Source organism: Mus musculus, chromosome 2 (assembly GCF_000001635.26).
Source record: "Mus musculus strain C57BL/6J chromosome 2, GRCm38.p6 C57BL/6J".
In the NCBI taxonomy this organism is placed as follows: domain Eukaryota; kingdom Metazoa; phylum Chordata; class Mammalia; order Rodentia; family Muridae; genus Mus; species Mus musculus.
In genome coordinates, this window is record NC_000068.7 from 58,091,539 (window position 1) to 58,235,717 (window position 144,179).

Genomic DNA, 144,179 nt, shown 5'->3' on the forward strand with positions numbered 1-144,179 from the left:
TCATACTGTTCCTTTCAGCAGAACCCCAGAGTCCAGACCATTTACCTGCAAAGAGAAAAGGGATAAAATGGGGATAAGATTCAAAAAGGCAGAGACATGAGAATGCATTTTACACACTTCACCTTAACCCTTCTGTATTCATGTAAATCTTTCTACATCTCTGAGATTGAGTTTCATGATTAGAAACACAGACCTCCTGACTTTCAAGCAGCAGGGATTAAACCTTGTAAGCATAATTCTTTGTGCCCTTACAGATATCTATGATGCTCTTTACTAACAAGTTCAAAATGATTCAAATCCCAGGACTTTGTTTTTATCATCATCCATGGTAAGAAAAATGGGTACTTAGACATCTGCTCGGTGCACAGAATAAAAACTAGGTTGTTTTTATTTCCAAACAGAGAGAAAAGTCCAGGCATTTCCCCACACAGGAAGCCTGTCCTACACCTTTCCCTTTCTCCTTTTCTGCCATTTTATTTCCTTTCACCATTTTTAAATCTGGAGAAACCAACTGTTTTATATATCCTACTAAGCTCTACAAGACAAACAGAGTTATAACTTAGGCAACAAGTCTAGGGGAGATGTTCAGGAGCATGTCATGACACACTTCTGGTTCTCTGACATAAGCAGGAATAATAATTAACAATCAGGTGGCAGATCACTTCAAAGGTAAGGTTTTTGTGTGGCTTTCCTTTATCTCAAGTTCACCCAAGGGTATTTGGGTAGCATGTTATTTTAATGTGCTATACATTCAGCCCCTGGGAATCACTTCACTGAGTAGCTGAGAAGCTAGAGTAAAGTGTTTGCTATCAAAATACCAAATGAATGGATTATTTAACTAGTTTCATATTTATAACACTATATTTCTTCAACATAAATCTTCCTGCCACAACTAGCACATAGAAAACCCTTCATCTTAGTGGGAGAACACAGTCATCTTTTCTCTTAATGTACAATATTCTTTAGATATTCATTCTACATGCTTTTACCCAGCATCTGCATAGTAACTGAACAATGAGGTCAACTGACAGATCGTGCCAGACAAGAATAAGTATTGTAAAAAAAAAAAAAAAAGCAAACTGAAGAGTAGAATAAGAAAAAGCAGGAGAGCTAGGAATTGACAAGGACTTACATTAAGTAATCAATGTGGACTCTTGGAGAAGCAAAGTGTCTAATGGTGAGAAGGCTCCCAGACTGTAAAGAAAAATAAAAGCTATACTAGATGAATTTGCAAATTGCCCTTTCTAACTCGGTGAAGAATTAGGTTGGAATTTTGATGGGGACTGCATTGAATCTGTAGATTGCTTTTGGCAAGATAGCCATTTCTACTATATTAATCCTGCCAATCCATGAGCATCGGGGGAACTTTCCATCTTCTGAGATCTTCTTCGATTTCTTTCTTCAGAGACTTGAAGTTCTTATCATACAGATCTTTCACTTCCTGAGTTAGAGTCACACCAAGCTGGAAAGAACCCTGATGTCCCTCAACAGAGGAATGTATACAGAAAATGTGGTACATTTACGCAATGGAGTACTACTCAGCTATTAAAAACAATGAATTTATGAAATTCTTAGGCAAATGTATGGATCTGGAGGATATCATCCTGAGTGAGGTAACACAATCAGACAATCACAAAAGAAGTCACTAGATATGCACTCACTGATAAGTGGATATTAGCCCAGAAACTTAGAATACCCAAGGTACAATTTGCAAAACTCATGAAACTCAAGAAGAAGGAAGACCGAAGTGTGAGTACTTCCTTCCTTCTTAGAAGGGTGAACAAAATACCCATGGAAGGAGTTACAGAGACAAAGTGCAGAGCTGAGACTAAAGGAAGGACCATCCAGATACTTCCCCACCCAGAGATCCATCCCCAAAACAACCACAGAACCCAGACACTATTGCATATACCAACAAGATTTTGCTGACAGGACCCTGATAGAACTGTCTCCAGTGAGGCTATGCCAGTGCCTAGGAAATATAGAAGTGGATGCTCACAGTCAGCTATTGGATGGATCACAGAGCCCCCAATGGAGGAGCTAGAGAAAGTACCCAAGGAGCTGAAGGGGTCTGTAGTCCTATAGGAGGAATAACAATATGAACTAACCTAGAGCTTGTGTCTCTAGCTGCATATGTAGCAGAAGATGGCCTAGTTGGCCATCAATAGGAGAAGAGGCCCTTGGTCTTGTGAAGATTCTAGGCCCCAGTATAGGGGAATGCCAGGGCCAGGAAGTGGGAGTGGGTGGGTTGGGGAGCAGGGCAGGGGAGGATATAGGGGACTTTCAGAGACGAAACTATGAAAGGGGATAGCATTTGAAATGTAAATGAAGAAAACAGCTAATTAAAAAAGACAAAAAAGAAAAAAGAAAAAGAAAAACAGTGGCACCCACAGCGGTGAACATAGTGGTGTTTCAGGAAGAGAGGCCAGTGTGTGTGACACACAGGGATCAGGATGCAGTTAGAGAGCCAGCATATACAAAGAGGCAGACTATAGATGTGCACTTGTAAGAATGAGTTTTCAATAAATTCCAACTTCAGTGTGCAGCAGTTGGATAAATGGGTACGGTGGTATGATCCAATTTCTAGTTTTGAAGCTCAATCTAGTTATGCACAGGTGGGAATAGAAATGAAAAAGCCACCATTTAGGCACTAATACATTCAGTAACATGGACCAAAGAGCAGCGATTTTGGCATGCCCTGCTATTGCAGAATGGAAGCAGAAACAGTCACTTTCAGAGCTGGTCAGATTTAAAAGGTATTTTGACAGTAAAAGCACAAAAGCTCTTTATGTGGAATTTAAAGTAGAGGAATCAAGGCAGCAGTTTCTTTGTCTGTTTTCAGCTGCTCTCTGCACTTCATAGGATGAGTTCAAAACTAATGTTAAGCACAAAGCATACCTATAAAACAAAATGTAAAGACAAGAGCTGACCAGATGTACAAAACAATACACTGTGGGACCCTTGCAGACACATGAGCAAGTATTGATTCTAGTTTTTGTGACCATTGTTAGGAAACAAGGGGTTCCCGACTTGCTGCATTCTCTGTTTCTTTATGACGTGCAAATCTGTTATTTTGATTCTGTTTACATTCTCTACATGATCATATACTTTTTCACTTTCACTAATTCCCACCACCAATTACTGGAAACTCAGTTAAAATCTGTCCTACAGCATTAGTGGACAATGCATAAATGACAAAAATTTAGAAAATTCTCAAGTCACAAAACAATGGCATAAAGTATAAAAGGAGAAATAGTTAACCATGCCTGGAAAACGCAAAGAAAGATCCGTTATAATCATCAGCTCTTTGTACTTTTGAACTGAGCAAGTTTGAGCTGATTGGGTTCAAAAGGTGGCCAAGACTGATGAAGTAAGTGCCTTTGTTAACAGTTAAATTTAAACTGAGTCTCTCAAGGAAGGCATATTTATAAGCCCTCTAATGAGCTTCTCAATGGGAAAAATTGAACTTAATCTTTTGGTTCACTCTGGAGGTTCTCTTAGTGAAAGGGAGTCTGGTAAGCCAACTTTTAAGAGATGCTGAAAATTTAGCCCTAAACAGTGGCAGCTTTAGCCTCTCCTCTCTGCTCTCCTCATTCTCTTTGTTAGCTCCTTGCAGACTGTTTATCAGGCTGCCAAGTAATGAAAAGGTTTGCACCTTTTATAGAAAGATTTTGAAATAATTGCATAATGTATGTCAAAGCTTTGTACTGTTGGAGGTGAATAGTACTACACAGAAGTTGTTTGAGCTGCATGTGTATCACAGATATAATGCCCAAGAATCCCTTTCCTTAATGGAAGAATAGAATAAAATCTGAGACTAAGGCCTTGAAAGTAGAATTGTATAATGTTTCCTACAGAAAGTTTCTGCCTTCTGTAGCCCTTAATACAGCCCAATAAATGATGCAAAGAGAATTCAATAAAGATGTCATGAAGGTAGACTTCACTTATAGAAAATTATATCAGTCTTTATTTCCATGAGTAGATGTAACTTTAGATATTGTCTCACCAACTTAATGTTTGTGGAAAATAGGTCATTTTAGCCATAGTAGATAGAGTGAAAGTGCTTTGAAGGCTTCAAGTTCTAAACAGTCTTAACCAGTTACCGAAGATATTCTGTTGTGAATATTTTGCATAAAAGTGTCATTTCAGTTAAAATGTAGATGTCGCCAAACAAGTACTAATCTGGACCTGTAGGTAAACAGACAAGGTAAATTGCTTAGCCAACTGGTGGAGGAGTAGGAATACTTTGATGCTATAAACATCACTCCTCTTTGTTAGTTCTTAGCAAGTAGCACATCTCTCTCCAGAATCTAGAATCAGGGTTTACCCTGGGTGGAAGAAACGGAGGTAGTATCTACAGAAGAATAAGGACAACAGGATTAGAAAACTTGGGTAGCATTGGAAAACAATGTAGAGTACGGAGTTAAAAGGACTTGTTTGCCTCCCAACCAGGTGACCCACCGTGTGATTGGAGGCCCCTCACTTCAGAGCCTCAATGTTCTTCACCGTAAAATGAACATTCAAATATCCATCCCAGGGGGTTTGAACTAGTCATGTTTGTCACCATAGAACAAAGTACTAGACAAGAGCAAATTAAGGAGTAAAGGGTTTATTTTTCAGCTTATATTTTGATGGTACCATGCATCATGTGGAGGAAGCCATGAGGAAAAGAGCCTGCGATGCACACATGCAGGAAGCAGAGAGATGGATCCTGATACTCAGCTCATTCTCTACTGATATAATTCTAGACTCCAGCCTATGGAACGGTGCCACCCACATTAACACGTAAGAGGCCCCAGACGTTAATACAACTGGCACCATGTTGGAGACACCATTCTAACTCTAAAACACAACACATAGCCCCCAGTACCTGCCAAAATGCAAACAAAGACCTAATCCATCCAAGACCTACTCCACAGTTTCTGGATTCAGGAAAATTCCTAAATGTACAAACTGTACTTTTGGCTTCTGTAGCTTTGCTTCTTGTTATCTCTTCTTGCTAATTGAATGTGTCAACTAGGAGGTGGGTTTTGTGCATAGATGGCAAAGAACAGTAAAGGTCTGGGCTGCATGATTTGGGAACCTTCTCTGTGTAGCCACCAGCAGCAATAAAGCTTTTGGCTTTTTTTTTTTTTTTTTTTTTTTGCTTTCAGAGTGCCTGTGTTTTCTGGTGGACTTAATTCAACACTCAGATCTTACTGCTTAAATTCTGTAGAAAATCTCTTACAGACATATCCAAAGTTTGTCTCCTAAGTAATTCTATATCCTGTCAAGTTGACAATATTAACTATAACAGGGCTGTTGGAAGAAACAACTGAGACATTGCCATAAAAGTCCCTGACTACTGTGATGGCTAATCTTGATAGTCAACTTACTGTATCTGGAACTGACTAATGTCCAAGCAGTGGGGCACACCAGTAAAGGATTTTCTTGATTGGATCTTTTGAAGTTTCTAAATCTGAATTATTTGTGGCCAGTAGGCCCACCCTAAATCTGGTCATACCTTCTGGTGGCAGCCCACACAATAGGACAATGAAGAAGGAAGCACTTTCTTTTGCCTGCTTGCCTTCACTCTGGATGACCTTTCATCTACCCTGCTGCTGAAGCTTTCCATCACTGGTATATGAACCCACCTTTTCCATCATAGACCAAAGACATCCAGTCTTGTGGGTTCAACAACTACCAGATTCTTGACATTTCTGCAGAGAGACAGTCATAGTGATAGCCACACCACAGCTTGTAAGCTACTCACGCATATTCCCTCAGTTCTGTTCTTTTAAAGAACCCTAACTAGTACACTACTTCTGGAGAATCCTTAGAACAGACTCCTTTTCATACTCTAGAGTATTAGGCATAGGACTTAAATCTGCATCTGCTAGTATTTAAAATTCATCTGTATTTAAGAAATCACAACAACACTGAGAGTTCCTTGTTTTCAGTGTCTTTTACTATGTTATATCTTTGTATGAAAATATAGTTACAATGTCTAATAGTGTCAGTGAAATACCAAAGTGGAACAGTCTTTAAAGATGATGAATCTGTGAAAGTCTTGTATTAACTTTTTGGTTTAAAATTGAAAGTAAATTTGTGAATTGAACTATCCACTGTACTTTCCTCTTATAAATATCAATAAGTACCAACTTCAGTAAGCACTGGTGGTCAGATCAGTGTGCAAGAATTCCCTCACTGAAGTATTTTGTTCATGGAGCGATATTTCCAAATTCTTCTTGTTTCCAAAATAAGACAAAAATGAGAGATACTTATATCTCTAAATTCTATGATTTCCCCACCAACTTTCACAGGCAATGGTCTCTTTATACTGTGCTTGTTTCTACAGAATATATGTACAAAGTATATCTCCAGGATATACTAACATCTGAAGATTTATAACTAGGAGCCTCCGATGAGTGAGCACATGTGACATTTGTCTTTTTGGGTCAGGGTCACCTCACTCAGTGTGATCTCTTACAGTTTCAACCACTTTCAAAATTTAAGATTTCATTTTTCTTTATAGCTGAACAAAATTCCATTGTGTATATGTGCTATATTTTCATTATCCATGTATTGGTTGGAGAACATCAGGATGGTTCCACTTCCTAGGCATTGTGAATAGAACAGCAATGAATGATGTGTTTTATAAAGACTAGGATATGTTTTGTAGGGCACAGTATGGTGCAGGGAGACAGGGTACCTCAGCAGGCCCATGATGAGGCATCCCTCTCCTGCCCCCCAAGGTGCCAGCCATATGATGGGTCTAGTATAGAACTGAGTTTATTTGGAGACTTTGGAAGAGGTGGGGGTTGAGAAGAGAATGGAGGCATCAAAAGAGAGAACCTAGAAAATAGAGAGAGAGGGGTGGGAGAGGGAGAGAGAGAGAAGGGGGAAGAGGAAAAAAAGGGTCACAGTCACAGAGAGTGAAGAGGATGGTGGACCCTTTCTGAGATATTAGGTAGCCATTTTTTCTTCTTTTGAGAACTCTCTGTTCACATTCCAGACTCCATCTTTTAATGGATCATTTGGTTTTTTTGTATTCTTTGTCTTTTGAGTTTCTGTGGCTCCATATGAATTTTAGTTTAGGCTTTTCTATTTCTCTAAAGAGTAAAATGAGGGTTTTGATTGGGATTACATTGAACCTATAAATAGCTTCTGAAAATGATCATTTTTATAATATTAATTCTACCAATTCATGACTATGTGATGTCTTTCCATTTTCTAATATATTTATCTATGTTTTTCCTCAGCTATTTAATGTTTTTATGGTAAAGGTCCTCTCACCTTTTGGTAAGCTTTACTCCTATATATTTTATTTTATTGGAGGCAGTTGTGTATGGGCTATGTCCAGGATCTCTTTCTCTGTATGTTTGCTGATGGTATATAGAAAAGCTGTTGATTTGTGGAATTGTGTCTATAGCATGCCACATTGCCGAATTTGTCATATCTAGGAGTTTTCTGGTAGAATTTTTCGACCTTCTAATGCACACAATCATGTCATCTGTAAATGGGGACAGTGTGACTTCTTCTTTTCCTATTTGCATCCCTTTAAATTCCTTCTTTTACCTTATTGTTTCAGCTAGTACTTTGAGCACAGTACTGAAAGGAAGTGAGGAGAGTAGACATCCCTATCTCATTCCTGACTTCAGCAGGATTATTTCAAGTTTTCCTCAATTTAGGATGACGTGAGCTGCAGGGTTCTTATAGATGGATTTTATTATTCCAAGTATCTTCCCTCTGTCTCGATGGGGAAGTCCCACCCCCACCCCATGGGTACCAACCCACCTTGGCAAATCTTGTCAAAGCAGGACTAAACACATCCTCTCCCACTGAGGCTAGACAAAGCAGTCCAGCTTGGGGAAGGTGATCCAAAGGCAGGCAACAAAGTCAGAGACAACCCAAGCTCCAATTGTTAAGGGACTCACATGAAGACCAAGCTACACATCTGCTACAAATATATAGAGAATCTAGTTCCAGCCCACGAGTGCTCTTAGTTGGCTGTTTAGTCACTGTGAGCCCCCATGGGCCCAAGTTAGTTGACTTTGTAGGTTTTCTTGTGTTCTTGACCCCTCAGTCCTTTTCTCTACTCTTCCACTAGACTCCTTGAGCTCTGCCTAATGCTTAGCTATGAGTCTTTGTATCTGTCTCAGTCAGTTGACAGTCTCAGTGGACAGTCTCTGCTCCATCTTTGTTCCTGTACTTCTTGTAAGCAGGACAAATTTTGGGCCAAAGATTTTGTGGGTAAGTTGGTGTCCCTATTCCTTCGCTGGGAGTCCTTCCTGGTTTCAGGAGGGGTGGCCACTTCAGGGTCTGTATTCCCCAGTTCTAGGAAAACCAACTAGGGTCATGACCATACCCTTTCAGGAGCATCCCCATTCCAGGTTCTCTAGCTTGTCTCAGAGATGACATCACCCACCTGACCTTATCTCTTATCTCTCCTAGCCCTCTCCCTCCCCACCCCTGCTCTTCCCACACCTGTTCCTCTTCCCGATTCTTGTCCCCATTCCCTTTCCCACCCAGTTCCCTTTATCTAACCCTCCTCCAATATCTATTTTATTTCACCTTCTGAGTGAGATTCAAGAATAATTTCTTAGGCCCTTCTTGTTACTTAGTTTCTTTGGATCTGTGGATTGTATACTTTGTGCCTAATATCCACTTATAAGTGAGTTCATACCATGAGTGTCGTTTTGGACCTGGGTTACCTTACTCAGGGTGATATTTTCTAGTTCCATCCATTTACCTGCAAATTTCATGATGTCTCTGTTTTTAATTGTAGAATAATATTCCATTACATTAATGTACCACATTTTCTTTATCCATTCTTCAGGTAAAGATAACTAGGTTGTTTCCAGTTTCTGGTTATTACAAATAAATCTACTATGAACAAATTGTGTACAGCAGAACACAACTGCCCTGGTGGTACGGTAAAGCAATGTTTGGGTATACACTGCAAAATGGTATAGCTGAGTCACCATGTAGAACTATGGCCAATTTTCTGAGAAACTGCCAGTTTGATTTTCAAAGTGTATTCAAGCCAGTATGTTCAGTCAACTTGAGTTTTTTTATCTAAACCCTTCTGACATGTGTAAGTTAGAATCTGAGCCATTTTGCTTGCATTTCATTGGTTGGTTATTAAGAATGTTGAGCACTTCTTTAAGTGCTTCACTGCTGTTAGAGACTCCTCTGTTAAGAATTCTGTTTGGCTTTGTACCTCATTTTTTAAAATATGTTATTTGGCTTGTTGCTTTTGTTTGTTTGTCTGATTTCTTGAGTTCTTTGTGTATTTTGGATATTAGTCCTCTGTCAGATGTAGGATTGGTGAAGATCTTTTCCCATTCTGTAGGCTGCCATTTTATCCTGTTCATGGCATCCTTACAGAAGCTTTTTAGTTTCATGAGGTCCCATTTATCAATTGTTAATCTTAATGCCTGAACTATTGGTGTTCTGTTGAGAAATTTGTCTCTTGTGCCAATTTGTTCAACTCAGTTCTTCACTTTATCTTCTATTAGCTTTTGTGTGCCCAGTATTATGTTAAGATCTTAGCTCCACTTGGATTTGAGTTTTGTATAGGGTGATCGATATGGGTCTATTTATGTTCTTCTGCATGGAGACATCCAGTTAGACCAACATCATTTGTTGAAGATGCTTTCTTCTTAACAATCGTATGGTTTTTCCTTCTTTGTCAAAATCAATTGTCCTTATGTGTGTGGCTTTATTTCTTGTCATTGACTCTATTTCATAGATCAACCTGTCTGTTTCTATGCAAATATCAGGCCATTTTTATTACTATTGCTCTGTAGTACAGCTTGCAATCAGGAATGATGATTCCTCCAGAAGCCCTTTTACTGTACAGGATTGTTTTATCTGTCCAGGTTTGTTTTTTTTTTGTTTGTTTGTTTTGTTTTTTGTTTTTCCATATGAAGTTGAGAATTGGTCTTTTGAGATCTGTAAAGAATTGTGGTGGAATTTTGAAGAGAATTGCATTGAATCTGTAGATTGTCTTTAGTAAGATGACCATGTTTTACTATGTTAATCCTACCAATCCAAGAGCAAGGGAGATCTTTCCATCTTTTGACCTTCCTCAATGTCTTTCTTCAGAGACTTGAAGTTCTTCTCATACAGGTCTTTCACTTGCTTGGTTAGTTACATCAAGCTATTATATATTATTTGTGTTATTGTAAAGATTGTTGTTTACATAATTTCTTTCTCAGCCAAGTTAGTATTTGTATAAAGAAAAGCTACTGATGATTTTAAGTTAATTTTGTATACAGCCATTTTGCTCAAGATGATTATCAGCTGTAGGAGTTCTCTGGTAGAATTTTGGGGTCACTTGTTTATAGTATCATATTATCTGTAAATATCAATATTTTGACTTCTTTCTTTCCAATTTGTATCATCTTCATCTCCTTTAGTTGTCTTATTCCTGTAGCTAGAACTTCAAGTACTACATTGAACAGATCTGGATAGAGTGAGCAGATTTGATTTGTTCCTGATTTTAGTGTAATTGCTGTAAGTTTCTCTTCATTTAATTTGATATTGGCTATTGGCTTGCTGTGTATAGTCTTTATTGTATTTACATATGTACCTTGTATCCATGACATCTCGAAGACAATATAATTTATCATATAAACAAATTGAAAGTAAAAAAAAAAACACATAATCATCTCATTAGATGCTGAAAAAACCTTCGACAAAGTCTAAAATCCCTTCATATTAATCTGCTCCTTTAAATGCAGCAGGAGTATATTTTTTTTATGAAATTGAGTGCATCATAGTTTGGTACATATATGCTTAGAATAATAATGTCTCTTTGATTAACCATCCCCTTGATTAGGATGAAGTATTCCAGTTTATCACTTCTGATTTGCTTTAGTTCAAAGTCTGTTTGGTCAGATGTTAGAATATTAACGTCTGCTTGCTTCCTGGCACTATTTGATTAGAGTATTTTTGTCCATCTTTTTTACTCTAGGGCAGTGATTATCTTTAAAGCTAATATGTGTTTGTTGTAGATAACAGAGAGACAGATTTTCTTTCTTGATCCATTAAGTCAGTTTGAGAGATAGAGAATATGTTAGAACTTAAAAGAATCTTAACAAATATAATTGAAATACATTCTTTTTATCTTATCAGATCATATTATAATGAAAACCACAGAAATAATGCAAAGACTTGGGAATTGAACAATACTCTCTTAGATAACTAGTATGTTATCAAACATCATAGAAAACTTTTAAATTTTTATACAATTAAGGGAAAATGAAAATACTATTTGTCAGAATGGTTAGGATATAGGAAAGAGAGTACAAAGGTGAAATTTCCTGGCTTTGGGTGTGTTTGTAAATTAAGGAGCTTAAAATAAGTAACTTAAAGATGCCTCTCAAGGTCATAAAACAACAACAAAGCAGGCTTCAAAGCAGTAGTTAAACTGAAAGAAATAAAGATCAGGGAAGAAATTAAAAAAGTTAAAACTAAAAGAACTATAAATCAATGAAACAGGAAAGGAATGGGTTCTTTTAATTAAAACAAGGTCAAAAAAGCCTTAGACAAACTGTTTAAGAGAGGGAGGGAGAGAGAGAAAACACCCAAGTTAACAAATTTGGAAATTAGAAGAAGTATAAGAATAGATTCCAGCAAAATACAAAGGGATATTTATTAATATATTCAAAGTTTATATTCTAAAACCCTAGAGAACCTAGCAGAAATGGATAAGAGGCTAGATAATCAGAGCCACCAAAATGAAAATGAAGGTGATACAAACCACTTAAAGAGATCTGTAACAAGAAATAGGACTGAAAAAAAGAAAGTCTATGAGTCTGGATTCACTGCTGAATTCCACTGGACGTTTAAAGAAGAAAGCAAAGTGCTTTTAAAGCTGATCGATAAAACCAAAGAGAAATGACACTACCTAACTCATTCTATAAACCCAGTATTACCCAACACCAAAACCATATAAGGACCCACAACAAAAAGTGTATCAGCAAGTAATCCTGATAAACAAATACAAAAATTGCTTAACAAAGTACATGCAAACCAAATTCAAATTTAATAATACACTAAAAAGATCCTATGTCAAGGCCTATTTTGTTTCATTCAAGGGATACAAGGATAGTTTAAAATATACAAATCAATTAATATGACTTATTACATAAACAGATGTAAGGACAGAAATTATACAATCACTTAAAATGATTCAGAAGAGGCCTTTCACAAACTTCAGCATCCCTTCTTGACAACATATAGCATGAACATACCTTAACATGGTAGATTAAAAATCCACAGTGAATGCAAGAAAGCCTGAAAGTATGTTCTCTAAAAAATCTAATAGACAAGGGAGTTTAGTTTCTGACTCTTAGTAATTGCAGTGCTTGAAGTCTTATGTAGAGGCATAAAGCAAGGCAGAAAGGGGCAATATGTGGTATTAGTTGTAGCAGTGTTTCTTTTATGAATTTGGGTTCTGTTGTGCTTGCTGCATAAATGTTTAGAATTTTAATAGCTTCAGTGTATTTTTTCACTGATGTCTATATAATCTCCTTCCTTCCTTCTGATTAGTTTTTTTTTTTTATGAAGTCTATTTTGTCACATATAAAAATGGATACACCAACTGGAATCTTAGGTCTTGTTGCTTAGAATACCATCTTCCACCCTTTGTCCTGAACTAAAAAACTGGACATCAAGAAAACAAATAACCTAATTAAAATTGAGTACAGATTTAAACAGACAGTTCTCAAAAGATAAGACATAAATGGCTGAGAAACACTTATAATTGTTAAACACCCTTAGTTATCAGAAAAATGCAAATCAAGCCACTTTGAGGTTTCATCTTGTACAAGTCAAAGTGGCCAAATTCAATAAAACAGATGACACATCACACTGGTGAGAATATAGGGTGTGGACAACATGTATCCATTGCTGGTGGGAGTGCAAACTTGAACAGCCACTATGGAAATCAGTGTAGTGGTTTCTCAGATATATGGGAATCAATTCACCTTAAGACCCAGCTGCACCACTCTTTGGCACATATCCAAAGGACACTCTATCCTATTACAAGGACACTTGCTCAACCATGATCATTGCTGCTCAATTCACAATACCAAGAAATTGAAAACAGCCTAGATACCTATCAACAGGTGAATGGATAATGAAATGTGGTCCATTTACACAACACAATTATTATTTAGGTGTTTTACAAAGTGAAATAAAATTTTCAGGTAAATGGGTGGAGTTAGAAAAAGACACCAGAGTGAAATAATCCAGACCCCAAGAGAGACAAATATGGCACGTATTTGCTACAATCCCTATAACCACAGAGGTTAGGTATAGAGCAAGGAACTCAGGGGGAGAAAGGCATTTCCCATGTAAGAGAAAATATGATATATAGTTATGGAGAGGTGGGGAAGGCAGATGGGAACATAGGATTAAAAGGAGAAGGGGAGGGAAGAGGAAAGTAAACAAGGAAATATAGGGAGAGAGCAAATGAGGACCAACTGAGGGGCCATATAGAAACTTAGTGCAGTGGAAGCTTCTTTTTCTGTTGTTTGTTTGTTTGTTTGTTGTTTTGTTTGCTTATTTTGTTTTGTTTTTGAGACAGGGTTTCTCTGTAGCCTTAGCTGTCCTGGAACTTGCTCTGTGCATCAGACTGGTCTCAAACTCGGGGATTTGCCTGTCTCTACCTCCTGAGTGCCAAGATTAAAGGTGTGCACCACCACAGCCAGCTTTAAGTTCTTTAATACTGATTACATCATATTGCGTTGTTAACCAAAGGAGCTCCATGGAAACCCCACACAACTCAAGCTATTCCCAAATCTATCTCTTTCTCACCACAAACTGATAAACTTCAGCTCCTGTTGCTGAAGACATCACCTACATATACCATTGACAATGGAGAAGTCAAGCTGGTGCCTAGAGCCTTCACCCCTACTGAATAGTGTTCACACTACTGGAAGGTAAATACCAGCCCAGCTATAAACACTTCAATTACAATTGAGACCTGACTATATGACACACAGGTGCAATAGTGGTACAAAAGTTGGGGATATAACCAACCACTACCTGATTGCATTTAAGGCCCACTCAATACAATGCAACCACTGCCAAACACTGCTTGGGTTTCCAAGAACCTGGGACCATATAGGCAATGGAACTAGAGGAAAATCAAATAATATTACTGTGCTTAAGAAATGTATAGTGACTGATATTTAGCTGTACCCATAGATCAGTGTCTTGATCAGCCACCATCAGAGGGTTCCTGTCACACACTGAGATTGTAAATGAAGCCACAAAACCACCATGAGAACTCTACAACAATGATCAGGAGTCAAGTTTCCCCCCTCCCCCCAAGGGAATGTTTAGTGTTGTTGACATTTTCTTCTACTCCCTCAGTAGTGTTAGCTCTTATTGTGGATGGCCTTGGTGCTGTTTGCATTTTGATGTTAATTCTTCTTTCCCAGGAGAAGTTGTCGGGATCAAGGAATGAGTCACTTACTCAGGTGACTTCTTGTGAACCTTCCTCTAATGAATAAAGAAACCAATCACTGGTGAGTAGGCAGGACTTCTGGGTTGGAAAGAGGAAATGAAGAGGCAGGATAGCGATAGGGGCTTTTTGGATGGGCACAGCAAGCAGACAAGATGTAGATACTAGTGATCCCTGATTTAGATAGTGAATCTGCCAGGATTCTCCACTGGAGGATTTAGATTTAATATGGCTTATAAGACTAGGATTCTAGTTGGTGCGCCCAGTAAGTGAGTTACCATTGATTCTGAACTAAATTTGTGTGGTGATTTCCTTCACACGGTGGCTCTACTGGGTTCCAGATTGAAAGGTATAGAATGTGACAAAGCATGGGTTTGCCAGAAGTACACCCCAAAAGGCCATGGGAATTTTGAAGCATGAGGATGGCGTGGTAGTGACCCGTCAGTGGGAATTTAGCAAGTTGGGTAGAAAGATTTCAGAGCTCTGAGTCAGGTCTCTACAAGATGAGAATAGGCAGGCCATGCCTTCCAGTGCCTGGCTGGCCAGCCTGCCTGTGCCTTGCTGGAATAGCATGGATTGGTTTTTTAATATTTTCTGCAACAGCTCTCACCCTTAATCCATGTCGGGGCACATAAAGAAATTAACATTTTTGTGTGTGTGTGCAGCCAGTTACAAACTATAGTTCCTTGAACACTGTGGGACAAGAAGACTGTTTGGCCAGGGGTTTAGGCCAATAGATCCAGGTGATCACACACTGGGTGTTTGGCATCCCAGGGTAGCCCTAAGCCTTTCTCAGGGTGAGCTTTTAAGCACAAAACCCATGTTCTGGGTTGGCATAGTTGAGTTAACAAGAACGGTTAGCCAAAAGTTGAACTAGGGAAACCAAAACACAAGGTTAGAACACTTTGAGACTTGCACAGTACTATTTGGACTTGAATGAATTAGGCCTTTGTTTTAGTTTTGGCAGGCAATGCTGCCTACATGCTGAGTTTTATAGCCTGAACGGTACCTAATACCTGTATGATGAGTAAGCTGTACTAAACTCTGGAGACCTGATAAGGTCTGGGGCTCTGTAACATTGACCTTCCATCTTAAGTCTTCTGGAAAATCTTTTGGAGGGTGTGGTCCTCTGTCACTGAGGCCTATTGGGCAGCATCTCTGGAGCTTGGTGCTCGGAAATCTGTATTTGAGACACTGGGGTTTCCTTAAAGGTGAAGCTTGGACAGCTGAGCTCGTCTCTGGGCCAGCCAGTTTCATGTATGACTCTATACCCACATCCTGTCTTAACCAATGGATCTGTCTAGTTTATAAGCAGATTAAGCGGGCAGCATGCTGTGGGAAGGAAACGACAGTCAGCTCTTCAAATTCAGCTCACTGAGACTAGACTCTCAGCCACAGCCATCGTCCGTGTTCTTCATACTTTTTACTTAAAAGGAACATCAGTATTTTCTTCAATCTCATTTTTCTTTTCATGACACAAATGACAGTTGGTATGGTAAAGCACTCTCTTTATAAAAAGAGACTGTATTTTCTGGTAAACTCTTTTCTTCCTCATTTTCTCTCTCTAAAATAGGGATACAGTTGGGAGGCAACAACCCATTTAAGTAACTTCTGGACAATTTAAGAAAAAATAATTACAAAATGTCATCCTGCACATGAAGAAAGAGCAATCATCTCTTCATTGTCCTCTGTACATCGGTGTCCTGAGAGTTGGTTATCATGTGTTGATTAGTGTCACGTTAGTGTCGCAAAGCAAGGAGAGTTCTTTACACTGCTTACCTGAGAAGTTTACCATAAGCAGTGATCCCATACAACTCCAGGCCTAAGTAGGGCATTTCAGCACTGAATCATATTCTGTCATGCGTAAGTACCAGATTTTAAAAAATCAACTCATCTGTTGATGAACACTAAAGATGCTTTCATGCGGCAGATATTGTACTAATGAATTTGGGGATGCTGGCATATTATTGGTAAACTGATTTATCAGTTGTTCTAGGCAGTGACTCAGCTATCAGACTGAGCTGTAAGATAACTAACTCCTCCGGGGTCAGCCAAATGCTATGGCCGCTAACGCAGAGCCGAGGCGGCGGCCAGGAGTTGGGGTCGGCGTGGTGGTGCTGAGCTGCGAGCATCCTCGCTGCGTCCTTCTGGGGAAAAGGAAAGGATCGTTTGGAGCCGGCAGTTTCCAGCTTCCTGGGGGCCATTTGGAATTCGGTGAGACCTGGGAAGAATGTGCTCAGAGAGAAACCTGGGAAGAAGCTGGGCTTCACCTGAAAAATGTGCGCTTTGCCTCTGTGGTAAATTCTTTTGTTGAGAAGGAGAATTACCATTATGTTACCATATTAATGAAAGGAGAGGTGGATATGACTCATGATTCGGAGCCGAGGAATATGGAGCCTGAAAAGAATGAAAGTTGGGAGTGGGTTCCATGGGAAGAATTCCCTCCCTTAGACCAGCTTTTCTGGGCTCTCCGCTGTCTAAAAGAGCAAGGTTATGACCCATTTAAAGAGGACCTGAACCACCTGGAAGGGTACCGAGGAGAGCACCTTGAAAGGACCACGAAGACTCCTTGATTAAAAACAAAGTCTTCAGGAAATGAAAACTTCTGTTTCAGGACAACTCGATTTTATCCATAGAGCCACGTGGTCACCAGTTTATCTGCAGTCTCCTGATATAACTCAAGAACCTTAAGAAACTCTTCCTGGGGTGTGCCGCTGAATTGTCCTGGTGGCATAGAATAAGGTGTGTAAGGAGCTTGCAGTTCATTATCTGCACTTCTGCATGGCTTCCGCTGTCCGCTGCATGGAGGCGAGCGTAATAGATTGCCTTGTGCTAGTTCAAACAGAGGTCGGAACTCAAATATGGCCATTCAAGTTCAAAAGCAAGGCGCCTACTGCCAAGTTCATCAAGCTTGATGTTTTCCTTTTCCCTTTCAGCCACTTGAAAAGAACTTTTAAATGACAATTCATGTAACTAGAGAGCTTATGAAAAGCAGTAGGCTACATTCCCCTGGTGTCTGAGAGACCCCGTGTAAGTGTGAGAGTAAGCTGTGGCTCCCGCCACTAACGGCCAGGTCCTCTGCATCTCCCTTTCACAGCCTGAGACTGGGGTCCTTGTGTGCTGGGATCACACAGGGCAATGCATCGAATCACCTACTGGGGGGAAGGGGGGTCCCCAGAGGTCAGGAACTCCAGAACATCACAGCCAAAGGTTGGTTGGCTGCTTTCTCCCCCTAGCAAATTGTAAGCTTTTACTGTAAGAGATTGAACAGTGAAATGTCTCCTAGGACTGCATTGTGTGCTGCCTGCTGTCAAAGCAGAGGGTGTTCTGGCTTGAGAGAGGACTTTGGGTTTAAGAGAATCGTGTTCTTGGCCTGAGGACCGCATCGTGCTTAGCTAACGTTAAGAGCTAAAGCTTCTGACCAGCCCATTCATGCCGATCAGCAGCCAGGCTTGGGTTGCATGGACCCTCATCTTTCTCTGGTCAGGCACAGCATAGCTTTCTGCTGATGTAGTTTCTGTTACTGAGCAGTGACTGGCCCTTCTGCTGTGCAGGCCCCTGCTGAGCTCTTCATGTGAGGTGGTTTCTCACCAGTGCCATCTCTGTCCTGCACAGGTGCCATGTGGGTCCTTTACTTGTGGTTCCTGTTCTTTACCCAGTATTCCTGTTTCACATGGGTCAATTTTTGATCAGGGCAAAAACATCAAAGATAGTTGGAGAGTGCTGGCCGCACCTCCGGTGCACAGCCCAGGCAGATGGTTGATGTCAGCTGTGCCTGCACAGCCCAGTTTTTTATAATGGCCAGATATCACTAATTTCTTCATTTAATCTCATATATCTCAGGCTGGCTTCCAGGTCACTTTGTAGCTAAGGATAACCTTGAACTTCCAGTCTTGCCTCAGCTGCCCTGATGCGGATTTAAGCTACATCGCCCACCCCTCTCTAAGCGTGCACAGTAGTTGCCCGTGTGTGGCTGGTTAGTTTCCTGGGTTACTTTGTTTCAGTACTTAGGGTTGAACTTGGGGCTTGGCACATGACAGGCAAGTGCCATAACAGACTAAATGCAGAGGCAGTTAGAGAAGCCAGCTTCCTTCTGTCAGGTCAGACATTGAAGAGATTTGCCAAAATCTAAAATGACTTTCTCACTGAAGAGTTCATAAAAACTATGTTAACATGTACCTGGTTTTTACTATATGGTCAATAAACTTCCCTAACTTTAATTTCTAACATTAAATATTATTTCATAGCTTACAAAACTAAAACCTGACTTTAAGGTTTTATAAAGGCATCCAAACCTAAGGGGACCTGGACATTTAGCTCAGTGCTAGGGCACCTGCTACGCTCCGTTCAGTCCTCATCTCCAAGATAAAAAAAATTACAGAAAGACTAAGAAAAAAATGGCACCCAAAAGGGTTCCGAGTGCATTAGCCCACATCTCCTCTTTCATAAGCTCGTTTCTGTGAACTGTCTGACATCTCTGAACATTTGTAGTTTTCTCTTTTAAAACATTGAATAAATGTGATGTTTGCTAGTTTTCAACTTTTCAAAATTACAATGTGCTGTATATCTATGTCTCATCTCTTATACCTACATATTTGTCAAAATGTTTGCATTCTGATAATGATAATGTATGGTCCTTAAGCTTCTGGGTCTAGGGAGGTGGTTCATTTGTTAAGAGTGCTTGCTGCTTGTCCTTAGAACCCAGCATCAACACCAGCTGGCCTAGTACTCCTAAGACATCACCTGCCTCTGCCACACGGGTACCGGGCATGTGCCACCATGCCTGGAACATGTGGGGTTTAAGTAAGAATCTATTTCAGAATGTTAACGGGTACTCAAGAGTAGATGGCCAGGTTCACTTTGTGGTTTATGCTGTTTCTTAAATGTTCTGTGATAGTTATTATATAACTATCTAAAACTGATACTTATATAAACATCGTGGACACAGATGTTAACTACGAGGTAGCTAAAGAGTTAAAAGTGACTGTTTTTTGAGAAACTACAGTAAGAGGCCAAGGCAGGTGGCTGCAAGTCCCAGACTAACCTAGGTACCTTATACAAGCAGGGAGACCCAGTCCTGTAAAAGATGAGAAAAGTCACAAGGAGACAAGGTGATGGCATGAGATGGCCATCTATTCTAACTTTCCTTATCCTGTGTGTATGTGTCTGTGTAGTATGGGGTTGTAATAAATGTTTTCAGTTTCAACTTAAAAAAAAAAAAAAAAAAAAAAAAAGATAACTAACTCCATTTTCAGTTTGCTGAGGAAGCCCCATGCTATTTCCCACACCACAGGCAGTGAGTGTATGAGGAAGGATGGCTTCCCTTTCTCTATGCCCTGCCAACCGTTGCTATCATTTATCATTCTTAGAATAGTCAGGCGAATGGGTCTAAGGTTATTCCTCGTGGTGCTTTTAATTTGCATTTCTCTCATGATTAGAAAAGTTGAACATATTTTCCATGTTTCTGTGGCGATTTGTGTGTGACTTCTTTTGTGAAAGATCTATTTGATCCCTTTCCTTATTTTAGAAACAGGATTCTTCCTATTATTGAGTAGTTTTCTTTTTCTCTCTCTTCTGGATTTTAGTCTCCCCCCGCCCCCTTGATGTATAATTGATACAAAAATAAAATTCTCCCCAAACATGTTTTCTCTTTACTTTCCTTTTCCCCCTGCTGGGTAGAACCTTTATACTTTGATCTAACCTATTCGGGACCTACTTTTCTTTTTATTACCTGTGGTTTTGGAACGAACTTCACAAAATCTGAATTAAATCTTTGGAGAATAAGGAAAGCCATGACCCACCCAGGACCTTTGTTAAATTATTTTATCATATTGATAAATAGATAATGATAATGTTATCATCTAAAATAATGAGTCCTGTTTTGGTGTATGTACACACACACACACATACACACAAACCACTGTATCTCCCTCCTTTTACTTACCGTCCTAATTGCCCTCCCTTGTCCCTACTCTCCTTTCTCCTAAGCACCTTTACTTCTCTATCTACTATTTTTTTCTTGCCTGGAAAGTAACCATTGGCTTTCCTGTTACATGCAAATTTATATGTGTAAGTATACACATTTAAATCTAGATTCTGCATATGAGAGAGGTGATGTGTAAATTTTGCCCCATTGCTTTATGTTCTCCCCTCCATTTAGATCTCTTTCCCTGGGCTCATATGTCCTTGTCTACTCTCATGCCCTATACAGCTGCCATATATGAAAGAAAACATGTAACATTTGTCCTTCTGAGCCTGGCTTATTTCACTTGACAGCCACTGAATAAATGTATCCCATTTTCTATCCTCTCATCTGTTGGACATACAGACTGGTCCCACATCCAGAATAATATGAATTTTGCAGTGATAAAAATGAATATGAGCATGACTGTGGTGTGGGACTCACGTCCTTGCGGGTGCACACCCAGGTGTGGAAAAGCTGGGTAATATGATAATTGTATTTTTAGGTTTCTAAAGAACCTGCATCCTAATTTCTATAGCAACACTGCCAGGCTGCAATCCCACCAGTGGAGTCTGAGCGTCTTGTTTTCACCTTCTCATCAACTGTTTTTTGTGATCATTTGCTTGATGTTGGCTGTTCTGATTTACTCTGCCCTCATAGATAAATATTGAGCATTTTAGTCAAAATTTGACTAATATTTCTTCTTTTGAAGACTACTTATTTGCCTTTTATTGGTTTGTTGATATGGTTTTCCGAGGAAGGGTAATTTTTGGAGTCTTTATAGATTCTGAAGAGTAATTCCCTGTCGGACTATGTGTAAATGGCAAAGGTCTTCTCCCACTCGACAGGCTGTCTCTCCACTCTGCCAGTTCCTTCCTTTATGGTGCCGCTTTTCAATTTCAGAAACTATAAATTTTGTAAATTCTCAGGAAGATTTATTAAACTATCGGAACGCTTTTCACATAATTCTCACCTACACCTGTGTCTCCGAGTGCCCTCCCTTAGCAGTGCCAGAGCTTTAGGTTCTTCCTTAAAGTCTTTCTTCTTGTAAGCATTTTTGTCTATGCAGGGTGAGAGACGTGCATCTAGTCTGATTCTTCACGCAGATATTTGATTTCCCTGGCAATATTTGTTGAAGAAGCTTGCCTTTCTTCTACATGTTTTTGACGTCTTCATCAAAACATAAGTGTCTGTACATAGGAGTTTATATCCAGATTCTCTCCTTTTCTGTTGCACTACATGTCTTATTTTTTTGCATATGCCATGATGTTGTATTTATTATGGCTTTGTAGTATAATTTGAGATCAAGAATTGTGATCACTCCATCATTGTTCCTTCTGCTTAGGATTGATTGTCTATATAACATGTTTTGCTTCCATATGGATTTTAGAACTAGTTTTCTTAATTCTGTGAAGAATGTTGTTGGGACTCTTTATAAGAATTATACTTAAATCTATAGGGTATTGTCTGTGGTCTAGCCATTTTCACAATATTGAAATCTGCCAATCCATGATCTTTAAAGGTCTTTCTAGCTTCTAGGGTTTTTGGTTTTGATTTTGGTTGGTTGTTATTTTGCTTTTCTTTTGTTTTGTTTTGCTTTCTACTTGGTTAGGTTAATTACTTGACTGGGAGATGAGTAGTTCCCAAGGTTTTTGTGAATGGGATTAGAAAATGATCTTTTCTTCCTTTCTTTTCTTTTCTCTTCTCTTCTCTTCTCTTCTCTTCTCTTCTCTTCTCTTCTCTTCTCTTCTCTTCTCTTCTCTTCTCTTCTCTTCTCTTCTCTTCTCTTCTTTTCTTTCCCAAGATAACTTCCGTGGCAAGTTCATCACTAGTATGTAGGAAAAGCATTGATTTTTTTTTGCATGTAGATTTTCTAACCCTTACTCTGATGAAGTAGTTTTCAGACTGAAGAGCTTTCTGGCTGGGCCATTAGAGGCTTTTCAGTCTAGGCTTTGTATACAGATAAGAGTTCTTATATTTTTCATTTCAATCTTTATTTCTTTTGAATATTATTTTACACATATTTCTTGATTTGGGTGGGTAGCAGTATTATGTGTTCCACCGTGAAGTACATAAATAAAAACACAAGTTGATGTAGTTGGCTTTCTTTCAATCATGAGAGTTTTGTGGATCAAGCTCAGGTCACAAGGCTTTGCATCAACTGCCTTCCTTGACTTGCTGAGATCTCTCCAGCACAGCGCTTTTTTTTTTTTTTTTTTTTTTTTAGTCTTTTTCTTACCTTATCTGTGCACCTAAGACTTCGAGTACTGAATTGAATAATAGTTTGGAGGCTAGACACCCTTATCTAATATCTTATTATAGAGGTAATTTTTCCCCATTTAGAATAATGTCCTTTTGTTATATGTAGGTTAAATTGTTTGAAGCATGTTCCCAATATTCTTAGTTTCTTCAAAACTTTTTTCATGAAAGGATGTCGAACTTTGTCAAGTTATTTTTCTGTGTTTCTGTAACGATCTTGTGAATGTTGTCCTTAAGTGTATTACATTTGCTGATATGCATATTTTAAACTATGCTTACATTCCTGGAATGAATCCAGTTGATTTGTGAAACATGATTTTATTAACAAATTCTCTAAATTTGTTTGGAAATATTTAATTTAGAATTTTTCTGTCTGTGTTTATCTGGGCAGTTGTTTTATTTTTTTCTTTGCTATTATTATTTTGTCTTTTTTTTTTTTTGGTCTTTTTTAAAATTAATCATTCTATTTGTTTACATATCAAATGATATCCCACTTCCTGGTTACCCCTCCACAAACCACCTATCGCACATCCACCCTCTACCCACTCCCCTTTGTTCTATGAAGGTGCTCCCTCACACACCCTCTCTTGCCCCACAGCTCCTGCATCCCTCTACGTTGGAGCATCAAACCTCCACAGGACCAAGGGCCTCTCCTACCACTGATGTCAGACAAGGGCATCCTCTGCTACATATGAATCCAGAGCCATGGATCCCTCCCTGTAAACTCTTTGGTTGGTGGTCTAGTCTCTGGTCTTCCTAAGGGGTGGCTTTTAATATCTTGATAATTCTATGTTAATATTTGAATTAATTTAGATGTATTGGTGTTATCTCTTACTTAAAAGTTTGGCAGAATCTGAATCTGACTCTGACCAGTCTTAGGCTTTTGTTTCTTTGGTTAGTCTTTATTATTGCTTCAATTTCATTGCTGGTAATGGCACCATTTCTTCGTACCGCTTTTCTTTCTTTCTTTTTTTTTTATATTTTTATTAGGTATTTTCCTCATTTACATTTCCAATGCTATCCCAAAAGTCCCCCATACCCTCCCCCTACTCCCCTACCCACCCACTCCCACTTTTTCGCCCTGGCATTCCCCTGTACTGGGGCATATAAAGTTTGCAAGTCCAATGGGCCTCTCTTTCCAGTGATGGCCGACGACTAGGCCATCTTTTGATACATATGCAGCTAGTGTCAAGAGCTCAGGGGTACTGGTTAGTTCATAATGTTGTTCTACCTATAGGGTTGCAGATCCCTTTAGCTCCTTGGGTACTTTCTCTAACTCCTCCATCGGGGGCCCTGTGATCCATCCAATAGCTGACTGTGAGCATCCACTTCTGTGTTTGCTAGGCCCCAGCATAGTCTCACAAGAGACAGCTATATCAGGGTCCTTTCAGCAAAATCTTGCTGGTGTATACAATGGTGTCAGCATTTGGAGGCTGATTATGTGATGGATCCCTGGATATGGCAGTATTGGTTACCTGACTTTGCTGTATTGAAAAACCTTACAAGAAGTAATTGAAGGGAATAAAGGTTATACTTTAGCTTACATTTCAAAGTCCAGTATGGTATGGAAACCATAGCAGAAGGAAAAGAAGCCATAAGGCCCACCTTTGTTTACCCTCTTTCTCAGTCAAGGCTTCACTTCTTACAACTGCACAGCATCACATCTGGAGACTAAATGTAAACCAAGCAAACAAAAACAAACCAACAGTCCTTCCTAAGTTTCTCCTCTCTAAAAGATTTCTTTATGACACATCCTACACATCAAGGTTTACTAGCTATGTATTCTCTAAACTGTTGTATATATGGCTATGCCTTTATTTCCAATTCCTAGCTACTACTTCTTGTTTAGTACATCCATATTTTGAATTGTCAGTATACATCTTCCCTTTTTTAAGGTTGGTTTCTGGGTTCCGGGACTCCTCCGAAAAGTAGTCTGCACAGGTGAGAGTGTGCACACAGAAGCTAACAGTTTCTGGGATAGGCAGGAGCCACAGAGCTTCTGAGGCAGCAGCCTTTTCGGGCTCCAGACATCCGACCACCTCCCCAGCCAGAGGACAGGTGTCCACCCGGCCTGGGAGGCTTTTGCCTCAGGAATGGCAGGAGCCATCTTGGTTCCAGGACTCCACCGAAAAGTAGTCTGCACAGGTGAGCTAACAGATTCTGTGACAGGCCAAAGCAACACAGCTTCTGGGAAAGGTCCTGTTATGGGCCTTCATCTTCGGCCAGAAGGGAAGTCCGAACGCCAGATATCTGTGCACCTTCCCTGTAAGAAGAGAACTTGCCTGCAGAGAGTGCTCTGACCACTGAAACTCAGAAGAGAGAGCTAGTCTCCCAGGTCTGCTGAATCACCAGAGGAAAAATCTCTAAACAGAGACAACTATAACAACGAACTCCAGAGATTACCAGATGGCGAAAGGTAAACGTAAGTATCTTACTAACAGAAACCAAGACCACTCACCATCATCAGAACCCAGCACTCCCACTTCGCCCAGTCCAGGGCATCCCAACACACCTAAAAAGCTAGACCCGGACTTAAAAGCATATCTCATAATGATGGTAGAGGACATCAAGAAGAACCTTAATAACTCACTTAAAGAAATACAGAAGAACACTGTTAAACAGGTAGAAGACATTAAAGAGGAAGCACAAAAATCCCTTAAAGAATTGCAGGAAAACACAACCAAACAGGTGATGGAATTGAATAAAACCAACCAAGACCTAAAAAGGGAATTAGACACAATAAAGAAAACCAAAAGTGAGGCAATGCTGGAGATAGAAACCCTAGGAAAGGAATCTGGAACCATAGATGTGAACATCAGCAACGGAATACAAGAGATGGAAGAGAGAATCTCAGGTGCAGAAGATTCCATAGAGAACATCAGCACAAAAATGAAAGAAAATGGAAAATGCAAAAAGATCCTAACTCAAAACATCCAGGAAATCCAGGACACAATGAGAATACCAAACCTACGGATAATAGGAGTAGATGAGAATGATGATTTTCAATTCAAAGGACCGGCAAATATCTTCAACAAAATTATAGAAGAAAACTTCCCAAACCTAAAGAAAGAGATGCCCATGAACATACAAGAAGCCTACAGAACTTCAAATAGACTGGACCAGAAAAGGAATTCCTCCTGACACATAATAATCAGAACAACAAATGCACTAAATAAAGATAGAATACTAAAAACAGTAAGGGAAAAAGGTCAAGTAACATATAAAGGCAAGCCTATTAGAATTACACCAGATTTTTCACCAGAGACTATGAAAGCCAGAAGAGCCTGGACAGATGTTATACAGACACTAAGAGAACACAAATGCCAGCCCAGGCTACTATACCCGGCCAAACTCTCAATTACCATAGATGGAGAAACCAAAGTATTCCACGACAAAACCAAATTCACACATTATCTTTCCACGAATCCAGCCCTTCAAAGAATAATAACAGAAAAAAAAACAATACAAGGACGGAAATCATGCCCTAGAAAAAGCAAGAAAGCAATCCCTCAACAAACCAAAAAGAAGACAGCCACAAGAACAAACGCCAAGCTTAACAACAAAAATATCAGGAAGCAACAATTACCTTTCCTTACTATCTCTTAATATCAATGGGCTCAACTCCCCAATAAAAAGACATAGACTAACAGACTGGCTACACAAACAGGACCCAACATTTTGCTGTTTACAGAAGACTCATCTCAGAGAAAAAGATAGATATTACCTCAGAATGAAAGGCTGGAAAACAATTTTCCAAGCAAAGGGTATGAAGAAAGAAGCTGGAGTAGCCATTCCAATATCTAATAAAATCGACTTCCAACCCAAAGTCATCAAAAGGGGCACTTCATACTCATCAAAAGTAAAATCCTCCAAGAGGAACTCTCAATTCTGAATATCTATGCTCCAAATACAAGGGCAGCCACATTCATTAAAGAAACTTTAGTAAAGCTCAAAGCACACATTGTACCTCACACAATAATAGTGGGAGACTTCAACACACCACTTTCACCAATGGACAGATCATGGAAACAGAAACTAAACAGGGACACAGTGAAACTAAAAGAAGTGATGAAACAAATGGACTTAACAGATATCTACAGAACATTTTATCCTAAAACAAAAGGATATACCTTCTTCTCAGCACCTCATGGTACCTTGTCCAAAATTGACCACATAATTGGTCACAAAACAAGCCTCAACATATACAAAAATATTGAAATTGTCCCATGCATCCTATCAGATCACCATGGACTAAGGCTGATCTTCAATAACAAAATAAATAATAGAAAGCCAACATTCACGTGGAAACTGAACAACACTCTTCTCAATGATACCTTGGTCAAGGAAGGAATAAAGAAAGAAATTAAGGACTTTTTGGAGTTTAAAGAAAATGAAGCCACAACATACCCAAACTTATGGGACACAATGAAAGCATTCCTAAGAGGAAAACTCATAGCTCTGAGTGCCTCCAAAAAGAAACTAGAGAGAGCACACATTAGCAGCTTGACAACACACCTGAAAGCTCTAGAACAAAAGGAAGAAAATTCACCCAAGAAGAGTAGAAGGCAGGAAATAATCAAACTCAGGGGTGAAATCAACCAAGTGGAAACAAGAAGAACTATTCAAAGAATCAGCCAATCAAGGAGCTGGTTCTTTAAGAAAATCAACAAGATTGATAAACCCTCAGCCAGACTCACTAGAGGGCACAGGGAAAGCATTCTAATTAACAAAATCAGAAGTGAAAAGGGAGACATAACAACAGATCCTGAAGAAATCCAAAACACCATCAGATCCTTCTACAAAAGGCTATACTCAACAAAACTGGAAAACCTGGACGAAATGGACAAATTTCTGGACAGATACCAGGTACCAAAGTTGAATCAGGATCAAGTTGACCATCTAAACAGTCCCATATCCCCTAAAGAAATAGAAGCAGTTATTAATAGTCTCCCAGCCAAAAAAAGCCCAGGACCAGACGGGTTTAGTGCAGAGTTCTATCAGACCTTCAAAGAAGATCTAATTCCAGTTCTTCACAAACTATTCCACAAGATAGAAGTAGAAGGTACTCTACCCAACTCATTTCATGAAGCCACTATTACTCTGATACCTAAACCACGAAAAGACCCAACAAAGATAGAGAACTTCAGACCAATTTCCCTTATGAATATCGCAATAAAGTTCTTGCTAACCGAATCCAAGAACACATCAAAACAATCATCCATCCTGACCAAGTAGGTTTCATCCCAGGGATGCAGGGATGGTTCAATATACGGAAATCCATCAATGTAATCCAGTATATAAACAAACTCAAAAACAAAAACCACATGATCATATCGTTAGATGCAGAGAAAGCATTTGACAAAATCCAACACCCATTCATGATAAATGTCTTGGAAAGATCAGGAATTCAAAGCCCATACCTAACCATGATAAAAGGAATCTATAGCAAACTAGTAGCCAACATCAAAGTAAATGGTGAGAAGCTGGAAGCAATCCCACTAAAATCAGGGACTAGACAAGGCTGTCCACTCTCTCTCTACCTATTTAACATTTTACTTGAAATCCTAGCCAGAGCAATTAGACAACAAAAGGAGATCAAGGGAATACAAATTGGAAAAGAAGAAGTCAAAATATCACTTTTTGCAAATGATATGATAGTATATATAAGTGACCCTAAAAAATCCACCAGAGAACTCCTAAGCCTGATAAACAACTTCAGTGAAGTAGCTGGATATAAAATTAACTCAAACAAGTCAATGGCCTTTCTGTACACAAAGGATAAACAGGCTGAGAAAGAAATTAGGGAAACAACACCCTTCTCAATAGTCACAAATAATATAAAATATCTTGGCGTGACTCTAACTAAGGAAGTGAAAGATCTGTATAAGAACTTCAAGTCTCTGAAGAAAGAAATTAAAGAAGATCTAAGAAGATGGAAAGATCACCCATGCTCATGGATTGGCAGGATCAATATTGTAAAAATGGCTATCTTGACAAAAGCAATCTACAGATTCAATTCAATCCCCATCAGAATTCCAACTCAATTCTTCAACGAATTAAAAAGAGCAATCTGCAAATTCATCTGGAATAAAAAAACCTATGATAGCAAAAACTCTTTTTAAGGATAAAAGAACCTCTGGTGGAATCACCATGCCTGACCTAAAGCTGTACTACAGGGCAATTGTGATAAAAACTGCATGGTACTGGTATAGCAACAGACAAGTAGACCAATGAAACAGAATTGAAGACCCAGAAATGAACCCACACACCTATGGCCACTTGATCGTCGACAAGGGAGCTAAAACCATCCAGTGGAAACAAGACAGCATTTTCAACAAATGGTGCTGGCACAACTGTTGGTTATCATGTAGAAGAATGCGAATTGATCCATTCCTATCTCCTTGTTCTAAGGTCAAATCTAAGTGGATTAAGGAACTCCACATAAAACCAGAGACACTGAAACTTATAGAGGAGAAAGTAGGGAAAAGCCTCAAAGATATGGGTACAGGGGAAAAGTTCCTGAATAGAACAGCAATGGCTTGTGCTGTAAGATTGAGAATCGATTAATGGGACCTCATAAAGTTGCAAATCTTCTGCAAGGAAAAAGACACCGTCAACCAGACAAAAAGACCACCAAAAGTTTGGGAAAGTATCTTTACCTATCCTAAATCAGATAGGGGACTAATATCCAATATATATAAAGAACTCAAGAAGGTGGGCTCCAGAAAATCAAATAACCCCATTAAAAAATGGGGCTCAGAGCTGAACAAAAAATTCTCACCTGAGGAATACTGAATGGCTGAGAAGCACCTTAAAAAATGTTCAACATCCTTAATCATCAGGGAAATGCAAATCAAAACAACACTGAGATTTCACCTTATACCAGTCAGAATGGCTAAGATCAAAAATTCAGGTGACAGCAGATGCTGGCGAGGATGTGGAGAAAGAGGAACACTCCTCCATTGTTGGTGGGATTGCAAGCTTGTACAACCACTCTGGAAATCAGTCTGGCAGTTCCTCAGAAAATTGGACATAGTACTACCGGAGGATCCTGCAATACCTCTCCTGGGCATATATCCAGAAGAGGTCCCAACAGTTAAGAAGGACACATGATCCACTATGTTCATAGCAGCCTTATTTATAATAGCCAGAAGCTGGAAAGAACCCAGATGCCCTTCAACAGAGGAATGGATACAGAAAATGTGGTACATCTACACAATGGAGTACTACTCAGCTATTAAAAAGAATGAATTTATGAAATTCCTAGGCAAATGGATGGACCTGGAGGGCATCATCTTGAGTGAGGTAACCCAATCACAAAGGAACTCACACAATATGTTCTCACTGATAAGTGGATATTAGCCCAGAAACATAGGATACCCAAGATATAAGATACAATTTGCTAAACGCATGAAACTCAAGAAGAATGAAGACCAAAGTGTGGACACTTTGCCCCGTTTTAGAATTGGGAACAAAACACCCGTGGACAGAGTTAAAGAGACAAATTTTGGAGCTGTGACTAAAGGATGGACCATCTAGAGACTGCCATATCTGGGGATCTATCCCATAATCAGCTTTCAAACGCTGACACCATTGCACACAGTAGCAAGATTTTGCTGAAAGGACCCAGATATAGCTGTCTCTTGTGAGACTATGCCGTGGCCTAGCAAACACAGAAGTGGATGCTCACAGTCAGCTATTGGATGGATCACAGTGCCCCCAATGGAGGAGCTAGAGAAAGTACCAAAGGAGCTAAAGGGATCTGCAACCCTATAGGTGGAACAACATTATGAACTAACTAGAACCCCTGAGCTCTTGACACTAGCTGCATATGTATCAAAAGATGGCCTAGTCGGCCATCACTGGAAAGAGAGGCCCATTGGACTTGCAAACTTTATATGCCCCAGGACAGGGTAATGCCAGGGCCAAAAAGTGGGAGTGGGTGGGTAGGGGAGTTAGGGGGGAGGGTATGGGGGAGTTTTGGGATAGCATTGGAAATGTAAATGAGGAAAATACCTAATAAAATATTAAAAAAATAAAAGTTGGTTTCTAGATTTTCCTTTTTGATTCTTCTATCGTGAGATTAGCTTTCTAAATTTCCTCTTCACATAACATATTGCTAGCTATTAGAAACACAACTAATTTTATGTTAATTTTCTCCTAGTTACAGGGTTTTTTTGTTTCTGGTTTTTTTGTTTGTTGTTTTGTTTTGTTTTTGTATGGCAAGAACTTGCTCTGCTCAATTGTGTTTGGATCGTGATTTTTAGGTGCTAGACACTCAATCTTTTCACCAAAGGTCAGAGACAGTTCATTGTCTTGAGTCAATAAAGATTAAAGACAAGAACTCTCAAGGCAGCATGCAAAGAAGAAACAAGCATTAAGAATAATTACAGAAAAGTGAGTAATGAGGGGAAAGCAACTCCTGAGAGTATCTTCTTTCTAGTGAGGAAAAAGATCCACACAATTCCATTGTGTAGGAATTACTACAGGGCCATGGCAAAAACCTGACAAATAGTGACATAGTCTCTGTGGAGATGGCTACTTCTCAAGTTATCATGGACTGAGTCAGTAAAGGGTCCTTGCCCTCCATGCATGTCTTACTAGCCCAACCAAGGAGAAGATCACATGTGATTCATGTGTCGCCCACCTAGTTGGGGATGATTGAAGCCTTCACTTGTTTAGTCTCTGGCTGAGTTTTGTTAGTTGTTGACCTTCACTGTCTGCTAATTATTAGTCACTTAGCTTTGATTACCTTCACTCCTGTCTTAGTTAGGATTTCATTAATATGAAGAGACACTATGACCAAAGCAACCTTTATAAAGAATAACATTTAATTGGGACTGGCTTACAGTTTCAGAGGTTCCGTCCATTATCATCATCTCGGAAGCATGGCAGAATCCAGGCAGACAGGGTGCTGGAGGAGATGAGAGTTCTACCTATTGACCTGAAGGCAGCCAGGAGAGAACTGAGGCTTCCACACGGGGGGAGCTTGAACACTAGGAGCCCTCAAAGCCCACCTACACAGTGGCATATTTCCTCTAACAGGCCACACCTTCTAATAGTAGCTCCTTCCATTGGCCAAGCATATTGAAACCACCACAACCACAGAGTATATCAGCTATGAATTGTTCACATATGGTCTTAATTATATTGAGATAATTTTATCTTATTCTTTATTCTATTACAACTATTATTAGATCCAGCTATTTTTCTACATACAACTTTAGCTCTATATTCCATTAATGTGAATCTTAGTCAATCTTTGTACTTAGAATCACCCTTAAATAGAAGCAGTAAGGTCTTAATTGTGTTGAATGATCTTTTGTGATGTACTCTTAAATTCCTTTGTTATTATCTTTTTTTAAAAAAATCTTTTTTATATTTTCTTAAAATTTCCACTTTTCTGGTTATACTACCCATATATTTTTAAATATTGCCTACTTTATACATGATAGGCCTTATGCTATCAACCTTGGTTGTTATGTCTCCAAGCTTGCAATTACAACATCTCTGCCATGTCTGGTTCTCATTCTAAGGCTTCATCTTTCTCTTAAAACTATATACTCATGTGTCTTGTAATGACGTCTTCATCACTCAAAATGAAATACTGCATAAAAAGAATTACTATAAATAGACGTTCCTTAAGATAGAGATGTGGTTCAAGGATAGGAAGCATGCTACAGCTTCTTAGGTCTCATTATTTCAGAGAGCTTTGTCTCTGTGTTGTGGGTTTCTTTTGTGGGGTGGGTGCATATCTGCCCTCCTCTCCTTAGGTGGGACTGAATAACTAAATAGATGACTGTTGGGTGTTTTCCTTCATCCAGGTCAACTATGCTCCAAAAGAAAACTAGAAGTGGGAAAAAAAGATTAAATATCCAACACGTAATCTCCAAATCAAAAAAAAAAAAAAGATATGTAAAACTATTTCTGTAAAACTCCTTTAGAACAGGATACCCAGGTGTTATCTGCTATAGATACCGTGAGAATCACTACTTACGAAAGGCGGAGGCTTTTCTTCTAACAATAACTATGGCCCTGACATTGTTAACTCTCAGATATGTCCATCTGAGCCTCAGGAACTTGTCAGTTACAGTTTAGGTTTTTGTATGTGCACTGTTTCTCTGTAGACACAAGCTCTATTGAGCCCTGACTCGTGTACATTAATTTCTTTCTCAAACTTAGAGGCCGTGCTTTGCCCTGTGACCTTAGTGTATGATATACCTAAAAGCAGTTGATGTTTAGCTTTTTTTTCCAACTTTTCATTTGTTGGGGTGATAGCTGTGCCTCCCAAGTTCCTTGAAATTTTTTCTAAAAATCATTGATCTGCAGTTGTTCTCAAAATTAAATAGATTTACATTTATTTGAACCTTCCTCATCAATTTTCCCATTGTAGTCTTCTAACGTGGCTACCCTTCATTCATTCAATCATTAATCACTAATTTAAATGTACTTATTTTACTACACTCTTAAAATATTACATTGACAACAAATGATTGATGACAATGTGCCATTACCTCATAGACTTTGTGCACAGTTTCTCCAGATGTTTTCATCTTGTATTGTGATAGCAGTGGTGTGTGACTTTTCCTGGGGTGATGTGCACAAGCATGTACTTGAATAGGCTGCTAAGAACTGACCAAAGAAATCATCACACCCAAGTCTGCCTTAGTGAATCAGTGAATTTATTGGAACTACTTATTACAGCATGTGGTAAGGGTTACTTAAATGAGCATGGGTGACTCAAAGGGAGCTGCATGAACAACAAAAGAGAAAAGCACCCACTCTACCGTGAGTGGCAGCTCATGAAAGCTGCATCCCTGTATCTCTTTGTGCAATCTACTAGAGCTCTGATGGCTGCTGAATATCAACCCATTGTGATGGTTGTTACTTCTATAACCTTAGGGAGAGGCCTTGTAACACTTGTTTCAGAAGTTTCCTGGGATGTTTGAATTGTGTGCATCACTCAGCCTCATTTTATAATTTTTCTTCCTGACCATTTTTATAAGAATTTATTCATTATTTATATATGTGTATGTGTGCACATGAGCACACAGAAGATTCCCTGCGGCCGGAGTTACAGATGGTTGAGCACCACCTGATGTGAATTCTGAGAACTTAATCATCTGGAAGAGCAACAAGTGCTGTGAACCACTGAGCCTCTCTCCAGCTTGTATTTGTTGAACCTCAATGAGCCTCCTCCCTCTAGAAAAGGGTATGTGAGTTTGGAGGAATAGCCACACATGTGTGCTGGCAACATTTTGTCAAAATTAGCAATCAACCAATCTACATTAACTGAAGTTTGCACTTTATCCAGAAGTTCTTACCTAATACCTCCCTCTCCCTCTCTTCCAGAGGACTACATTACATCTGGTCATTGTGTCTCAGGCTCTCTTAGAATGGTTGAGTTTCAGACTTGAGTTGTTTTTATGATAGCTTTTAGAGAGTCTGGTTTGTTGGTTTACAGTGTCTGACTTGGGATTTGCCTAAGTATTTCTTGTGAGTTTCATGGGTCTGTGGGCTTGGGGGAGGTGTACCATAGAAGTGAAGTGTGCGTCTCACTACATGATATCAAGGAAGAATATGGTCAACATAACCTATATTGATTTTTATATTGACCATCCAGCTGAAATAAAGTTCATCAGGTTACTATAGTTCAGAATTATTATTTTCCCCATTTTCTATGCCATAGTATTTGCAAAGAGGTCTCTGGAAGTAAGTCTACACTGGGGAATGGTGACTTATGGGATCGGGGAAGATCTATATAAGTAGCACGTTGTCTCGAACACTAGAGCTTTATAACTGAAAAGAGAACATTCTAGTTTTCCCTACTTTAGTCCTTTTCTGAAATATTTTACTGGGTAACTTTCCATATAAATTTAAGAATAACTTTACACATGTCCACAAGAAGTTTATTGGCATTTAATTGAGGTGATACAAAGCTATAGATTAATTTAAAAGCAGGTGACAACTTAAAACTACTGAGTCTTCCTTCTTACCCACTGAATTTCTATTGACACAGAATTCATTTGTGGTATTTCCTGATCCAGTCTCACTCATATCCCCCTTTTAAAATTGGGTTTATTGCAAAGACCTGGTTGGCCTGGTTCTCAACATAATGCAGAGGCTCAACTCAAGCCTGAGGCAATCCTTCTACCTCGGCCTCCCAAGTGTTAGGCTGACAGGTATGTACCCATCTTGTCTCCCGACTTTCGTTCATCCTTGTTCATTTTGTTTTCTGCCTTATAATTTTGATAGTACATGATTTGATTACATGTCTATGACTCCCTACTGTCCTATAAGCTTAAAGACACACCTGTCACTGAACTCAGATAAATTGTGTAAGTCAGATCTAAAGCAAAGCCCCTACTTCTCTATAGCCTCTCATACATTCTCCTGTCATTTCATACATATCAAAGACTAAGAGGTCAACAACAGAGTTGGCCACAGACTCCTATTCAGCATTCTGACTAGTTCTCTATTTCTAAAATTCTCTTATTTTTGTTTTTTATTGGTTATTTTATTTCTTTACACTTCAAATGTTATCCTCCTTCCTGGTTTCCCCTCTGAAAATCCCTATCCCCCTGCCTCTAAGAGGGTGCTCCCCCACCCACTCACCCACTCCTACCTCACCACCCTAGCATTCCCCTATGGTGGAGCATCGAGCCTTTACAGAACCAAGTGCCTCCCCTCTCATTGGTGCCAGATGCATATGTGTCTGCTACATATGCAGTTGGAGACATGGGTACCTCAATGTGTATTCTTTCGTTGGTGGTTTAGTCCCTGGAAGTCTGGTTGGTTGTTCTTCTTATGGGATTGCAATCCCTTCGGCTTCTTCAGTCCTTCCCCTAACTCCTCCATTGGAGTCCCTCTGCTCAGTCTGATAGTTGACTACAAGCATGTACATCTATATTGGTCAGGCTCTAGCAGAGCCTCTCAGGAGACAGATATATCAGGCTCCTGTCAGCAAGCACTTCCTGGCATCAGCATTAGTGTCTGGCTTTGCTGGTTGCATATGGGATGGATCCATGGGTGGAACAGTCTCTGGATGGCCTCTCCTTCAGTCTCTGCTCCAATCTTTGTCCCTGTGTTTCCTTTAGACAGAATCAATTCTAGAAGGTGAATCCCATGTCTTGCTTCTAATGCACACACTTTGATAGAATGGGGTTCCATGATTATATTCTGACACACATTGCCAGGGTCAAGATTCCACTCTCATCTTACACTGTCTAGAAAAAAGCATGGGAAGACATTTCAGTGGTTGTGTTACACAACAAAGATTATAGTATATCACCCACGATTAAACTGAGTTACTTAAGATACTGCCCGGCTTGTGGCCTCTCCCTCCCTTTCCATTGATGGCTTTGAAGAAATAAGATGACTGAAACCTCATGGCAATAAAGACAATACTCTGACAATAACTAGGAGTTTACAAGTGAATTCTCACTCTACGAGTTCAGAGGAGAATTGGAACCTGAACAGCAACTTATTTGTATGGTTTTGAGACACTAAGCAGACCCACACTTGTGCCTGGTCATGTGATCCTGCTCATTCTCCACATTTGCCATAATTTATTGAGTCATGGTCAAAAATTAATGACTGTAAGGCCTCAAAAAAGTAGGTAACATTTGGTTGGATTTAGTTAGTTGCAGAAGTAAGATTGAACATAGAACCTTGTGCATATTAGGCAACAACCCTCCCCCCTGATTTATATCCCTAGCACCATGGTATCACACATGTCTCAAGCAGTCATGCAGATTTTTAAATCTGCCTTTAAAAGAAACTTTTCCTTCATGGGACCAAGAGCATCTTCTCCCATTGATGTCAGACAAGGCTACCCTTTCTTATGTATACAGTTGGAGCCATGGGTCTTTCCATGTGTACTCCTTGGTTGGTGGTTTAGACCCTAGGAGTCTTGGGGGTTCTGGTTGGTTGATATTGTTGTTCTTCCTATGGTGTTGCAAAACCATTCAGTTCCTTCAGTCCTTTCTCTAACTTGTCTATTGGGGACCCCATGCTCAGTCTAATGGTTGGCTGCGAGCATCTACCTCTGTATATGTCAGGCTCTGGCAGTGTCTCTCAGGAGACAGCTATATCAGGCTCCTGTCAGCATGCACTTCTTGGCATCCACAATAGTGTCTGCATTTGATGACTGTATATAGTATGGATCCCCAAGTGGGGCAGTCTCTGGATGGCCTTTCCTTCCGTCTCTGCTCCACACTTTATCTCCATATTTGCTCCTGTATTTTGTTATCCTGTCTAAGAAGGACCAAAGCACCTACACTTTCGACTTTCTTCTTCTTGAGCTTCATGTTGCCTGTGAATTGTATCTTGGGTATTCCGAGCTTTTGGGCTAATATCCACTTATCAGTGAGTGCATACCATGTGTGTTTTTTTGTGATTGGGTTACCTCACTCAAGATGATATTTTCTAGTTCCATCCATTTGCCTAAGAATTTCAAAAATTCATTGTTTTTAATAGCCGAGTAGTACTCCATTGTGTAAATGTAACACATTTTCTATATCCATTCCTGTGTTGAAGGACATCTGGGAATGTGAGGGCCTGGAGGCAGCAGTGGGTGGATGGGTGGAGGCACACTCTCATAGAAACAGGACGAGGGGACATGGGATAGGGGATTTCTAGGGGGAAATCGGGAAAGGGGATAACATTTGAAATGTAAATAAATAAAATATCAAAAAAAAGAGGCAGGAAGAAAGAAAGAAAGAAAGAAAGAAAGAAAGAAAGAAAGAAAGAAAGAAAGAAAGAAAGAAGGAAGGAAGGAAAGGAAGGAAGGAAGGAAGGAAGGAAGGAAGGAAGGAAGAAAGAAAGAAAGAAAGAAAGAAAGAAAGAAAGAAAGAAAGACAAAGAAAAGAAACTTTTCACTTCCAATAGGGAAGGACAAGACAAAAGAGAAGGAAGTGCTGATAGCCAAAAAAGCATTCTTTATTTCAGAACATAAATACTTTCATTTGGGAGTCCACAATTCTGTATGCAAGTAGACAGCAAGCAACAGTGTTTGTAACCTGAAGGACTCAGCCTAGTAACATATTAGTTACTCTACTTTGTCTACATGCAGAAGCACACTTCATCAAGAGTGCACATAAACTAGATTTAAGTTCAGTCTCTTTGATTCAAATTGATGTTTCTGTTACCATTTGTGTCATGCACATAAGATATAAAAGTATTAAAAGTAGAATGTTTTGAGTTAAAGTTGTTAATTTTTTTAAAAAACTCTTTTCTGGGACTGGAGGGATGGCTCAGTGGCTATGCCATTGCAGAGGACCAGACACAGTTCAAACCATCTACGCCGAGGCTAACAACCATCTGTAATTCTTGTTCTATAGGACTCTGATGCATTCTGATCTCTGCCAGCACACGGTACACACATGGATGCAGGTACAGCACTCAGACACATAAAGTATCAAAAAGAGAAAACTCTTTTCTCTCCTACTTGTTTCGTGCCCTAGTCTTTGAGCTCAGTGATTATGCAGTTCAGAATCGGCATGACTCAGAATTGGTTTATCAGACACCGTTCTAGAAAACAGTAGTTTCATAACGATTTGTCAATTAGTGCAATGCACCAAAATTACATACCTGACAACTTCAGAATTCAAAAAATTAAAAAAAAAAAAGTAAAACGGCTTTTAAGGTATTTTCCCCATAAATTACATCCAAGTGAGCCACAGTGCCACAGGAGCTTCTTCTAAGGTCCCACTCAGGTCAGACACAGACTAAAACATGGTATGAAATTCCCCTACATTTACATTAAACTGCTTGTGAACACTAAGCACATGGCATAGCCTTCCTTCCTGTGCTCTGGTTAACCAGTTTTGCTTCCTCTCCTCCAACCCCAAGAACACAGGTCTACCTTTTGATGCTAATTCTTCTCAACACAAATGAACTTGGTACTGGCTCCATCCCTTCCTGGTCCCCACTTTGCATTTGACATTTACTAACAGACGTTTGCAAGAGAAGCCGGTGACCTATGCTCTGCTTTCTCAGATGATCTGAAGTGGCTCTGCAACAGGTTCTCACTTTCGGGAAACTTTGACCCATATAAACGCACATCTCTTCCCCATACGTCATGGGCGGAGATCAAGATGCTGTATTCATGTAAGCTGATCTTTAGCATGATAGTCCTAAAAAGAGGAAAAGAAAATGCTGTGCTAGCTCAATGATAACTGTTTTAAAACTCTTAAGGAAACATTAATGTATTGCAATTAATTAATGTATTGTAAAGAAAATGTAATGTGTTGTAGCATCTAAGTACTTATGTACTGTATTTGAAAGCTTGCTAATGAAAGCTAAGAAAAGAATCACCCTAAATTGTTGGTGTCCTACTCTCCAGAGACCACGAGATATTTCGCTATTGGCTCAACAATTTATATTTTAATATTTTCTGGCAGGTGAATTAAAAGTATTACAGTGGGAAGTTCATCGAGCTGAGGCTGTTGCTATCACTCTGCAGGTAGGAAGGGGAAGGGGCTCATGGTGACGATTCCTTGTTGATCACAAAGGGGAAGGTCAAAACAGACACTGGGGTTAAAAATAAAAAGGTTGGGGTTAAAACCTTTGACTAGACACAAGGAACATAGACTGGCTAGTAAGGTCAGGACTAGCAGGCCCGACAGCCAATGTCCTGGGGGAATGGATAAAGTCTAGAGATGATGTGTATGTTGACATGAGTGCTACCATGTCAAAAGACCCCAGTGTCTCAGACCCACAGAAATGGCAAGGCCTTCCCCTGGTCAGAATATAGATGGTGACAGTGTGTGAAAGTATCAAGTATGGCTTTCTCCTCTGGGATATCTGCAGCCTTAGACTGTTCCTCTACAAAGAGACCTCTTACCAAGATTAGCTAACCCACACCTTTGTTAAGCTATGTCACAAGCATGCTGAGTTTGCTGGATGCTGGAACATCTTCATCAAAGCACGTGACCTACTCTATCCAGCTTTTCTGTTCCTATGTCTGTTGTTACATCATTCCAGTGTCCGAGTCAGGTCAATCCCTTGCAGGTTGCAGCACTGCAGGAACATAAACAAGGCAGTTGTCCTTCCCTATAGTCTTGCTTGTGTTTCAACTGTGACAGACTAAAATGTAGGTAGTACATCTTCTAATAAGAAGTGTCCATCTAATTCAGAAAGGAGACTGCCCCATAAGCAAAGACCTAACATGAAGTAATAAGGACAGTCGCAGCTACACCTTTGTAGCTTTGATTGAGTTTTCCCTCTGAAATGATTAAAGTGCAAACTGATCATATAGAGGCCACAATTTAATTAACAGCTGGCAATATAACTACGATATCAACGACGAGAGGGCTATCAGCTAACAGACAGAAATCAAGGCCAGTAGCTAACTAACAGAACTCAGAGATGAACAAAGCTGGAACTCTGCAAGTACTCTGGATAGAGTGGGCAGCATGCAAACAGGGCATGATCATTCCCGTGATTGAAGCAGTAAGATATGCTCAGAGTGTGTTGTTCCTCTATTAGCATGGGCCATGATACCCTAGAGAACTGATCCATCTCAATAGAAATGATCACAGTCTTTGTCAATTTCTGTTGTAAATCCTATAAACAAAAATGAAAAAAAAAACACTTCTAGACAGATATTTTCAGGGCTTTTTCATTCTTGGGAACCCCTCCTGTTTTCAGGAGTTTCCCCTTTGATTTGTCACCTTTCCCCATCTTTCCACAATAAAGCTTGTTAGTTTTACTCCCACATGAGTCTGTGCCATTACTATTCATCTGAGACAACTCAAAAGCCACTGTTGATTTTTTTGGTGAGAGTTGAGTTTCAGACATTTTAAGTCCCTGTATCATACACAACCCTGATGAGAAAGCTCCAGTTGTTCTAATATAACTCCACCAGAACCAGCAAAAGAGTAACGATTCCTAAAGAAGCCAAGAGTATTGGCTACATCCAAGAAGAAATGGCTTTCACTTCTAGCCAGGACAACACTGACAAGCCATGACCACAGGCTCTGCATCCCTGATCTCTCTCTCTCTCTCTCTCTCTCTCTCTCTCTCTCTCTCTCTCTCTCTCTCTCTCTCTCTCTCCTCTCCCCTCCCCTCTATCTTTCCTTCTTTCTTTCTTTCTTTTTTTTTTTTTTTTGTATCCTGTCTCCAGTTGTTCTAAGGTGCTTTTAGACTGCCTTACACTCCATATTTGGGAGACAGCACTGCTGGTATACCTGAGAAGTGTGCCGAATAACACACACGGAAAAAAACAAAACAAAACAAAAAAAACATGTGTCTTAGTTCAAAGAGTTTATAGGCAGCAGGTCCCACTTAGATAAATTTTACTACTTATTATCCTACAGACTTTACTTCACTTTTTTAAAAATCAAAATTGCTTTCTATAGACCAACTAGAAATTCACTTAAATGTATCAGCTCTGTTGAAGACACACAAACACATACACACACACACACACACACACACACACACACACACCCCGAAAGGGTGGAGGGAGAGAGTGTGCTTGGAATCAACCTAAGTCTTTATCACATGGTTATTTACTTGAGCATACAGGTAATGAACAGCTGTATCACCAGAACAGAGTTTAATGGATGTTGAAATAACATAGAGCATGATTGACAGGTGAGAGTACAATACAAGCACAGCTAACAAGGAACTTCGAGCTGAGGTGATACCTATGTGGAATGTTTAATGAGGTGTAGCAGGAGATAAACATACAGAAGAAATGTTCCTTCCCCATTCTCATTTTTAGAATTTTAGACATTTGCAGAAAATACAATCACAGATCTATAGATTTGATCCTGAGATTTCTGGCCTTGGCATGAATGTTCAGGCAGAAAATAAAAATTGAAATGGGCGAAAATAATGAGAGTCTCACTCACTCTGTTTAGAGATGGAGTGGGGAGTGGCATAGGATCCCAGCACCAAGAGCTCTCCTCTGCACCAATACTAGGCATCTCTCCCGCCTCACTGTCACTGCTGAAGTGAGAAGATGCGTATGATGCTATGTTTTATGATCCTTTAATGGTTTGAAAACAATTTTAATTCTCTCTTGGGCAAGCTCCCAGAGGCTACAGAGTAAATGAAGCAAATAGGAGGTTTTGTAGTCTATCAAATTAACATATTAAAAGCAACCCAATAATTATATTCTGTCGGTCTATATTCTTACTTGATCTAAGAATTCTCCACTTTTTACATGCATGGTCAGTATAATAAATATTTTTGTACTTTCCTGGCCAGCATTAGAATGAGCAGACATATTATTACATTATTTAACCTATTACTTTCCTCTTGTGATGTCTGTTTAGAAGTTGAACACTACTGATTGAAACAAACAAACGAACAAAAACAAACCTCTGATATAAGACCCCAAAAATAACAATATAAGAACTTAAAGGTCACTGCTGCTGTGAGATGGGATGTGAGCTTCACAGTCTATCTGTACTTTCCCACTAAGCCAGGGGTTCATCTTGGCGGGTAGAGAGAGGATTGTGAAACAAGCCAATTCAAAAGGTCTGCAGCAGCCCATCAAAAGCGACTCTCTTCCTCTTCCACTGCACGATGAAGGCCAGGGATGAATTTCAAAATTTGTTTCCGGACACTACCCCGTCTGCTTTTCCGGGGCAGGGTCCCAAACACGCTTGAGTAATTGCTCTCCCACAAGGGAGAAAAGGACCCACTACTAGTGACACTGATGCTCCGGTTTCTCCTGGAAGAAGCATTCCGCAGAATCTCGTCTCCATCCTTAGAGTGAAAGCACTCATCGTCGGTGCTGGTCTGCCGGCTGAAGGCACCCCGGATGGAGTCCTCAGACATACTGCTCCGGTAGCCGTCCTCACTGTCCACTGTGAGGGAGCTCAGCCAACTCTTACAACTGCTCTCACTGGACAGTCGATGCCGGTCCAGGAGGGCTGGACTCGGCCCCAGCAGATTTCCAAACAAGGACGACTCGTCGAGGTCCATGTTTTCCAAATTTGGGGAGTTTGCTGTGTCTCCTACAATACAGAGAAGAGTCTATTGTGAGTTGAATTCAACCAGCAGTCCCTACAAGAAAGCACACCCAACTTCAAAGAACTCAAGAGAGGAAGGACATATTCTCTGGCCCAAGTTTTCACTTGCACAAATAAAGTTAGGAGGGTTAACCAAGCTAGCACCCATGGACTAGCTATAAGAAGGTCATGAAAATTATAACTTAGAATACATTTAAGCAAGATAATCCATGCCCATAGCTTGGATCTAGAATGTACTCCAGAAGGTTTGCATGGAGATGCTACTGGGAGATGGTGAAAATTTTAAAAGTTGCTACCTCCCGGGAAAATTTAGTCTTGGATTAAAACTTCTGTTTCTTGCTCCGTTTTCCCTCACTCTCTAGCCACTAACAGCAATTTTAGTCTGCTGAGTGTTTCTGCCACGATGTACTATCACAGGCCCAAGCCAGTTTATTATGGACTGAAACCTTTGAACACTGAATCAAATAAAACTTTTATTTTTTGTAAGCTGACTTATCTTAGTGGCAGAGAGGACTGTACTTGACTTGAAATCAGTTCAATGCAAATGACACTGAGACAGTGTGACTCTGTGAACCTCCAAGTGCTAATGTCTTAAATTGTGTAACCCCGGAAACTTTTATGAAAATGCTCACAGAAGGGAGGTCAAAATAGATGCTCAGAAAGTTCTTCTCTGGTTCTTATGATCTGTCTCTGTAAAGAATCGGAAGCTTATTATAAAGCTATCTAACTTATATGGGGAAAACAGCTACAAACCAGAACATGTGCTTATAAAAGGTTTATGGAACCAATTATACCTTCCAGTCTCAATATCCCAAATTTCCTCTGAGAATGGCTGAATGTTTTAGGATGCTGCTGTGCTTAGAAAGCACCTCTCTCCTCAGAATTCTAGCTGCTTGGCCAAGTTTTCCTGTCAGTGCTTTATAACCCACAAATGGGTTCCCCAAACGGAAGTATGAGTCACATTCTCTCCTGCCCACCTGTTTCTCATTGCTTGGACAGCTAGTGTGCTCAGAAAACCATAACTGAGAATGTGAGTCTATTTAAAAAAAAAAAAAAGGTACAGGTTGCCAAGTCCTCCAAAAGGCATCCTGTGTTAGTTCTCTTTACTCTGTTCTCCTGTGGCTTTGGTTGACAATGTAGAAAGAGACTGTTCTGCCTCCATTTGATCTATGAAGCCAAGCACAGCCAGTTTACATCTACATCATGCTTCCTTTCTGCTACAACTGGGTTGTTTTGTCTTTCGCTGCTGATAAATCCGGATGGAAGAGCAATTGCTTTATAGACCCCCGTGTCCTGAGTACTTCCTCTAGTTCTAGGAAAAAGCAGATGAATGAAGACCTCTAGTCCCTCAAAAAATGTGTACCAATGTAGCTCCTGATATTAGATCTACTTAAGACTATTCCTGTCCATGTGAAAACTGTATGCTGGGCTGTTCAGAAACCTTCAGTAGTTCAGCAAAGGCTTCTGAAACACTCCACGTCTATGAAAAGCAGGAAGTTGAATAAGGTTTCAAGAATCTCTCTCTCTGGCCCATTGGTCGTGCAAACTTTATCTGCCTCAGTACAGGGGAATGCCAGGGCCAAGAAGTGGGAGTGGGTGGGGGAGCATGTGGGGGACTTTTGGGATAGCATTGGAAATGTAAATGAAATAAATACCCAATTAAAAATTAATTAATTAATTAATTAAAAAATAATCTCTCTCTCTCTCTCTCTCTCTCTCTCTCTCTCTCTGTGTGTGTGTGTGTGTGTGTGTGTGTGTGTGTGTTTCAAACTTGTCTAGTATAAAGTGAAAACCAAGTCTCTAAACTGTTAATCAATGCCTAAATAATAATTAAGACTATAAAGGAACTTTAGAAGACAGAAAAAAATAAAAGACTATAAGATACAAAGTTGAATAGACTTTGGGATAGATATTTGTCAGAAGACATGAAATTGGCCAAAAGATATATGAAAAATATGTGGCATCATTAATCAACTGAGAAGCACAAATAAAAACAGGATGAGAGTCATCTCACCCCTGTAAGATGCTTACACCAAATAGATACAAGATAAAAAAAAATCAGTGGTGATGGGGAAAAATAAATTCACACAGTTCAGCTGCCATGGAAAACAGTACAGAGGCTCCACAAAAAAACAAACAGCAAACTGCCATATAACCCAGTACTGTCACTAGCGTATGGATATCCATAGGAAACAGGATCGGTATTTCAACAAAACCTGTGCTCGCATGCTCAGCTCATTCACAGTAGCCAAAACATGGGATCTGCAAAGATATCTGTTAACTGATGAATGTGGGAAGAAAATACTGCAGATGCATAGAGGAATTCCATTCACACACAACAAAAAGAAAAAAATTCATATTTGTGATGGCATGTATGAACATGGATGTGTTAAATGAAAAAAGCACAAGAACACAAATATGACATCATCTCATTACGGGCAGAATCTAGCAATGTTCTGATGGTTATTGGGGATAGAACGGTGGTTACCAGAGGCTGAGTAGCGAGGAGAGAGGTTTCCTGAAACCGTAATCCATGGGCACTGGTTACAATTAGATAAGAGTGTGGTGTGTTACATGGTAGGGTGACTACAGCTCACAAGTCTACTGTGACTTCCAAAATCTAAAAGGAAGATATTGTAAAAGCTTTTACCACCAAAGTAAATAAATAGATAAATAAATAAATGTCTAAGGAGCAAATTTATTTTGGCCACATCACATCATACACACACACACACACACACACACACACACACACACACACACATGTAATGATAGTCATGAATTTGTACAGTTTTTAATGGTTTTATGACTCGATTTTAAATTATTTTTAAGTTGAATCTTTTTCCGCCAAGTAGTTACCATTTGAACAAATATTCCAATTTCTAGATAGAGGTTAGATGAGATAACCTACATTCCAACCCACACAGCTAATGACTCCAGTAAATTATTTGTGCACAGTGTTCCCTCCTGCCAGCTATGGTGATGCATGCCTGACATTTCAGTGCTTGGGAGGCTAACGTATAAGTTTCCCTTGGACTACTTAGTGAGCATCAGAATAGGCAGGGCCATATAGCAGGACACTGTCTGGACTGACCTCAAGTGACACAGCAAAAGAGCAAACTAACAACTAGATTCAACTCCTTGCTTCAAAACAAGAGAGTACAAATACATCTTAACATAATAATCTTGTCTGTCTGATTTGGTCCTAAGATTCTCTGCATATATAACTAATGGAATTTGGAAAATGGTTGATGCTCTACCTATAAAGTACACAGCCATTTTCATTAAAATAGCTCCAGCCAGAATCATTTTCAGGAATATAACTCATTGGCTGATGGGGTACAAATGGCAGGCAATGTTTCCTCTGGCTCCTCTGCAATCTTTGGTTACCTCTTCCAAATGTGTAATTCCCAAGTCCATGCATGTTTTCAAAGGCATATGTAGTGTGTATAGAAAAGAGAGTGTAGCATGACTCAGCCTGCTCCAAGCACAGTCACTCCAGTATTCATCCCAGCAAAGCGCAGACCAGTAGCCTTCACTGGTGCTAAGCAAACTTTTACTCTAATAGTGATGGTCTGAAAATATTTGGAGGCAGAAATGCTGAGAGGGTGTGACGAGAATGCGGTTTCCTGCCAGGAAATTGAGCTTACCATGCAACAGGCGCTGTTCCTGTAAGTGCAGAGACCTGAGCTCCACCCATTTTTTCTTCAAGGTTTGCTGTGAGAAAGATAAGGGAGAAAGGTTCTGAGTCTTAGGAAATCCAAGGGGGCAAGGCAGGGGAGACTGACAGCCCTGACAGCCCCACTCCTCTTCTCGAGAGACTTCGGTTGAATTATAGAGGATATTAGGAATACTGATTTCTCACGGACCCACAAGTCTTCTCTTGAAAAAGAAGAAAACTGATGAAGTTCATGTTGTTTTATGTTTGAAAGTGTTTACTAGCCATAAGCACTTTGCCCATGAGTGATACAGATAGTGTTGGATAGAAACCCTAGAGTTTTTTTTTTATTATTATTATTTTTATTACGTATGAAACCCTAGAGTTTTAGGGCTAGATAAGTTACCAGATGAAAAATTTTGGACCAGTAACTAGAAGTTTGTAAATGCTTAGTAAATATCACCAACCAATAAGTCTGGGCTCTGAAACAAAATTTTATTTGACATCTATCTAGAAAATACTTAAGTGTCCTAACTTTGTTTCTTTGCTTGTTTGAAATGTCCTCTTATGTAGCTCAGGCTAAGCCAGACTCTTGATCTCACTATGCAGTTGAAGATGATATCGAACTTTGGATTCTCCCACTTCTAATTCCCAGGTACATGCTCCACCATGTCATTTATGAGGTTCTGGGAGCAATCCCAAGACATGATGCATGTCAAGCAAGAACTCTACCAACTGAGCTGTACCTCCAGTTCACCCCTTGACTTCAAAACTGCTTCTTCCCTTGGCTACTGTAGCAAACGAAAAGAATGTGACAAACGAAAAGAATGTGACCAGCATGAAAAAGAATTGACTATAAGAACAGTCACTCAGCACAGAAGGCCTGGCCTGGTCCAGCCCACAGGCTAGCCAAGTCAATGGAAGTCAAAGCCAAGTGAGAAGAAGCCATCTGGAAAGGCAGGTGTTCTATGTTCGCTCTCCTTCCGGCTTCCTGCCCCCTGCTTCACCTTGCCTTTGCTATTTTAGGTCCCGGTAGCAAGGCCACCATGTGGCCACAGCTCAGGCTTGCCAAGGACATTTATTCATAAGAAAGATGGCCTAGTTGGAAAAAAAAAAGCAATCCTCTTTATGTGCATTTAATGGAAGAAAATGGAAGAAGGGGAAGAAAATAAAATCTCAAGAACATCATTGAATGAATATGAGGAGGAGTGGAGATCATTCCTTATCCTGCAGAACACTTAGGATGCTCACAGCAGTATCTGAAGCCTTTCTGTGGCTGCCAATATTCAATCAAACAATGAAAGCAGTGAAAAGCTTAGCTCAGCTCATTTTCTAGTTGTCGGTGTTTTGTTTTTCTGGGTAGGTTTTTTTTTGTTGTTGTTGTTATTTTGTTTTGTTTTTGTTTTTGTTTTCCTGAACTGTAATATCACTTTAGAGTAGTTATAGGATGAGTGGCTGCGTCAGTGACTCCTCTTATTCTCCTATAACTTTATAGTTATGGGAAAACCAAGAACAGAAGCCTGTGTAGGTCGCATACGGACCTACACATTTCTTCTTTGCTCAAGATACTTATCTCCTCCAGTAGAATGGAGTAAAGGAAACAGGTAAGATGTTAGTCAAAACTAAAGACACAAAGACAAAAAATATTATCTTGCTGAATTTGGCTTTCAAAAGTTCATGGACAGAGCTTTTCAAATAGTTCACATTTGTGACTGAAGGTTTTATGATCCCTGATTTTCTAGTCTAGCCTAGTCACCTAAGTGTGATATGACTTATACTAAGGAAACTTGAGTGTAAAGAGCAGAGGTAACAAAGTGACTGTTTAAAAATCTGAGATTTTTTTTCCTGTTTTATTCAGGGTTGTTAAACATTTAGTCACATCTAAATGTTCTATATCAGATGAGAGTTAAAAGCATATGTGTATCTGGCTTCATGATACCACACTGACACTAGACATGACACATGGACGCTTGCATGGCAGTTGAAGGAATGATTGAATATTGTTAAATGAGTACACAAAAAACGGCTTCTTTAAACAACCCTAAGCTGTAACATGGTGAATTGGTTCCAGGTATGGCTCCAGGATTTTCATTCTACATAAGACAAATAGCAAGTATACCAGCACTTAATCTTTTTATTTTGCTCTTACGGATAATATGTCATCTAATTTTCATAACTTTGTTATAGGTTAGAAAATAAAATTTCATTGAAATGAAATACTTCTCAAAGTATATAATAGGCCTATCAAGTAACAGAGATACATTTAAAAGTAGCTCTTTCAACGAGTTCACTATCTGTGCTGAGCATCTGAAGCATAGGCCAAGATAAAGGAAATCCTGTAGTCAGAAAGGACAAAATTCCTCCAGCAAAGAGATTGGGGCTCTGCACAGTCTTTGCATCTTTGTGAATAGAATGCTCACATATATAGGATGCAAAATAAATGTCATCACGCAAAAGGGAAATCAACCTGCCTTTAGGCCAGACCTAGTCATTTCTGCCCTGAGGGATTAAGTACTTATCCCATAATTCCAAGACTGCTTGTCAGACATAAATATGAGGTGGTAAACAGAATGGAACTTCAAGAGCTGTCATGTTGAAGCATCAAGTGTTAGTTAGGAATTTAGAGTCTGAGGTAATACGTGTCTTCAAATTGTCTATTTAATACTAAGAACTCAGCTAAATGTCCTTGTTGAGAAATAAACCCTGACTGAATAACAGGTACTAAGAAAAGTAGACGGATAAAAGCTGCTTATAGCTGGAGGCATCTTGGCAAACAGAAGCACAGCAATGCTTCAGGACCTGAGCCACACTGGGCATTTGCTCTCTGAGAAAGGCAGCCAAGCTGCTGGACCTGGACCTGGAGGGGAAGCTTTGATGCCCTGTGTGGAGGGCTCTGCACAGCCATCCCATGGAGATGAAGCTAACTTTCAAGTCCACAGCATCCTCAGGTGCTCAGTGACAGGAAAGACAGTGAGCTGCTAATCAAGGCATAGATCTCTCCCAGCAACACAGAAACAAAAAGAATCCAAAACAGGCACCAAAATAAGAGTGCAATAAGTTCTGATGGAAAGATAAAAACCAATATTCATAAGCACAAAAATGTTTAGAGAAATATGAACAGACAGTTACAAAAAAGAGCCTCTTGTCAATAAAGTATAAATCACATTTAAAAGCTCATTAGAAAGAACACATTCTATATGGAATACAGGTAACAAGGATGCCACTGAAGTCATTATTAAGGAAGGCAAATCAAAAGTCCCTAACATATTTCTAATGGAAGTCCACAAGATAATGTGGGAAGTAATAAAGACAGTACACAGAGCCAGAGTCACATGTCTATAGATATAAAGATCAGAGCCAAATCTAGACAGTATGAATTGAGGTATGAGTCTGGACCTTATTAAGTTGTAGTAAAAAGTAGTCAGGAAACAGAGGGAAAGACACACAGGCATGTACATAAATACGCACTTGCACGCTCGTGAGTGCACACACACACACACACACACACACACACACCATGGAGGGAGGATAATGTAGTTAGAAAGTCAACAGGAAGGTAAAAAGAAAGCATGAACAGAATAAGTTAAAACAAGGATTAAAATGACAGCTATAGAAGAGATTAAAGTTTAAGAATGGAAGTTTTACAGGCAATCAGGCAATTATATAAATATATTTGAAAATTAGAATACTTTATTGACAGACACAGAACTTACTAAAACTGCTCCAGAAAGTCATCTGAGTAGCTTTACTAATAATAAAGAACTAAAGCCATGGTTTGAAAATATTCCCCCCAGAAAGAACCCCAAGTCCTGATGATTCAGATGGTATTACAAAAATTCTACCAGAGTTTTAAAAAGAGGAACAACCTAGCTCATGTCATATACTTAACACTAAACCTAAAAGGGAGCCTTAGAAACAAATATGTAGGTCATTCAAGGCTATTTTCACACACCTATGGACACTTGATCTTTGACAAAGAAGTAAAAAACATACAGTATAAAAAAGAAAGCATCTTCAACAAATGGTACTGGTCTAACTGCTGGTCTGTATGTAGACTGATGAAAATAGACCCATATTTATCACCTTGCACAAAACTCAAGTCCAAGTGGGTCAAGGACTTCAACATAAAATCAGATACACTGAATCTAATAGAAGAGAAAGTAGGAAAAAGCCTTGAACTCATAGTTTCTGAACAGAACACCAACAGCCCAGGCTCTAAGATCAACAATTGATAAATGGAACCTCATGAAAGTGAAAAGCTTCTGTAAGGCAAGGACACTCAATGGGACAAAATGGACAAAACTGGGGGGAAAAAAACCCTTACTAACCCTGCATCTGACAGAGGGCTAATATCCAAAGTACATAAAGAACTCAAGAAGTTAAACTCCAAAAATAAAAAAATAAAAAATAAATAAAGCAATTTAAAAAATAGGGTACAGAACTAAACAGAGAATTCAGAACAGAAGAATCTCATATGTCCATTAAAGAAATGTTCAAAGTCCTTAAGTCCTTAGTCATCAGAGAAATGCAAATCAAAACGACCCTGAGATTCCACCTCACACCAATCAGAATGGCTAAGATCAAAAACTCAGGTGACAGCAGATGCTGGTGAGGATGTGGAGAAAGAGGAACACTCCTCTATTGTTGGTGGGATTGCAAACTGGTACAACCACTCTGGAACTCAGTCTGGCAGTGCCTCAGAAAGTGAAAGAGCCTAAAGACCCACTAAAGGACAAAGTAAGGGTGCAAGATTATTTCCCTCACCTTAAGCACAGTCCTCACCAAGACGGCCCAGCAGAGAAGGGAACTAGATCCATTTTGTCCAGTTATTATCCTAGTAGAGCACTCCAAATAACATACAAACAACTTGGTAGATATTATGTGGTTTAACAAAGTGCTTGACTATTATCAACAGCATACAAACAATCTATGAATATCTATTCTCTAACCATAAAATATATTTCTCTAGAAAAAAAACTATAATAAAATGCTAAAGTACAAAGGACAATACAACAAAAAAACCCAATATGACCTGTATGTGTAAATTATCAGGTTTTGTGAAAGATGAAAAGAACAACAGCAAAAATGGTTAAGAAAACCTAGCAGCAAGAAAATGAAATACCATGTAATATTTAATACCTGAGGCACTGAGTTATCTATATAAAATGAAATGTCAATCAAACCTCTTGCATTTTCTCATGGAACTTGACAATTTGACAGATGATCAACAGACTAAGAACATTGCTCAGTTAGGTATCACTCTCTATTGCAAACTGAGTTGGAGATAAAAATCAAAATGGCCATATTAGAGAGTCTGAGATCAAATGTGGACTTACATGGAGACTTTGTTAAAATAAGAGTTTCACAGCAAGTCAGGTGCGGAGAAAGGCAAAGCACAAAAGAAATTATACTGGGAGAATTGCCTGTGCGCATGGACAAAACTCAAATTATCCCATACTTTATAGTATATGACAAGAATATCTCTGGATGAGTTAAAGACTTCAATATGAAAAAGGAAAAAAACTAAATTTTTAGGAAAAATGTTTTAATGTAGATGACTGACAACTGACCCATATTTAGAAGTTCTTTTATAAACAAATAAATAAAAAGTCTCCACAAAAGTAGGGAAACAAAACTTGGATCCCATAAACCAAAATACTTTCAATTACCTAGAAGACACTTCTTCAAAAGTAGCAAAGAAATATAAGGACTATTCTGGAAAGATTTAGTTATCATCATTTAATGAAATATTATGCAGTAATAACAAAGGCCCACAGAGGAGAGTTGAATGAAGGGGCAATGCACACACATCAGTGGACCACATTAGTATATGTTTTTGTTTCTTGTTGTTTATAATAACATCTCTTGTTATATATGTTTTAATTGATGAAATGCTCTGTAGTAAATAAGAGTCGGGAAGATGAGTTCTTAAGTAGACATTCAAAGTATACTAAGGACCTACTTATATTCTAGAAGAGAATATAGATATTGAAATTTTATATAGATTTCAGAAGCAGTCCTTTAAGTCACGAGTAATACAACAGTTTACAATAGACTGAAGATCCTAGCCAATGCTATAAGAGAAGAAAAGTAAATTAGATGAATAACTGAGCTAAAAGGCAAAACTTAAAATAAAAAGGATTATCCTTCTTTAGCTAGAGAATGTATTCGAAAACACATGAAGAAAATTATTCTAGAGTATATGAAGTGCTAAATAAAAATGAAAAACATATTCAAATGAGAGCCACAAAGATTTCAACTGTTCTCACTTATCTTATAAACAAACTTTAATTCCTATCAAAGTTTGGATAGAAGGGATTCTTAATGATTTTATTTTAAATAGAAATTAAAAATCATGGGGAATGGGCACTATGTCAAAAGTATCAAAGGTAATATTAGTGAGGCTTGCTAGTGAATAAATATGGTAGGAGGGAAAGGTTCTTGATAAAATGTAAATACAGTGAATTGTCCTCTTGAAATCAGTAATTTATGAGTGTATTTCATGAGAAAAAGTAATGAATTCAGACTGTTACCAAATACAAGTAAGTTGCTTGCCTGTAGTCAAGCTATCTCCGAGTAGCTGGCAGCTTCATTGTCCTGCAGGGGACAGTACTGGAAACTGGGAGGAGTCAGAGCACCTTCAAACTCACTCCAGAAGTGTCTGGAGTGCATAGCCTGGAAGGCTCACCAACATAGAGAACTGAAATTTTGAAAACCTTCAAAGAGGCATGCCAGAGAATTCATCCTGAGCTTTAGGCACTGTCCCTTGTGACCTTTTCCTTCCCTTTCAAGGTAGTAATGTGTTTGCCCATGAAAGCGGATTCAAGGACAGCCACAGTGTTAGTGGTAGATAGTCCATTTTCAGAATGGCGCAGAAGGAAAAGAGGCAAAGGAGACTGGGAAAGCAGAAGTGTGGGCCCGCCAGCTCTCTGCAGCACTCAAGGCTACCTCTTCCTCTGTTTTGCTCCTTCAACAAAATGTAAATCAAGAGTGATCACAGGTGCGTCAATGACTAGCTCTTCAGGTAATATGCCGTCCCGCTGGCTTTCTGAGCCCCATAGACTCTGAATGGGGAAGGAAGAGGGTGATTTACACATTTTCACAGTCTTAGATATTCCTACAAAGGTAATTCTGTGGTCCTTGACCCGTCGGTAGCTTAGATGCATCCTGACATTTCCCCTTCAAGGGCTATCTCAGTTTTCAAGATAGATCATTATTCTACTCACACATTCATGGATGAAAACTGACGTGCTGTGTTAAGTCAAGTTACCTTTAAAGTCTGCAGTTTTGCTTCAAGTTCTGCTCTTCTGTGAATCATTGTTCCATTAAGAGTCTCTATCCTGTTTGAAGAGAAGGGAAAGGTGGGGTAAACAACAGAACTATCCTTCAAACAGGTACCATCCTTAAGAAGCCCTGCAAGTGGAGAGTAGTCTATACCAGAAATGCAGCATAAATGTCACCCTTTCTGAGGCTCTTGACTATGGAGTGTGGATACTTGAGTATCTGAACCTATGCCAAATTTCTGAACAACAGTGGGGAATAAGAAAGGGGGAAAGAAGCCTGGCCAAGTGTGGAGGGAAAGATCCTGGCTAGTTATAAACCATAGCTCATTTTCTAGAAGGCACTGTGTGCTAATGGCACTATGGCACTATGGCACTAAGACACTATGTTGCTATCCACCAGAATCTACTCTTGCCTGGACAGGCTCAACAATCTCAGTTATTTGGTAAACATTCACTGGGAATCTACTATAAGCCAGGTTGTATGTCAATAAAAAACAAACAGTACACAGGATTTCAGCAACAGTGAACTCGATGTGTTATTTCTTGAAACAGGGAAGATTTTCTGCAATAATGTATGGCTATTTCATCAAATGAAATAGTTTAGTTTACAAATGGCCATCTAGAATAACTGGTTTAACAATGTTCTTCTCTTTCTACATCATAGTTTTCTAAAAATAGAAGGTTTATTCTCTTTGGAGTCGGTTTGTTTTGAGCATTGTTTTGACTACAAATCTTCCACCTGAGGATGGTAGTTAATTTCACCTTGGAAATCATATTCTTAAACATTTCAAAGTATTTGTTCTAAATTTTTTGACAACTAAATTATAGTTATATTTATGAAAGCATGAGAAAAATTTAAAGATATGGTAGGAGTTCTAAATGTGAAATCACATTTTCTCTTTTCTTCCAGTCTCAGACCCAACATAATAAGATGACAGTACAGCAAAAGCTGTGTGATTTCTGATTGAGATGATGTTAGTTTTGGACAATAGCCTCACTAAGAATTCGCATTAGACTCATGGTGTTGTTCTAAGCTGTCTAACCAATGATGTGCACAAGTGTTGAGATGAGAGACCCTTCAGTATTTTGTCACCTTGTCTCATATTTTACCCCTCTGTGGGTTTCTAAGGACCATTTCTACCCTTATTGACACATGGTCTTCTTGCTTCATTTACATGGGACATATTTTTCTGACTCTAACCAATAATGTTATCTCTTGGATTTAACATGGTTTCTTTGAGACAAAGCTTTCCTAACTTTTATGCCTTAAACCTCAAAGGGCATTTAAAATCTGCCTCATTTCAATCACCCACCTAACACTTCCTTTGAAGTACCCATGAAGAAAGATTCTAGTAGATTCTACTGGCAGCTCACTATGCACAGCTGTAACTGGAAAAAGCCAGTCCTGGCATCCTCAGCAGACTGGGTCCCAGTGTCACTCACTACCGGGCTGAATTCAACTAACCCCTCTTTAGCCCCAGGTACTTCATCTATATAAAGGAATAAACCTGGACTGACAAAGAGTCTGTGAAGAAAAATTTATTAGGTAATGTTGAAACCACCCAACTCTGGACTAAATCCAAACACCCTGGAACAGCAATGCATCTCATAATCTGATGCTTGGCCAACGGTGACTTCACCACTCATACAGTCTCGCTAATCCACCAGCCTGGTTCAGTTCATCCTTAGGATATGCCAAATCCATTTCCAGGCCTCAAAGATATTTTTCTTTACGTCCATGTTCCCACGAGGAGTTCAAATGGCCATTCCTTCCCTCTGGTCTCAGCTCCAACAGTACTTCCTCAGAGTGAATGGAGCACCTTGAACATCTCAGCTCAACTGGCTACTGTCTTCCTCAGTAGACTCCCCTGTGACACTATCTACTTTTCCTATAGTGGTTATCAATAACTGTAATTTTTGAAATTTCAGGCTTTTCTTAGAAATCTTCTATGGTTTTTAGAGTTCTACAGTGTTTTTTGTTGCCTTCTTAGAATACACACAGAGATTTAAAAATTTAATATTTGCTCAGTACATATGATTTTTATGCAATAATGAATTGCCCTACAACTGATTATTAAGGTCCTGTTGGGTCCTTAGTACACAGTGAAGGAAATCCGATGGTGTCTATTTTCTTAGATAGTTATCACTTTGTGGATAATACTGGGTGTGTTTGTAGATATACTTTCTTGAGATTGTTAAGATCAGTCTCAAAGATTAAACCCTTTGAGTAGCTGGGAAGACCAATGTCCTTCTGATAAATTGAATATTAGTGTCTATGACTATATATGCTCCAAGGTGGGAACATTTCATTATCTCTTATAAAACAGTGACAGAGGGAAAAAAATCAAGAGGTTTGAGGCATATGAGAGAGGGGAAAAAACATTGTAGCTCAAAGATTTCATGAACTGTGAGAATAGGACCAATTTCTCTTGGTCCAAAGAAATGTGTGCCAGTTTTATTGAATTGACATTAAAAATACATTAGCAATTGATGTCCCTCCCACAAGGACTTTTGTCTAGTGTCTCCTGACTTCAGATGTTGACTCATGAAACCCTGGGAAACAAAGGGGCCAATAAAAATGTCCATACCCCACCGCTGTGTATGCTGCATTCTTGTGCACCACAGACAAATAATGTCTACAAAACCAGACAAGCCACCCACTTGTCAGGTATTCCCAGACACCAAAACATCTTTGAAACCCCACAGCAACTAAGTGGATATTTACGTTAGCAGATTTCCTGATGATCGGATCAGGTCAACCACTTGTTTGTGAGTAAAGCCTTCTGTGCTCACACCATTGACATTTGCAAAGATGTCACCTGTGGGATGCCCAGAGAAATGAATGTTTTATTAGCTACGTAAACAATCCCCACAACATGGAAATGAGGGAAAACAAGCACGCTCCCAAACCACAGTGTCACTCAAGAAAATCCAAAGCAGCAACTGCTTCCTAACCTTCGCTATCAAAGAGGCTTTAGGTATTTAATGACGTCTAGTATGAGCGGAGCTACATTACCAACTTGCAGGCCAGCACAGTGAGCGGGGCTGTCTTCCTGCACTTTGCAGATCATAGTGCACACTTCTGAGGAACAGATGTTCTGGTTCTGGAGTCTGTAGGTCTATAAAATATAAGTGGATACATAGTAACTTTTCCAAAAGGTCAACAAATATTGGTCAAAACCTAAAACCATGGCATGATAGGTTAGGGCAAAGGACAACTTTAGAAAAGCTTTTCTCGACATACACTGAATGGAAGTTACCAATTTTGCAATCCCACCAGATCATCAACAGCCAACTCCATTCATAAAACATCCGGTATGAGAAAGAAAGTGGGATGTGAGTGTCTCAAGATGTTCTGTTTACAAGCCTAAGAGACCACCTGATGATTTCACTGTGCATTTATTAAGAAAAAAAATTAAGAGTCTTAATTCTAAAAGGGATGAAACAACCATAGCCAAGTGGAAGAAAACGATCCTTGTGGGTGTTCCAGGCTAAAACAGGCATTGGGGGAGAGAGTATGAGATAGAAAATACCCAGCAGGGAGATGGGCCAACAGTAATTATATTAAATCAGAGTTCTGCAAATAATGACAATCTGCCCTAGGTTTGTTCTAATTGACTCAGTCAATTTCACTTCTGAGCACACAGACCCCTCCTGCCCTGAATTCTCTCTCATCAGTTCTTCAACCATCCAACTAAATGAATTAGAGAGAGAGAGAGAGAGAGAGAGAGAGAGAGAGAGATGCTTCCCCAGATGTCTCAGTTTGACACAAATAATTCAGTGAGTTCTATTGTTGGTGTTTTTGGTTTTTACTTCGAAGTGTATAAAAACACTAGGGAAACATTTGCTCTGTATAAAAATTTTGTAACTCTGAAAAAAAAAATCAGTGTTTCGAGTTATCCTTTCAAATCTGACTGCTAAAAGCTGAGCTACATCAGAGTGCTGCTTTCTTCTAGAGGACTCCACACCTGAGACAGGATGATCAGTCACACACAGATATTCCCAGAGCTAGTCACTGGATTCTGTTAAATGCTGATTTCTACTCAGACGTAGTACATTTAGAATCTTCTATTTGAAAGGAAGAGGAACTTTAAGTGGCCTATAACATGTGTTCCACCTGAATCAGAAACCTTTTGTGATAATTTCTTGCCTCAGACCAGAGCTCAGCTCCTTGTAGAAATAGAAGCCAATTTAATTCATGTGCCGCAAGAGCCGAAAACTGACTGAAAACCTTTTAGAAGTCACTGTTATAGCAATCCACATCAACAGAAAAACCCACCTCCCGTGCCTAGGTATCAAAGTGAGCACAGAGCAAAAGAAACACTCCAATTTATGTACAACTGCACATTGCAGAGCAGCTGTGAATTTGGGGGTTAGAGTTAAAAGGGGGAAACCAGAAGCCATGAAGGCACAGAAAAGAATACTTGGTCAAATAATATGACCATATCACCCACCCACATCTCCCATCCTTGTGTTCTGTTGGCTCAGAAAGAAATTGTCTCAAGCGTCCCTGAGATGACATATAGGCGCTGTAGCTCAGAGGTGAAGCCATCAGGTCTCTCTGAACTCCTAAGGTTTCACGGTTCTGTGGTCTGTCCTCTAGTAAAGATGATTTTTCACTTTGATTCTACACACACACACACACACACACACACACACACACACACACACACTTGTGGTGAGGGAGAAACAGAAGCTATCAGTGATAGGCATGCAGTTACTACCTCTAGTCAACCTTGAAGAGGCTGGAGTGGACATACAGTTATCTTCAGAGAAAGTCAAATGGCTCTCTTGTGAGGGGCCTGTACTTCTAAAATCTGATAGATTTAGCACATTTCTTTTGGTAAAAAATTATGTCCCAATGATTTTATGGTAAATTATAGATTGCACCACATTTTAGAGGAATGGAGCTCAGAAAGCAGAAACCTCTGCCCCCACTACTTCCCCGTTCGTTCCATGTTGTTTCTTTACTCATGAAACACATTTAATGTAGCAGCTTCCTGCTCCTGCTCTTAAAATACAACCAAGTTCCCTTTCATGGGGTTGCTATCATAGCAAAGTTTTCTTAAAGCAGCATTCATTGACGAAGACCTAAACTCTGACATACAGCATAAGAATACGATTATGCAAAGCACGTGGGAAAGAAATGCAGAAACAATGTGGGGGAAATGAGACTTAAGTTGTTCCACTCAATCAGACTACAGTCCACGTGACTCCATCTTCTCAAATATAATTACGAAAAGACAGGCAACAGATATTCTTGGACAGCTACATTGAAACCTATGAAGACCAGTACTAATTTTCACCAATGGTTTTCAAGTAATAAACTGTAATTATGGGGTGTGTGTGTGTGTGTGTGTGTGTGTGTGATAAATTTCTCACTATACCCCCCTCCAAAAAAAAAAAAACTGGTCTCAATTGTAACATTATTGGAGTCTATATACACAGATATACCATCTGGCAAGTATTTGTTTGTTTGTTTGTTTGTTTGTTTGTTTTGAAACAGGGTCTCATAGTGTAGTCTTGGCTAGCCTGGAACTCCCTGCCTCTGCCTCCCAAGTGCTGGGATTAAAGCTGTGAACCACCATGCCCAACTCAAGTGTTTAGAATCTGATTTACATACAATACAAGAATATGATTATATGAAAATAAACTTCTGTAAATGCCTTTTGCTTTCTTATTTAAGATCCAGAAATATCAAGCACCTTTGTTTGGAGTTCTCCTTAAGGAAGACCAGAGTGATGCATAAGGAGCAAGCTGCATCTCTAGAGAAATATAAGCTCCAACATTTTCTCTCCCCATAATACTCAACACACTGAACAAACAACCACATACTAAATAAAATCTAGTCTCCACTGTCATCCTAACCCTACCCTGACTTCATTGTTCCTTACAAATATCATGATGGAATTAGTGCCTGTTTTTCCTTTGGAAATAAATCTAAAATGTTTAAAAACTGCCCACCTGAATTTCAAATCCAAATGTTCCATTGTCCTGCTTTTCCACAGTAACAACCTTCCTGCAAGTAAAAATAAATAAAGAGCATAGATATTAAAATATAGTATTTAGCATATTTTAATATTAACAATAACTGTTACAATGAAAATTAGCTTTCATTTCTACAATTGTAGTATAGGTTAGCAATGTGTGAGTGAGTGTGTGTATGTGTGTGTGTGTGTGTGTGTGTGTTGCACTTATCTCAGGCAGAGAAAGGGAAGGGAAGGGAAGGGAAGGGAAGGGAAGGGAAGGGAAGGGAAGGGAAGGGAAGGGAAGGGGAAGGGGAAGGGGAAGAAGGGGAAGAAGGGGAAGAAGGGGAAGAAGGGGAAGAAGGGGAAGAAGGGGAAGAAAGAAGGGGAAGAAAGAAGGGGAAGAAAGAAGGGGAAGAAAGAAGGGGAAGAAGGGGAAGAAGGGGAAGAAGGGGAAGAAGGGGAAGAAGGGGAAGAAGGGGAAGAAGGGGAAGAAGAAGAAGGGGAAGGGGAAGAAGGGGAAGGGGAAGAAGGGGAAAAGGGGAAGGGGAAGGGGAAGGAAGGATGTTAAGGAAAGGGAAAAAATGAATCTCTTTACCTTTGAGACCAGGAAAAATCACCCAAAGAGCTTGATCTGGCCAACGCAAGCTGAAAAATATAAAAAGCAAGGTCTTTAAGACATGTGTGCAACTGCTCTGCATTACAAAGGACGTTCTTTCTCATTATCCTGGAAACCCTTTTAGATAAGATTAGTAATGTCCACTCTCTTTTAACAGCAAAGGAGAGTCTGAGAGAACAGGGACTCCAGACATTCTGTTGAGAAGATGAGGAAAAGATCAAATAGTAAGATACTAGGGTGGTGGGGGTTCATATCATGTCGCAGACCTCAAACGTCCAGCAAGGACTTTACACCTAAGTTGCATTTATGTCTACTTCTCAAAATTAGCAATTTATAACCACACTGAAACACCTACATAGAATAATATGAAAACCATGCAGCCCATACTCTTTAAAACACTGATGAAATGCTTATGTTTATAACGGTTCAGTGTGTTACTCTTTGTAGGCTAAGAAAATATGTAAAGAACGAGCTTACATATAAAAATATTATTGAAGATGGCTGGCAAGATGGCTCAGTGGGTAAAGATACTACCCAGGTTTGATTGGTGAGAGGGGAGAACCGACTGCAGTTTGTCCTCTGACTTCCTCACGCACAGCATTGCATGCACGTACACACACAGTGACACTCACTCAGTTCCCAACACCACCACCCAAGCACAAATAGGTTAGAAAATAAAAAATAGATTAGGAAAGGCAAGGGAGGGACTCCAAACCTCAATTTCGATTATGACTTATTTCACAATAGTTTTGGAAGAATATAGTAAGATTTCCTGCCAAGAAAGGGAAGAAACTTCATAATGCTATAAATAACATAACGTTCACTCTTCTGCACATTTTGGGAAAAGTCATATAAGCATAAGCTTCCAGGGTCAAGCCAGACTCTTATAAAGAGAGGGGGTCAGCAAAAGGGAAGACCTTAGTTGTAAGGACTGCGGTCAATTTCTAACAATGTTGTAGGTTTGTTAAAGAAATATTTAATAGATGTTAGCTATTAATTAGTCCTTTCTTAAACACTGTTCCAAGGACTCAAGACATAACTTTTGCTCCTAATTATATTTTAAAAGGTTTTGTTACACACACACACATATGTTATGTGGTGACTGATGTCTGCAAGGTCAGAAGAGGTTACCAAATTAAGGGCTACCTGTTGTAAGCTTCCATAAACGCATGGGAAATTGAATATAGCTCTTCTACAAGAGCACAAGTGATCTTAATGAGGGGCCATCTTTTCTGCCAATAAGCCATGGTGTCTAAATGCCAACTTCCTGCAATTGTCATTCATAAGCAAATAAATAAAATAGTGGATCCGGGCAGTTGGTACAGATAAATAAAAATGATGTGGGGATAAAAGCACACATGGAAAATACACAGGAGAAATTAATGCATACAGGACAAGTTCCACAGAAATCTGTGTTACTCAATTGCCAGCCACCAAATGCCAACAATTGCACAATTTTCTGGGATGCCTCAGTGTTAAGAATTCAGCCACCAGTCACTATACATATCGGAGAAGTGTAGTCATCCACAGATTTTATACGTAACAATTGCTCTGTGTTCTTTTGTCAGTTATACCTGGAATCTCAAGCAGAAGGGCTCAGACCTAAAATTATCATCTCGGCTCGTAATAAGTTTCGGCTTTTGATTTATAAGGACTAATTATGGGATACCTACAGCAATTGGAATGGTTTACAATAATCTGGTTTTGTGCCTAAATTACTGAATGTACGAATGTACCCCCCCACACACACACACACACAGGGTGGCGGGGGGAGAGATTAACAAGAGTGGGAACTTTCAGTTAAGTCAGAAGGCTCCATCTGAAGGCTCCATCCTTGTGAAAGGTCTTTTTAAAAGGTGTATTTGCAAGCATTGTCCATCTCACCCTATTGTGTGCTCAGATTTTCTTAATCTGTTTTCATTATTGGCATTTCCTTGTATTTCACAGCTAATTCACATATTTTCAGGTACTTGTTTCAGCTGTCTTTAATTCTGTTCATTATAACCACCGCTAAGGACTTTATGTTTTTAAAACGTTGCTCTTGCTATTGTGGTTTGTACATCATTCCCTTATCATTCATCTAGAGGCGTGTATGTGTCTACACGAGGGCATGTATATGAAGGGCATAGAGTGTATTTGATGGAGTGCTTCACTTCTGCAGATAGCCATCTGTATGCTTTGAGACTCTGGGGAAATACACAGCTTTTACTTTCCACCCCAGTGCTTCACGAGAGGCCAAGGGTAGATTATGACTTTAAAAATAGTAAAACAGACAGACAGACTAAGCCTCAGATGCCATCTGCAAGTGACTGTCGGTGAGGCATTCAGTTCAATGTGATGTGCTAAGATCCCTCTCTAACTTTGTCCTTCGTTAAACTAAATGTTCTTAGGGGAAAAAATCCAAGGGTAATTTTTTTTTTTTTGGTTTTTTGAGATAGGGTTCTCTGTATAGCTCTGGCTGTCCTGGAACTCACTTTGTAGACCAGGCTGACCTCGAACTCAGAAATCTGCCTGCCTCTGCCTCCCAAGTGCTGGGATTATAGGCGTTCGCCATCATGCCCAGCTCCAAGGGTGATTTTTTAAAAGAAAAAAAATAAAATCTAAAATATAGTATAGAAAAGACCAAAAGAAACCAACAGGATGGTAAGAAACTACTCAAAAATCAAGTAGTATAAAAAGAGAGCTAAGGAAAACAAATAAAACTAATGCTAAATGAATGAATTTTGGAGAGATGTAATTAGTCCTCACAAATCAAACAGGTGGCAAGAATTAATAAAATGTCTGGCTACCATAATGTTAAAAGTCCTTTTCCTTGCCCAGTATTTATAGAATTGTTGGAAGTCTCAAGAGTTCTTCACTGTGCCTCTTAAGTGACTGGTTATTTTGCATAGATTTAAGTCTATAATCTTCTAGGTCCACCAAACAGGTTTCTCTATACAGAAGAGGGTGCCCCTAGCTTCCCCCTTTTTAACAGTTCTGTGTAGCTCTCTGACTAAAAGTGAATATTAAGGCAACGGTGGAGCACTCCTGCTACTCATTTGTTTGGGTTATCAGTGACACAAAAGTTCAAACTAAATCAGATTATAAATTACCTTCCATTATGGATTAGCAAATAGGCTATTTTAAGCAATGAACATATAAATAAAAAAGCAATTTAAATACAATAGCTACCATCATACTCTCTGATGGGGGTGGGAGGGAACAGTTACATCTTGCTCATTTGTTTGCTTGTTTGTTTGTTTTTGAGACAGGACTTCTCTGTGTAGTCCTGGCTGTCCTGGAACTCACTCTCTAGACCAGGCTGGCCTGGAACTCAGAAATCTGCCTGCCTCTGCCTCCCAAGTGCTGGAATTAAAGGCATGTGCCACCACTCCCAGGCAGGGATCGGGCACATCTTGACACAGTGTCCTCTTAATTTTTATCTGGGATGAGCTAAAAGAAACTCTCAAGCTTCTGCCTTGCTCGCCTGCTAAACTGCCTGTCTTACTCGGAGTGTGCCCAAGACTTCTGAATCAAGCTTTCCCCATCTCCCTCTCCCTAGCATGCACCAGCCCTATTTAAAGATGTAGACTTGGATGGAGTAGGTGTGCCCCAGACTGCCCTCCCAGCCAGAGTTCTTCTGAGTTGTAATGATGCCCCAAACCCCGCCCCCAAATTCATGAATGGAGAACTGGTGTGCAATTTACAGCATATGCTGACAACAGCTGTCTTTTATTACACATTATCTAATATGAGAAGTCTAGGTTTAGCAATTTGGCAGGCTTGAAAGCTACACATTGGGCTCTGACTACAGTACAGGAGGCTCCTTATCTACTCACTAGCCAGGAGCCTGGTGTCTGGGGCTGATCTTAGAGAAGTTCCTCTGCTTTCAGTGAGACAACTTAAGAGACAAAGCATTAATATTCCACACACCATGTCTCCTGCTATGCAGTGTGATTCACGGGTCTCTCTTTAGTGCAAAATCAAGACCAAATACAGCAGCTGTCAGTGTGCAAAATAGAAGGAAATCGGAAACACAGCTTGATGGATAACCTGCCACAGAGCAGCTCAGAGACCAACACTGAAGTCATTTTTGTTGCTAGGTTAGACTGTTATGTTCTCGCCCGGGTTCTGTGAACTCACTTCCCGCCACCCCCCCACCACCCCCCACCACACACACACACACACACACACACACACACACACACACAAAATGTAGGTGTGGTAAGGAGAGGGTACAGATTCGGAAGTGGGCCTTTTTTTCTCTTCCTTTTTTTTTTTCTTTTCTTTTTTTTTTTTTAAGTACTTTGTTTCAAGTTATGTCCTTGACTCTTCCCAGTTGCCTGCTTATCTCACTTTTACTCCCAGCTGTTTCATGAATACAGCTCTCCCCTACTTTTGAAAGTCAGACCATTAAGACAGAAAGGATTATCAAACTATCCAAAGACACAACAAAATAACGAAAGTAAAGTCGACGTCACACTTATCTGACCCATACTCCCGTAAATGGGTTGTCCCAGCTTACAGGAAGGTCTGATCACAGCCCCGCACCTCTTTTAAAGAATGGTTGAAGGGCTGGAGAGATGGCTCAGCAGTTAAGAGCACTGACTGCTCTTCCAGAGGTCCTGAGTTCCATTCCTAACAATGACATGGTGGCTCCCAACCACCTGAAATGGGATGTGGTACCCTCTCCTGCTGTCTCTGAAGACAGCAACAGTGTACTCATGAACTCAAATAAATACATCTTAAAGAATGGTTGGGTATTAACCCAGACATAACACCACAGTATTGATGTTGCCTATTGATGAGGTACTAGGACAAAGAAAGTCCTCCCTGTAGGCAGAACCTACCCAGAGCTATACCCATTACAAGCATTTAGCACCATCCCTAACCAAAACTGTATGTGAAACCAGCCATCCAGAAGCTTCCTCATTAGCGCTAATTTCCTCACCAAGAGAAAATTAGACAATGATGATCTGTTTGGGTCTAATTCATACTCAAACGTCATACCTGTGTGCCAGATTCCCTGCTGTCCCTGGAGCACTAGGTAAGAGCCACCTTCAGTACAGTCTCCTGGGAGAGGCAGTCAGGCACAATACCTACCCCTAGGGCATGGCATGGTTATAAAACTTCCCTTTCCTCGCAACACCCTCCCTCAAGAGTTTATATTGCAGGGACTTTGCCCCCCCCCCCACTTTAAAAAAAAAAACCAAGTTTCAAAATTAGAAGCATTCTTGGTGTGTCTGGCACTTCTACAAATGCAGGTACTGAAATAATACACACACACACAGAGAGAGAGAGAGAGAGAGAGAGAGAGATCTATTTTTAAACAACTCTGAGTGCAAACAACCAGTGGATCCTGAAAATTAAGCTGAAGCTACAAGCTAGCCAGTTATAGCTTTGCAGAAGCCAAAGCCACAACAACAAGAAGTATGAACACTGACGTCACCCTCAGAGTAGTGAGAATAACAGCAGACAGAGGAACACCTGTTACCGCAATTGCCTCACTGAGATCCTGGTACAGACCATTCACACAGGGCCAGAGGGGTGGGCTGCTGTTTTTGTTATTGTTGTTTGCTTGTCTGTTTGTTTTTCTAAGAAATAATTAATAGGAGGCAATAATCCCTGTGGGAAATTATAAAATCTTGACATATACCTTTGTGAAGATTCACTGAAAGGGATTATAGGAGTCTATGCCCAAAATGTTTGGTTTCTTTTTGTTTTTGTTTTGTTTTTTTCCCCTTTGGGAAATAGAAAAGTAAGAAAAGGTTTCAAGGATAGGGGAAGTACATCACACAGTGTGTTTAAATGTATGAGAAGAGAAAGGGAAGAAATACAACAGGGCCCGTACATAAGTGGATGGCATAGCAAGTCTGTGTGCTCACACATTTTATATTCATAAATCCCTCTACGGTCCCCTTTAATACCCATCCAGTCCTTCTTACTGTCCTTTTCCACTTTGTACTATCTAAACTCAGGCTTAAAAGCCAGCTGTATCTCCTTGGTTCTTACTGCTGTTGATCACCAAGTCTTTACCGTTTCTCTCCATTGCCTCGTCTACTCCTTCACCAACTACAGTAAAAGTTCCTCCACCTACTTGTCTCATTTCTAGAACGAACTTCCTAAAATCCACAATATCTCAAACCAATTATTCAATGGCTATAGGTGCTGGTCAAATCATAGTTCTGAATCTGTCTATTCAACCATCTGATGATGAAAATACTCCATAGAAATGAAACACATGGCATGTTCTGTACTGAACATGTGTATGTTTCTTTTCGACCCTCAGTCTCTAAATGCTATAATGTGACAGCTACTCACATAGCAAGTGATATTGTCTTAGGTATTAGACATGGTCTTAGTAGTTTATAGGCAAATATGCTGCCATTTTATATCAGGGAGTCCAACATCTCTGGTCTTTGATTTTCAAAGATGGTAGTTTTGGAACCAATGCTCTGTGGATAGCAAGAACCAACTGCACTATTTTCTCAAGGAAACTGGCCACATGCTGTCCCTCCTCTCAACTCTCACAGGCACACACTGGATTTTCCTGACACACCAGAGTCTGTGTCCCCACATTAGGGATTCCCATGCTTAGGAAGCCTAAGACAGTTTATGGAGACATATTACATATACACCTGCTCAAACTGTCCCCTAATGCTAACCCTTCTCCAGCCCTCAGGGCTGACATATAGTTTGATTTACCTGGCAGGGACTGGCAACGTGTAAAGCCTGAGCTGAGAACAAGATCTGGAAAGATTCCCTCCGTGGTGCAGTTATTAACAGTATTTTTCCTGGTAAGTGATATATGCCGAGAACAAATAGTAGGATAGCAAATGATCAGAATTTGGTGTAATGGCTTTGTATTAAATAGAAAGAGAAACAGACTGCTCTCTGTTTAGAATCTGAGTAAACCCGTTGGCGTTTCCTGTGTTGCCCATTTATAAATCGATACAGATGTTCACCAAACTTTGTATTATAAAAACACGTTGGATTGAGAATGACAATCAACTACTAGCAAATGAGCTTCATCACTGTGGAAAATGCCAAGGAATCCACTCACCACATCAGGTCCTGACTCTCCCCTACGCTTCAACTTTGTAATGCTGAAGTTAGATGAGCTCAGAGGAGAACACAATATGCACAATGTAGTAAGCCACAAAGCTGTGTTTTAAGTCAGTTCTAAACATCTTGTGCATGACTGTTTATATAAATTCAAATACACACCTTGGACCTTATAGAAAAGTATATGATCAAAATACATAAAGTGGTATATAGTTCATTCTTATGTATTACAAATGGAAGACCAAAGATTCAGAACAAATTCACTAGACACATACTTTTCCAGTTGAGTTTTCATCTCTAAAGACATTTCATAAAAATTTTCGAACAGCCTTTATTGAGTGCTGAGTGCCCTGTACATTTCCTTACTTAAAGGGCAGAGGGTTCAAGGAAGTTGTTTCTGCTGTTACCTAATCAAGTGAATGGAGTTTAGTTTGATAGCTTCCTTTTCAGAAAGACATAATGTGAGGGGGGCAGCTACCAACTTGCTCTGTATGCCACAGCTACCAAGCAGCCCATTCACCTCCCCGAAATAGTCCTACTTCCCAATAGCCCAAGGTTCTATCATTGCTCCAGGACTGAAGAATTCACTTGGCTGACAGAGGTAGTGTTCAAGGAGAAGTCTTCTCTCGATTGTGAACTGACGGGGCCTGGAGGTAAGCCCAGAGGGAGACAATGAACAGACACACAAACGGAGGAGTGTTGATCGTGTGGGTTGTGTACCTGTAAACGACCTTCATGTTCATTGTTCTCAACAACTTTCATTTTACCTGAGCACATCTTTAAATGAAGATAAATATTTGAGTCTTACTTTAAAAAAAAAAAAAAGTGACTGTTTTTCTATCCTTCAACTGTGATACTATCTCTGGTAGACATGTCACCTCCCCCCTCACATGTACTCTCAGTCATTAACTCCTAAGTTAATTGGGTAGTAGACAGAGGTTCTCCTCAGGGAAAAGAACTCTCCTTTGAATAAGAACCGAAATGACTCCTAAGCGCGGGGAATAAGGCTGGTAGTCAAAGTTAACAGAGACACGCAGGAGCAGGTACCACTTTCAGCAGAGGTCAGGCAAACGTGAACACTCTAGACAGCGCAGCAACCTTACCTGCTTTCGTCCCCGGGGCAAAGTAGCTACAGTGTCTGCCAGCACTTGAATCCTTCGGTTGTCTTCCATCGTGAGCTGGCCCGTGAGGACGGAGTAGGAGCCGTAGGCAGAGTCAGCACAGTACTCCAAATTGCCATTGCTGCCCTGCCGCTGCAGAAACCTTTGCAGAGACATTGTGGGCAAAGATTAATCCCGCCAACACATGGTTCCCTGGCCTTGCAGGAGGGAGGAAGCGAAATGCACAGCCCTCTGACACGCAGTCGAAAAAGTAGCAAAGCCAACAGAACCCATGTGACTGCTGTGGTTTGAGACACTGTTGCACAAAGCCTATAGAGGAGGTCACTCCTACTCTCCAGTGCTCCTGAGAGAACCTTGCGTTCCTTTTCTACAATTAAAAAAAAAAAAAAAGAAAAAGAAAAAAATCAGTGTACTTTTCCTCCCTCAAACAGCCGGAACATAGAGTTTGATACTCTATGGCTACGGGTACTCAAAACAGAATTTTCCAGAGAAAGAAAAGAAAAGAAAACAACTTTGTTCAAGTTCGCTCATTTGCTTCCTACCCGTTTGCTCATTTAATATTAGCACCCCCGTGCACTTAACAGACTGTGCCCTCACTCACTCTTTTGGCTGTAAATGTCACAGGTGCTGGCCAGGTTGTTCTCTGGTAAAGTCCTTGTGGTGTTCCTCCCTCTACCTCATTAAAGTTCATCAAAAATGCATTCTGTCCCTAGAGCTGTAGCCGTTTGACATTCACCTAATTGCCTTTATGCCGCTTTATTCTTACCGCAATTACCCATCAGCTTTATAAGAACATAACGGGGAGGGGAAGGAAAGGCAGCGTATTTAGTGCAGAACATTGTTCGTATCTGGGGCTACTCATACCTACAACTTTAGGGGGGAAGAAAGCAGTGGGAAAGAAGGGGGTAGTCAAGCTGAGATAACACAGGATGGTTCCTGTGGCAGTGTGCCATCACGGTGGGGGGAGGGACTTGAAAACAGTTGCTTTTTTTATTTTTTAAATTTTGTATTTTTCAAGTAGTTGAAGATAACGGGTTTCACCCAGAAGCAGGAAAGTACGTAAAAGGCAGAATCAAAGCAAAAATAAAAAGGAGAAGTTTTAAATAGCACAGAAGTCAAACACGCACGTAAAAGTCGTTTGGAAGGTCACTACTAGAGTTTACAAGAGTTAGAAAAGCTCCGAGCTAGAATGGAATGCGTGCACTAGAACTCGAAGTGGGTTCAACCCAAGCAGAACTGGCCAAGTGTGAGTCATAAAGTCGTCAGAATTAATGAAAAGAGGAAGCCGGATCGGAGAACGGTAACGCTCTAACACAGCATGACTCCTTACTGTTGGAACTGAATAAGAATAGAAAGAAGACGATGTCCCTTAAAACATATAAAATCTAAGTTGGAGATTACAAGCACACATCCTTCTAGGGGGCAGATATGTGTAATTCAAAAGAAAGTGCTGGTAACTTTGGTAGCTTAACAATTTTTTTTTTCCTCTAGGAATTTTACAGTCAGGTAAATGTGTTAATACTTGCAAACATTGAATCAAGCCAAGTTCTATAGATGAAAACAGTAACTGTACAAATTCAGTGTTATGAGGTATTAGTCTGTAGATTGCAGACATTAATGATTGACTGGAAGCATGTTTCACTATATGCCATAAAATGCACCTAACATGCTGACTCTTTCAATAACTACATTTACATTTATATTCCACTAGTATTAAAAAAAAACAAAGGCACATCTGCTCCCTGCCCATACACATCAGTCAGGCCACACCCATGAATGTATTTACGAACTGGCCAACCATGATGGTTCGGGTCTCTCTTCTGATTCTTGAGGCCTGCATCGTGCCACTTACTACACACTTTGAATAATATCCCGATCAGTAGTGTCATCTGTGATAAAATGACTCATCTTCAATGACAACGAAGCTTTCAGACACCAAATTGTTGACTTACAGCAGTGTGTGACTGTGTAGGTTTTTAGAAGTTGTGGGCTTTTTTCCCCCTCTAGGATTTACCTTCCATCCCCTCTCAGCCTCTTCATTACTGTGAGAAGGGGATACAGTAGACAATCTGCTCAATCTGTCTACCATGCAGGTCTGAGGTGTCCTTCAGTGTCCATAGGACAGAAAGGACAGATTTGACGTTCCTTCTGCATTCTACTTTCTAAAGAGGCCCGTCAGACTTCTTCAGATCATCTCTTTAAGATCTAAATACCACATGTGGGTCATAGTCAGATACACTCACGACAGTTTCTACATTAATGTACCACATCCTCTCAGTTAGGAGAGACCAGGAGGCAACTTTTAACTTCAAGTTTACATTTTGTCTTAAATGTATAAACTGGAAAAGAAATGTCTCTCTGTGAGAACTAAAGGTTAGTTAAAAAGAAAGGAGTTATATGTTAAAAACTAATTGAATTGTAATTTCCTGAACCATCATGGAAGTAAATCCAACCTAATGAAAAGGAAGAAAATGAAAGAAAGAAAGAGAGAGAGAGAGAGAGAGAGAGAGAGAGAGAGAGAGAGAGAAAGGAAGGAAGGAAGAAAGAAAAAAGAGAAAAGGGAAGGATGGATAGGAGAGAGAGAGAGAGAGAGAGAGAGAGAGAGAGAGAGAGAGTCATATCGTATTCCAGAGGGGTTATCTTGTTCCTCCTTCAAGGGTAATCTGAGTGTGGGAACAGAATTCTTTAAAAGCCTGTGCCACGTTTTCCAAAAATTTACTTTCCATTGTTTGGGGCAAGTATTCTTCTTATATGAATGAAGCATTTTGTTTATTTATAGAAATCCATCTTTAGTATGAATGAAGTAAACCCTAATGGGCATGGGAAGATTTAGTAGAGGCAGGTAAACAGGATGTGCTGAGTCCAGAAAACAGGGGGAATGATAAGTTCTTCAAGAAACTGTGGCCAACCTGTTAACCATCCTAACCGTCCATGAAAATACCAAGAATATTGATTCCTCTGGTCTGACAGAGGCTTCGAGATTCTAATCCTGGCTCTGCTTTAAGAATACAGATTAATATGTGTTTCACAGTGTGAATATGTTAATGCCCTAACTTCCAGTGTAGACTGCTATTGGATAAAGAGGTAGTCAAGGTTAGATGAGGTCAAAGGGCTGCGCCGTGATCTAAGGGACTGTATATCCTTCTAAAAGACATCAGAGATGTCTCTTTCCACGTGAGGACACGAGGGAGCAGCCGTCTGAAGGTAGGAGGATATTCCAGATGAATCATTCTGCACTTTGATCTTGGACTTGGAAGCCTCCAGGATCCTGAAAATACAAATGTCTTGTGTGTACAGCCAACCAGTGAATGGTGCGTCCTATACTATGGGACTTGTTACGCTTTGTCTATTTTCCAGCAGCCTGAGCTGATTCACACACTCTACATAGGATTCATGTATGCTCAGTCTCCACGTATATAAACATGGCATTTAGAAGGAACAGACGTAAGCGTCTATGTTTAACATACTATACAAAATCAGCTATTACTGCTGAGTTTGGTTTTAAGTAGTAAGAACTCAGAAGGGAACCCTTCAAAGGAAACAACCTAAGTTCCCTATGAACTTGCCTGTCAACTACCCAGTGTCCACATGTGCAGCAGAGTCTCTCATCACCCTCCCAGAGTGTAAAGCTAGAAAACGTGCAGTCCCTGTAGTTAACTCAAACAGATGTACTCACAAAGTACTGTTAGAGCCAGTTCTTGTAACATTTCTGCACTCCTCCTTGTCACCCCATGTCTGCTTCCCCCTCTGGGCAACCAGGCTCATTGCACAGCAGGCTGGACTGGAGGGAAGGAAGCATGGCCAGGCAGGTGGGTGCAGGCAGGATCTTGGTCTTCAGTGGTGAGTGTGCAGGGAACCAACAGCTTTGAAGAACTGTTTCAGTTTGTTAGAGAGGAGCTACTTAAGCCTTTGGGGGTGAATAGGGGCTCTCAGCATGAGTGGCCATCATTGGCTGGGGTTGGGGGCTGGGAATGCCTCACTTGCATGAGGAGGAATTCCAGGTGCTGCTGGATATGACCTTATAAGGGTAAAAGAAGTTTACCCAGCTAAGTGACTTCCTCTTGTGAGGCAAAGGGCTCACCCCCACCCCTGCACAGGGCTACATGCACCAAGACATGCAGGTATGGAGTAGGGTTGGGGGGTTAGGGGTGGGTGGTGGGGAGAGGACAAGATCCTACTCCTGCCAATCTCACAGTGAGATTTCTGAGGTTTGGACATGCTTTGACCCCCACTTTTGATTCAGGCTTGTTCCTTCTGGGAGCCATGCCTCTTAGCTCAAAATAAAATAAAATAAATTTTAGAAAATCTAGTCGTTCACATGGACATGGAAGAGATTTCTGCAACAATTGATTTGGTTTTCATTCTGGCTTGGTGACATTATTTGTTCAAGGTTTGTTTGGATTTATAAACTACTATAGCATTTAGTTTCATTTTGTTGGTTCACTTACACATTTTTCTTTTAAAGTTTTGGCCTTGGTCTTTATTTGCACCAAAATTTTTTCTTTGACTCCCTGGACATAAGTAATGAGTCAGAGCTACATAGGTGAAAGTGGACTGTTGTGTATTTGAATCTGCAGAAGGTAAATTTCATTTCAGAAAATTACTTATTTTCTTTTTTAAGTATAAAGATTATCTAGTTGCTTTTAGTATTTCTTTTAAATTTGTATTAAGATGTGATATATAGGGGTGTGGGGTATACACTGGAGTCCATGTGTACACTTGCTTTTATGCAGGTTCCAGAAAAAGGTGTCAAATCTCCTGGAACTGAAGGTTTTGAATGGCCAATCATGGGTGCTGAAATCTGAATTCCAGTAGTCTAGAAAGGTGGCCACCACTCTTACTCACTGAGCCAAATCTTGAATGCCATTATCAGCTGGTTCTAGTGACTGGTTTGGGCGTTTCCATTTTCCCTGAATCAATGGGAATTAGATACCATTCTCCAAAAGAGAGTGTTCATCTTCAGAAAAAGGTAACCTAAAATTATAGAGAAAGGCTTTCTCTAGAGAGTAGACAGTTCAAGGAAGAGAAATAACAGAGGTGGCTCATTAAAGCTCCTTGAAACTACACTATGAAGCACCAAGCATATGACCAGAGTTATTAATACCTATTAAAGCAACAAAGAGGAAAAACTTTAGCCCTAAAGTAAATAATAATGAACCATATTTTCAATATATAAATAAGAAAACAATTTTCTAACATATTCATGTTCAGTTCACTTGCTCACAAAGCTATGGGTGAATCATAAAATCACCCTAGAGAACCCTAAATTAATCAGAGGCCTTATCAAGATCAACTCTTCTTGAAGTAATCTGGTAAGTTAACTCTGTCTTCTTCAAGTATAAAAATAGATGTTCTTCCATGTCCATCCACTTGCTTATTACAGAGAAACATCACTGAGCACTTCATAATAGTTCCAGTCTCATTTCTCCCTGCTTCAGCTGTGAAAAAGATTGTGGCAGAAACAGTTCTGTAGGACATTATGCTGTCAGTGTCTTAAGTGGCATGGGGGTCACTTGGAGACAGGAATATGTGTATTTTGAAAGTCACCATGGCGTGTGTACAGCTCCTTACCCAAAATTATCTGGCAGTGCACAAGTGTTCTCTGGAATTTTAGAGGCCACCAATGCAATAGTTTTGAAGTTGTACCCTTCCAGATGAAAGGAAAGTTCTTAAATTACCAACCCCAGTCAAGAGGAAGAGGTGGTAACAGGAGTTCTGACTTTCAGCCTGGCTGTGACCTGCAGTAGCTGGGCTATTCATCCCTTGTGCTGTGTTCCTCCTATTCTGGCCAACTTACTTAGGTAAGAAAAGTAAAAGTTAAGTGGAAACAGCCGGCCTATAGAGGACAGAAAGGAGGCTACACAGTGTCCAGAGAACAATAACCTATTGAGTCCTCTGCAGCAAAGTCTAGGGCCAGGGACAGCTCCCCCAGTTTCCACAGAAATAGTTCTCTTTCAGGGAGATAAAACTGGGGTTAGAAAAAGGTCTCTTTCAATAAAAAGACAAAGCAAATAGTGTTAGCATCAGTGAAAGGAAACCTATTGGAGTCTTTCTAAAAACCTTCTAGAACCATCTTTTTTCATGCATTTACCAAGTTGACTTGAGCAGGATTGGAACCACAATCTTTGCTTTGCAAAGACAGCCTTGTAGCGTGGAGCTGCCTTTCAGCAGAAACTGAGGTATGATAAATATTCATTTTGCTTTAAAAAATTTCAAGCAAATCAGGTTTCATCAGAAACAAATAATATAAATCAAGTCTAAAAAGAAATACCCCCAAGTGCATGCTAAATATTGAAAGGCTGATCCATACCCACAAATAATTCAATGATTCTAGACTTTCATGGCTAGACTCCCTAACATAGAAAGCTCAATAAAGAGCTAACAGTTAGCAGGGCACAGTGGTAGAGTCCTGGAATTCCAGCTTCTCAGGACAACTAATGTAGGTGTATTGTTTGATCCAGGAGTTAAAGCCAGTCTGGTCAACATACTATGCCTACTTTCAAAAGAAAAAAAGAAGAAACTTAGCAATAGTTTTCCAGAGTATAAAAATGCAAAAATAAAGTACAAAATAAATAAGTTGCTTATACAACAGCAACTGTTATATATGATACTTTATAGCTCTTGTACAGATATTCTTAATCATTAAATTTATTTCATTGTTATATTGCAATACTACAAAGAAAGTTAAAAGATTGGGTAGAAGAGCCATTATCAAAACACTTACAACATCATAAACAAGCAGGACTCTAGAAAACATTTTGATAACGTTATGAGGGCATCTCTAGAATCTCAACTGGGGAAGCACAGACCCCTTGCCACAAGCAAAGGCTATCTTATAACCAAGCTTATTATCCTCAAATGTCCCAAAGTATTCAGCATGCTACAAATAAAAATCCATAGTTTTGTTTATAATTTTATATAATTGTTTATAATGTTTAACAAACATTCTTACAGCTAGCTATCTGAAAGAGAAAAGGCAGAAAACTAGTCATGACAAATTGCAAAATAATGACGGGGGTGTGTGCATCAAGGCAGTGGGAATACTATATTGTGTAATGCCATGTAACTCAGAGCTGCATGTTCAGTGGCAAACCCTGGGAGACCTTCTCTTTTTCTGAAGGGAAATGGAGGAGGGGTGGAACTGAGGGAGAGGAGAGGTGGTAGGGACGGGGAGCAGAGGAGGGAGGGGAACATGCAGTCAGAATATAATGTATGAGAGAAGAATAGAAAATAAGATAATTTTTAAAAAGGAAATTTAAAAGGAAAAAATAGTATCACATGTTGAATGAATACTGAAACCCTAAAAATATCCAAGCATGTGTACAAATTTATATAATCAAGTGATTTAACCCATTAGGAAATGAAGAGGCCATTTAATAAATAAACCAGGACCTATTGTGTGTGTGTGGGGGGGGATTAAGTAATATCCTTTTATCAGAATTGAGTAAACTCCTGATACTTAAGCAGTCACATGCACACATTTAGAATATATAGTAAACAGAAAATATAGAATATTTCAATACACTAAGTTCAGGAATGGCTTTCCTACACAATTCATAAATACTCAGAGAGTATCGACAGCATGAAGATGTGAAAATTTGTCTAGGGAAAACCCCAACGGGCAAGATGAAAATGAAGAACTAGCTAGGTATTACTTGACAGAAGCAATCACTTTGTGGTTGTGATAAATAGAATGCTTAGGCTGATAAGTGCAAGGCCATGGGTCCAGTCCATACAATTGGAAGAGGAGGAGAAGGAGAAGGAGGAGGAGGAGGAGGACAAGGAGGAGGAGGGGACGGAGAAAGAGGAGGAGGAGGAGAGTGAATAGAGTTCTCCAAATTGTATATTTTAGAGAACTATTTTTAAAACTACAAACCCATGAAGAAATATTTAGAGAAGAAATAGGAATTACCAGTACACCTTTCAGTGTTCAACCTTCTTAGTGAAACAGGAAGTAGGAAAAAAAAAAAAACTCAGCTATTGCCTACCAGATGGAAAAGACTTTGATGACATATAGTACTGTCCAAGTTGCAAATAAATGGGTAGTTAGACACTCGGGATAGGAAGATAGATCTACCAGGCTTATTAGTGATGCCATTTGACAGTATCAAATTAAGTGTGCAACTACTGTTTCTAATTTTAAGAGTCCCGGAATACCCCTCTATCTACAAAGAATCTGAGAATGATTCTGGAGGACTGTTTGAAACTACAAAACAAAGGTTTAACTGTGCATCATGCAGGATGGTGTTAAGTGACTTGCGGTGTGTTAATTCTATGGAGTATACTGCAACAGTCGGAAAGTGTAAAACCCGTATCCATGTGGTGATCAAGACTTCTAAGGCAAAGACAGACGAGCAGTGTGTGTGTGATGTGAGCCACTTTTGCTTTATAAAACAATACATGTCTGAATACTAACATAGGCAGACATAAAGAAAAGATTAAAAAAATACAAAGTGACCCATTAATCCAGGTTACCATGTGACAGCCAAAGTTACCTTGTTTAATTACTATGTCTAAAAGATTCATGCAGCAAAAATACCTCTAACCTGTAAGCCCCCTGTGTAAGGACCAATACTTCCTGAAGTGCTGGAAGCTATTGTTTATGGAAGATAACAAGCCACATGTTTTCACTCTCCTAATCAAGTCTTTGTGACCCATCTGCATCATTTGTGCTTGACCACGTGTGGGCAGGAGGTCCGTGGGCAGGAAATACTGTCAGGATCAGGATGTATGCTTTCCCTGATTGGATGTAGGTAAGAGGTACCTAGGCAGAAACTGCATCCGGATGTATGCTCTCCCCTGATTGGAGAATGTGATGAATTGTGGGTTTTGCCTTTTTAAGACCCTGCACCCTGTGAATGAGGCCATTTTCTGGAAACCCAGAGATGGACCTGACCAGAAAGTCCATCAACCTGGCCAGTATTTAATTAAAGCTTGCTTCAATTTTGGCTCTAAATTGTGGTAGTGACCTTACTCTAGACTGGTGGGATTAACAACTGGTGATAGGCTTGGAGAAGAAAAAGAGAGAAAGATGATTGTCAAAGCCTCTCTTATAGAGGGTTTAACCTCTTTTGTATGTGTTCATCTATACACTGTTAAGTCAGCTTTTGAAATTTCAATAATCCACAGGTAATTTTAAGGAGCCAGCTAGATTGTGTGTGTGTGTGTGTGTGTGTGTGTGTGTGTGTGTGTCTGCCTGCCTACCTTAAGTCACATTGTACCCTTTTTTTTCTCCCTTACCACATTTCAAAACCAAACCTTTCATAAGAATTCAAGATAAATAAATGAGGGTGGTTCTTTCCTCTTCCCCTGTCTCTCCCTCTAAGGCTCACCTTTTACATAACCTTGCCCTTTCACTTGAGTGTGGGCAGTTAACCCTGCAGAATTGGGAAAGTCTTTCTTAGAAAGCTAGAGGCCTGCTTGGGAACTGAAATTGTATAAGACACTTGGAATAACAAAATACTTTGGTGAAGTCTGGGTGGTTTCCCCATTAGTCCACTCTTCCTGCTCCTGCTTGTTCTGGTAGCTACCCTACGTCATGCCACATCTTCTCAGCCAGTCATTGTGACCGCTCTTCTGTCCCCTGCACAGAAGGCAGCTCCTGTAGGGAGCTTATGCACTCCTTCTTTGTTCCTCAAGGTTGTTGCCCCCAATCCTAGTTCACTTGTCTTCTCTCTCCATTCAAATGCCAGCTCAAATGAAACTAAAGAGGCACGGGTTCAACCCAATTGGATGGAGGAAGATGTTAAACCACATCCAAAAGGACCAGCTCCCAGGAAGCTTTCCCTTAGAGTTCTCCAAATAGTCCTCCCTCCAATCTGCTCCCCATCTGCTGCTGGGAGTCACTCTGCCACCTGTAGAGGATGTCTTTGAACATGGTAAGTGAATCAGCAAAGAGGGTCAGCACACAGAAACTGATGGAGTGTGGGTCAGCTCCTCCAGTTTTGTTTTCATAATCTAGAAGTGTGTGTGTGTGTGTGTGTGTGTGTGTGTGTGTGTGCGTAGCAGAAGGAGCTACAGATGGGCAAGAAGGTAACTTCTAAGAAAACCAGAATCCTTTATTTTATTTCTACCCTAGCCTATTTACAATTTTAAATAGATATAAAATCTCGGTTGTTTTGAGATTTAAATGCAATACAACGAAAAACAGTATATTGATTCATTTCTATCATTCCTTAGCTAATACAAAGCCTGACTTAAAGGAACAAGAAATAGTTCTTAGATTCTAATAACTAGAAATAGTAGGTTAAATAGAGATAGCACAAAGTACTATGCATGAGACATAAACTAACAATGTGTCTTTCCATGAATCCGTATTAGAATCTCCAAAATTACATACAATCAGTAATCTCTCACTTGCTCACTCTCATTCCCTTGCCCTCTGTCACTTAAAGGAACAAGAAAATAAATTTACAAGATGCAGAGTAGAAGAAACTTCAGAGTCACCTCACAGAACATTTTTTACTTACAGGTGAAAACCAAAGACAGTGGTTTAGTGGTAGAACTCTCAGTACATCACACAGTCTCCTTCAACAGAACTCTATAAGCATTTCCTACTTGAATACTCATAACAAGAGGCAGGCATCTTCCAGATGTTCTTAATCTCATGCTAACTGCAAGGATAGTACTATATTGCTCCTTTTCCAGAAAAGTTTGCTGTGTCTAACCCACTTGCTCAAGGGTACACAACTAGGACCTAGGACAGCCAAGGTTACATTCCAATAGTGAACAAGTAAACTATGCTACAATTCTGTTACCTAACAATTGTGCTAATCTTGAGAAGATGGGAAATATGACCCTTGTCCTCATGACTTTAAGACTCTAGTGAAAATATAAAGTTTTTTTTTTTTAAAGTCTGAAATCCTAACCCTTAATAGCTGTAAGACTGGATACATTTAAAATAAGTCTTTGTAGATGGTATGATGATAAGATGACATCATTAGAATAGGCTTTAGTCCAATGGGTCTAATGATTTTATCAGTAGAGAAGAATCCAATGTGACCACAGAAGCAGATTTTGAAGTTGAAGCTTTGTACTTGCACACCAAGAAACACTGAGGTTGGATGCTCATCACCACAAACGAGGAAGAGCCATGGAAGAATTCTGTTCAATCACAGTGAAGTAGTGGCTGGATTTTAGACTTGCAGCCTCCAGACTGTCAGAGACTGACTTTCTGTTGGTTTCAGCCACTATGTTTGATTAATATGTAGCATAGTATACGATCTATTACTACTCTTTAGAGACAAGATGACATTAAAAGTGGAACATGCCCTTCAGTCCTGGCATAGCCTGGTATGCCAGGACATTGACTCAAAATATAATGGAAGGGATTGAAATGTTACAAACAATACATGGTGAGTGGTGATCAATGCAAAAATGTGAGTGACACTTTTTCTTTAACCAAGCAATGCTACAAATTTGACTTTGAAATCAGAGGGCGTAGGTGGGAGAAGCAAAATGTTTGTGAAAAGTCTAGGAAATGTCCTTGTACTTTAGATACTAGGGATCAAGGGGCCAGCCAGAGTGGCCCATTTCTTCACTTAATAAGGACACCATTTTCTGCACTGGAGATTTTTTCCAGAGCAAACTAGGCCATATGCATGCCCATTTGTATGACTGATAGCAAAGAGAAATTTGATGAGATAAAACCAGTGAACTCAAGAACAAGAAGATAACAGCAGTTATGTAGGCTTCTGAACAGTTACTACTTCCCTTGTCCCACCACCTACCACCTGAAGGACTTTTGCAAGACCATTGTCATTTGGAATGTTTCTTCATATACTCAATAGAGAGAGAGATGCGGCATTATTATGAGTATCAAATAATGATGGACAGAAGAGTCTTTGGCAATCAATGTAAAGCAGTACAATAAAATTAAGGGTTCAGAGGTTCCCTAGACTCAACAACCTAAGTTTCCCTGCCACCATATTACTAAGACCATTATGGTATAATTCTAGTACGCTAACAATGGTGGGGAGGTCACATGATTTTTCAAGTGCAGAAAATTACATCATTTCAGCTGCAGAATTAAGTTCAGATTTCTTCACATCTTTTGTAACTCCTCTGCCGTTTGGCCTATAGCCTTTCCTAGCCATATGTCCCTGTGCATGTACCCTTTCACATGCCTTCTTAGGAATGAGGAAGGCCAGAGGGTGGAACACAGGTCCTTACACTGCTGATTAAGCTAAATCATTGACCCGAGCTTTATTGTGCTCAGCTCGGCTTCTACATCAGGACCAGTGATGCTGCATATCATCATGTGGCGCACACAATGTCCAGTAAGATAATAATAATTCCTCCAAGTTTCCCAGGGTAGTTACTATCACCCATGACCTTCCTTCCAGTGACACTGTCCTGCCTCTGTTCCTGAACACACAGGGATTCTTTCCAGTTTCTCACTTATGTACACAACACAAAGATATGTGGCTCACCTCAGATACTCCCTCCTCTGAAGTATCTTCCTATACCAGGAGCAGGTAATGTGCCTCTACCACTCCTGGACATCTAAACAATTCACCCTTTGCCCCAGTTACACACACAGCCTCTGATACTGGAATTCATCCATTTTATCTACATTGGTACCCATCCTCCCAGGCTCATCTTAAATGCTTTATCTTTCTCCAAGTTCTACCTGATACCCCAAGAAGCAATGAGCATCTCTCCTCAGACACTCCAAAACACCTGCCATGATTCATCACATTCTGCCTTATTCAAATGAAGTGTGTCCATCCTGTCTTTTTCTGAACTCCAGCCATGTATGCCCACGTATCCCCGGTCCAAGAGATTGCCCTTTTCTCATTTATTTGTATCCTTCCAGCACTTAAAAGAGAAACACATTTATCAGAGATCTCAGGAAGTAGTGATGAATGCATTCATAATTTGCTTAGACCTCTGGAGGCTGACTCATCTCCTGTGATTATTTACTTAGGGCAATGTATGTGCGTGCTGAATAATATTCATGGTGTTTTTAATATTTAAATGTAATTTATACTCTGGACTGTTTTTCTTAATTGCAATTAAAATAACTATTTTAAGGCAAAACTGAAATACAGTAATAATGTGCGTTTTATGTTAAACCTTGATAACACAGTGCCATCAATTAGAATAGGCACCGTTGATTTACTAACTGCTTTTCAAGGAAGGGGAAAAATTCACACTGGGTGTGTCCAAAGGTAATAAGAAGTATCTTAATATCCAAAATATAAAGTTCGGAAGATGTGCAACACAATTGAGGAAGTATAGTTTGCAGCCTTTGCCTCGCCACAAGATGTTCATACACTAAGCTATAGATAGAACCAGACTATCTGGGGCAGTGCTGTGTGACAGATACAATCTGCCAGCCCATCTTTCTAAGATTCTCTTTTTATATGATAGGTCCTCATATTTTATCACCTCTTCCTCTGAATATCCTACCATCTCATCTAGCTCCTTCTTGTCTTGAACTCAAGGCTTAGCCCTCAGCATAACACATACAAAAAAAAAAAAAATGGTCTCCCTACATTTAGTGTCCCAGCTACCCATCTTCTAATGTTGACATCTGAGCATATTGTAACATACCTGCCAAATGAAGTTTTAATTCCCAGTCTTTACATTCAAACTATGATGCAGTTTTTATGTATTTTTTCAGTTATCAATTTTAATCTAAACACATGGACTTGTTGCGACAGGATGTAAAAAGCCTTCCTTCTGACAGCTCAGTTGAGAGAAGCATACCTCAGTGTCTTTAAGCTGTTTTCCCTGCCTGTAACCTACTTTTTATCACTTGTCATTGAATTGTATACACACTACATGGCTCACCTCAGTTGCTCCCATCTCTGAAGTATCTTTCTATACCAGCAGCAGGTTATGTGTCTCTAACAGTCCTGGACTCCTAATCATTTCACCCTTTGCCTCAGTCACACACACAGCCTCTGATGCACGCCTACTTCCTTACTCACATCACCAGGGATAGTAACCTCCCTTTATTTTTGTGACACCTCCCCACTGCCTTAAGCAATGTTGCCATAAAATCTGGATGACCAGATGACAAATGGAAAATAAAATTATTTTAAGTGGATAGTTGATTTAATTATACCTTGCAAGGAGGCTTCTAGAGAGATGAGGAAGGACACGGAGTCGATAAAAGAGATTAAACTGAAGACTTTTGTTTCAAACCGTATCTCATGTTCCTTTGATAGGACACTCAGGGGCTTGATAGAGGAATGCTCAGGATGTTCAGGGAAACACAGTGATACAATATCTCCACAAGAAATTCGTGCTGTTTAAACAGAGCTGAACAAGTGGAAACTGGATGTGATTATTAAATATTTGGAGCATCAGTAAATAACGGTCTAGGACAGATATAATCATCTAAACGCCAGCATCTCAAATTAGCAGCATCTGAAAGAGACGTCGTGTATCATTTTACAGGAAGAAAGGATGTCTTTTTGAGCCCTTTCTTTTTGATGTTTTGAGACACAATGTCCAATGTTCCAGGCTGACCTTGAACTCCAGATCCTCCTGCATGTGCATCTTATAACTAGCATTACAGTCATGCTCCACTATACCTGGCCGAGAGGATGCACTGTTTTCTGCTGGCAATAGCAATTATGACAGTAAGCATTTCAGCCTCACCCTGCGTACTCCACAGCACTGGAGCATTAATTAACATGCAGAACGTGTAAGAGTTGTGTCTGGAAAGAGATAGTAATTACTGGCCAGGGCTGATGTAAATTTTTGCTAGGACCTCTTGAAGGACTCTGATCAGGGCTGAGCAGTGAAACGAAGGCATAGCAGCTGCTTGCCAGAGCACGTGTGACGTGCGGAACAAAGACAGCAAAATATATCCCTGGCTCTTAGCCACAAGCTAAGAAACTGAATGAAGCAGCAGCCAGATTGTATCGATCTGTCGCTCCTCTCTGGGCTATGGCATTCAGCTCCATCGTCAGTGTGTAAGACAACACTCACTAACAAGGAAGAGGCTTGCTAATATTCCCCAGTCTTTCTTATGCTGCTGTATGTCTCTCTAAATGGGAGCTGTCTCAAGACCTCTGTGTTCATGCCACATATGTTTTCTCCCTTGTAACATACAAGAAAAATCTTTCCATATAGAGCACTCTAATGCTTAACCACAAAGGAGTGTCTCCTCCTCCTCCTCTGTTCAGTCCAGGTGACAGGTCCACATTTCCACCTGCAAGTCCAGGGTCTGCAAGGTGGGCCTTGGCTACTCTGTGGACTCCCTTCCCATACATAGTCTGCTCACTAGTGCTTTGAATAGCTGTGTTAGGAATCTTCTCTGCCATGTAGGAATAGCCCTGATCAGTCAACATATACTACAATTAACTTTATTTATTTTGCAACTACTGATCCTATCACAGGTACAGATGTGAGTCTAGAGGGCAGATACTGAAGGTTCCATGTCCCTGTGTGTCTTTATAAGTCTTTAGAGAGTAGAGACTCATAGATCAGAAGCCAGATAGTTTATTAAGGGGAAGAGACAGAGAGGCCTGAAGGTGTGCGATGCCTCTGTTGTGGCCTGGCTCCAAGAGGGGAAAAAATAAACCAACCGGAGGTGAGGTCTCTCTCAAGTGAGAGTGACTGGTTTTTTTGTGTGGGTCATTAACACAGCCCTCACCTTTCCCAACTTCTCATGAGGCTTTTCTGAGCATCCTCCGGATGGCTGAAGCCCAGGGTGGACTCAGGACCGCCAGTCTTTCCTTTGATGTAGCCTTACCTGTTTTATTTCTGGAATTTCCTCCTTCACTGTTTTACTGCCTTTATATCTGATTTGACTTTTTCAAAAGGTCGGCGTTCCCTTTAAATTATAAATAGTTCATGAGTTGCATTCTGGATGTTTTCCAGCCCCTAGCTTGTCCCTTGCTGGACACTTGCCACACTTTGCTTCTTAGTTTCACTGTTGGAAGGTGGCGCACTGTTCCAGGAAACTGGAAAACCAAACCACCTTAGCTGGTGAACTCCTCAGGTAGAAACATAAAATCTAATTTGTTTGATGTGAATGTTGGAAGTGTTTAGGGACATACAAATAGGGTAGGGGTAGAGTGACTTCTATTGTTTTCAAGTTTTGAAATGTGGTTTCCAGTTTTGAAATGTGGTTTCCCTGAGGGAATAAAGGACAGTATGGAATTTGTGGAATTTGAAGAACAGTGAAGATCATCTAGTGCTGCCTCAACACCCTGAGGTGCTCTGTGCCACTTTCCAAGCAAGTAGTAGATGGTTAATTATTTACTTGTTCCATGGGCTCCTGAAGGACTTAGGTGCAGAGAGAAATACATTTCAGTGTTGTTTGCTCTAAGTACTGTAGTCTGTAAGTTTTATACAGGTTTATAAATATAATTCTTTTTCCTTAAAAAATCAATCAATCAAACAAACAAACATGTTATTTCTTGCGGAGAAACTCCAACAAGATTTGCAAAGAAACATCCCAAATTGGTATGTAAGCCAGGTCTGAGGAAAAAGTAGGGCAGGCTGAGATGCCACAGAAGGAACTGAACTTGCATTAATTTTTCTATTTTCATTCTTTCTGTTTCAGGGGTTGATGTTTGGACATGGCTGTGAATACAAAAGACACAAGGGATTCTGCAGTGAGACGGAAAGTAATGAGCACTGCACACATGCCGACAGCGCAGATTGAAGATGCTCCCTAACGTCTATGTGCATCCATCCCAGCTGTACAAATGATGCTTTTACCCAGCAAGGTGGGCTCCAGGCACTCTGCACCTCCACTTGCTTTGTATTCTGACTACATTGGAAGGTGAGAAGACATTAAATTTGCCTTATGCAACGCCACATGTGACTGAAATGGACAGTTTGACAAAGGAACAGCCACTTGCATGGAGATACGATAGACCACTGGAAGGAGTTGTCCGATGAGGACCAGCCCTCGGTCTCCCAGAATGCCACTCTTCCCATAGAAGCACACCACCGTCTACTGGAAGATCATCAGTTGAGCTTGGCCTATTTTTCATTTTGCCTCATAAAATCAGCCTTCCAACCCTTCACTCATTTTTACTCTCTTTCAGCTCATCCCTGAGAGTTCAACATGGCTAAGATAATGTAACTTTTCAATAAAACATAAAATAATCGGTTCATTTATTCATCAAAAGTCTCAGCCTTCCAGCTTTACGATTTTTCTGTATCTCCCAGTAAAAATAATTCTTTGCTGCTATTTCCTGACTTAAGACCAAATTCTCATACATATTTCTGGTTTCGCTTTTTTCCTATGCCTTTTCATGTGCTGCAGATCAGACTGCTGAGACTTCTGAAGCCTGACACAAGGAGCGTTTAGTGCTCAATCTTGCTGCCTACTGCCTGTCACCCATCCATCAAGTCAAAAATGAATATGTACAAATGTATTTCACAGTCTTGGCAGGACAAAATTTTTAAAGACTCTGATTGATTTTACAACATCTACCAAATTACTTGACATCTATTCTGACAAAAAAAAAAGTCTTCCATGCTAAAGTCTAATTATAGAAGAGCAAGGGGAAATTGCTTCATTCTTCAGGTGCATGGAAGAAGCCCATTGAAAATAGCCCTAAATGGAATGAATACAGGTTTCCCCCTCCCATGTTCTTTGGAGTTAAATAAATCTACAGCTTTGATTTTTTTTTAATTCAACTGTTTGGAATGATTAAGAGAAGATTGGAAATACATTTAACCATGGTTAGCAAATTTTCACTTAAAAATAAAATAATAAACACACCAAAGCAATAGCATTGACCAGAGTCAGTGTGCACACAGGAATTAGCATACCCCTTCTTAGGAACCATGTGGCTATGAAAGAGCTCTTATGCGCTAATGAATATTCACCCATCCTGAACTCTTGATTTCTAGGGTAGGAAGCTAAAAAAAATGTAAGATTATTTTGATACAATGGTAAGTTTAAAAACACATACAGCATTGACATAGTCTTTCTGCTCAGCGTTGGTCTGTTTAAAAGGTAAACTTTGTGAATAGTCTTTGCAAAAACTTCCTATTTGCCCTCCCTAAAAAAGCTGTCTTTTTAAAGAAAGTATATTCAACAATACATAGAAAATAACTCTAAATAAATTAGAAAACATAAATACATTCCACAACAAAAATCTCTTGGTTGTAAAGCATCCTTTGGATTCCACCCATATTTAATTATAACCGAACTGAATATTCAGAAGCCACTTCCTGTCTGTCCCCAGTGGTCAGTCCTCTGCAGCTTACGTTGGATGACTAACCTTCTCAGAGTTCATGTTGTTTGTTTCTTTGTTTGTTTGTTTTATTGGTTTGTTTTTAATTTTTGGCCTGTGATGATTCTTCTGCGTCTGCTCTGAGTGCTGGAATTTCTGGTGTTTGCTACCATACTTGATGGCAGCCTATTATAGTAAAACTACAACAACAACAACAACAAAATGAAAGCAAAACAAAACAAAAACTCTGGTTTTAGATGTCCCTTCCAGATTAATAATTAATTAATTAATTGCTTATTTTGGATTTTCTGTGTAACCTTTCCTGACCTAGAACTCGCTCTGTAGATGCCTGGCCTTACACTCATAGATCCACTTGCCTCTGCCTCTGTGATCTGAGATTATAGGCAAGCACCACCACTGCCTAGCTGCAGATTATTGAGTTTCTTAAACAGAGCAACTGGAGCTGATCTGGATTTGGAAAATGCAACTTTGCCCAGTAAGTTTAGAGCACGTAGGAGAATTTTAGTGTGAAAACTTCAGTCCCTTTAGCCTGTCTCATGTCTCATGTCTCATGTCCAAAGTGGTCAGATTGTCACAGGGGCTTCAGCTACACATGGTTTTAGAGAAGGTGAACCCTCAGAATCTAGACAAGGACAAACTTACAGTAATGGTGAGCAACCAGGTAAGGTAAGATGGTGCTTTGCTGAAGAGAAGTCCATTCAGCCTTGACGAGGACTTCCCAGGGAACTTATAGAGCATCAGAAACTCCACATAGTTAAACAAGACATTAGAGGAAGAAGACTGAAGAGCATCCAGTGACCAAACAGAAGAACTAAGCAGTGTGGCTGAGCTGCTCCCCCATCTCTCAAGCCCTAACAAGCAAAGCACCAAGAAAGTGGGCAATGTGAAATACAGTCTCTCCTCCTTCTTTAAGAGGGATGGAGGAGCAAAGGAAATTGCCTTAATCTGTCTTCTTCCATTTACCATCAAGAACATGCTAGAAAACACTATCAAAATCTATCAGTTTTCCAGTCACAATGTTTAACCAAGCTGTCCTAATTGCCTGACTTGCTTATCTGCATGGATGTGGTGAGAAGGGCTGTTGTTGCTTTGCTGCATTTTGTCTCAGTGTTAAATATAGGAAATGTACAAAAAAATGATTCTTATCTACAGAAGGGTGGAACACTTTTTTTCCACGGTGATGAAAGAGTCCAGTAGATGGGGAAAGTAGACACACCCTGCCCCCTTGCTGTATGTTTCATCTGTGCATACAGAGCTCCCACCAGCTTCAAAGGAAGAGCTGTGCCCAATACACTAGCTACATACTTGGTAGAGGCCAAATAGCAGGGCTGTTATAAATAGTATTACCCAAAACATTATGAAATACTCAAAGGTACTGCTGGGAAAATGGTACACCATTCAAAACTGAAGCAGGAAACTGAAAGACAGTTTCAACCTACAAGGAGAGACAGCTCTGAAATCTACACCCTTTAGTAGAGGAACGATCTGAAAAAAAGATACGACTAAAAGCTTTTCTTTAAAAAAAATAAGAACATCTTGATGGTTTTAATGAACAATTCTTAATAGCACTGCATCTTGGACTAGCTTACTCGTCTATCAGACCTTCTTAGTGTAGCTGAAGAGTGGTACAAACACTGTGGGTTCCTCTTCTCATAAATAAACAGCAGAGCTCAGTAGAAACACAACAGTAAAATAAAAAGGTAAGGTGGTATATTCCAGAAGTTTTAAAGACTTTCCATGCTGATGCATTGTATAAACAATTATTGACACCACTTACATAATTTGGGTTTAAATCATTAGGTGATTAGTTATGGGCCAGCATCATGGCTCAGTAGGTAAACGTGCTCATCATGTGATCCCCATGACCTATGTTCATAGTATGCTATGTTTTAAAAGGCCTTTATGAAATCACATTTTGAGGGTATTTTCTTTTTAAAAAAATATAATTTGAGTAATTGGATAGCAATCCAACCATACATTTGTACTGCATTTGCTCTATCCGACCTAAGCTCTTCTCAAGAAGAATCTGAAAGCTCCAGTTCTAAAGAGCTCCGCTGAGCTAAGGCCAACGACTTGCCTCTGACTCTAGGAAAGTGACACTAAGGATGGTAGAAGCTTCAGCTCTGCCCTGCGTGAGCCCATCTTGGAAAACATCTCTGATCTCCACTTCGAAGGAGCAGGAGGAGGACAAAAGAATTTCTATGAAAGGCTCTAGCAGAGAAGTGACGTTCACCTCCAGAGAGGGACAGAAGTTGTCTTTGAAAGAGAAGGACAGTTTTAACAGTGAGAAACAGTACCCCAGGTTAGTACTGTCAGGGGAGCTGACAAGAGGAGAGAACCTAATGGAAGGACCAGAAACAAAAGCAACTTGGTGTTTGCTGAGTGCAGTGTGTGCATGATAACAACCAAGCACCTTACTGAGGATTCTGGGTGAGGCCCATATCTCTACCTCTACCGATAGATAGATGATAGATAGATAGATAGATAGATAGATAGATAGATAGATAGATAGATAGATAGATAGATAGATAGATACTAGAAACTTTGGACTTGATTATATTATAAAAGTAAAAATTACTTTTTTTTAGTAGAAATTAACTATTTTCGGGAAACTGATTTGGTTGTTGATCTATAGCAAGGAGGGGATGCTGAAGGCAACTCAACGTCTGCTATATAACATTGAAAATGGGTGATAAGCACTTGAATTACAACAGTGGTAGGCTGTTAAGAGTAGCAGTGAGCAGGGCCTCCAAAACATTAGCAATGGGGAGTTAGGACTTTGTGATGTTGGTGATTAAGGAGCAGTAAGAGAACTCGACATTCCTGACTCATCATCAGAGACCAGGAAGATGATGTCATCAGCAATGACAATGACAGTGAGTCTGAATATTTTTCTCTGCTGCCTGACCTCAATTTCATTACCAGCATCACAGCAAAACTCCAGCAAACAAGATTCAGCTCCAAGAGCTAGAAACTAAAACCACAAAACCTTGCCACACTGGGAAATTTAATTTTCTTTTCCTCTTACCCTACTGAAGCTATTGACAGTGAAAAAGACAATAAGTACCAAGGTCTTGTAGCTTTGCAAAATTAATCATTCTTAAAGCCACAACTTGAACTCTGCTAGAGAACTGAGAATCCAAACAGCTCTTTGGATCAATTTTCCCATAGAAGAATTGGACTCAAAGATTCAAAGCTTCTCATGGCATTATGATGTCACGACACTCACTTTTGAGCTGCTGCTTCTTTGTGTCTGAAGAAATTTCCAGTGACTACCATGAAGTCATACTCGACTGCTGAATATTATCCATGAAGGAACAAGGTAAAGAAGGATGGATGTGTATGCAAAATTTACCTTTAAGATGTATTCAAAGATAATGCTTCAAAACAGAAAAAGAGCCACAAAGTCCAGGAGAAAAATGTACTCTGACAATCCATCTGAGTGAAGAACTAATATATGCTGCATGACAGACCTCTCCTACAAGTAACCAGGAAACAGACCCCTGGCTGTAGTGTGCACACACCTAGCCATTGGAAAGTAAAAAAATGACATTGTCTTTGTTGATCTGACAGATGTTTTCCAAATATAGTTAAGCATGAGCATATTAAGTTCTTTTTCAGCTTTATATCTGACTCAAGTCCTTATTACAGGTACTTACCGATTGCTAGTCTTAACTCAACTTAAGCCAGAATAGAAACGTGAGAACAGCCCATGGAGTTTACATGTTCAAATTAAGACTCCTAAGAAGGAAGAGAGATGGTGTTTTACACACACACACACACACACACACACACACACACACACACACACACACACACAAAGTGTGGGCAGGGAGATTTTCAGGGGCCAGGCTGATGTGCAGGTTATCATTTTAAGTGATAGGATGTAACTGTATCAACATCTCTGAAAGCAGAGAAAATTGGCATAGGCTGGGAGATCCAATGAGACAGAGGATGAAGAACTTAGCCAAGAAGTCAGAAGGATAAGAAAGACAAGGTAAGCTAAAACAGAAATGAATACTGGAATAGGTATGTGACTATGCCATTTCATCTACCTGTGTACTTTCCCTACTCTCAACTGATGCTGCAAGTCTGGTCCAGGAGATGCTCTTTAATGGGAAGCCTCACCTGGTATTGGAGAGCTACTCTTGATGTGAGAAGACCAAGAGTGATAGCAGTTCTTCATGATCTACTCTGGGAGGCATCTATGATAAGTAAGGTCAATTTTAATGTCGACACAAACTAATGTTCACTTTTAGTGTTCATCTTTTCTACTTTTTCTGTTCCTGCTGATATAAAGACTTTCAAACATCAGATGGCACTGGGCAGTTTAAGAATGCTTCTGTATGAAGGGTTATAGATGTTCTCATGGATTGAGATTCCAAAGGTGTGTGTTCTTTACAAGTTCAATCTAGCACATCCTTTTATTACCCCAAGAAGTCTTGAGATGAAAACATAACTATATGTGCCTTTCCTGGCAAGCACCACCAGTTGTCGCTAATGGGATCTTAGACTCTGCTCAGGGCTTTTTGTAAGAGCTACACATCTTCTGTTTTAAGCCAGCTCAGTACAGAAAGGTGCCTCCTTTAAAATTGTATTCGATAGTTATATTCCCTAGACATTAATTGAAATGTACTGTTGATAAAACTGAAAAATGAAAGTCTAAAGCATGGAGAAATGAGCCTGAGATGAAAGCCTACTTGGTCATAAGACATATTTCAAAGATAGTGCCATCATTATATCCCATTCTTCTTGCCATCCTAATGTGGTAGGGTTTGAGACATTCTCTCCACTGAAATCTGGCTAAGCCCACAGTAACGAAGCATTGTAAGATTTACAGGCAAACTATAGAAAGTTTCTTTCTGACATCTTTGCATGTCAATCACTGTGTTCTGATGAAACTAGGTACTCAACAGAAATACAGCATTTAGATACCAGCCATAGCACTTCCTGAGGTACTAACTGAGAACAAGATCAAGTACACCATGTGAGCAATAGAGCTGTTATATAATGGCAGCCTTGGACTCTGAGCCACCTCAACTATTCCTTAGTGAAGATAATGTATGTTCACTGAGCCCAGGCTAAACAGATCTGTGGACAAAATGAATATGGTTGGTTATGTAAGCCATTAAGCCTTGAGCTCATTTCTTACTAAGCACAATTACTAGAAGCGTGTGTATATATATATATATATCTTCTAGACTTCAAACAACTTAAGGTCAATTCAAGGAGATAGGCATATTTACAAATGACTATTAGATGGCAAGAAATAACTTAAGTGCCTTGAGAAAGCCATAAGCAGAAATAAATGTAAATGATACATGGACACTGAGATAAACAGAGGTGAGATAAAGGAAAAGACTGAATAATGCTATAAGTTCTCTATTAGGGCAGCATGCAATGGAGATACTGTTTCTGTATGCCTCCATATTTACATCTGTATAAAAATAATAACATTTCCCGGTATTATTTAATTTAAATTATTATAGAAATACTTGAGACAATAATAAGCACACAATACATTTTACTAGAAATACTCAAGTAACCCAGAGGTACAGATTATTGGCATGATATGGACTTGGTTTAGGAAGAAAGGCATCCTTTTGCATCCTTAGATCAAAGACATAAAAACCCAAAGCATTCACAGGTGTCCTTGCAAAGGGAGACAAATTATGGTTTTGAAAGCAATATGCTAACTTCTGCATTTTCCAAATGCCAAAAGACCACTGTGAGCAGTACACTTAGCCACCCATCCCACTTCCCCAGCTTGCTTCCCTTTCTTCACTGTTTTCATTGGGTGTGACAAAGTTGTCTGCGTATTACAGATGACTGGTCAACCACAGACCAAGGAGATCTGTGCTTACAATAGCCGTGTGCCTAACACTTACCTTTCCCCAAGTTTAAAAAAAAACACAGTAGTTTCAAGTGTGTCAAAAGAGCACAGATCTTCTCATTTCTTTTTACATGTAGTTTTCCCCAGTCAAATTCTATAGAGTGGGAAAGGTCACTTATAAAACAGAGTGGGGCCGTTTATTTTCTTACCCAAAGTATCTTCTGCTTCTTATAAATTTTGTTTAAAGATAAACAAAACAATGTCCTATCTAGAAATATGGCATGTTGGAGTTTAAGGGAGAGGAAAACAGTGGAGTTACCCAGGACATTCCCCAATATGAGAATGAAACCATGGTAACTGCATCACTGAAGGCCACTTGAGTTTCATTATTTCAGGTCAGTAGCATCACAGCACTGCTTGTACTCAAAGAGTGAAGTTCCTTTGTGACTCCGGCTTCTCCTGTTGTTTCCTGTTTGATGTAACCTACCCTTGTAACTTAGAAACACATGCAGTGTTATTTTGGTCCTCTCGGAGTGGCTTGGCTTGACTTTGTGCTTGGTGACCCAAGTGTTTCATCTCATGCAAATATATCTCTGCTTCATTCTCTAACCAATACCAACTCCTCAGCTGTAACATAATTACTGTAACAATGAATGTTTTCATGTGAGAACTTTCTAGAGGACAGGGGAATTGTGCAGAGTGTGGTCAAGGGATTGCTTTCTGAATTTCATTAGCTTAGCCACTGAAACCCCCTTTGGTATAAAATGGAGGTGATATTAAATAAACGAAGAGATTTACTAATAACAAAATCTCCCTGGTCTGTCTCTGTGTAGTGAATATAAATGAATGTGTGTGGGAATTATAACAACTATGGAGAGGGCCAAGCAAATCACACACTCAACATTCTCAATGACACAGGGGAATGATTGCATAGGGGCTTGAAGAGTCCTTAATTAGCTCTATATAAAGTTATTGAAGGGGGGAAATCACCTACAAGGATCCTGGGATACTTGGAAAGCAGTTAATTTCATCAGTAGATAAATTGTTCCTAGAATTTGTATGATACACCATCAACCCCAGGCTTCCCAGTCATTTTCCTCTCATTTGGAAGAAAAAAAACACGGCAGGAAACAGAGAGGCAACTACCTTGATATCCTTGAAGTACCATTTAATCATAGGTCATCAGTTCAAGGCAACTTCAACTAGAAGGCCGCTGAGTGTGGCATCACTTCAGTAAACCAAGAAATAAAGGCCCCATGGCCTACATTGTGGTTAAACACCTCTTGAGTTTTTAGGCTCTCAGTTCACTGGGATGTTACAGTGCCTCTTCTTTTCTGTGACAAGAGATAACCAAAGTCCTGTCCTAACTTCACCTCATCATGCAAGCTTTCTGCAGCCAGGGGACTGTAAATGCTGCACATTGTCAGCAAGATAATAGAAATTTAAGGTGTTCCTTTCTCCAGTGTTTGACAAAAATATGGCCTGGCTGCTTTGGGGGATATCTGTTCTGTGATCTGGGAGTTTCTGGAATCCCAGCGTATACCACTAAAGGAGAGCCTAGAAGCAGAATGCCTCTTAGTTTTAAATTCTTCTCTTTTTGGTTCTAGGTAACTGCTCCAAGGAATGTTCCCTGACTACTCTTTCCAAAAGCCACCTTCAAGTGACCTTCTTATATGCTACATTGTCATAGCACAGACGGTTTTCCTGCCATGATAGGTTGGCTCTCTGACTATCTATTTACACTAGTATTCTATTTATTTGAGGGTCAAAAATCTCTTCCTTGGTTTTCATTCTTAGCTCTCTGTAAACAGAGTGACCACAAATGGTTGCTTGTTCTCCCTAGCTCTCAAGTCCTCTGATCTTCTCTGCTAAATGAATATATGAATGCTAGAGCTAGAACCAATGATGGCAGTGTACACATCAGAAATTAACGGCAGCATGAATCACCAAAAGGTAAAACACAGATAGAAGACATGGTAAGAGAATACGTGAGGCTGATACAGCTCCAGACTTGTGAACCCTTCATGGCTCCAGGAACAACCGAGTCCACCTAATCATATTTCAGTTTTGATGAGCATTGTTTAATTCTGACAGTAACTTTGATACCTACAAAACTAAAACCAAAATTCCAGTAGAAATATGCCCCAATGACCACTGTGAGGGATGTGAAGTTCCCAGAAATAAACATAACACCATTTACATTTGAAAATTTGGCATTGGTGATAATTTTATGGTGGCAGCCAAAACTGCCTTCAGAGAGAAGGAAGAGATGGGAGAAGATGAGCGTGGAGGAGTGTGAAGCCACAGGCATCTCCTTTTTGGCTTAGCACAGCGAAGCAGAGCAATGTCTGTGCTGTGATGATTAATGCCCCAAGACTCAATGACAGCTTGTTTGCATAGACCAACTCCTCATCCTGAGTGGGGGACCCAACACAGTCTCCTGCGCCTGAGTGGAAAGAAAATGTTCTTTCTATGAAAATAATTCAGCGATGACTCGATGGAAAATAAAATGTAAATACTTTGTTCCTGAAAAGTCAATTAGGTGTAAATACCTATTTGTTTTAATTTTCAGAAATGTACTCATGTCTTCTAAAAAAGAAAATGAAAGAAAACACCATTCTTCTCCATGTGAACTAATTTTTTGTTTGTTTGTTTGTTTGTTTTGGTGTTTTGAGACAGGGTTTCTCTGTGTAGCCCTGGCTGTCCTGGAACTCACTGTGTAGACCAGGCTGGCCTTGAACTCAGAAATCCACCTGCCTCTGCCTCCCAAGTGCTGAGATTAAAGGCGTGCGCCACCACTGCCTAGCCCATGTGAACTATTTAAGTCTTCACTCACTGTTGGTCTTTGTGCTTTTGAGTGGTGGCAAATAGGTTCTTATAAAGGAACAGGATTGTGCACCAGAGTAATTTGAAAAGTTAAGTAGAAGCCAAAGATAGAAACTTCAGTGTATTGACTGTGGATGTGTTTTAATGAGGACATGTATATAAGGTCCTGACTCTGGGAAGCTTTGCTGAGACCAGATAAGCAGGTGAAAGAAAAAATAAAGACCATAAACTCTCCTGGGTGTGGAGCATTGCCTGTAGGCAAGCAGAGGAGAGAGTGTTCATGCCCCTGGGGAAGGAAAGGTTTGAATGAAATACGAGGCTCTCCCAGTCCTGTGAGATGCTTTAGAAAGTCCAACAGGTAGTAAAGCTGAAAACTTCCAGACATCTAGACGATGGTAAGTAAGGCAAGAGCAAACAGACAAATTACATTTGCTTTTGCTGTTTACCCCAGCCCCAAATTTATAATTTAACATAAATGAGAAAGTTTGTCAGTGGCAAAAACAGAGAGAAAATGCTAGACTGAATCCCAAGACTCATTCTTTTAAAAATATCTGATCTAGAGTATTTCAGAGACAAAGTTGAAAATTGATATAATCTATTAAAACCTGTTTGTCTGAGAACTGAACTGTCTGAAGAGCACTCTGTCTTTTCTCAACATACTCCCCACATAGAGAAGTGCTGGTCATTCCTGCAGTCAAGCTGTGTGCTGGTCATTTCTGCAGTCATGCTGTGTGCTGCCCTGCTTTGAGTAGCTAGCCAATATTCTGTGGAGTTTATTTACTCTAAGCACCTGCCTAGCTCTGTTTTGGCTTCAGATGTGTGATCGCCTGCTGCACCTCTCACCATGCATGGCAATCTGACCTTTCTTCTCTAACTCATTTACTACCCCGTTTCTTTCTTCTCCCAACTTTATCTGAATTAAGTCCTACGTCCCGTGGTTATCTCTGTGTTTGCTATAAACAATTTGCAAAATACACATGATCCTACCCTCACTCTGTCTAACTTGCCAGCTTCAACTTCTGGTGGTTTCTGGTTCTCCTAACCTACTTTAAAAGCCAACTCGAGTTATGAACACAGACGTTTTCTAAGAAAATGGAATTGCAGGGACTACCTTTTTTTTTTTTTTCTGTGTAACAGTCATTGTAGAATTGCATCACTCAGAACGGTTAAATGTAATGTACAGTTCTTGGTAACATGGAAGGTACAGTGTGCTTTCTGTCTAGGATCAGGTTTCCGGGAAGGGAAGGGCTCTCTGCACCTTCTGAGCTCCTGCCCAGTCACCTCAGAATGAAACACAGTCAGAGCTGTATGTAGTGGTGGCCATTCCTATTTCCAGCACTCAGAGGGCAGAGGATGATGGCTCTCTATGAGTGAAACGCCAGTGCGGTCTACACACTGGGACACCATCTCCAACAAACAAAAAAGTAAATAAAATATTTGCAGCAAGTAGAGGATCAATCAAATAACGCCTATGCTATTATAGTCAACCTCTGTCCAAGGAGTGGAGTTCTATAACATCATTCTGTCCCAAATGATGGAGTCTGCTCTGTCTGGATAACTATAATAGTATTATTTATATCAGATAAGTTTTAATATATTTAATTTTTAAGTCAGACTTAGACTTGCAAGAAGGTAGTGAGTGAAAAGTTGAGAGAGTTCCCATGTGTTCAGTCACCATTGGTGGGCAGCCTCCCCCATTACCAGCATCCTGCCTCACAGTGGTGTAGGACACGCTATCATCACTCCAAGTCCAGAGTTCATACTACCATACATTCACACTTGCTGTTCCACATTCTATGGCTTTGACAAATTCATAATTATGGACAATCAGCATTGTAGCATTGCACAAAATGGTTTCACTACTCTAAAAGTCCTAGGTTCCATCTCATTGATTTTTGCATCCTGCCTAAGCCCTAACCTTTACTGTACCCTAGTATTGCCTCTATCACAATGTCATATTGCTCTGTGTGTGTGTGTTTGTGTGTGTGTGCAAAACCTTTTCATATTGTCTCATTTCATCTAGTAATATGCTGTTAAGTCTTCCCCCGTATTTTTCCTACCCAATAAAAATAGCTGTTCACTTTATCTCTAAATAAAATATGTCTATCATCATTTGTCTATTCATTCACTTGCTGAAGGTTACTGTACTCTCTTCAGTGTTTTCCACTTCTGAACCAAACTCCTCAAACATATGCATGTGTGCATACTTGTGCAAGTGTGTGGAGGGCATGACTTTCAACTGATTTAAAACACAGCAAGTAACAAGTTGTTGGATTTTATGCTAAGACTGTATCTAGTTTAGCAAGAAGCTGCTAGACTCCTCCAATGTAGCTGTGCTATTCTGAATGGCCACCAGGAGTCAATAAAGGTTTCTGTTGCTCTAATTCACTGCCTGAAGATGTTTTGGGTCAGTGTTTGGGGATTGTACCTCCGTGTGTGTGGGAGGGTGAAGGGTTTAAAGGCAATTGTGAAATATTGAGTGTTTTCTATTAATCTCTTCTTGGGGGATGTGTTTTTCATCCTCTTGAATACCAAATTGTATTCTCACTATTGAGTTCTATGGGTTCTCAGAATAGATTTCAACTTGTAACTGACTTTTTCCTTTTTTTTTTTTTTTTTTTTTTTTTTTTTTAGGAACAGGTTCTTACTATATAGCCCAGGCACGGCTCAACATTTAAATCCTCCTGGTTCTGTCTACACATGCTATAAGTATAGATGTGCACACCGATATTTATCTGCATTGTTGTTCTCTTGACAGTGTCTTATAAACATCAGAAAGATTCAATTTTACATCACTCAACATCGGTTCATAAATGCACTTGGGCACATGGAGTCGTGACATCAGGATTAAAATAACGGACAGATGAGAATACCCAGAGCAAGGCAGCCAGGGCAATGGCTCTTCTGCTCTCAACTCCCACCCCAAATCTGCCCTTCTCGTTTTCAGTCAAGTCTTAAAGAAGACTGAGAAGGGGGTGGGGGAAAGACAGCCTGGGTGGAGACAGGAAGGAAGTGCTGCTCAAGTTTTCCATCTGCTCCCAAGGGCAAACCTCTCACCACTGAGCCAATAAGAAAAGCATTCTCAAACCTGTAAGAAAAAGAGCCAGTACTAGCTTCCATATATGCACCTAAAATAGCCTGGGCAATCCTCCTTCACATCTCTAAGGAAAGAAAAAGACTTGGAAAGGAGAGCCCTGAGCTAATCACACGCTGTATCCCAGACTGTGTACACACCACTATCTTCCACCCAAAAGCTTGTGTTTGACTCACAGTTTTGGAGTGGATACCTTTAAATGGGCTGAGATTGAAACTTTCATAAAACTGAATTGTGTTGTGTTTCTGTTTACTATAGAAAGACAACACCTCAAGGATCTGCCAAAAGAAAAGATAAACTTGGCAAAGTTTAAGTGATTAGAAGAGAAAATGTTACTTCTAATACCTGTGCTCCTGGCAAGTTGACTATATAGTAAACTCATTAATAAAAGTAGAAACATCATGAGCTGAAGAATCACAAGAAAGACTGGAATTAGTCCCTTGGCTATTAACATGACATTTAGACAACAAGATGAAGCAGAAACTCTAAATCAAAGATCAAGCTATGAAGATTTGACGATGACAGGACTCAGAAACGCAGAGTCACAAGAGTGAAAACAGGTTATAGAATAGGAGAGCAATGGATTTAAATTTTGACTCTAATTTGAGGTAGAGAGGAATAATATATATATATATATATATATATATATATATATATATATATATATATATATATAATGTACAAACACATTCAAACGAGTACAATAATATGACTCATAGAACAGCAAAGCTCTGGCAAACCCTAATGATGTCCAGCCCTAAGGCAGGCTTCTAATTTTCAAGGCAGGGTTTGACATAAGGAAATGTGCTACCTAGGAAGTCCATAGCTTTGCATCTAACAGGCAATGGGCCTGGGTTAGAAAGATGTAAGGAGTAGGAACACAAGGTGGTTGAAGAACACCACCAAGATTTTCAAATGCTTTCAGAAATATTATAAACTTAAGAACACAGCATGGCATAATTACATACACTTGTTTTTAACTGATGAAGTTAACTGAGGCAAAGAGAAATGGGACTGTCTTGCTTATCAGTCACTGCAAACTATACACAGAGCATCAAACCTAGATAGAATTCCTATTGTACTGCCTTTTCATTATATTTTAGGGTTCTCTAAAAATCATTTGCGGCAAATTAATGGTACATTAAAATTATTCATCTAAAATACTTAAATATTTTCTAGCTGTGTGATACTTCATAATTCATGTAGAAACTGCCAGAGCAGTACCTCCTAGTGGGGTCATTCCTGCACTGTAACCCAGCACACGACAGGGGTTCAAAATGGCAGCTACTGTAGAATCCCTTTTCTTTCTTCATTACACTCAATGATTTTGTGAAAATGAGAATATACTAAGAGAACTATATTTAAGTTAAAAGTTTTGTTTGTGGGGAAAGAAACTAAAAAATAATAATTCAAGCAAAATTTCTTAAACTAGCTAGCTAGTAGTTCAAGAACTATTCGGTCAATGGGAAAACATAAGCTAAGATATTGAATATTACCAAATATGCCAAGTTGCAGTAAATGGAGAGTGGAAGAGAAGACCAAAAATTAGTCTTGAGTGATGAGAAACTGTGACAATATGGCCCTTCACCCCACTATCCTTCGGGTTCTGCACGTATCAGTTTCTTAATGTTCTTATCAGGTCATATGAGTTCCCCCAATTCCATTTTTGTCTTTAAGAAGAGAACATGAGATGTATCAGTGTTGTTTGTTTTATTTTGTTTTATTTCTAGAGCTGCGATTTGCAGAGAGTTCATGGGACTGGTTGCTTGGGAGCTGACCAGCTGACTCCATAGACCCTACCATGCAAGCATGTCTATAGTACTTAACTTGATCCCTGGACCTTCTTCTTTACTTTACACGTTTCTCTCCATCCATCGCTGCCATTATTGGTAAGTGGTAGGTGTGAACAAATCACAGAATCAGATGCACTACACTTTCTTCTCTTTTAGTGGTTCTCATAATGATCTTCCCGAGGAAAATCAATTGAACTATTGACTGACACGCCATTGTGGGATCAATTATAATTGTAATTACTGGTCCTGTCTCGGTTACTCACTATTAGAGAAAAACCTACATAGTGGTGAGAAAATTTGCCTCCTATCTAAATCATGGTTTGTAGTATATCTAACCCAGGGCAAGTGTGCTGAGCAAGCATGCCAACAGTGAGCTACATCCCCAGGGCTATCCTTATCCACTGTCCAGTGTAAGACCTACCAGCACACATTGACCTTTGACCCTCATGACCTAAGACCCAGTCCCCTAGTTATTGTTACCATCCTATCTATGACATTTTCCTGCCATACAGGGTACACCTGACATTCCTCCTCTAACATTGGATGGCTAGAGAACCTGTAAAACTTTCTTTCAAAGGAAGGCTGTCTAACTGAGTGTGTGGTAGATCATCCCAGTTCTCTGGCAACAGAAGGATCAGCAAGGGCAGACCAGCCTATACTACAGAAGGAGAGTCTAATCTCAGACAAACGAAACTAAACTGAAGAGCCTAGGAAGAGAGCTCAGTGTATAAGTTAATCATTGCGCAAGTATGACGATCTGAGTTGTGATCCCAATAATTATATAAAATCTGGGTGTGGCAAGGCAGGACTGTAGCCCTAGTGCCGGGGCACAGACACAGGTAGATCCCTAGAGCTCACTGACTCTAGGGAAGCCTATCCAAAATGAAAGGCTCCGTATTCAGTTCAAGACCCTGTCTCAAAAATAATTAAGTGGAAAAGTCCTTGAGAAAGACATTCCCACATAAACCTTTTGCCTCCATGTGTTTCTATATATGTAAGCACATCCAGACACACGTGTATGTTCATGTGTACACACACACATACACACACACACAGAGAGAGAAAGACAGAGACAGAGACAGAGGCAGAGAGACAGAGAGAGACTACAATGAAAAAGAGGCACATTCTCTCTAATGTCTGTAACCATTACAAAATATTCTCTGAGTCATAAACCCTCCAACTCAGATTTGAAGACTCCGAATTACCAGGACAGAGATCTCAGGCCTATGCTTATTTAAATGCTCTCCTGGAGCCTATGTGCATCAAAGTATGAGATCCACTGTGTTGTGCCATTCTTCTAAGACACCAAAGAGTACTTAACAAAGGCTCCCTGGACACAATGGTCTGACCCCTGGTGCTCTAACCCTAAAGTGTAATGCAGACACAACAAGGTTTAAGAGAATACTTTGAGTCTGGCTCAAAGCTCATCTTTTTGCTGGTGTCTTGATTGTCAGTCGTTCCTGCCTGAGCTCTGACCACCTCAGTCAGAAATTCACCAACTTGTTCTACTAGCAGCCACAGAAGTGATGGTCTGTCAACTAAAATGTTTAGTTATCTGTTCCTTGCAGATGATACAGAGCTGAAAGGACAAGAAGTGTCCAATTTACACACACACATGTACACGTGCAAATATACACACAGTAAAGAAGTGTCCAATTTACACACACACACATGTACATGTGCACATATACACACAGTAAATTCCCACTAATGGCCTTGTGCTGTCTAAATCATCAGAATGCCATGTTTGACTTCCAGTATGTAGTCAGTTTAAACGTGACTTCGTATCTACTTTCTAGACCTGTCTCTTGTCTTTGCCCTTCTCCTTGCAATGATGCTACACTCTCAGGTTCATTAAACGTTTCTGATAGTGGTAAAAATGTATCTACATGTCATAAGTTCAGCATTCCCCTGATGGAAAATAAATCCACCAGCAAATACACTGACCTATGCTATTATCTATATGTGTGTGTTCATATATATAAACAGATCTTCAAACAAAGTGTAGAAGTCCAAAAGTATTTAGAAAAGAAACCCCAAAGGTCTAATAACCTTCCTCCCTAAACACACAAGTGAAAGAAATCCAAGCAATAATTCATTTATTTTAATATATGACAGTTGGTTAAAGTGTGTTCCCTTTCTTCCCTACCTCAAATCAGCTAGAATGATGCATGGTTAAAAATCGATACCCCCTTTTCACACTGAGACTTACCATAGGACTGTAGCTGGCAAATGTCAGCAAGAACATCCCCTGCTATCTAAGCCAGAGCAAGCGAGGTCTTGCCTGCTCTACTCATGGGAGTTCACAGCCCCCTGCAAGGCCACGAGACACTTACAGACAGAAAAGGAAGCACAGTGTGGCCCTAGCTCATTCTAAGCACCTCATTTTACTTAAAGGATCTGCCATCTATTTCTTCCAAACAGGGACTGAAAGTTACACACACACACACACACACACACATATATATATATATATAATTCAATTCCTCATGTGTGAATTCACAGCCCTATCCAAAAAGGAAATTCATTCACTGGTGAACCACGGGGAGAGGGAAGAAAGCATTTTGTATCTGGAGCCCCTCCCAAAGAGGTGTTGTCCTTAAGGCTTGCTTTCATGTGGACTATGAGCTTTTGGAAAACCTAAAGCCGAGCATTATCCTCGTTTTTGTTTTTTTTTTTTTTTTCATTTTGGATATATAATGAAAGCATCCGAGATAGAAGGAAGTTTCTGTCTATAATTTTTGTTTGAAAATCTAAAGACCCCTGCTTCTAGTTAACTTCCCAGCATTCACTGCTTCTAGTTAACTTCCCAGCATTCAGTTATAGCCACGCATAGCTGGGTTTTTCTTTGAAGCAGAGCGAGCATCAATTTTTTTGTGGTCTATCGCTTTAACAGAATACCATGTTGGGTTTTGCCCACATGACATTCATTTTGAGTCCCTAGAAACAGTTTTGAGACAGCAAATGTGCCACATGGACAGCAGCTATGGTATAAATATGTATTATGGAAAATTTCCACCCACACAGAAAACCTCACGGTGTGCGTTAGAAAACAAGTGACTTTGGTGCAAAAAATAGGCGTTGTTGCTACCTTTAAAGCAAGCTCTTCCACGGGAGTCATTCGATTTATCTGCAGCCTGTTACTGTATTACTTTGAAAGCTTTACTGTGTGTGATTAGCTGAAAGTTAATCTGCTGTAACCTGCAAACTAAAAACTCTTGCTTGGTTTCACTCTGGTGGACACCCATTCTCCACTGAAACCACAGCATGTGTTCTTCAGACCAGTGTCTGCCTGTTTATTCACCACATTCCTAAACCTAATGACAGTGTGTTTGGAGACAATGACAAACAGGTTAGAAACCAGCCCAGCATACGCTGACTGCATGTGGACCCGAACACTGCTGTTTGCAATCATGGAACATGAAAAAGAAAAAAAAAGTACAAGAAAAGAAATCATAACAGATATAAGTCTTACCTATCTAAGGGAAATCTGTCTTATGAGTACTTAATAACAGGACTATAGCCCGACACTAGTCAAACTACGTGTATAATCCCCTTAAAAATCCATAAACCTAACTTCATCATGTACTCCAGACTGTCTATACACCTCTCTACTCCCATTAGAATAGAGTTTGATGCTGCCTCTTTGACGAACGGATGCCCCATAATTTCCCCCATGGCTGACCAGGTTCCTGAACCCTTCTTGACATGAAATGCTCTAAGAAGCATTAAAACAGACTCTATTGTTACTTTCCCAGACTTTCCCTGGAGTCTGTAAAGATATCTGTTCAAAGTTTGTTCCGTTCCCAGCCCATCCCTACCTGTGTTGAAGCAGGCTAGAGGAGGCAGAATCGACTGGACTAATGGCAGAGCTGAGCCTTGCAAGGAGGGAGGGCACAGCCCTGGCAGCTGAAGGACAGAAGCTGGAAGAATTTATGTACCTTGGCAAGTATGCCACAGTGCCAACAAAAACAGTCTCTTTTTTTTCTAAGTAATTCAAAGCACTTTGTAAACATTAACTCATGAGGCTAAGTAGTCATGAGGTAACTGTTACTTGAATACACCCTTAAGATAACGATGGCAAGCCAAATCGTTAAAAAGGCCACACTATTGTTTCCATACTTCTTAGTATTTACTGAGCACCTACTGTGTGCAGTGCTGAAGTGAAATGGACCCCTGTGGGGCTTTCACATAACTCCTGGTTATTTTGCTTTTCGGAGTGAGTCACTTAGTACCAAGCTACAACTGCTTATTACATTTATTTCCATTTTATTTTGGCCAAGTTGTTCCATGCAATATGCTCCATTCTTCAGAATGTTCCTAATGTGCTGAGCGCTGAGCAAGCACAAGAGAAAAAAATATTTAACTTGCCTATAAATCTTATTACAGCTACAGAAATTGTGAACTATAAATTCAAAGTGCTTCCTTTCAAGAAGCAATAAACAAAGGTTTATTTAGAATGGATACTCTTTGTTTCTTTCAATGCTTGTGGAATTGCTATAGGAGACAATGAAGGTCACTGTTGCTATGCTGAACTGTTTATAAAATCATCTATATTTTTATTGAACTCGTTGAGCCAACATGGCTGGTGAAGCCTGGCCTTTGTCCTTGGGACTTTCCCAGCAGTTTTATCTTATAAAATGGCAAGCTAGATATAGAAAATGATTGAGACCATGTCTAAATCTTTCTCAGACACAGGACTGCACATAGGGTACATGGTGATATAAGAGGAGCAGAGCAAAGAGGGGAGTTGGTGCCTTTTTAGGATACATGACTTTCTAATGAATCCAAAGGGATTCACCCTGCTGGCTTCTACTGCTCAACACAAGGCTAGAATTCTCTGCCATTCAGGGAATCCAAAGCACAGCCACAGAGGCTCCTGCAAGTCTCTGATAGAAACGTATACATATCTTAAAAGTCAAAAGAAAATATAATACCATTTACAACTGATCTTTCTCCCTGGTAAACACTTGCTGGACGGGATAACATACCAGGGAACTAAAATACCAATCTGTCATTTTAAGACACACACAACACACACACACACAAAGAAAGAGAGAGATTGTTGACATAGAAACCATCATTATTCAAGTTGAATTAACATACCAAAAAGATTTTGATCTTTTCTCCTTGATAAACACTTGTTGTTTGACTGTATAACATACCAAGGAGTAAGATATCAATCTGTCATTTAACACATATGCGCGCGCACACACACACACACACACACACACACACACACTTTGTTAACATAGAAACTACTATTATTCAATTTCAACTGACATACCAAAAAGATTTTTTAAAACAAATTCTAGTCTGGAAGAGGGGAGAAGGGAACTCTCCCACACTGTCGATGGGAATGTAAATTGGTATAGCTATTGTGGGAAACATTGTGGGACTTCCTCAGAATAGCCAAAAATAGTACTCTTGCATGACCCAGCAACTGCACTACTGGGTATAGCCCCAAAGAAAATAAGGAAATGAAATCAGCAGGCCAAGGAGCCAAGAAATCAAAGCAGCCATGGTTGCCATCAACAGATGAATGAATGGACAAAGTGCAGTGTGTACACACCATGGAATGCTATTTGATAATAACTAGAACAAAGCTCTGTCATTTGCAAAAACACTGGTGAAATTGGGGGACATTGTGTTAGGGGAAATAAGCCAGAGATAGATGGTAAGTGTATTTTTCTTATATACAAAAGTTTGAACTGATCTGAAAGAAGAAACAAAGAAAAAGCAAGAAAAAATTAAAAAATACAAAAATATGGTGGATGCTAGAACCTGGAACCTGGAAGAAGCCTGGGACAGAGTCAGTGGGTAAAGGGTTGAGGGGTTCAGTTGGACAGGCAGAGAAACTTGGAATATTTGATACCACAGTAGAGCAACCAGTTGATGATATCCAATTGCTTTATTCAAAATAGCTAATGGAAAGGATTCCGAATGGTACCCCACCCCCAAAAAACAAAACAAAAAACAGGAGTCGATGAGCACGTGAGTCATTCCAATCAGATCGTTAAACATTGTAAAGATACACTAAACTCCTACACTGCATCTCACAAACTTGTATGATGAATAAATAAATATATATGCAGAAATAGTGGAAACAAAATGCAGAAGAAAAACATCAGAAAAGATGTTCTGCTTATTTCCTTCCCAACTCGCTGAATATGCCTATTGTGTTTTCATTTATTTAGACAGATACCTGAGTGCCCAATATTCTGTGTGTTGAGATCATATCATTTCTTCGTATCTTCAGCAACCTACTGTTAACACTTTGTTGAACACATCAATATAGCACTTGCTGAGGCTGACAAGGTGATCGATTATATTTGGCTTGACTCCTCAGTTGGACATCTAGATGGGAGTTTAAGAGAGCTTTCATTAGAGAGAGCTGCTAATGAAGACAACAAAATCAATTAAACAAATTAAGTTACAAGCCGATCCATTGCTGTTATTAAAGAATGGCTATATTCATGCCATGGTCACTGTCAGTCGCTCATCTCCCCTAAGGTGGCCAATAGCTCGGGAGTTGGATGATATGCTGTCTGCTCCCATTACAGAAACGCCACTGACACACTGAAGCTGTGGAGCTGGATTGGAAGGTGAGGAATAGCCATGGGCCCCAAAGCTCCGAGAGTGTCAGCTGAAACCACTTCTCTCTGGTTTTAAAGGAAAAAAAAGAAAGCTCAAGAGCAATCTAGGAGGAAGGGGGAAAGGACATCTTTGGAAGAGACTGGCTGCTGTAAAAACGTTATTCTTGGAATTGATCTCATCAATTTTTAATAAAAGTGAGAAGTATAGACATGCCTACACATTGAACAGAACATGCCACGATTAACAATGGATAGTAAAGTTTTCTATCTCTTCAGCCTTTACCGAACAGTTATTTTTAGGGCATCTTGCTTTCTTTATACTTGTTTAGGAGAGTTGTCTTATTCCCTAGGCTTATATTACTATCAGAGTCCCTGTTTTACCCAAACTGAATTTCAGGGTATCACTAATTCCACAATGTTGCTAACAAGGAGCACTTACTACCCTGTGTGAACAATGCATTCTGGGATTGCTTAAACTCCACAGCTTGAAAACAGAAGTTGTAGGTCATGAACTTGGAGATGTAAGGAGAAGTTTGCTTTACAGCATGCACACATTCTGTTTGGGAATATTATCTTTAAGAAACTTGGAAAGAGCTGGGCAGTGGTGGCACATGCCTTTAATCCCAGCACTTGGGAGGCAGAGGCAGGCGTATTTCTGAGTATGAGGCCAGCCTGGTCTACAAAGTGAGTTCCAGGACAGCCAGGGCTATACAGAGAAACCCTGTCTCGAAAAACCAAAGAAAGAAAGAAAGAAAGAAAGAAAGAAAGAAAGAAAGAAAGAAAGAAAGGAAGGAAGGAAGAAAGAAAGGAAGAAAGAAATGAAGAAACAAAAAAAGAAGAGAAGAGAAGAGAAAACAAAAGAAAAGAAAAGAAAAGAAAAGAAAGAAAAGAAAAGAAAAGAAAAGAAAAGAAAAGAAAAGAAAAGAAAAGAAGGAAACTTGGAAAGTAGCCAATGTCTGTCTTGCACTCAGCAGGGGAAAACACAAAGGTGCTTCTTGAGGCCCCACAGCAAATCCACCTCTTATTCCAGGCAGACTGAACCTGAGAGAGCTTTAGCGCCTTGGAGAATTAGTTATTTAGCCCAGGCTCTCCAGCAATTTTTCCTATCACATCAAAACACTTTAAAGCCTATTATGGATTCAGTTTTGATTGTGTACATTTCTTTAGAAGTGATGCCATAGAGAGTTTATCATGCAAGGGATGCATCTGATCCACAGAGATGTTCTTCTCAGATACCCGGCAATCCTCTGAGAAGGAAGACATCACGGAAGTAATGCATTGCCTGGTTAATTAAAACCTCGTCAGCATGCAAGCAAATATTTATTCTCAGATAAACCTAAACGCTTCCTGATTTAATTAATTCTTTATATGGCAATGCAGACTCATTTTGCTAGCCACATCCAGCAGAGGGCAGGATGCTCCCACCAAGGGCCAGCTGGCTACAGCCTCTAGTCAGAACACTGCAACTCTCTATCAGAGGAAAGAACATTTTCCTGGTCTTGGGAAGGTCCTCAATTTCTTGTAAGAATCTGAGTAAATCTGTTATCAACTTGAAAACAGAAGTTGTAGGTCATGGACTTGGAGATGTAAGGAGAAGTTTGCTTTAGAGCACGCACGCATTCTGTTTGGGAATATTATCTTTTAAGAAACTTCCAAAGTAGCCAGTTTCTGTCTTACTACAGAAGGTATGTAGAGAACTGATTTAGGGTTCTGTGTGTATGCTGCCTTTGTTAAACCTGAGTTATTCTTGGCACATGTCCTGCCTCGGTCCTACCACTCTCCCTATTGTAACTTGCCCTCTGCCCTTAGACACTCATAGCAGCTCCCCACTGGCTTCTTGTCTGATGCCCCTTCATAATCCCTTGGATATGACATGAGATCACCACTAACTCAAATTCCCCTCTTACCAAATGTAACTCAAGTGTGAGAACATGAGTGGTTCTTCCCCTTGTTTGTGATATAGATCACTAGGGAAACATTTTTGTGCCAGGCCTTGAGCACCACAAGGTTCTGAGCATTTATTCTATTCTAGGTAGATACAAGACAACACAGATGTCAAACAACAAACTAGAAGTTCCTTGTTAGTACTGTACACACTTTTGGATATGGGGGTTGTCTGGGAGGACTAGGCAGTTGGAGAGGATTTTCATCTTCCTAGGACATCCCCATCCATCTCTGAGGGAAGATAGAAGCAAATTTACTTTCAACTGTATTATTTCTGTATACTTTGGGTACTGGAAACTTCCTTTAATGAGAAAGTAATGCAAAAAACAAGCCCTCTAGTCATCAAAAATCACAATGACAACAAGAAAGAGAATTAAATACAAGTTGAAAACCATTGACCTAAAATATGTTTGTGAGAAAAATCAGGGCATGCAGCTCTCCCCAAGAGTGCATCTAGGGATGAAGCGCTACTACATTCTGTTAAGAATCCTCCCATTATTATTGAGTTTTTATTATTATAATCATCCCCTAATAGTCACCCTTTCCTAAAATAAGCTAAAGTATTGGGACCGGAGTAATATGTGGCATTTTGACAACTGTGAGAACCCATCTTTTGCACCCAGGAACTTTGTGCAGGAAGGTGATAATTGACCAGTCTCTCTGACCACTGGCTGGTATATCAACACATCATCCAGAGTGCTTTCAACACTTCTTGGATGCCGTGAAGAAGCCTTCATCCTCTTGGCAGAATGTCTTAATCCATCCTAAATGTACCAGGTAGCACCAAGCTTCATCAACCCGTTGCAGGTATTTCCACCTGCAGAGGCTCTAGAAGGCCCAGCTCTGGTTGCTCCAGACCCTATTACACTCCTTCATTATGTCAGAAAGAGGAACGACACTTGCTTTTAGTGGCTCAGCAACATAGCTGAGATTAGCAGAAGAGGGTATGCCTATAGGAGCTTGTGGATGATCTGATATAAGATTTGTATTGATAGGAGTCAATGTTCTACTGTGATCAGTGAAATTGTAATCTATGTATAGCCACTCTTCTGGCTATGAAAAACTCCTCCTGACTTTTTCCATTGGTCTTAGAGGCTACAGTTCTATGTACTATCACAAATATTGTACCTTTAGACCCTACCAAAGTCTTCTCTCTAATGGCCATTTGCCTATTTGTGAAACTTAGAGGCAGAGCAGGCTGAACTGATTACAAAGAAGACAAGACTGTCAGCTTTCAGCTCTGAAGGTAGCAGCAGGGGAAGATGGAAGAATTCCTCCACTTCCACTATAAACCACTGTAAACATGGTTGTAATTGGGAGCTGAAACTGAAAAGAAGCCCTTGGAAGGAGAGGCTATGACAAGCTAGATATCACAACCAAGGCTACAAGGCCTGCGAGCTTCAGTCACCAGAAGAGTTCAAAAGAGTTGTGAGGGCTTCAGAAGCCAGGGGTCCTGACACCGACGCTCAGAGGCTATCAAGTTTGCTGCTGGCCAGAGCAACACATCACTGAAAAGATGAGACGTCAACCTGAAAGACCTCCCAGTGGCCAGGACTGGGAAAGTGGGAGGACAACAAAATAGTAACAATACTGGATTATAAATCAAATATGTGTGTGTGTGTGTGTGTGTGTGTGTGTGTGCTCATGTGCGTGTGTGTGAACTAATATTAACAAATGATGGAATATATAAGGAAGATGCATTGAGCATCTGGATCAATAAGCCTCTTGCGCAGACCAAGACTTTACTCGTCAAAGTTTAGGATCATGAGCATCTGGATCTGGAAATCCTAGCTTCTAGAACTCAGAAGTACCAAAGGTAGGACCTCTGCCATCTTGTTTATCTTTGATAGAACCTGAATATGACCTGATTACCAGCTAGCCATTTTTACCATCAGTACTATGGAGATCGAGCCTGAAGAGAGAGTACAAGTCCAGAATCCAGACTTGCAAAAGAAGGAGGTGAACTTAGAGTTCTAGTTAGCCTTTAAACCCTAAGGCACAGACACTATAACACTGACCTTGTGGACAGCTGTTCAGAGACACCTGCAATCCCCTGTAGATCTTCATTATGCCACCACCTCTCCACCCACCTTTACCAGACCTGACATCCAGAACCAAACAGTTTAGACTCCCTCCCCACACCCATATTCCTTGCACACTGAGTCTTCTGGGGCGCTCCAGCTGCCCCAACCACCTGCTATTCCAGCTGGACACCAATTTTCCTGCCACCTCTCAGCCCACCTTCATCAGACCTGCTGATTGGGAACCATGCAACCCAAGGATACCTACCCATCAGAGACCTGCCACACCAGGATCATCAAGGTCATACCCCTTAAAAATACCTACAACAGGAACATTCAGGGGAAAAAGCCATCCAAAAGGCTAACAGCCCTCAGAAGAACACAATTCTCAAAAGCTAGGTCACCTTCAGTGCACAGAACTACTACAACATACCCTGGATATCCCAACACAACCAAAGCACAGGAAGATAACCTTAAATTCAAACTTATAAAGATGATAGAAGCCTATAACGAGGAAATGAATAAATCCCTTAAAGAAATACAGGAAAAAACAAACAGACAAGTTGAGGCCTTTAAAGAGGAAACAAATAAATCCCTTAAGGTAATATAGGATAATAAAAATAAACGGGTGAAGGAAATAAATAAAACTGTTCAAGACCTGAAAATGGAAACAGAAGCAATAAAAAAAATGCAAACTGAGGGAATCCTGGGGATAGAATATATATAAATATATATATGCATATATGAATATATATGTTTGTATATATGTATATATTCCATCTCCAGGATTCTTTCAGTTTCTGTTTTCTTTATTGCTTCTATGTATGTGTGTATGTATATATATGCATACACACACATATTTGTGCCAATATTAACAAATGATTGAATAAAAAGGAAGAGAATAGGAACAACAGACATAAGCATAACTAACAGAATACAAGACATAGAGGAAAGAATCTCAGTCATAGAAGGTATTACAAAAGAAATTGATACACCAGTCAGTGAAAATGTTATATCTAAAAAGTTCCTGACACAAAAAATCCAGGAAATCTGGGATACCATGAGAAGACCTAGCCTAAGAATAATAGGAATAGAAGAAGGTGAAGAGTCACAGCTCCAAGGACCAGAAAATATTTTCAACAAAATTATAGAAGAAAATGTTTCCAACCTAAAGGAAAACATGTCTATAAACATATGAGAAGCTTACAGAACACCAATTAGAATGGACCAGAAAAGAAAATCATCCTAACACATAATAATCAAAATGCAAAATCTACAGAACAAAGAAAAGATATTAAAAGCAGAAAGGGTAAAAGGCCAGGTAGCATACTAAGGCAGAACCATCAGACCAAACTTCTCAATAAAGACTCTAAAAGCTAGATGGACCTGGGGAGATATCTTGAAACCTTTAAAAAGCCAGAGATGTCATCCAGCAAAACTTTGAATCGCCATAGATGGAGAAAACAAGAATTTTTTAGACAAATCCATATTTAAACAGCATCTATCCACAAATCCAGCCCTACAAACAAATACTAGAAGGAAACCTCCCACACAAGGAGAATAAGTACATCTAAGAAAACACAGGAAATAAGTAATTTCATACCAGAAAAAACAAGAAACACACACACACACCACTACCACCACCACCACCAACAACAACAACAAAACAACATCAAAATAACAGGAAGTAACCACCACTAATCATTAATATCTCTGGACTCAATGAACTCAATTCCCCAATAAAACACACAGGCTAACAGAATGGATATAAAAACAGGATCCATCATTCTTCTGCATACAAGAAATTCACCTCAGCAATAAATATAGATATACCTCAGAGTAAATGGCTGAAAAAAGTTTTCCAAGCAAATGGATCCAAGAAGCAATCTGGAGTAGCCATTCTAGTATCTAGTACTTTCAACCAAAATTAACCAAAAGAACGAGGGAAGACTATGTCATACTCATCAAAGGGAAAATTTACCAAACTGATATCTCAATTCTGAACGTATATGTTCCAAACACAAGGGCACCTACATTTGTAAAAGAAACATTGCTAAAGCTTAAATTGCACATCAAACTTCACACATTAATAGTAGGAGACTTCAACACCCCACTCTCACCAACTGACAGGTTATCAAGATAGAAATTAACAGAGATATAGTGAAAAATAACAGATATTATACAACAAATGGACCTAGCAGACATCTACAGAATTTTTCACCCAATCACAAAAGCACCTCATGAACATTCTCCAAAATTGCACATATATTGGATACAAAGAAGGCCTCAACAAATACAAGAAGATTAAAATAATGCCTTGCATCCTATCAGATCACTATGGACTAAAGCTGGAGTTCAACAACAGAAACAATAGAAAGCAAACATACTCATGGAAACTGAACAGCTTTCTACTGAATGATCACTGGGGGAAGGAAGAAATAAAGAAATGAAAGACATTCTAGAGCCTAAAGAAAATGAGGGCAGACCATACCCAAACTTATGATACACAGTAAAGCAGTGATAAGAGGAAAGTTCATACCATAAATTACCCTCATAAAGAAATTGGAGAATTCTCACACTAGCTAATTAAAAAGACACCTGAAAGCTCTAGGAAAGGAGGTGGGGGAGGCAAAGCAAACAAACCAAAGAGGAGTAGAACGCAGGAAATAATCAAATTCAGGGCTCAAATTAATCAATCAGAAACAAAGATAACAATACAAAAAAAATCAACAAAACCAAGAGCTAGTTCTTTGAGAAAATCAACAAGAAAGACAAACCCTTAGCCATACTAACTAGAAGGCAGAGAGACAGTACCCAAATTAATCAGAAATAAAAAGGGGAACATAACAATGGACAGAGAATAAATTAAAAGAATCATCAGGTCATATTCAAAAGCCTTTACTCCACAAAATTGGAAAAATATAAATGAAATGGAAGATTTTCTAGACAGATACCAATTACCAAAGATAAGTCGAGGTCAGATAAACTATGTTATTATTCTTATGACCCCTAAGGAAATAGAATCAGTCACTAAAAGTCTCCCACACAAAAAAAGTGCAGGACCAGAAGGTTTCACTGCAGAATTCTACCAGACTTTCAAAAGAGAGATAATACCAATACTCCTCAAACTATTCCACAAAATAAGAACTTAAGGAACATTGCCGAACTTGTTCTATGAGGTCACTCTCACCCTGATACATAAACCACAAAAAGATTCAACATAGGAAGAGAATTGCAGACCAATCTCTGTCATGAACACTGAAGTAAAATACTTAATAAATTTTTTTGTAAGCGGAATCCAAGAACACATCAAAGACATCACCACCATGGTCAAGTTGGCTTCATCCCAGGGATGCAGAGGTAATTCAATATACAAAAGTCTATCAATGTAACCCACCATATAAACAAAGTGAAAGAAAAAAAAACACATTATCTTCTCATTAGATGCTGAAAAGACCTTTGACAAAATACAACACCTCTTCACGTTAAAAGCCTTGGAGAGATCAGGGATGCAAGGCACATATCTAAACAAAATAAAAGCAGTAAACATCAAGCCAATGGCTAGCATCAAATTAGATGTAAAGAAACTTGGAAAAATTCCATTAAACTAAGGAACAAAACAATTCTTCTCTCTCTCTCTCTCTCTCTCTCTCTCTCTCTCTCTCTCTCTCCCTCAATATAGTATTTAAAGTTCTAGCTAGAGCAGTAAGACAACCAGAAGAGATCAAGGGGATACAAACTGAATAGGAAGAAGTCAAAGTATCGTGATTTGCAGATGATATGATAGTATACATGAGCAACTCTAAAAATTCTACCAGAGAACTCCAGCTAATAAATACCTTCAGCAAAGTGGCTGGATAAAAAATTAACTAAAAAAAAAAAATAGTAGCCCTCTTTTATACAAATGATAAACAGGCTGAGAAGGAAATTAGGGAACCAACACTCTTTAAAATAGCCACAAATAACATAAGATAGGTTGTTGTAACTCTAACCAAACAAGTGAAAGACCTATTTGACAAGAACTTCAAGTCGCTGAAGAAATTGAGGAAGATATCAGAAAATGGAAAAATGGGTAGGTAGGATAGTGAAAATGGCCATCTTAACAAAAAACAATACACACGTTCAATGCAGTTCTCATCAATACAGACCTTGACAGAGCAATTCTCAACTTCATATGAAAAAAACAAAAAACCCAGAATAGCTAAAACAATCCTGAACAGTAAAAGATTTTCCAGGAGTATCACCATCACTGACTTCAAGCTGTACAACAGAGCAATAGTAATAAAAACTGCAAGGCGTATGAACAAACAGTTTGATCAAGAGAATAAAATCAAAAACCATGAAAAAAAATCCATACACCTATGGATACTTGATTTTTTTTGTTTGTTTTTTGTTTTTTGTTTTTTTTTATTAAGTATTTTCCTCAATTACATTTCCAATGCTATCCCAAAAGTCCCCCACACCCTCCCCCCCCCACTCCCCTACCCACCCATTCCCATTTTTTGGCCCTGGCATTCCCCTGTACTGGGGCATATAAAGTTTGCCTGACCAATGGGCCTCTCTTTCCAGTGATGGCCAACTAGGCCATCTTTTTATACATATGCAGCTAGAGTCAAGAGCTCTGGGGTACTGGTTAGTTCATAATGTTGTTCCACCGATAGGGTTGCAGATCTCTTTCGCTCCTTGGATACTTTCTCTAGCTCCTCCGTTGGGGGCCCTGTGGATACTTGATTTTTTTTCCATTTTTTATTAGGTATTTAGCTCATTTACATTTCCAATGCTATACCAAAAGTCCCCATACCCCCCCTCCCCTACCCACCCACTTCCCCTTTTTGGCCCTGGCATTCCCCTGTACTGGGGCATATAAAGTTTGCAAGTCCAATGGGCCTCTCTTTGCAGTGATGGCCGACTAGGCCATCTTTTTATACATATGCAGCTAGAGACAAGAGCTCCGGGGTACTGCTTAGTTCATATTGTTGTTCCACCTATAGGGTTGCAGTTCCCTTTAGTTCCTTGGGTGCTTTCTCTAGTTCCTCCATTGGGATACTTGATTTTTAACAAAGAAGGCAAAACCATACAATGAAAACAAATGGTTCTGGTCTAACTGGATGTCTCCATGTAGAAGAATGCAAATAGATCCATGTTCATCACTCTGCAGAAAACTCAAGTCCAAGTGGGTCAAGGACCTGAACATAAAACCAGATACATTTAAATCTAATAGAAGAGAGTGTGGAATAGCCTTGAGCTTATTTGGTACAGGAGACAAATTTCTGAACAGTAATGGCTCAGACTCTAAGATCTATAATTGATAAGTGAGACCTCATGTGACTAAAAGCTTCTGTTTGGCAAAGGCCACTGTCATTAACAGCCTACAGATGGAAAAGGATCTTTACCAGCCCTACATCTGACAGAGTGCTGATATATACAATTTATATAGAACTCAAGAAGTTAGGCACCAACAACTCAAATTAAAATATGGGGTAAAGAGCTAAACAGAAATTTCTCAACAGAGGAACCTCAAGTGGCTGAAAAACACTTAGAGATATGTTCAAAGATCTTAGTCATCAAGGAAATACAAATCAAAATAACTCTGAGATTCCATCTTACACCCATCAGGATGGCTAAGATCAAAATCTCAAGTAATAGCACATGCTGGTGAGGGTGTGGAGTAAGGGAAACGCTCCTCCATTGCTGGTGGCAGTACACACTTATACAACAGCTTTGGAAATCAATTTGGTAGTTTCAAAAAACTGTAAATAATTCTACCTCAACACCCAGCTATAACACTCCTGGGTGTATACACAAAAGACACCCCAGTATACCCCAAAGACACTTGCTCAACTATGCTCTTAGCAGATTTACTCATAATAGCCAGAAACTGGAATCAACCTAGATTTTCCTCAGCTAAAGAATGGTAAAGAAAATGTGGTACATCTACACAATGTGTTGTTATTCAGCTATTTAAAAAGAAAGATACTGTGTATTTTGTAGATAAAAAGGATGGAACTTGAAAATATCATCCTGAGTGAGGTAATTCAGACCTCACTCAAACCCAAAAGGGCATGCATAGTATGTACTCACTTATAAGTGGATATTAGTCATAAAGCCCAGGATACCTAGAGACCCAAAGAAGCTAAAGAAGAAGGGAAGCTCAAGCTTGAATCTCATATAGAAGAGGGAATAAAATTGTTGTAGGAGGCAGATGGAGGGAGGGATTTGGGAGGGAGAAGGATGGAAAGGGGAATGGGGGCTTTCAGGAACAGATTGGGGGAGAGACAAGGGAGATGGCCAAATAGCCCTATGAATGAATCGAAATCTGTAGCTGCCAGAGTGAGGGGGCAGGATGGGGTCATCTTGAAGATGTGTCAGAGACCCAGGATAAGGGAGGCTACCAAGAATCAATGGGGTGACCTTAGCTGAGACTCACAACAGTGAGGATATAGAACCTGAAGAGGCCACTTCCAGTAGCTAGGCAGGAACCCCACTGACATCAACCTAAACACAAAACTTTTAATCCAAAATTTATCCTGCCTTCAAAAAATACAGGGGTGGAGGATGAAGCAGAGACTAAGGGAATGGCTAACCAATAACCAGCCCAACTAGAGACTCTTCCCATGGGTAAACACCAATCATGATACTCTGTTATGCTTGCACATAGGAGTCCTCTGAGAGGCTCCACCCAGCAGCTGACTCAGACAGATGCAGAGACCCATAGCCAAACAGTGGATGGACCCTGGAGACTCTAGTGGAAGATCTGGGGGAGGGACTGGGGACCTCAAATGGGATTAGAACTCAACAGAAAGACCAACAGAGTCAACTAGCCTGGACTCTTGGGGACTCATGGAGACTGAACCACCAACCAAAGGTCAGCTGTACCTCCCCCTCCCCACATGTAGCAAATGTGCAGCTCAGTCTTCATGTGGGTCCTGAACAACTAGAGTGGGGGCTATCCCTAAAGCTGTTTCCTGTCTCTGGAATCCATTCCCCGAGCTTGGCTGCCTTGTCTGGCCTCTGGGGAAAAAGAAGCTCTTAGCCCTGCAAGAACTTGATGTGCCAGTGTGGGGGGATAACCAGCCAGGGCTTCCATTCTCTCAGAGGAGAAGGGGTTGGGGAAGGGGGCAGGGAGTGTGGGGGCACTGTGAAGAGGGACCAGGGATCGGGATGTAAATTAAATAAATTAAATAAAATACTGACCTTGTGTTTGGCTTAGAGGAGATGCATACTATAAAGACATGGAGCCCTCAGTTAGCTGCAGGCTAAGCAGTCAAGCAGCACAGCTGTCCAGAACAAAGACAAGGTGTAGTGCTACTCCCGAAGCCTTGGTCAGCAGAAGGTTAAGGGCATATTTCTCAAAGCATGTTTATTGAATGCTGCTGTGTACAAGAAAGTGTAGTGAGCACTTTCACGGTGTTGTAAACAAGATAGATGTGACACTTACCTGTGTTCATAGAGTTTACATTCTAGGAAAAACAGACATAAATTATGTCCTGACAAATGTCACGTCAAATAAATAGAGTACTGGGAGAGGCCCTTAAGTTCTATGATCAATAAAGGCCCCTAGATTACTCACCAGCTCATGCTCAATTAACAGCTCCATCTGTTATTCTAAAACCAGAGTGCAGCCTGCACGTTTGGTCGTTCCCTGTCCTCCACACTGAGTTCAATTGTCTGGTCTACACAGCTGAAACTCAAAACGCACACATACTGAATGTTCCTTAGGCACACTTGTTCTTTAGTGACTATGACAATTTTGAAAAGCATAGTCAGTTGTTGTGTTAAATGCTCTGTAATTGGAGTTTATCCAATGATTTATCATGGTTAGATGAGAGTTGCATATATGTGGAAAGGACATCATAGAAACAAATCCAATTTCTTGGTACATCACATCAAGAAGAATAGGATGTCCGTGTGTACATTCTTGATGATGTTAAATGCTAAATGATCATGCCGGTGTCTGTTGAGTTTCTCCCCATACTTCTTGGCCTGAGACCACACAACATCTTATCGTGAATTGCATTATTGAACATTAGTTTTAGAACCCAGCAAAGTTTTAGAATTCCTTAAAACAGTTATTTCTCTGGCACCATCAAATGGCAATGTTGTATCTCTGCTACTCCTACAACACTTATTCTTTGGAATTCTATTGTAATTCCAAAGGTTTCCCTTCCTTTCTCCAGTGTTTCTTTATTTATTGAATTATATTGTTGTGTCATTAGAAACTCATGCATTTTGCCTTCTGTGAGTAGTAGTACATTGTTGCTGTGTTGTTGTTGTTGTTGTTGTTGTTGTTGTTGATGATGATGATGATGATGATGATGATGATGTTGTCTTGTTCCCTGGTTTGGACATCAAGAGGTCCTTCAAATAGATTTCTAGTCTTTTTAATATGCTGCCATCATTTTGAATATATACTCTTACATTGTAATTCAATCTAAGTTTATCTTGTGTTCATGTTTGTTTGTTTGGGGGGTGGTTAAGTATGTGAGCATGTGCACCTGTGTATGCATGCACTCAGACCTGGTTTCAAACCTACACTGAAAATTGGTAGATAGATATATCAAGCTATGGATATATCCTTTTCATCTGAGATGCCTTTCAAAGTGACAAAGCTAGGAAATCCATGCAGGTATGCATACACAATACCCATGCTTCTATGTCTACTTTTCTATTGACTACATCTACACAGATGTACCTAGAACAAATGTACAAGAATTACAGGGATGCTTCAATATAGCTCATTGCATTCAGTGAAGTTTTCTGCTTTCAAACATTGTTACTGTGTTCTCAGGAACTAAGAAACTGGCTTTCACTATCTAACACACTGGTTTGCAGTCTTAGAACACATGTGAAACTGTGTCAAGATTACTAGCACACACCACTGTGAAAAAATATCTTTGCTCAGAAAGGGTGTACACTGCAGTTCTTCAGTTTGGGTTTTAAACAATATAGTGAACATACCCCTTGTCTCCTGGCATGGAGGCTAACTAATAGTGTTTACTCAGTTGCTGGGTTTTTTTCCCAAAGAACAGGCCACTTTAGTAAAAAGTTACTCAACACAAAGTTATTACATTTTCTTCCACTGCTTTTTGTATTTATTCTTTTCTTTTTGGCCCATTTGTCATGGTTGGGGTATTCATTTTTTTGTCCCCCATACCCTCCCCCCCCACTTCCCTACCCACCCATTCCCATTTTTTGGCCCTGGCATTCCCCTGTACTCGGGCATATAAAGTTTGTGTGTCCAATGGGCCTCTCTTTCCAGTGATGGCCGACTAGGCCATCTTTTGATACATATGTAGCTAGAGTCAAGAGCTCGGGGTACTGGTTAGTTCATAATGTAGTTGCACCTACAGGGTTGCAGATCTCCTTAGATCCTTGGATACTTTCTCTAGCCCCTCCATTAGGAGCCCTGTGATCCATCCAATAGCTGACTGTGAGCATCCACTTATGTGTTTGCTAGGCCCCTGCCTAGTCTCACAAGAGACAGCTATATGTGGGTCCTTTCAGCAAAATCTTGCTAGTGTATGCAATGGTGTCAGCGTTTGGAAGCTGATTATGGGGTGGATCCCTAGATATGGCAGTCTCTAGATGGTCAATCCTTTTGTCACAGCTCCAAACTTTGTCTCTGTAACTCCTTCCATGGGTGTTTTGTTTCCAATTCTAAGAAGGGGCACAGTGTCCACACTTTGGTCTTCATTCTTCTAGAGTTTCCTGCATTTGGCAAATTGTATCTTATATCTTGGGTATCATAAGTTTGGAGCTAATATCCACTTATCAGTGAGTACATATTGTGTGAGTTCCTTTGTGATTGGGTTACCTCCCTCAGGATGATGCCCTCCAGGTCCATCCATTTGCCTAGGAATTTCATAAATTCATTCTTTTTAATAGCTGAGTAGTACTCCATTGTGTAGATGTACCACATTTTCTGTATCCATTCCTCTGTTGAGGGGCATCTGGGTTCTTTCCAGCTTCTGGCTATTATAAATAAGGCTGCTATGAACATAGGGGAGCATGTGTCCTTCATACCGGTTGGGACATCTTCTGGATATATGCCCAGGAGAGGTGTTGCTGGATCCTCTGGTAGTACTATGTCCAATTTTCTGAGGAACTGCCAGACTGATTTCCAGAGTGGTTGTACAAGCTTGCAATCCCACCAACAATGGAGGAGTGTTCCTCTTTCTCTACATCCTCACCAGCATCTGCTGTCACCTGAATTTTTGATCTTAGCCATTCTGACTGGTGTGAGTTGGAATCTGAGGGTTGTTTTGATTTGCATTTCCCTGGTAATTAAGGATGTTGAACATTTTTTCAGGTGCTTCTCTGCCATTCGGTATTCCTCAGGTGAGAATTCATTGTTCAATTCTGAGCCCCATTTTTAATGGGGTTATTTGATTTTCTGGGGTCCACCCTCTTCAGTTCTTTATATATATATATATTGGATATTAGCCCCCTATCTGATTTAGGATAGGTAAAGATCCTTTCCCAATCTGTTGTTGGTCTTTTTGTCTTATTGACAGTATCTTTTGCCTTGCCGAACTTTGCAGTTTCATGAGGTCCCATTTGTCAATTCTCGATCTTACAGTGCAAGCCATTGCTGTTCTATTCAGGAATTTTCCCCCTATGCCCATATCTTCGAGGCTTTTCCCCACTTTCTCCTCTATAAGTTTCAGTGTCTCTGGTTTTATGTGAAGTTCCTTGATCCACTTAGATTTGACCTTAGTCCATTTCATCCAGGTTCTCCAGTTTTGTTGAGTATAGCCTTTTGTAGAAGGATCTGATGGTGTTTTGGATTTTCAGGATCTGTTGTTATGTCTCCCTTTTCATTTCTGATTTTGTTAATTAGAATGCTTTCCCTGTGCCCTCTAGTGAGTCTAGCTAAGGGTTTATCTATCTTGTTGATTTTCTCAAAGAACCAACTCCTCGTTTGGTTAATTCTTTGAATAGTTCTTCTTGCTTCCACTTGATTGATTTCACCCCGGAGTTTGATTATTTCCTGCCGTCTACTCCTCTTGGGTGAATTTTCTTCCTTCTTTTCTAGAGCTTTTAGATATGTTTTCAAGCTTCTAGTGTGTGCTCTTTCCAGTTTCTTTTTGGAGGCACTCAGAGCTATGAGTTTCCCTCTTAGAAATGCTTTCATTGTGTCCCATAGGTTTGGGTATGTTGTGGCTTCATTTTTATTAAACTCTAAAAAGTCTTTAATTTCTTTCTTTATTCCTTCCTTGACCAAGGTGTCATTGAGAAGAGTGTTGTTCAGTTTCCACGTGAATGTTGGCTTTCCATTATTTATGTTGTTATTGAAGATCAGCCTTAGTCCATGGTGGTCTGATAGGATGCATGGGACGATTTCAATATTTTTGTATCTGTTGAGGCCTGTTTTGTGACCAATTATATGGTCAATTTTGGAGAAGTTCCCGTGAGGTGCTGAGAAGAAGGTAAATCCTTTTGTTTTAGGATAAAATGTTCTGTAGATATCTGTCAGGTCCATTTGTTTCATAACTTCTGTTAGGTTCACTGTGTCCCTGTTTAGTTTCTGTTTCCACAATCTGTCCATTGATGAAAGTGGTGTATTGAAGTCTCCCACTATTATTGTGTGAGGTTCAATGTGTGCTTTGAGCTTTACTAATGTGTCTTTAATGAATGTGGCTGCCCTTGCATTTGGAGCATAGATATTCAGAATTGAGAGTTCCTCTTGGAGGATTTTACCTTTGATGAATATGAAGTGTCCCTCCTTGTCTTTTTTGATAACTTTGGGTTGGAAGTCGATTTTATTCGATATTAGAATAGCTACTCCAGCTTGTTTCTTCAGACCGTTTTCTTGGAAAATTGTTTTCCAGCCTTTCACTCTGAGGTAGTGTCTGTCTTTTTCCCTGAGATGGGTTTCCTGTAAGCAGCAGAATGTTGGGTCCTGTTTGTGTAGCCAGTCTGTTAGTCTATGTCTTTTTATTGGGGAATTGAGTCCATTAATATTAAGAGATATTAAGGAAAAGTAAATGTTGCTTCCTTTTATTTTTGTTGTTAGAGTTGGCATTCTGTTTTTGTGGCTGTCTTCTTTTTGGTTTGTTGAGGGATTACTTTCTTGCTTGTTCTAGGGCGTGATTTCCGTCCTTGTATTGCTTCTTTTCTGTTATTATCCTTTGAATGGCTGGATTCGTGGAAACATAATGTGTAAATTTGGTTTTGTTCTGGAATACTTTGGTATTCCATCTATGGTAATACTCCATCTATGGTAATTGAGAGTTTGGCTGGGTATAGTAGCCTGGGCTGGCATTTGTGTTCTCTTAGTGTCTGTATAGCATCTGTCCAGGCTCTTCTGGCTTTCATCGTCTCTGGTGAAAAGTCTGGTGTAATTCTGATAGGCCTGCCTTTATATGTTACTTGACCTTTCTCCCTTACTGCTTTTAATATTCTATCTTTATTTAGTGCATTTGTTGTTCTGATTTTTATTTGTTGGGAGGAATTTCTTTTCTGGTCCAGTCTATTTGGAGTTCTGTAGGCTTCCTGTATGTTCATGGGGATTTCTTTCTTTAGGTTTGGGAAGTTTTCTTCTATAATTTTGTTGAATATATTTGCTGGCCCTTTAAGTTGAAAATCTTCATTCTCATCCACTCCTATTATCTGTAGGTTTGGTCTTCTCATTGTGTCCTGGATTTCCTGGATGTTTTGAGTTAGGATCCTTCTGCATTTTCTATTTTCTTTGATTGTTGTGTCGATGTTCTCTATGGAATCTTCTGCACCTGAGATTCTCTCTTCTATCTCTTGTATTCTGTTGCTGATGCTCGCATCTATGGTTCCAGATTTCTTTCCTAGGGTTTCTATCTCCAGTGTTGCCTCACTTTGGGTTTTCTTTATTGTGTCTATTTCCCTTTTTATGTCTAGTATGGCTTTGTTCATTTCCATCACCTGTTTGGATGTGTTTTCCTGTTTTTCTTTAAGGAGTTCTACCTGTTTGGTTGTGTTTTTCTGTTTTTTCTGTAAGGACTTGTAACTCTTTAGCAGTGTTCTCCTGTTTTTCTTTAAGTGAGTTTTGAAAGTCCTTCTTGATGTCCTCTACCATCATCATGAGATATGCTTTTAATTCCGGGTCTAGCTTTTCGGTTGTGTTGGGGTGCCCAGGACTAGGTGGGGTGGGAGTGCTGCGTTCTGATGATGGTGAGTGGTCTTGATTTCTGTTAGTAGGATTCTTACTTTTGTCTTTTGCCATCTGGTATTCTCTGGAGCTGTGAAGGATACACTTGGCGGGGTCCTGGAACCAAGATGTCTGTGCAGGATACACTCGGCAGGGTCCCGGAACTAAGATGTCTGCTGCCGATGCTCAGGCAAAGCGCTCCCGCACCGGGCAGATCCCTATCCTCAGAAGTCTTAAGATCCCTTGGCGGGTGTTGTGGGTAGCTGGTGGGTGTCAGCCGACTCTGTGCCCTAGTTACCACAGTGCTGCTCGGACTGAAAGGGGATTGTGCCCCTACTCAGACCGGGTTTTCTGCTTCCCTAACAAATGCAGTCTCAGATCCTGGGAGATTGGATTGGAGCAGATGCTGTGTTCCACTCACCAGAAGTCTTAAGATCCCGTGGTGGGTGTTGTGGGTAGCTGGCGGGGACTCTGCGCCCTAGCTACCCCCAGGGGTATTCATTTTTAGTGCAACTAGATCACTGGACATTGTTTGCATTCTATTTGGGTTTCTCCTGTGTACCCATTAATAGTATTTTATAAGAAGTGAAATGCTTCTCATTTATCAATACAAGAAAGACAAATGGGATAAGAGAAGGGTCCTACCTCATCCCTTCTACCCATTTTCAGTCCCCTATTCTTTCCTCCACATTCCTTCCATCCCAGTCAGTAACCAGACACATCAACTCATGCTTTAATCGCTCCTGTAGTTTTTTGTTTCACAGATAAGCAAAGATAAGTAGATTCTCTTATATCTTATTGTGTAACTAACAGTACCACACATATCACACTGTAGATAAACTTGTGTGTTTTCTTCACTTAAAGATATGATCTAGAGGGGGGTTAAAGATAATTATATAGATGATAGACAGATGGCAGGTGATAATGGTGGCAGATAGATGGACTGATGATAGATAGATAGATAGATAGATAGATAGATAGATAGATAGATAGATAGATGACAGATGCATGCATGCATGCATACAAAAATGCATATATGCATACACCTAGATGAAGAAAAATCAAAAGAGAAGCTCTCAGCCATGTGTTGCTTACCTGTTCTTGAACTGATTCTGTTCTTGCTCTTGTTTTTGCTGCCATCACCTGTGGCTATCAGACTCCTGCCTTGCCTCTTCAGCTCTCTCCATGACTTGCACTAGCAGATCTCCAAGGGACTTCTGAGTATTTATGCTCTACTGCTCCATCATTGAATCCTCCTTTTCTAAGATGTCTAGCTTCACAGACTGAGCAGCTCCTAATTTTCCTGTCTCTCCAATCTGTAGAGAGTTATTATAGGTCTATTCAGCCCCCACATGTGTAAGTCAATCTAGAAATTCCTTCAGGTATAACTATGTATGGGTGTGTGCACATACAAACCCAATCTGGGAAGCAATGGACCTAGTTTTCTTAGGCTGGTGATTCTTGACCTGAGCTTTAACTGAAGACTATGAATAAATTGTAGAAAGCAAGCTATTAGAGGAGAGGATGCTCCAGAGAAGCACACTATTCAGACAATGACCCTGAAGAGTGAGTGAGAAGGCTCTAGGTTTGAGCACAGCAATGTGATGGTGGGAATTACTGTTACATGGGACTGAAATGGGAGACCTGAGGCAAGATCATTGGGGCTGCAGACATTTTTAAGTGGTAGCTATGAAGAAGATAAGCGGCTTAAAAGACATGGTGAAATTTACTGAGGAAAGTTCAGTAGCAGCAATGAAGATTCTAGACTGACAGGAAAAGACACTGTGAAACCAATTAGAAAACTAATGTTCTAAATCAGGGAAAGACGATTTAAAAGAAAAAACTCTGCTGGCAATTAAAGTAGAACTAATGTTGAGAAAGGAGAAAAGGAACAGATTGACAGGACTCGGAGACTGCAGGGGCCAAGAGAGATGAAGGCATCGAGGACGGCTGCAGAGAAAATATCTTGTATCTGCATGGATATGGCACCTATCAATAATAAATTTGATGGCCTGTGGCTTAGGCAGGAAATAGGAAGTGGAACATCCAGGAGACAGACATTTAGGGCGAGTGCCAGGTGCTGGAGATTGCCCTGAGGCAGCTATGACACATGGCATGTAAGCTCAGGTAATCAGCCATGTGGCAGAACGTAGATTAGAACTAATGGGTTATCTTAAGTTATGAGTTAGTCAGAGACCAGCCTAGCTATATGGTCAAGGTATTTGTAAATATATATATATATTGAGTCTGAGTCTTATTTCTGAGAGCATGGGGCTGGGAAGAAGAAGCAGACCAACTTGTACCAGTAGCTCCCACGAACATCAGACTGTTCTCGACACTTCTCTTTCAGGTTTCTTAAGGCTCCGGAACTCTAGCCACCATTGTTTCAAACCCCAGCTCTGTCTCTCATCTTGGTGCACAAGTAGACAGGGTTAGGTTCACATCAGTGTGTGTGGATGTACACATGCATGATCATGCATTGATACCCACATGCATGATTATGTGTGAAGGCCTGAGGTCAACTTTAGGTATCATCCTCAAGTTATAGTCACTTGGCTATTGAGATGGCGCTTTCTCCCTGGGACCAGGAATTCGATAACTGGGCTAGGCTGACTGGCCAGATTACCCCAGGGATCTGTATATCTATTTCCCCCAGCACTGCAATTACAAGCAAAGGCAGCAGTCCTTGCTTTTGAAGTGAGTACTGGGGACCAAACTCAGATCACCATACTTTGCTGGCATTCACTTTTACACTGATCTATCATCATAATTCTTTTTGAGTCACTGTTGATTTTATAGTACAAGGGATTGAGTCCAGTGTCACAGAATCTAGACAAACAGTCCACCAGAGAGCAACATCCTCAGCCCCTTCCATAAGTAATTATTTATTATAATGTATTATATATGTGTGTATGTGTGTAATAGAGTCTACATATTATAGAATATATATAGTAATGTTTAATACATATATACATGCAGATATATGCTTTAGTCGTTCTAGTTGTTCAGTTCTTTGAGTTTGTCTTCTTCAATCATGTATTCTTAGCATGTATTCCCTTGTATATGCACTTAACACTTTGCTATCACTAATTGAAAGCCCTCTGTAATCTCACGGGCAGAACACTTTTGCTAATGCCCAACTCCATGAATCCTTTGATTATTCCAGGCCTCATGTTTCACTGATTCTACTGAAATTCCACCAACCTTGCTGCCATCATATCCTAACTTTCAACCAGGCAGCACAAATTATAATTCAATAATTATTTTCATCTCTTTTCCAGTGTCTTCAACTCACTTAGGTCACTCTGTAGACTTTCTTAGCCAAGTCATCATTATTACAACTAAATAGTACTTTGGGGAACTGTATATAAAAAAGCAAAGGTATGAGATATGAGTCAATAGTGGGGTCCTTGTCTCGTAAGTACATGGCTGTGAGTCTATTCCTGAACATGGAAAAATAAAAGTATATACTAAGAAGAGAATTGAGTTCTGGATATTTGCTTCACCGGTTCTGTCCACATTATTTTGTTGCAAATTGTCTTTACTAGCTAAGTGTGATGATGCATATCTTTAATCTCAGCACTCAGCGGAGCAGAGGATAACCTGGTCTACAGAGGGAATTCCTGGATATCTAGGGCTACATAGAGAGATCCAGTCTCAAGAGGCAAACAAGCAGGAAGAATTATCTCATAGGGGCTGGAGAGATAGTTCAGTAGTTGGGGACTCTTGCTGTTGCAGAGGACCCAGGTTCATTCCTATCACCTACAAGCAGCTAACAACTGTGTAACTCTAGTTGCAAGGAATCAATTGCCTTCTCTGGCCTCCAAGGGCTCGGCATGCATACAAAGCACAGATATATATTTAGGCAAACATTTGTCACTCAGAATAGAACTAAATACATGTTTAAATGTTTTCCCTTAATGAAAGGGAAATGAGACCTGTGTAGTAGTCTCATTTTCCTTCTGAATTTTGGGACTCTTCTACTACCTGGGCAGTCCAGATGGTATAGCCTGATACCCTGGTGCACTAAGACTCTTGTGAATATACCCTTGTAGTTTAAGTGAACCCCATGCACAGCTTTTGTTTTACATTTATTGTTAATGTATAAATGGCATGTGGCATGTATAGGAAGCAGTTAATATATTTATTTAGGAAATCCCATATTCCAATTAAGATATGCCTCACTGGTCTGATTCTTTATTTACATGAATTATTACTTTTTAACCATGAATTATTTTTTCCCAGTTTCAACCTCTACTCTTTTGTTTGTTTGTTTGTTTGTTTGTTTGGTTGGTTGGTTGGTTGGTTGGTTGGTTGGTTGGTTGGTTTTGGGGTTTTTTTAGAGACATGGTTTCTCTGTGTAGTCCTGGGTGTCCTGGAACTCACTCTGTAGACCAGGCTGGCCTCAAACTCAGAAATCTGCCTGCCTCTGCCTCCAAAGTGCTGGAATTAAAGGCGTGTGCCACCACTGCCCTGCTCAACCTCTACTCTTTTGTGTCTTGCTTTTGCTTTTAGCATCATTTCTGTGGAATGTGTAACACAATTCTTGTGGAATATTTTCCTTTATTGCGTGTGTTTGCTCTGCAGTATGAGCATAAGTCATCAATTTCTAAGTCCATGGACATTTGTGAGAATCCTAATTATTAGTTAACATCTACAAAAAAAAGGTATCATTATGTGGAAGTATATTTTCACCTTTTTAAATGATTAAAGAAGAATGGAATTAATTGATCATAGACAAAATATAGGTATGTCACTATAAGAAATAGGCAAAAATTCAAAGTGATTGAATTGTTGTGCATACTTTAATTAATGCATGAGAGATGCATTGATCTGGATTTTGTCAGCATCTTGGAATATTAAATTATTTTCATAATTGTAATGCTTTCTTGAATGTTTATAGGTTTATTCTTTTGGCTTTCACTTGCATTTCTAACACTAAGTATCTTTGTTTTTCTGTTGCTGTGATAAAACCCCATGAACAAGGCAATATTTGAAGGGAAGGTTCATTTGGCTTAGGGTTCCAGAGGGATAATAGTATAGCAACATGCACCAGGCATGGCAGCAGGATCTGCTGAGAGGTCACATACTGAACCACAAGAAGGAAACAGAGAGAGGGAAGTCAAAATAGCAATTCTCAAAGTCCACTCCCAGTGACTTATGTCCTCTAGCAAGGCTATGCCTTGTAAGCCTTCCCTAACAGTGCCACTAGCGAGGGACTAAATACTCAAATGCCAGAGTCTATAGGGAACATTTTTATTCAAACCACTATACTAAGTATCCTCTGCTGTGCATCTGTTACTTTTTCTTCATGTTCCAGTCTTTGGTCCAAAGAAGAAAAGGGCATTTCTCCTCTTTTAACCAAGCTGAGAATTATTTTATGTTAAGAATGCAAGGCTTTTGCAGGTATGCACTTTGCCTGTGTCGTCCTTCATCTGGTATATTTTTCTTTCCATGTTCTGTGGACTGAATGACAATGTTATGTCCATGTTTATTTCTTATTTGAAAATTTCACTATGTATCTTAAATAATAAATTTAAGAGATATTTACTGAAATAGAAGTGAGGAAGAGTGACACAGAGACAAAGATGAAGAGAGAGAGTGGGTTTGAGCACTAAGTCTGCCTGAGCAAAGGATGAGAGTCAGAAATTATTTGCTTCAGCAACTTCTCTCTATGTGTGAATTTTTGTCAACATCTGTTTTTGCCTATTCATTTTCTTTGTTACCATTTTGGCTTTTGTTTCTTGGGGCAGGGTCTTGCAATGTAACTCAAGCTAGCCGCAATCTTTCAGTTTCCAGTGTTCAGCCTCCCTAGTTTAACAAAAAATTGAAAAAAAAAAAGAGTTTAGATCAAACATAGACTAAAAAAGAACTTGATCAAGAGGAATGTGTTATGAACTCAATGGTTATTTTTTTTTCTGATAGTCACATGTTGAAGTCCTAACCTCTATCTGACGACATTATCAATTCACATGATATCCCGAGAGTGGAACATCATAATAAGATGAACTCTTCATGAAAAGAGGAAACATTAACATTGTCTCCACACTGTGAAAATAGCAAAAGAAGGCAACTGACTGAAACCTGTTAGAACCCAGGCCACAATATCTGATCTGGCTTCAGATCCCATAGCCTGAAGGAATCTAGCAATATGCCTACCCCAGATCTGTATGGGACAGAGATTTAGGAAGTAGTCTGTGTTGGGAGTCAACCGCCATCAACTTACAGTGCCTTGTTCTATGCTTTTTGTCACATAGGCTCTGGTGAACCAAATCATGTGATATGAAACTTTTAGTAACCACAAAGAGGTTATTTATTTTTAATTTTTATTAGGTATTTATTTTATTTACATTTCCAGTGCTATCCCAAAAGTCCCCCACACCCTCCCCCTCCTCCACCCACCCACTCCCAATTCTTGGCCCTGGCGTTCCCCTGTACTGGGGCATATAAAGTTTGCATGACCAATGGGCCTCTCTTTCCACTGATGGCCGACTAGGCCATCTTCTGATACATATGCAGCTAGAGACACGAGCTCCGGGGGGTGCTGGTTAGTTCATATTGCTTGCAGGTCCCCCCAGCTCCTTGGGTACACAAAGAGGCTATTAAGAATCCATTTTTTTCCTTTATTCTCATGTTTGGTCCAGAAACTCCTAGGGGAGATCTGTTCAGAGAGTTTTGCTGAAGGAAATTTGCTCTTCAAAGAGGTTCCTCTGGATTCCCTGCTAACAGCATCCTGTCATAGCAGCTTCATACTCTCCCACTCCACCATCCTTTTCCTTGTCATTAATGAATCGTCTCTCCAGGTTTTAAAGGGAAGCCTCTCCTTCCCTTTAATGCTCCATCATGCTTAATTCTCTGTATATTGTATTATTTTTGTCTAATGTTTTCCCTTGCACGTCAAGGCCCAGTCATGGTCCCCTATACTCTTACATCTAATAAATTGTGACTTCTGAAGGTGTTGTGTGTCAACTTTGTTTTTCATAACTACCTCTGCTACTTGCCATTTGTTATAGTTAATATAAAGCAAGAATAAGATTCAAAGCAGAAAATGTGTCTCCTGGTAGCCTTTTCATAGGATTCTCAGCCTCTAGAACAGTGTGAAATAAATATTTACTGTTAGATCTATACAGTCTACAATGCTTTATGGCAATATCCTGCAACACAGAAAGGTCTGTCAGTTGATTGGTACTTGTAGGCTTAGATTTTTTTTTAAATCTATTTTAATTAGGATTCTTAAATGCTTCAACCTTCCAGTGGTAACAGAAGTAGATGGTTACTAAGACAAGGAGAATGTGGACCTGTTTAGAAGTAATTCTTTGGGCTGATTCCAATCTTTGTTATCAGGTTATCAGCAGTCCAATCCAAAACACCAAACTCAATCAGTAGCAGCAGTCCATCCAATCTGAAAACCCCAAAACCCAAAACAAATCAGTAGCAACACAGCAAAACAGAAGAAACCTTGAGGCTCTTACAAATCAGCATGAGTCTACAGAAGCAGAAAGAAGCAGCTGGAATATCCCAAGGCTCATTTCTCTCTATGAAGACACAATAAGCAAAGATCAGCAAAGACCAGAAAAGTGTCACAAGGCAGACCAATGCAAGGGCACCTCCCCGTTGTCTGTGGAGTTATATTTACATTCTTTCTAAACATCATGTACCCTATCAAGTGTCTATTTTAACAAAATATCACATGCCCTCTCACCAGACTGCTTCCAGAAAAGTACCACTTCTCTGTTCTCAGCAAAACATCCTCTCATGTATCTACTTCAGCAAAATATCCTCTCATGTATCTACTTCAGCAAAATATCCTCTCATAAGAGAGTTTCCAGAACAAATCATATGACACAATTAGGTCTCCAAAAGAAACCAGAAATTCTCACCTCAGATACTGGATTGAAATTATATGAAAGAACAATTAAGATACATTGGAAAAGCCCACAATGGTCAATGTTGCTAGATTCTAGACTACAGATAATTGGTTGTAGTCTCACAAACAATAGTGGCACATTAACAGTTACTTAATACTGACATTTAGACATTTAGAAAGATTAATTTGCCAAAAGCATTTTTGGAAGAGTGATTGGACCCAATACATAATTTCAAAATACTGTAGAAAAAAAGTATTAAAATTGAACAGTATTATTGAGCATGAAAAGAAAGGACAGATATCAAAAAACACTTCATTCAGTACCTCAGGATGGGCCACTGAAATCTGTAAGTTTCCCAGGCTCTCCAGAAAATTCTGCTATCAAACAAACATGGGAAGTTTGAGAGTGACATGTGGACAAAAAAGCTACCCTCACACAACAGGTTCATTCAGGTCCCCTCTGGTGAACTTCCAGTTGTGGAACCTTGTCTTTTGAGCAAATACAGAGATCAAGAAAGTAGTTCTTCCTTCTCTCCCTGTTGGGGAGAACCACTCAGGAGCTCACACACCCCAGAAGAAGCAGCAGAACTCATAGGACAGGGTCCTACTGGCCTAGATCTGCAGCCAAGAGGTGAGTTTGTTCTGCAGCCCTCTGTGCACCTTCCCTGCCAGAGGAGAGCTTGCCTACAGGGAGTTCTCTGCCACCCGGGACTCAGGGGAGATCACCATTTTCTCTCTGGTGACTCTCTAAGGTGGAACCACTCAGGAGTACACAGGCCACAGAAGCCTCAGAGCAGCAGGGACAGGGTCCTACAGGCCTACATCTGCATCCAGGAGGTTGGGCTGTTCCCCAACCCTCTGTGAACTGGTCTTGCTTTGAGAGAGCTGGACTCCCAGGAGTGCTGACACAGGCTTACAGACTCACAGGAGGAACAAGTTTCAGCTAGAGACAGCAAGACCAACTAAGACCAGAGATTACCAGATGGCAAAAGGCATGCAAGAATCTTACCAACAGAAATCAAGACTATTTGGCATCATCAGAAACCAATACTCCCACCATAGCGAGTCCTGGATAGCCCAGCACACTGGAAAAGCAAGATTCAGATTTAAAATGATATCTTATGATGCTGGTAAAAGATTTTAAGAAGGACATAAATAACTCCCATAAAGAAATATGGGAGAACACGGGTAAACAGGTAGAAGCCCTTAAAGAGGAAACGAAAAACTCCCTTAAAGAATTACAGGAAAACACAATCAAACAGGTGAAGGAATTGAAAAAAAACCATCCAGGATCTAAAAATGGAAGTAAAAACAATAAAGAAATCACAAAGGGAGACAATAGAAAACCTAGGAAATCAGGAGCCATAGATGCAAGCATCAGCAACAGAATATAGGAGATAGAAGAGAAAATCTCAGGTGCAGAAGATTCCATAGAAAACATAGACACAACAATCAAAGAAAATGCAAAATGCAGGAAGCTCCTAACCCAAAACATCTAAGAACTCTAGGACACAATGAGAAGACCAAACCTAAGGATAGTAGGTATTGATGAGAAGGAAGATTTCCAACTTAAAGGGCCAGTAAATATCTTCAACAAAATTATAGAAGAAAACTTCCCTAATCTAAAGAAAGAGATGGTCATGAACATGTAAGAAGCCTACAGAACTCCAAATAGATCTCATGAGAAAAGAAATTCCTCCTGTCACATAATAATCAAAACACCAAATGCACAAAACAAAGAAAGAATATTAAAAGCAGTAAGGGAAAAAGGTCAAGTAATATATAAAGGCAGATCTATTAGAATTACACCAGACTTCAAAGACTATGGAAGCCAAAAGATCCTGGGCAAATGTCATACAGACCCTAAGCAAACACAAATTCCAGCCCAGGATACAATGCCCAGCAAAACTCTCAATTACCATTGATGGAGAAACCAAAGTATTCCATGACAAAACCAAATTTACACAATATCTTTCCACTAATCCAGCCCATCAAAAGATAATAAAGGGAAAATTCCAATACAAGGAGGGAAATTATACCCTAGAAAAAGCAAGAAAGTAATCTTTCAACAAACCTAATAGAAGACAGCCACATGAACAGAATCCCAACTCTAACAACAGAAATAAGAGAAAGCAACAATTACTTTACCTTAATATCTCTTAGTATCAATGGACTAAATTTCTCAGGGAAAAAAAAATAGACTAACAGATTGACCACATAAACAGGATCCAACATTTTTCTACATATGGAAAGCCAACTCAGGGACAAAGACAAAAACTACCTCAAAGTAAAAGTCTGGGAAACAGTTTTCCAAGCAAATGGTCCCAAGAAACAAGCTGGAGTACCCATTCTAATATGGAATAAAATCAACTTTCAACCTAAAGTTATAAAAATGACAAGGATGGACACTTCATAATTATCAAAGATACAATCTATGAAGTTGAACTCTCAATTCTGAACATCTATGCTCCAAATGCAAGGGCACCCACATTCGTTAAAGGAACTTTACTAGGGATTTCATAAATTCATTCTTTTTAATAGCTGAGTAGTACTCCATTGTGTAAATGTACCACATTGTCTGTATCCTCTGTTGAGGAACATCTGGGTTCTTTCCAGCTTCTGATTATTATAAATAAGGCTGCTATGAACATAGTGGAGCATGTGTCCTTCTTACCAGTCGGAACATCTTCTGGATATATGCCTAGGAGAGGCATTGTGGAATCCTCCGGTAATACTATGTTCAATTTTCTGAGGAACTGCCAGACTGATTTCCAGAGTGGTTGTACAAGCTTGCAATCCCACCAAAAATGGAGGAGTGTTCCTCTTTCTTCACATCCTCGCCAGCATCTGCTGTCACCTGAGTTTTTGATCTTAGCCATTCTGACTGGTGTGAGGTGGAATCTCAGGGTTGTTTTGATTTGTATTTTCCTGATGATTAAGGATGCTGAACATTTTTTCAGGTACTTCTCAGTCATTCGGACGTGGGGGGTGGGGGCATCATCCTGAGTGAGGTAACCCAATCACAAAATTACTCAATGGTATGTACACACTGATAAGTGAATATTAGCCCAGAAACTTAGAATACCCAAGATACAAGATACAATTTGCAAAATACATGAAACTTAAGAAGAACGAAGACCAAAGTGTGGACAGTGCCCCTTCTTAGAATTGGGAACAAAACACCCATGGAAGGAGTTACAGAGACAAAGTTTGGAGCTGAAAGGAAAGGATGGACCATCTAGAGACTGCCATATCCGGAGATCCATCCCATAATTAGCCTCCAAATGCTGACACCATTGCATATGCCAGCAAGATTTTGCTGAAAGGACCCTGATATAGCTGTCTCTTGTGAGGCTATGCCGGGGCCTGGCAAACACAGAAGTAGCTGCTCACTGTCAGCTATTGAATGGAACACAGGTCCCCCAATGGAGGAGCTAGAGAAAGTACCCAAGGAGCTAAAGGGGTCGGCAACCCTATAGATGGAACAAAAATATGAACTAGCCAGTACCCCCCGGAGCTCGTGTCTCTAGCAGCATATGTATCAAAAGATGGCCTAGTTGGCCATCATTGGGAAAAGAGGCCCCTTGGTCTTGCAAACTTTATATGCCTCAGTACGGGGGAATGCCAGGACCAAGAAGTGGGAGTGGGTGGGTAGAGGGGTGGGGGTGGGGGGACTTTTGGGATAGTATTTGAAATGTAAATGTAAATGAAGAAAATACCTAATTAAAAAAATAAATTAAAAAAAACTTTACTAAAGCTCAAAGCACACATTGTACCGTACACAATAATAGTGGGAGACTTCAGTACCCCATGCTCATCAATGGACAGATCCTGGAAACAGAAAGTAAACAGAGACACAGTGAAACTAACAGAAGTTATGAACCAAATGGCTTTAACAGATATCTATAGAGCATTTTATCCTAAAACAAAAGGATATACCTTCTTCTCAGCACCTCATGGTACTTTCTCCAAATTGAACCATATAATCAGCCATAAAACAGGACTTAACCAATACAAAAATATTGAAATAATCTCATGCATCTTATCAGATCACCATGGACTAAGGTTGATCTTCAATAACAACATAAATAATAGAGAGCCCACATAAACATAGAAGCTGAACAACACCCTACTCAACGATAACTTGAACAAGGAAGAAATAAAGAAAGAAATTAAAGACTTTTTAGAGTTTAATGAAAATGAAGCCAGAACATACCCAAACTTATGGGACACAATGAAAGCAGTCCTAAGAGGGAAACTCATAGCTCTGAGTGCCTCCAAAAAGAATCTGGATAGAGCATACACTAGCAGCTTGACAGCACACCTAAAAGCTCTAGAACAAAAAGAAGAAAATTCACCCAAGAGGAGTAGACGGCAGGAAATAATCAAACTTAGTGCTGAAATCAACCAAGTGGAAATGAAAAGAACTATACAAAGAATCAACCAAACCAGGAGCTGGTTCTTTGAGAAAATAAAAAAAAAAATAGTTAAACCCTTAGCAAAACTAACTAGAGAGCATAGTATGAAAATTTTAAAAGTCAGAAATGAAAAGGGAGACATAACAACAGAATTTGAGGAAATCCAAAAAAAAAAAATCATCAGATCCTACTACAAAAGGCTATACTCAGCAAAACTGGAAAACCTGAGTAAATAGACAATTTTCTAGACAGATACCAGGTACCAAAGTTAAATCGAGATCAGATTAATGATCTAAAAAGTCCCGTATCCCCTAAAGAAATAGAAACAGTCCTTAATAGTCTCCCAACCAAAAAAGCCCAGGACCAGATGGTTTTAATGCAGAGTTCTATCAAACCTTCAAAGAAGACCTAATATCAATACTCCTCAAACTATTTCATAAAATAGAAACAGTAGGTACTATACCCAATTCATTCTATAAAACCACAATTACTCTGATACCTAAACCACACAAAGACCCAACAAAGAAAGAGAACTTCAGACCAATTTCCCTTATGAATATCAATGCAAAAATACTCAATAAAATTCTCACTAACCAAATCCAAGAACACATCAAAACGATCATCCATCATGATCAAATAGGCTTCATCCCAGGAATACAGGAATGGTTCAACATATGTAAATCCATCATCGGAATCCAATATATAAATAAACTCAAAGAAAAAAACCACTGGCAAGATTAATATAGTAAAAATGATCATTTTGCCTGAAGCAATCTACAGATTCAATGCAATCTCCATCAAAATTTCATTCTATCAATTCTTCATAGACTTAGAAAGGGCAATTTGAAAATTCATCTGGAATAACAAAAACCTAGGATAGCAAAAACTATTAACAATAAAAGAACTTCTGGTGGAATCATCATCCCTGACCTCAACCTGTACTACGGAGCAATTGTGATAAAAACTGCATGGTATTGGTACAGGGACAGACAGGTAGACCAATGAAATAGAATTGAAGATCCAGAAATGATCCCACACACCTATGCTCACTTGACCTTTGACAAAGGAGCAAAAACCATCCAGTGGAAAAAAGGAAGCATTTTTAGCAAATGGTGCTGGTTCAACTGGAGGTTACCATGTAGAAGAATGTGAATTGATCCATTCTTATCTCTTTGTACAAAATTCCAGTTTAAGTGGATCAAAAAAACACATAAAACCAGAGACACTGAAACATATAGAGGAGAAAGTGGGGAAGAGCCTCTAACATATGGGAACAGGGGAAATTTTCCTGAACTGAACACCAATGGCTTATGCTGTAAGATTAAGAATTGACAAATGGGACCTCATAAAATTGCAAAGCTTCGGTAAGGGAAAGAACACTGTCAATAAGACAAAATGGCAACTAAGTGATTGGGAAAAGATCTTTACCAATCCTAAATCCTATAGAGGGCTAATATCCAATATATACAAAGAACTCAATAAGTTAGACTCTAAGCCTGGCGTGGTGGCACACGCCTTTAATCCCAGCACACAGGACGCAGAGGCGGGCGTATTTCTGAGTTCGAGGCCAGCCTGGTCTACAGAGTGAGTTCCAGGACAGCCAGGACTATACAGAGAAACTCTGTCTCGAAAAACCACAAAAAATAATAATAATAAGTTAGACTCTAGAGAACCAAACAACCCTATTAAAAATTGGATACAGAGATAAACAAAGAATTCTCAAGTGAGGAATACCGAATGGCTGAGAAGCACCCAAAAATATGTTCAAAATCCTTAGTCACCAGGGAAATGCAAATCAAAACAACCCTGAGATTCCATCTCACACCAGTCAGAATGGCTAAGATCAAAAACTCAGGTGACAGAGGACAGGTGTCCGCCTGGCTTGGGAGGTGGCCTCAGCCTCAGCAGCAGCGGTCGCCATCTTGGTTCCGGGACTCAGCAGAACTTAGGAAATTAGTCTGAACAGGTCAGAGGGTGCGCCAGAGAACCGGACAGCTTCTGGGACGGGCAGAAGCACAGAGCCGCTGAGGCAGCACCCTTGGCGGGCCGCAGACAGCCGGCCACCATCCGGACCAGAGGACAGGTGTCCGCCTGGCTTGGGAGGCAGCCTCAGCCTCAGCAGCAGCGGTCGCCATCTTGGTTCCGGGACTCAGCAGAACTTAGGAAATTAGTCTGAACAGGTCAGAGGGTGCGCCAGAGAACCGGACAGCTTCTGAGACAGGCAGAAGCACAGAGCCGCTGAGGCAGTACCCTTTGCAGGCTGCAGACAGCCAGCCACCGTCCGGACCAGAGGACAGGTGTCCGCCTGGCTCGGGAGGCGGCCTCAGCCTCAGGAGCAGCGGTCACCATCTTGGTTCCAGGACTCCCTGGAACTTAGGAATTTAGTCTGCACAGGTGAGAGTCTGCACCACATAAGCTGACAGCTTCTGGGAACTGCCAAAGCAACACAGCTTCTGAGAGAGGCCCTGTTTCGCCTTCTTCTTCGACCAGGAGGAGGTCCAAAAACAAGATATCTGTGCACCTTCCCTGTAAGAGAGCTTGCCAGCAGAGAGTGCTCTGAGCACTGAAACTCAAAGGAGAGAATCTGTCTCCCACGTCTGCTGAGAGACGGTAACAGAATCACCAGAAGAACAATCTCTAAACAGAGTCAACTATAACTACTAACTCCAGAGATTACCAGATGGCGAAAGGTAAACGTAGGAATCCTACTAACAGGAACCAAGACCACTCACCATCATCAGAACCCAGCACTCCCACTTCGCCCAGTCCAGGGCACCCCAACACACCCGAAAACCTAGACCTAGATTTAAAAGCATATCTCATGATGATGGTAGAGGACATCAAGAAGGACTTTAATAAATCACTTAAAGAAATACAGGAGAACACTGTAAAAAGAGTTACAAGTCCTTAAAGAAAAACAGGAAAACACAATCAAACAGGTAGAAGTCCTTACAGAAAAAGAGGAAAAAAACATACAAACAGGTGATGGAAATGAACAAAACCATACTAGACCTAAAAAGGGAAGTAGACACAATAAAGAAAACTCAAAGTGAGGCAACACTGGAGATAGAAACCCTAGGAAAGAAATCTGGAACCATAGATTTGAGCATCAGTAACAGAATACAAGAGATGGAAGAGAGAATCTCAGGTGCAGAAGATTCCATAGAGAACATCGGCACAACAATCAAAGAAAATGGAAAATGCAAAAAGATCCTAACTCAAAATATCCAGGAAATCCAGGACACAATGAGAAGACCAAACCTACGGATAATAGGAGTGGATGAGAATGAAGATTTTCAACTCAAAGGACTAGCAAACATCTTCAACAAAATTATTGAAGAAAACTTCCCAAATATAAAGAAAGAGATACCTATGAACATACAAGAAGCCTACAGAACTCCAAATAGACTAGACCAGAAAAGAAATTCCTCCCGACACATAATAATCAGAACAACAAATGCACTAAATAAAGATAGAATACTAAAAGCAGTAAGGGAAAAAGGTCAAGTAACATACAAAGGCAAGCCTATCAGAATTACACCAGATTTTTCACCAGAGACTATGAAAGCCAGAAGAGCCTGGACAGATGTTATACAGACACTAAGAGAACACAAATTCCAGCCCAGGCTACTATACCCAACCAAACTCTCAATTACCATAGATGGAGAAACCAAAGTATTCCACGACAAAACCAAATTCACACATTATCTCTCCACGAATCCAGCCCTTCAAAGGTTAATAACAGAAAAAAACCAATACAAGAACGGGAACAATGCCCTAGAAAAAACAAGAAGGTAATCCCTCAACAAACCTAAAAGAAGACAGCCACAAGAAAAGAATGCCAACTTTAACAACAAAAATAACAGGAAGCAACAATTACTTTTCCTTAATATCTCTTAACATCAATGGTCTCAACTCCCCAATAAAAAGACATAGACTAACAAACTGGCTACACAAACAAGACCCAACATTTTGCTGTTTACAAGAGACACATCTCAGAGAAAAAGATAGACACTACCTCAGAATAAAAGGCTGGAAAACAATTTTCCAAGCAAATGGTATGAAGAAACAAGCTGGAGTAGCCATCCTAATATCTGATAAGATTGACTTCCAACCCAAAGTCATCAAAAAAGACAAGGAGGGGCACTTCGTTCTCATCAAAGGTAAAATCCTCCAAGAGGAACTCTCAATTCTGAATATCTATGCTCCAAATACAAGGGCAGCCACATTCATTAAAGAAACTTTAGTAAAGCTCAAAGCACACATTGCACCTCACACAATAATAGTGGGAGACTTCAACACACCACTTTCACCAATGGACAGATCATGGAAACAGAAACTAAACAGGGACACACTGAAACTAACAGAAGTGATGAAACAAATGGACTTAACAGATATCTACAGAACATTTTATCCTAAAACAAAAGGATATACCTTCTTCTCAGCACCTCATGGTACCTTGTCCAAAATTGACGACAAAGCTGGTCACAAAACAGGCCTCAACAGATTCAAAAATATTGAAATTGTCCCATGTATCCTATCAGACCACCATGCACTAAGGCTGATCTTCAATAACAAAAAAAATAACAGAAAGCCAACACTCACGTGGAAACTGAACAACACTCTTCTCAATGATACCTTGGTCAAGGAAGGAATAAAGAAAGAAATTAAAGACTTTTTAGAGTTTAATGAAAATGAAGCCACAACGTACCCAAACCTTTGGGAAACAATGAAAGCATTTCTAAGAGGGAAACTCATAGCTTTGAGTGCCTCCAAGAAGAAACGGGAGAGAGCACATACTAGCAGCTTGCCAACACATCTAAAAGCTCTAGAAAAAAAGGAAGCAAATTCACCCAAGAGGAGTAGACGGCAGGAAATAATCAAACTCAGGGGTGAAATCAACCAAGTGGAAACAAGAAGAACTATTCAAAGATTTAACCAAACGAGGAGTTGGTTCTTTGAGAAAATCAACAAGATAGATAAACCCTTAGCTAGACTCACTAGAGGGCACAGAGACAAACTCCTAATTAACAAAATCAGAACTGAAAAGGGAGACATAACAACAGATCCTGAAGAAATCCAAAACACCATCAGATCCTTCTACAAAAGGCTATACTCAACAAAACTGGAAAACCTGGACGAAATGGACAAATTTCTGGACAGATACCAGGTACCAAAGTTGAATCAGGATCAAGTTGACCTTCTAAACAGTCCCATATCCCCTAAAGAAATAGAAGCAGTTATAAATAGTCTCCCAGCCAAAAAAAGCCCAGGACCAGACGGGTTTAGTGCAGAGTTCTATCAGACCTTCAAAGAAGATCTAATTCCAGTTCTGCACAAACTTTTTCACAAGATAGAAGTAGAAGGTACTCTACCCAACTCATTTTATAAAGCCACTATTACTCTGATACCAAAACCACAGAAAGATCCAACAAAGATAGAGAACTTCAGACCAATTTCTCTTATGAATATCGATGCAAAAATCCTCAATAAAATTCTCGCTAACCGAATCCAAGAACACATTAAAGCAATCATCCATCCTGACCAAGTAGGTTTTATTCCAGGGATGCAGGGATGGTTTAATATACGAAAATCCATCAATGTAATCCACTATATAAACAAACTCAAAGACAAAAACCACATGATCATCTCGTTAGATGCAGAAAAAGCATTTGACAAGATCCAACACCCATTCATGATAAAAGTTCTGGAAAGATCAGGAATTCAAGGCCCATACCTAAACATGATAAAAGCAATCTACAGCAAACCAGGAGCCAACATCAAAGTAAATGGAGAGAAGCTGGAAGCAATCCCACTAAAATCAGGGACTAGACAAGGCTGCCCACTTTCTCCCTACCTTTTCAACATAGTACTTGAAGTATTAGCCAGAGCAATTCGACAACAAAAGGAGATCAAGGGGATACAAATTGGAAAGGAGGAAGTCAAAATATCACCTTTTGCAGATGATATGATAGTATATATAAGTGACCCTAAAAATTCCACCAGAGAACTCCTAAACCTGATAAACAGCTTCTGTGAAGTAGCTGGATATAAAATTAACTCAAACAAGTCAATGGCCTTTCTCTACACAAAAAATAAACAGGCTGAGAAAGAAATTAGGGAAACAACACCCTTCTCAATAGTCACAAATAATATAAAATATCTCGGCGTGACTCTAACTAAGGAAGTGAAAGATCTGTATGATAAAAACTTCAAGTCTCTGAAGAAAGAAATTAAAGAAGATCTCAGAAGATGGAAAGATCTCCCATGCTCATGGATTGGCAGGATCAACATTGTAAAAATGGCTATCTTGCCAAAAGCAATCTACAGATTCAATGCAATCCCCATCAAAATTCCAACTCAATTCTTCAACGAATTAGAAGGAGCAATTTGCAAATTCATCTGGAATAACAAAAAACCTAGGATAGCAAAAACTCTTCTCAAGGATAAAAGAACCTCTGGTGGAATCACCATTCCTGACCTAAAGCTTTACTACAGAGCAATTGTGGTAAAAACTGCATGGTACTTGTATAGAGACAGACAAGTAGACCAATGGAATAGAATTGAAGACCCAGAAATGAACCCACACACCTATGGTCACTTGATCTTCGACAAGGGAGCTAAAACCATCCAGTGGAAGAAAGACAGCATTTTCAACAATTGGTGCTGGCACAACTGGTTGGTATCATGTAGAAGAATGCGAATCGATCCATACTTATCTCCTTGTACTAAGGTCAAATCTAAATGGATCAAAGAACTTCACATAAAACCAGAGACACTGAAACTTATAGAGGAGAAAGTGGGGAAAAGCCTTGAAGATATGGGCACAGGGGAAAAATTCCTGAACAGAACAGCAATGGCTTGTGCTGTAAGATCGAGAATTGACAAATGGGGCCTAATGAAACTCCAAAGTTTCTGCAAGGCAAAAGACACCGTCAATAAGACAAAGAGACCACCAACAGATTGGGAAAGGATCTTTACCTATCCTAAATCAGATAGGGGACTAATATCAAACATATATAAAGAACTCAAGAAGGTGGACTTCAGAAAATCAAATAACCCCATTAAAAAATGGGGCTCAGAACTGAACAAAGAATTCTCACCTGAGGAATACCGAATGGCAGAGAAGCAGCTGAAAAAATGTTCAAAATCCTTAATCATCAGGGAAATGCAAATCAAAACAACCCTGAGATTCCACCTCACACCAGTCAGAATGTCTAAGATCAAAAATTCAGGTGACAGCAGATGCTGGCGAGGATGTGGAGAAAGAGGAACACTCCTCCATTGTTGGTGGGATTGCAGGCTTGTACAACCACTCTGGAAATCAGTCTGGCGGTTCCTCAGAAAATTGGACATAGTACTACCAGAGGATCCAGCAATACCTCTCCTGGGCATATATCCAGAAGATGCCCCAACTGGTAAGAAGGACACATGCTCCACTATGTTCATAGCAGCCTTATTTATAATAGCCAGAAGCTGGAAAGAACCCAGATGCCCCTCAACAGAGGAATGGATACAGAAAATGTGGTACATCTACACAATGGAGTACTACTCAGCTATTAAAAAGAATGAATTTATGAAATTCCTAGCCAAATGGATGGACCTGGAGGGCATCATCCTGAGTGAGGTAACACATTCACAAAGGAACTCACACAATATGTACTCACTGATAAGTGGATATTAGCCCAAAACCTAGGATACCCAAGATATAAGATACAATTTCCTAAACACATGAAACTCAAGAAAAATGAAGACTGAAGTGTGGACACTATGCCCCTCCTTAGAAGTGGGAACAAAACACCCTTGGAAGGAGTTACAGAGACAAAGTTTGGAGCTGAGATGAAAGGATGGACCATGTAGAGACTGCCATATCCAGGGATCCACCCCATAATCAGCATCCAAACGCTGACACCATTGCATACACTAGCAAGATTTTATCGAAAGGACCCAGATGTAGCTGTCTCTTGTGAGACTATGCCGGGGCCTAGCAAACACAGAAGTGGATGCTCACAGTCAGCTAATGGATGGATCACAGGGCTCCCAATGGAGGAGCTAGAGAAAGTACCCAAGGAGCTAAAGGGATCTGCAACCCTATAGGTGGATCAACATTATGAACTAACCAGT

General features: G+C 39.9%; 1 protein-coding gene, 1 long non-coding RNA gene and 1 pseudogene across 5 annotated transcripts; 2 read left to right on the top strand and 1 right to left on the bottom strand.

Moving 5' to 3' along the window:
• Positions 16,502 to 18,885, top strand: Gm13534 (predicted gene 13534; annotated as a pseudogene).
• An 18,715-nt stretch (positions 18,886 to 37,600) lies between these two features.
• On the bottom strand, positions 37,601 to 104,011 carry Cytip (cytohesin 1 interacting protein). 3 transcript variants are annotated; one of them, XM_006498012.4, is made up of 9 exons: positions 103,908 to 104,011; positions 68,344 to 68,728; positions 60,176 to 60,225; positions 59,576 to 59,630; positions 56,628 to 56,730; positions 56,337 to 56,430; positions 53,599 to 53,668; positions 46,321 to 46,387; positions 41,180 to 42,655 (listed from the first exon to the last, which is right to left on the bottom strand). In XM_006498012.4, the coding sequence occupies exons 2-9, from the start codon at positions 68,515 to 68,517 to the stop codon at positions 42,189 to 42,191; spliced, it is 1,080 nt and encodes a 359-aa protein (XP_006498075.1). In that variant the 5' UTR covers positions 68,518 to 68,728; positions 103,908 to 104,011; the 3' UTR covers positions 41,180 to 42,188. The 3 variants fall into 3 exon arrangements, with proteins under 3 accessions (NP_631939.1, XP_006498075.1, XP_006498076.1); XM_006498013.3 differs by lacking the exon at positions 103,908 to 104,011 and adding an exon at positions 68,963 to 69,114; NM_139200.4 differs by lacking the exon at positions 103,908 to 104,011 and having other exon boundaries at positions 37,601 to 42,655; positions 68,344 to 68,584.
• On the top strand, positions 72,436 to 85,525 carry Gm13546 (predicted gene 13546). Of its 2 annotated transcripts, NR_045895.1 has the most exons (4): positions 72,436 to 72,482; positions 74,016 to 74,162; positions 78,054 to 78,239; positions 84,890 to 85,525. It is a non-coding gene; the product is annotated as a predicted gene 13546 (long non-coding RNA). The 2 variants fall into 2 exon arrangements; NR_045896.1 differs by lacking the exons at positions 74,016 to 74,162; positions 78,054 to 78,239.
• Positions 104,012 to 144,179: the final 40,168 nt, after the last annotated feature.

What these genes read in the sequence shown, in the direction of transcription:
- Cytip (NM_139200.4), bottom strand. Translation starts at nt 68,517, where the DNA reads ATGTCTCTGCAAAGGTTTCTGCAGCGGCAGGGCAGCAATGGCAATTTG. An exon ending in TGCCCCGGGGACGAAAGCAG is followed by an intron (nt 60,226 to 68,343) that starts GTAAGGTTGCTG and finishes TATATTTTTCAG; the next exon opens with CTTGCGTTGGCCAGATCAAG. An exon ending in TCATCAGGAAATCTGCTAAC is followed by an intron (nt 53,669 to 56,336) that starts GTAAATATCCAC and finishes CTCTTCAAACAG; the next exon opens with GATAGAGACTCTTAATGGAA.